This window comes from Tinamus guttatus, unplaced genomic scaffold (assembly GCF_059628265.1).
Source record: "Tinamus guttatus ecotype Peru unplaced genomic scaffold, ASM5962826v1 Tinamus_guttatus_pri_ptg000355l, whole genome shotgun sequence".
In the NCBI taxonomy this organism is placed as follows: Eukaryota; Metazoa; Chordata; class Aves; order Tinamiformes; family Tinamidae; genus Tinamus; species Tinamus guttatus.
In genome coordinates, this window is record NW_028288889.1 from 840,075 (window position 1) to 984,253 (window position 144,179).

The 144,179-nt window shown below is 41.9% G+C and overlaps 2 protein-coding genes across 2 annotated transcripts; both read left to right on the plus strand.

Moving 5' to 3' along the window:
• The first annotated feature begins 12,738 nt into the window (after positions 1–12,738).
• LOC148593681 (uncharacterized) lies at positions 12,739–24,482 on the plus strand. Its single transcript, XM_088529885.1, has 5 exons — positions 12,739–12,805; positions 16,236–17,152; positions 21,432–21,464; positions 21,546–21,797; positions 24,450–24,482. The coding sequence occupies exons 1-5, from the start codon at positions 12,739–12,741 to the stop codon at positions 24,480–24,482; spliced, it is 1,302 nt and encodes a 433-aa protein (XP_088386011.1).
• LOC104580236 (adenomatous polyposis coli protein) lies at positions 21,649–97,887 on the plus strand. Its single transcript, XM_088529896.1, has 16 exons — positions 21,649–21,797; positions 40,649–40,801; positions 56,341–56,425; positions 57,385–57,586; positions 63,024–63,132; positions 68,761–68,874; positions 72,126–72,209; positions 75,654–75,755; positions 77,026–77,124; positions 82,788–83,166; positions 84,199–84,294; positions 85,099–85,238; positions 86,138–86,215; positions 89,184–89,300; positions 90,303–90,517; positions 91,024–97,887. Exons 2-16 carry the CDS (start codon positions 40,667–40,669, stop codon positions 97,568–97,570), a joined length of 8,502 nt encoding a protein of 2,833 aa, XP_088386022.1. The 5' UTR covers positions 21,649–21,797; positions 40,649–40,666; the 3' UTR covers positions 97,571–97,887.
• Positions 97,888–144,179: the final 46,292 nt, after the last annotated feature.

The window sequence follows — 144,179 nt, forward strand, 5'->3', positions numbered from 1 at the left end:
AAAGTAAGCTTCCTTTCAGCGTGATCCTGACGCTTCCTTTCAGCGTGAATCCCGGAGTTCAGCTGGGCGGTGCAACCGGAGAGACAGCTAGTCTTCGAGCCCCACGTTGGGCGCCATTTGTTGCACCTTGTGAAGAAATGGACTCAGTCTGGGGTGCAGAGTGAGACAACTTTGTTTTCAAGCCAACCTCTTTTTATACTTTCTTAACACAAGTGTTGCAAAGCTTACAACCAATCAGCATCTTGCCACCTGCACTTTTGTCCTGGCTTTGTTTCTTTACTTCTGACAAGACATTCCTCACACGGGGCAGGGGGAGGTGTTTTGCAGTCCTCCTTTTTTAGGTCTGTCCCCCCGACTGCCGAGAAGACTGTCATCCTTGCGGTTAACGATCTGCTAACAAGGTACTATTGTCTTTGAACGAGCCTCCACAATTGTGGAATCACCCACGATTATAATCCACCTTTTCTTCCTCCTGCAGGTGGTCGTGATACAGGAAGTTGTCCCTTCTGACCCTGGTAATATCTCTGGTGGAGAGGGACCCTTGCCTTCTCCATCCATTGATTGCCTTGCATTCTCCAGGGCCTCATACCTGTTACACAGCGGTACCTGATAGGGTGAGATGGGAGAAGATGGATTTCTCCTGCCACCTCGAGCCTGGACTTGTTTCCATTCATTCTCATCTTTGCAGCCTCTGCCTTGTGTTGGCTGGGGGACGGATACTGCATTCCCTTTCTGTTGGGAAATTCCTGGTGCCTGCTCATGTTTTGCAGAGGCATGCTGAACTCTCTAAGAAGGCATGACTCTTCCTCCTAGGCAGGTACATGACATGAGAAGATAGGAATGCTTGCACTGTTTGTCTTTTGCATTTGATCTTTTAAAAATATTATTCGCATATGAAAGTTTATATGTATTTGGCATCCTCAGCAAACCTGACAAAAACAGTTTTAAGATCAGATCTCAGAAGAACCTAGAGAAATGAAATCTATTGATTATTTCATCCAAGTTTCTCATCAATAATCCATAGGCTCTAATCATATAAATGCTTATATAAACTCATAATTTTACACAGAATTGTTATTTACATAATAACTTACATAAATGCTCAAATGTTTCCATGATTGAGGCCTATGAATTTCTTGCAGTACTATATAATTGGTGGTTGAATTAAGGAAAACCTGTTAACCTCTCTTTCTTGAATCTGTTTACTCATCTATAATATTAGATAAGCATGGTAAACAACCAGAGAAAATCAGAAAGACATTAGGGAATAACTGAGAGGAAAGAAGGTTATGGTGGAGGCTTTGTAGTAATATAAATATATTTGTATGCAGGAACTACTTAAAGTCTATGCTTATTTTGCTTAAAGTCTATGCTTATTATTCCTCCCACCTGGGGAGGAATAACCCCAGACACTAATACAGGCTGGGGACTGACCTTCTGGAGAGCAGCTCTGCGGAGAAAGACCTGGGTGTCATGGTGGATGATAAGTTGACCATGAGGCAGCAGTGTGCCCTCGTGGCCAAGAAGGCCAATGGAATCCTGGGCTGCATTAAGAAGAGTGTCTCCAGCAGGTCGAGGGAGGTGATCCTGCCCCTCTACTCCGCCCTGGTGAGGCCACATCTGGAGTATTGTGTCCAGTTCTGGGCTCCACAGTACAAGAGGGATGTGGAGCTGCTGGAGAGAGTCCAGCACAGGGCCACAAGGATGATCAGGGGCCTGGAACATCTGCCCTATGAGGAGAGGCTGAGGGAGCTGGGCCTGTTCAGCCTGGAGAAGAGAAGGCTGAGAGGGGATCTAATTAGTGTCTATAAGTACCTCAAGGGAGGGAGTGCAGAGGACAGTGCTGGTCTCTTTTCAGTGGTGGCCACTGATAGGACTAGAGGAAGTGGCCGGAAACTGAAACACCAAAAATTCCATAGGAACTTAAGGAAAAATTTCTTAACAGTGAGGGTGACAGAGCACTGGAACAGGCTGCCCAGAGGGGTTGTGGAGTCTCCTTCTCTGGAGATCTTCAAAACCCGCTTGGATGCAGTCCTGTGCCACGTGCTCTAGGTGACCCTGCGTGTGCAGGGGGGTTGGACTAGATGATCTCTAGAGGTCCCTTCCAACCCTAAGCATTCTATGATTCTATGATTCTATGATTTTAGTCAAGGTATAAGAAAACACTGTAAATATTTCATTTCATTTCATTGAAATGTGGATTTCAAATACTGTTATTTTATGGATCTGCCTGATTTGCAAAAAGTAAACTTGGAGACAAAGTTTTCAAGGCTTCAAAAGATCTTCACTCAGTCTTATTTCTAATTATATATTATTTGTTAGTGTTATTAATTCTTTGTTCATTGCTTTAATTCTATCTTGTAAACTCATTTATGCAATGAGTTATGTTTATGTTTTTTAATGAAGCAGCATATTATGAGAGATTTTGAGTAACATATGATAATGCATTAATTTTGGGAACTGGCAGAATTCCTAAGAGAATCATACTAAGCTTGACTGAATACTATTTTCACAGATCATATACATTAGATGTGATTTTCTAGACTGCTAGATGAAAAAAAAATTCATAGCTGTTAAATAAAGTGTCAGATTAGGTTTCACATTTTCTGAATTTAGGGCATAGTTATATGCTCACCTTTCAGACAGCTGTAGTGAGAACACCTGTGGAAGATGTGGCAAGGAGTCTGTGACCAGCAGAGTATGTGGTAGCAGGCCCAGCACATGAAACTACACACTGACCAAGCTCCCATCAGGGCTGGGAAGGCATGTTCTGTTTTGTCACCAACGTCTAGTTGCTTCCCAGGCAGTAACTATTCAAGTTTGGTGCAGCTGAGATACGGAAACAGTTCTAGTATATTTAAGGGGCCCTCACAAACCACGAGTCGAGTCCTGTCCCTGCATCCAGCCTGTGCGCCTGACCTGCATCTCCAGCGGCCTCCTGCTGGCAACCTCTCCTTGCAGCTCTCCGTGCACTATGTAGTGTAAGTCCTTTAATAAACCTATCCTATTTAACCCCTTATGAACCTTGAGTGTCTCTGTCCAGCGGTATCCGACCCTCTCTTGCCCACCTTGCGGTCACAACAGGTAACACTACTAATTTATATTTTCTATTTATTTATTTAAATGTCTTATAGCAGCTATACAGATACCAGTAAGAAGATGGGTAAAACTGGACCCCTGTACTGTTCAGTCCTTCCTTATTTTCTCCAACTAATAAATTGCAAAAGAAGTACAGATTTTTTTTTCCTAGGGTATTTATAGTTCAGGCAGTTAGATTATTTCATGAAATGAACAACCAGGAGAGAACATACAGGAGTCAATCTCTCTATTAAGATGCAAACTACTCAGTGAAAATATTTAAAGAATCATGGAGAAGATGTGACAGTTCTGGAGGTAATTAAACTGCGTTTCTAAAAAATATAAAGAAATGCATGATGATGTATCATGTTTGCTTTTTCTTCCAGCTGCTAATTATGCAAATTTATCCTGGTCACTGACACTTAAACTGGAATCTTCCTATCACACATACATATCAGTAACAAGGATTCAGTTGACGAACATACACCTTGCTTTTGCAAAGGTTTTCATATACGGTTAAACCTTTGGAAATCTGGGCTTCAGCTTCTGTATTGGCCTCATTTTGTTGAAAATCTCATTGGCATCAATATACAGCAAATTAAAACTTTTTTTTTTTTTTTTTGAGAAAAGAAACTCCACATCCTAGAAGACATTAAGTAGTGTGCTGATGTGGTCTGAATGAGGATAGCTAGCCTCTAATTCCATGGACCACTGGCTAAACAGCTGATCATTCACTACATTTCTTTCCAGGTATTTTCTTGTTTGTTAGCCAAATTTAGTCACTTTTCTAAAACAAACACCATCCTGTATTCCTCAACTCCATGGCAGGGTTCCTTTCTAGCTTGCTTAGATGTCAAGTAGACATTACTATTAAAAACACAGCTACTGAAATATCCTCTGGGATATTCAAACTATGTTTACATTTTGTTTTTTCTATAGTAATGCAGATACAACTTCCATCTTGAAAAAAGTTTCCTAACATTTCTTTACTGACTGTAATATTTTGGATAATATTTCTAACTTTGGCTTTACTCACAATACATTTTTTTTTAATATGCATTTAGTAGCTTTGGCAACCATGTGTAATTTTTCTGTTGATCATGGGCAATGTTTGTGATATAAAAATTGGGTTCTAATTCCCCCTCAAAATCTATCACTTGCGTCCTAGACTTTGGTAGCTAGGGTAATTCAAGAGGGTAATTTCTGAGGCTTGCACTCTGCCTCTGCCTCCTTGTCTGGACTCTCCTGAAACACATTTTCTTCTTTTTTTTCCATTGTTATAGTTTGGAACCCCAGGAGTATAGTGTTGTGGGTTCTCATTTTCCATTGCTTTCTGTTGACTGCAAATCATTTATTCATAGTATAAATTATTCAAGTAACAATTTTCTATTTTTTTACATTAACCTATAGAAAATTCACCTGTTTTTCTTCCTTGATTCTGTGTTCCTTTGAATAAAATGAATTGATTCAGGAAATACAACACTGTCTCATTCTGGGATTTTTTTTTACAACTTATTTTTAGAGTTATAAAATTATTTCTGATTTCCTCTATATTATATATGTGACCAAAAAGAGGATGACTCTGCAGTGCTGGCACTGCATAGACACCTAATTTCTACTTCCCTGAGAGGATTGCAGTCTAAATAGACATGACGGGAAGGTTTTGATGGCTAACTGTTCACAGAGAAGTGAAAATGATTTGCTTAGTGTTACAGCAGAGTTCATGGGCAGAGACAGAAAGAGAAATTGAGTTTCCTAAATCCCAGATCAGTACTATAGCCACTGAAATATGCTGCCTCTCAAATAAGAACCATATAAGAGGAAAAAAAAATCCAGGAAATCAGTATTTTAATCTCACATAAAACTTATTTTTAATGTTCTTTTGTCTAGCACAAGGCTGTGTTATCAGTGAAATTTCAGTATTAGACTATTAATTGCTTAAACCAAGCATTTAAAAAAGTCCTTCTTGTTAAGGGTCATTCGCCTATAGGATTGGCAATTCTCGAATAGAAAAGGATAGGCCATCAATAGCAGGAATCTGTAAAACCACTAGCTAAATGACTTTCTACATAGTTTTACATGTTGAGAGTCCTTTGGGCTGGCCTTCATTCTGCAAGGTAATTGTTGCCAAAATGGTTCCTACAAGATTTTAAATGCACTATGCGGATTTCACACTACAATACTGCCAACTGCCAATTGTGAGAAATGCTTTCCTGTGTAGAGTGTGGAGAATATAATTCTACTTCATAATATCGTTAGCATTATTGATAAATAATTTATTTTCATGCATTTATTTAAAGCCTAGACCAACAGGAAAGCTTTTCAGAATGAGCTGCCAAAATGCCCCTGGGACAACACTTCTGAAAATGGTCCATCTTACAACAAACATCTGAAGATATGAAGCACTGGCAAGAGAACATTTCTTAATGTGTACAGTCACCTTAGAACAGGCTATAACTTTTCAGAGTGCTATCTTCAGTTTTTTCATTTCTACTTAATTAGTGGTACTATCATTTTCCATCTCCCATTAGGTTTTTAAATCTGTTTCTGGCATATTGCCTTAAGTTTACTGATTAAATTGTTCAGGCAGAAATTGACTTATGTACATCTGTCAAACACCTAGCACAAAGTAATTCTGATCATCATCTGAAAGTGCTCTGAAAAACAAAACCTTAAATAAAAATCTTTATATGAGTGACTGGCTAGCAGGCTGGAAAGACAAGAAAGCAAAGGTATGTTAAGAAGAAACCTGTTCTAGTCTGCTCTTTCTGTGATACTTGGGTATACCATACACACATTTCTGTAATGGACTCCCCAGCAGGCACATAGACAAACACTATGTCCCCTTCCTGAAAGGGTAGTGGCAGCAGGACAGAGAGCAATGGGAAGGAAAGAGGTCAAAATCCTAGGGCAAATTCCTGCTAATTTTGAATAACACATGCTTTCTTACAGCACAATTTAGAGCAAATATGGCCTGGTCTCTTGAGAATCATAACTATTGTTTGTTTTTTTTTTCCATCTCTTTTGTATTGCTTTATTTTGTACAAGGCAGTACAGTTTAAGAGTCTGATACAGTGACTTGCTGTCCCCTTCATGAAGGCAGATAGTGTATTAGCCAAAGTTACTTTCCTCCCTAGCAATACAGCAGGTGTTCAGCCACAGGGGGCCAGGGAGGAGCTATAACTGGAATAGCACAGCAGCTGCTGCTTGAAATGCTCTCAGCATACTTCAGAGCCCATCAGCCTTACTGCCAAGACAGATACTCGCTCTACTTTCTTCCTGTGGAGATAGGCCTGATTCCAGCATTTCATCCAACTAATCATAAGGTGTAGCTCATTGTTAAATCCAACTGTTCATCTTATTTACCTAGACAGCTCTCAAGGAACCAAAGGACTGCAAACTGTATCCCACTACTGCTATTGATTAATTTTTCTAAAATTGTTATGATCTGGCTTTTTAATTGTTGCAGCTTGGAACGGGTCAGGAATGCCAGACAGCAACTTCATAGAAGCTGGAACTGACTTCCTATATTAGCTTACATGCAGTACATTTATATGATTCTAACAGTTAGTGATGTAATTACACAGGATCCTAATTGGTAGACAATGATCTAACTCAGACCCTTACAGCCCCCCTTACTTGTTTAGCTCATCCTTTTAGTTCAACAGCTCTTTTATTCCCTCTGACCTTGGTCTACTTCCTTATCTCCTAGTTAGCAGTCCCTTTGTTCTTTCACTGAAACCTGAAGGCTGGAATTGAGCAGGCCGCCTGGGCAGCCACATCCGCGGCTCTCTAACCATTCCTCTATAATTCCCCCTTTTTCTTTAGATTAGGTGACCCCGGGAAGCAAGCCAGCCTTGAGGTGTCAGATTCGGATTGCGTGAAAAAGCAGTTAACAAACGTGACATTAAAGCGCGCAAACAGGTACAAGCAATCATTAAGCCAATTACAAGCAACAGTCCCCATAGTAACAACATTAACAGCGATTTCATCAACGATTTTATCCATCCCCCAATTCCTAACCAGTCCGTTAGTCCGTCTAGACCGAAAAATCCCACATCCTTTGTTACTTTCTCCGTATGCTTGATCAAGTCGTGGATCTGGCGGTGTATGGCTGCCAAATGATCCTTCAAGTCCATGCAGCACATGCCGTCAAAGTCCTGACACCCATGTCCGTGAGCAAGAAGCAGGAAATCAATAGCGGCACAGTTTTGCAGTACAGCATGTTGTACCTGGGTTAAATCATCTGACAGCTCACTAAGCCCAGTACTTGTTGCATTCGCTTGTTTCAAGGCCTAGCAGGCAAGGAGCTCAATATTTCAGTGTGCCCGTGTGGCTGATATCCCGGGGACGAAGAAGGACGCTGCTACGACCTCCCAAGTGCTCCAGAGATCAACGCTATCCTCACATTCTGAGCTAAGAGAGTTCGCTGCTCTTTCTGATCGCCTTAATAGGGTCTTGCTGTTCCCCGGAGGGCCATGTGGCCAAATCATACCAAGGCCGACCAAATGTGCAAAGCCCACCCATAGGCTGGGACGGAATGCCAGCCCAAGCTTGGTTCCCACATATCAAAAACCACCCGGTGGGAAGCTTCCTAGGCAGGATAGTTCCCGTATTGTGGGTAACATTTCCGTTACACCATTCCTTTTCCCCTCTTGCCTCCTCAAGGGTTTTTGCATACTCAACTTTGAGACCTTCCAGTTCAACCTCGTATCTACTGTTCTCATTTTCCATTTTCTTCAGTCTGTTTCTCTCCCCTTCTAGTTGAGCCTGGAGACGAGCATTTTCTTGCCTTAAAAGACTATTCTGGGATTCAGTAGAAGACATCTGAACTTTAGTAGAAAGAAGTTCTTCTGTTGCAGCCCGTTCTCTTTCGGCAGCTGCTGCCAAAAGGGCTTGAGATTCACCAAGTCTGTCGGAAAGATTCTTTTCCAATTTTTCCCACAAGGAGGTTTGCGCTCCCAGCATGGCTTGCAAATTTTCTATCTGCCGAAGCAGTGGCCGTGTAGCAGATGTAACACCTTGGCTCGGTTCTTGGTTCCGACTCTCCTCTTCTTGCAGTCTCTGTTGTAGTTCACTGATTTCCTGCCGTAAGTAGTCCTCTCTTCTTGCTGCCTGTTGTTCTGCACGTTGCAGCGCTAGCCGCAGGTCTGCCACCTGAATCGCCAAAGCTTCTTGTTGCTGCCGTGCCTCATCCTGGGCCTTCTCCAAAGCTAAACCAAGTTCTTCCTTTGCCTTCATTTCCTGACTTAGGGCTGCCTCTTGTGCCTCACTGTCCTTTGTGGCATTAGCTTTATGAAGATCTGCAAGTTCCTTGTAAGCACTGTCAAGTGCTGCCTGGACACTTCTGTTCCTTTCTTCAAGATCTTCCACCTCTGCCTGAAGCTTATTAAGATCCTTTTCTTGTCGCTCTACAACACTGTTCAGTTGTTTAAAGGAATACCTAACACCAGTGCATCAAATTGGTCTGCTGTCCCACAAAACCAACAACTCTTAATTTGGGTATAATTAACAATATGCCTAAGAAGCATAACATATCCATTAGTGTTAAAAGTAGCATCAGCTTCTATAGCAGCGTTAAAAGTAACATTACCTCCTAACAGACACAATATACAGCTAATAATAACAGTAACACTTCTTCCTCTCATGTTGTTCTTCTGCAGGTTCACACTTTCCACAGCTAGGGTACCGGCTGCTTGCCTGCTACATCTGATGTATGCAAGTTTGCTTCCAGCCAAGGTCTCACCCATTTTGCTGGCACCCATCTGGTTCCAGCATCTGTAACGATACAAGCATACCCTTTTCCCCAGGTTATCAAGTCCAAAGGTCCCGTCCCTTTTCCCGTGTCCCAGTCTCTCAGCATCACCTTACACGGACCCGACTTTACTTCTGTCAGGGCTCCCTTTAGCCCAGCCCTGTGTTTGACCATCAGAGGGACTAGGCTGTCCTGGGGTAATCTCAAAAATTTAAAACATATTCTGCTCTTGCCAATTTTTCTGCAGGCATAATTCCCAATTCTCCTCCTTTTTTTTTTTTTTTAATAGCTGGCATTTCAGTGTTTGGTTCATACGTTCCACTATGTCATGGTCCTCAGGATGCAATAGTATGGTGAAAAAACAATCTTTCAAATCGATTATTAAGATGTCCCAATCATTTTGAAAGGTTCTCGATTTCCATTTCTATTTATGTTTGCATAGCTTCAATTTGGTTTCCTCCCCAGAAATTGCTTGGGATTTCTGTATATTAAGGAGGCTCCCGCTCCAGTAGCATTGAGGCTTTTACAATTGGTAAGGACTGTTGCAGGTCCTTCCGTGCCAGTTGCACTGGAGCTTGGCCGTCGCTTCATTCTTGTTTCCCATGCAGAAGTACTTCCCTAGTCTCTTTCCAAGGATACAAGTCAGAGTACGGCTCCCAGTCCTCCACTGGTGGCGGGGGGGGGGGGGATGCCATAGTCTGAGTTATTCCTGGCTTTCCCGCTTTCAAATTCTTCACTTTCCTGTTGTGCTTATTCAGCCCTCTCTGTTGATATATATATTACACAATAAAGATCTAAAGACCACAGACACAAACAGCACAAACACAGTTTCTATCCAGTGGCACGACCTCACGTAGCTGTGCACTCCACTAGCGAGTTCCACTGTCTCAATTGCCGAATCCCATCCTCGTTGCCAATTAGGTTGCGAATGGGTTTGGGATTCAGCAATAATCACACAGAACAAAGTGGCTACGGCTATTCAGGTGAAAGCACGTTAAAGTGTAGGGATTAAATAGTTAATGTAGAGTGTAGGGAATGTAGGGATTAAATAGTTAATGTAGAGTGTACTAATAATCTAGTCAATACTTAGTCTCAGAGTGCAAGAATTCTTGATAAATGGCAGGACAGGTGGCTCTGCATGGAGGGGTTGCCTATCTGCAAGGACTCCTGATATATGGCAAGTCAGGATGTTCTGCATGAAGGGGTTGCCTATCTACAAGGTCTCCTGATATATGGCAAGTCAGGATGTTCTGCATGGAGGGGTTGCTTATCCAGATGTCCCAGTCAGCAATAAAATATAGATAACATTGACATGAAAGAAGAACAGGAAAACGGGAGGGGGAACATTTTGGGGGTAAGAACGGTATAAAAGAGGGATGACCGAAGCGGTCGGGGTCCGTGGTGTGACCCCTGCGTGGGAAAGCCCGGACCCCAGCTAGCTAGTAATACTTATTATCTTTCTTCTATTATTAAAAAGGCACAATATATCGATGGTGTTTGCCTCTTTCTCTGTCAATTCGAAAACCGGACCTAACATTTGGGGGCTCGTCCGGGATTCGAATGCAGGAGAGGAAAAAGAAATAGAGAAAGATAATAGGTCAGGGGAGACCTGTGGTGGTGAGCTGACGGTAATCCAGGTGGACGCACCAAAGGATTGTCGGCTGGAGCCCGAGGGAGACGTCCCTCGGACTCCCAGAAAAAGAAAGGGCGGTTGGTTGGGAATACCGTTTCTCCTTGATGAGGGGAGACCGGTCTGGGAAGGGCGAGGTATTTTAATAATCACCTTTACTGGTTTACTGACAGTTGTGTTGATTTTAGTTTTGAGTGACGAAATTGACACAATGGGACAAGGAAAATCTACTCCTTTGTCATTAACGCTAAATCATTTTGGATATGTTAAACGTCGGGCACGTAATTTGTCTGTAGAAGTGTATAAACATCGGTGGGAGATATTTTGTAAAAGTGAATGGCCAAGTTTTGATGTAGGCTGGCCGAGAGAAGGGAGTTCAGATTTAGAATTAGTAAGGAAAGTAAAAGAGGTTATAATGAGACCTGGGTCGGAAGGGCACCCAGATCAATTTCCATATATAATCACATGGGAGGACTTGGTTCTGTATCCACCCCCATGGCTGAAACCTCTTTCGGGAGAGGGTAGAAAAGACGGAAAAATTGATATTTACGTAATGAAAAAGGAGGAGAAAAAGGCAGTACTATCAGATTCGACCTTATATCCAGAAATATTGAACAAAGAAAGCAGGCATAACCCCCCCCTTTACGCACCTCCGCCTGAGGCACGAAGGGAGGCGAGTAATTGTAGTGATCAAGGAAGGGAGAGAAGGGAAGATAGGGGTCCCGCATATGGGACACGATCTCATCAGAGAGAAGAGGAAGAGGGAGTATCAAGTACCACCCATGCCTTCCCAGTTAGGACGATTGGAACAACTGGGCCACAGGGACAGCGTACGTATCAATACTGGCCATTCTCTTCTAGTGATTTGTATAATTGGAGAAGTCAAAACCCCTCCTTCTCCGAGAAGCCGGGGGCGTTAATCAATTTATTAGAATCCATCTTGTTTACACATAACCCTACCTGGGATGACTGTCAGCAGCTTTTAAAAGTGCTGTTTACGACCGAGGAGCGTGAAAGGATCCTGGCCGAGGCGCGAAAGTTGGTGCCGGGAGAAGATGGGAGACCCACCGGGCAACCGAACCTTATCGATGAAGGATTCCCATTGGTAAGACCACCGTGGGATTTTGAACAACCTGAAGGTAGGGAGCATCTCCGAACATACCGGCAAACGTTGATGGCAGGGTTGCGGGCGGCAGCGCGTAAACCTACTAACTTAGCTAAAGTAAATGCTGTCAGGCAGGAAGCCGAGGAAAATCTTGCCGCTTTCTTAGAGAGGATATTAGAGGCGTTTAGACAATTCGCTCCTTTAGATCCTATGAAGGAGGAGAATCGGGCAGCTGTCATTTTGGCATTTGTAAATCAAGTTGCACCAGATATAAGAAAGAAATTGCAAAAGAGTTTGGGGGAGAAAACTTTACAGGATCTTTTAAAGGTAGCAGAGAAAGTGTACAACAACAGGGAGACTCCAGAAGAAAAACAGGAAAGAATAAGAAGGGAAGATCGGAGACACCAAAGGGAAATGGCTAGAGTATTTTTTGAAGCAGGGGAAAAATCTGAGAGGCAGAGAAGGGGACCACCACCCCCTAGAGGAGTTGGGGTACGGTTAGGAAGGAATCAATGTGCAACTTGCAGGAAGAAAGGACATTGGAAAAATGAGTGTCCGGAAAAGAGAGAAAGGAGGCCACCTAGAGTACTGGTGGCAAAAGAAGATAGCGACTGAAGGGGCCGGGACTCGGAACCCTTCCCCGAGTCTTGGGTAGAATTAGAAATGGAAGGGAAACGTGTAAAATTTCTGGTAGACACAGGGGCTGAATACTCAGTAATAAATAAAGCAGCGGGGAAACTATCGACAAGGAAAACTCGAGTACGAGGGGTAAATGGGAGCAAGGTATATCGGTGGACATCAGAAAGGAAGATAGATGTAGCTAATAGACAAATCACACACTCATTCCTGTATATACCGGAGAGTCCGGTACCCTTAATGGGCCGGGATCTCTTAACCAAATTGAGGGTAAGGATATATTTCGAGGACAATGGGATAAAAATCAATGACCAGGAAGGACGACCGATACAGGTCTTGACCGTTAGATTAGAGGACAAATATAGACTGTATGAAGAGAGGAAGGAAGAAATTGGACCAGAAACTCAAAAATGGATGAGGGAACTCCCAGAAGTATGGGCAGAGAATTCGGGAGTAGGAGAGGTTAAAGGGAAAACTCCTCTGGTCGTGGAATTAAAACCAGGAGCTCACCCGACTAGGGTTAAACAGTACCCAATGACCCCTGAAGCTCGACAAGGGATAGTGAAGCATATTAAAAGGCTACTGAAAGCTGGCATTCTGCGTAAATGCAAATCTCCGTGGAATACTCCTCTATTGCCAGTAAAGAAGCCCGGAGGAGATTTCAGGCCAGTTCAAGATCTGAGAGAAGTTAATAAAAGAGTGGAGGATGTGCATCCTACGGTCCCGAATCCATACACTCTGTTAAGTACAATGCCACCAGATATGGGATGGTATACGGTTTTAGACTTAAAGGATGCATTTTTTACCATCCCCCTGACGGAACAGAGCCAGGAAATGTTTGCTTTTGAATGGGAAGATCCCGAGAGCGGATACAAGGGTCAGTTAACTTGGACCCGATTACCACAAGTGTTCAAAAATTCACCGACTTTATTTAATGAAATACTGCAGGAAGATCTGAGTGAATTCAGGAGACAGAATCCTAGTGTGAAATTGCTTCAGTATGTGGATGATCTGCTGCTAGCAGCAAGAACGAAAGAGGAGTGCGAGGAAGGTACGAGGAAGTTGTTGCAAGAATTAAATAAACTGGGCTACTGAGTTACTGCTAAGAAAGCTCAGCTATGTAGTCCTGAAGTAACATATCTGGGATATAAGATACGAGATGGTAGGAGATGGCTAACTGATGCCATGAAAGAGACTGTTCTTCGAACTCAGGAACCCAGATCTCCAAGGGAGGTCCAAGAATTCTTGGGGACAGTAGGATACTGCCGTTTGTGGATACCTGGGTTTGCAGAAAAAGCGAAACCTCTGTATGAGGCGAGTCGAGAGAAACCAGACTGGCAGTGGACAGAAGCTATGAGAAAATCCTTTGAGGAACTGAGATTAGCCCTGCTAGAGGCCCCTGCACTTGCACTCCCGGACCCAGCCAAGGATTTCCATTTATATGTGAGCGAAAAAGCAGGAATTGCTAAGGGAGTGCTAACGCAGAAGCAGGGACCTTGGAAAAGGATAGTGGCGTACTTATCAAAGAAATTAGACCCAGTCGCCACAGGGTGGCCCTCGTGCCTTAGAATTATTGCAGCCGTGGCAATGATGGTTAAGGACGCAGACAAACTCACATTTGGGCAAAAACTGTATGTAACAGCTCCTCATTACGTAGAGGCATTACTCAAACAACCGCCTGAAAGATGGATAACAAATGCTAGGCTGACTCATTATCAAGCCTTGCTTTTAAACTCAGAAAGAATTATGTATACGTCCCCAATGACTTTAAATCCAGCCACTCTCCTACTTAACCCAGAGTATGAAACACCTGTGCATAATTGTCAGGAGGCGTTAGCTGAGACTACGACAGTGCGGGAAGATTTAAAGGATGAGCCGCTACAAGGAGGGAAAGTGTGGTTTACAGATGGAAGCAGCTTGGTCGAGCAAGGAAAAAGAAGGGTGGGAGCTGCAGTGGTAAATCAGAAAGGAGAAATAGTTTGGAGCCAGCGTTTACCAGACGGCACTTCGGCTCAGAGAGCAGAACTGATAGCCTTGGCTAAAGCACTAGAAATGGCAGAAGGAGAGCGAGTGACGATTTATACAGATAGTCACTACGCATATGGGACAGTGCATATACACGGAGCAATATACAGAGAAAGGGGATTTCTTACCTCCGCAGGAAAAGAAATCCGAAACAAAGAAGAGGTTTTGCACTTGCTGTCAGCTTTGCAGAAACCAAAAGCAGTAGCAATTGTGCATACCTTAGGACATCAGAAGAAAACCGATACAATAAGCAAAGGAAATGCAGCTGCAGATATTGCAGCCCGGCGAGCTGCGTTAGAAGGACAAATACAGAAGGTACTAGCCCTGACTAACAACACTTTAAGAGAAGATGAGGAAATTGGGGAGGACGAATACACCCCGGAGGAGAGGGAGTGGATTCAAAAGGTTGCAGAAAAGCAAAGTGCAGGAGAAGGATATTACGATACAGATGGAAGAATGTTAATTCCTAAACAGATGGGACAGAAGATGGCGCAGCAGTTACACAGTACCACACACTTGGGGGAAAGAAAAATGGGACTGTTAATAGAAAAGTTCGGGTTGAGATTCCAAGATCAGAGGAGAATATTAAGAGGGATAATAGAGGGGTGTCAAGCGTGTCAGGAAATGAAGCCATCAAGGGTCAGAAAAGTGCATGAAGGTATAAGGGAAAGAGGTGGTGAACCTGGAAGGCATTGGGAAGTAGATTTTACGGAAATAAAACCAGGTAAATATGGGTATAGATATCTGTTGGTATTAGTAGACACCTTTTCGGGGTGGGTAGAGGCCTTTCCCACTAAACAAGAAACAGCCCAGGTGGTAGCGAAAATACTTTTGGAAGAAATAATCCCCAGATATGGGATACCGGTGAGCATTGGGTCTGATAATGGACCAGCTTTTGTGGCAAGGATTACACAGGAATTAGCCCGAGCACTGGGAACAAACTGGAAATTACATTGCGCATATAATCCTCAAAGTTCGGGTCAGGTGGAAAGGATGAACAGAACTTTAAAGGAAACCCTTGCTAAGCTAATAAAAGAAACTGCAGAGAACTGGGTAACAATGCTACCTTTTGCCCTTTACCGGGTCTGGATAACTCCATACGTATTAGAATTTACACCATTTGAAATAATGTTTGGGACCCTGCCCCCAGTATATCCGTTAGATATAAGGAAAGGAATAACTAAGAACTCAGGAGTGGGGAAAGAGATGCAAATCTTAAAAGAAATACAAGATGAGTTATTCCCGTTACTACAAGATTGGTATAAAAGAAACCAGAAGGGGTCAGAAGTGGATATCGAACCTGGAGATTGGGTGTGGGTAAAAAGGCATAACCCAAAAACATTAGAAAGCAGATGGAAAGGACCTTACGTAGTAATTTTAGTAACACCTACCGCCGTTAAGGTCAATGGCATAGGACATTGGATTCACCATTCCCACGTCCGGAAGCTGAATAAAGAAGAGCAGAAGAAAGCAGAGGAGTGGGAGGTCCGAAGGAATAGCAACAATCCTCTGAAATTGAAATTAATTAGGAGAAATGTACAGTAACACAATTTGGGTAATTATGGTCCTGCTAATTACGATTCTGAAGTGTTCTAGTGGAATATATAACATAGAAGAAAGGAGTAATATGTGGGTGACTTGGGCAAATAACACGGGGAATCAGGAATTCTGCCTGTCCCTCACCACCGCTAATAATCCATTCAGAACTTGCTTGTTTGGGAAGCCGGGATTTGATGACAACAGTTTTAAAAAGGTATCTACGGGAAACTGTTCAGGAGTAGTAAATGCCTCGGAATGTGCTGTAAGGTTAATTAAGGGATTACATACTTCATTGCCTTGGGACCCCCAAGAGCTCAATTTGATGGGAGCACAAGCAATTGGAAATAGCTCTGATAATTGGACCCAAACTTGTTTTATGTTTGGGGATAAATTTTTTGGAGAAAAAGGGGCCTCAAGACTCTTGGCACAGACGACTAGGTATGGTAAAGAAACTCTTAAATTTCTAGGGTGGGAAGTTACAGGTTGGACAGATGTATCCCCGGACCCAATATTCGACTGGTACCCAGTTGGAATATTCTGTGGGCAAAATCACTCCAAGGGACCCCCCAGATGCGAAAAGTCTCCTTATGATGACGAGGAGGAGGTGTGTATCCCAAGTTGGGAAGCGCTTGGAGCATATGGAGGAGATTTAGATGGGAGACCTGGTGGTAAGGTGCATCAAACGCTGCTATGGAATAATGACACTGCAAAAGCCTTGCCAGACGGGATATTCCTGATCTGTGGGGATAGGGCATGGCAAGGAATACCAAAAAGAGCATATGGAGGGCCATGCTACTTAGGGCAGCTAGCGATGATTGCACCTTCTCGGGCTAAATTACTAACTCTGGAACAGGAACAAAGGAGGCAAAGGCGCTCTATTGGTCTAACTCCGGAGTGTGATGACAATGTACAATTAATATCTGTAACTGCGCGGGTAGCTTTAGCAATTTTTGTACCAGGAGCCGCAGCAGGGAACGCATTAAGAGAACTTTCAAAATTAGCCTGTTGGAGTGAAAAGCAAGCAAATGTAACTACCGAGGTATTGGAACAACTCCTGCTCGACCAGAACAGCCTGCGGCATGCATTACTACAGGATAGAGCAGCTATAGACTTCTTGCTCCTCGTGCATGGACATGGATGTGAGGAGTTTGAAGGACTATGTTGTTTTAACCTGTCTGATCATAGCCAATCGATTCAGCAACGATTGCACTGGCTCAGGGAACATACTCAAAAGATAACACGAGGGGAAGGACTAATAGACGAATGGCTAAAGTCATTGTTTGGGGAACTACCTGGATGGATATCAGGACTGATAAAAGAAGGATTGCGCGTATTTGTAATTCTGTTATTACTGTTACTGTGTATCTGTATAATGTGGAAATGTGTAATGGGAGTAATGGAAAAAGCTACAAATCGAGTTAATTCTATGCATATAATGCTTATGCGACAAACTCAGAAGGATCGAGAAAGGATTCTCTGATATTAGCAAAAGAAAAAGGGGGGAATGTAGGGATTAAATAGTTAATGTAGAGTGTACTAATAATCTAGTCAATACTTAGTCTCAGAGTGCAAGAATTCTTGATAAATGGCAGGACAGGTGGCTCTGCATGGAGGGGTTGCCTATCTGCAAGGACTCCTGATATATGGCAGGTCAGGACGTTCTGCATGAAGGGGTCGCCTATCTACAAAGACTCCTGATATATGGCAAGATGGGATGATCTGCATGGAGGGGTTGCTTATCCAGAGGTGTCCCAGTCAGCAATAAAATATAGATAACATTGACATGAAAGAAGAACAGGAAAACGGGAGGGGGAACATTTTTGGGGTAAAAACGGTATAAAAGAGGGACGACCGAAGCGGTCGGGGTCCGTGGTGTGACCCCTGCGTGGGAAAGCCCGGACCCCAGCTAGCTAGTAATACTTATTATCTTTCTTCTATTATTAAAAAGGCACAATATATCGATGGTGTTTGCCTCTGTCAATTCGAAAACCGGACCTAACAAAAGAAGCAAAGTATGCCTAATTACTCGTGAGGTAATACTTGTCGGCAGGACACTGAGACTGAACATTCTCTCGAGTTGGCAGATTAGAGGGTTGCTGACAGGCTCCTAACTCAGCGGGCGTTCCCGCAGAGACAACATGGGCCTCGGTGTTAGGAGTCTCACCCCCTCCCCTTTTCTCTCTCCACTGTCTGTTTCAGCCCGGTGCATCCTGCCACGTAGGGCCAGTACGTGCCAGCAGGCAGACCGGGGGGCGGACAAACTCCGCCTTCAGTCACATAACCTTCCCTCCTGGGTGCGCAGGTGCGCATACCAGTAAATTGTCCCAGTCGTCAGTCTGAGGGTCCTGCCTTTCTCATCTCCCTCCCTCTCGGGTGTTTGACCTTCAAACTATTTTAGAGGATGTTTGTAGTTAAGTTGGCTACAAGCCCGGTCGAGCAGCCGCCTTCAGCTGCTTTTGGAGGAGGTCGGCTCTGAGCCTGGCTGAGCAGCCACCTCCATGCTCCTTATCTCTCAGCCTGGGCAGGCAAACATCTTCTTTCTCAAGATCTTGGATTCTATTTCGCACAATAGTTTTATGACTCTACAGATCATACGAATTTCCAGTTTTCGACCATACCTCGTGTCAGCATCAATATACAAAGGATACAACTCATAATAGAGATGAACATAGCAAATAGAAACAATAGCCCTAATAACGGTTTCCGTCCTCACTTAAAGCATTACAGTTCTACAACCCCCACTTTTAAAAGATGAATCAAATTCCTCTGCACCTCCCTCCTGGCTGTTGTCAAGTCCTCAGCAACATAAGTCTCCTTGATCTCATTCGCCTTTTCTTCCCCGGCCCCCCTTCTCCTTTTTTCAAGGTGATCTAACAAGTCCTGGACCCAGCCGGGCCGTTCTTAGGCACGACGGGGTGGTCCGGGAGTGGAGGCACAGGCAGTGCAGGCGCCACAGGCACAGATGAGGACGCGGGCGGGGGGGTTGGCAATGGATCTCCAGACACCAGAGGTTTTCGGTGGCGTGGCGGTCCCGGTCCTGAAGTGCTCGCAAAGGCTTTTACAGGTACACTGCTCGCAGCTTCGGGAGGCTCACGATCCGGCGGTGGCCCTGTGATGTCCTTTGGGCGATGGTGGGGCTCAGAACCCCCTCGCTGCAGCTTGGGGCTTTGCAAGTGTCCCTTGTCTCTAGCCCATTTATACAGCTCATACAGCTTCTTCATGCTCACTGCTGCCTCCCTCTTTGCTAATAAGTCCAGCAGCAATTGTACAGCAGCTTCTCGCTCCATTTTGTACGTACACCGGGGTCTCTGCTTCTAGCCCTTCCCTGACGCCGTCTTTCCGTCCCGGGCCCCAGCTTCTTGCCCCCCAACGCCGTCTTTTCCGTGTGCGCAATCACGGCCAGCTTACCCGCTCCGGTCCCCGTCTTGGTCGGATCACTCGGCTGCACGCGTACGTCGTCTTCCGGAATCCCGCACCGTTGTGCCAAGTCCCTGTACCGGTCCCTGTTCGGAATCGGGTCCCTGTTCGGGCGCCACTTGTTGCAGCTTGGAGCGGGTCAGGAATGCCAGACAGCAACTTCATAGAAGCTGGAACTGACTTCCTATATTAGCTTACATGCAGTACATTTATATGATTCTAACAGTTAGTGATGTAATTACACAGGATCCTAATTGGTAGACAATGATCTAACTAAGACCCTTACAGCCCCCCTTACTTGTTTAGCTCATCCTTTTAGTTCAACAGCTCTTTTATTCCCTCTGACCTTGGTCTACTTTCTTATCTCCTAGTTAGCAGTCCCTTTGTTCTTTCACTGAAACCTGAAGGCTGGAATTGAGCAGGCCGCCTGGGCAGCCACGTCCGCGGCTCTCTAACCATTCCTCTATATTTAATGATTTCTTTGATTTTCTTTTTATTATTTTTTCTTTCTTTCATGATTCCTTTAGTATTTATTTTTCATGATTTTTCTTCCTTTTCTTTCTTTATGATTTCCCATGTCTTATATTTTCAGTCTTCCTGAATGTAGTGCACTGTAAGATGAATTCCCTCTTAACATTAATTGCTTTCATTGTTAGAATTCTCCACTTGACACACAAATGCAGTTTATTTGAAAACAGATGCTCATAAACTGGATTCAAAACATTTTGAAAGTTTTGCTCTTTTCATAAAGAGGAAGGTTACTGTGTGCTTTTCCTGAGACTTTTTTTTTCATACTGTCACACAATGAGACACTCTTTGATTTATTCCAAATTCCTTAGGAAATTAACTTATGATTGTCATCATCTAGCTTTTAGGCAAGGGAATTTAAGGGGGACTGAACTTAGAAAATCATATACCAAGAACTATTGTCTTTCAAACATCCATTCTAACACATAATTTGATTAGATAAAATATACTATATGGAGCAGCTAACATTAGTTCACCAAACTAATTTTCATTATACTAGTCAAACTAGTATCAGTTCACATGTAGTTAGTTATTTGTGACCATGGTTTGCAGAATACAATTTTATGGCCCTTGAAATATAAAAGTGGAAATCACAGCAGTGATAGAAACTGCAGCTAAAACTGATATTCAAATAAATTATCTTCCAGCTATGAAAGGATTTTTCTTTATTTTTAGAAGCATCAGAGTATAAGTATTTATTACTTTTGTGTATAATATTTTAAACCTCCATAGTTGACTTAGTTTATTGCAAAAGGAAGCTAAAAATTAACAATATTTCCCAAGAAAAATGAAATGTTACTAATTAAATTTGTACTGAACTGTGTATAACTGTTGGTTATTGTATTTTATTCCAATGATAATAATCCTGGAAAAGCTTCATTAGTAAAATCAACAATGTAAACAATATCAAAACATAAAATGCACAGGCTCAGCTACTCATCAGCAAGTTCCAGATTTTTATAAATTTCAGATTAACACTCAAAACCACTCCTAGTTTGACAGGGGGGGTTGACAGAAGCTACTATTATCTCTGATTATAGGCTCTGAAGAGGAGTGTGAATGGGCTTAGTAAGGTGATTTCTTTGATCCTAATGAGGGGGCGGAGTCCAGGTCCAAATGAGGAGCCTGTAAAACACGTCGGGTCAAATCTAAACAGGAAGTGATTAGGATAAACGTGTTTAGAGCTTAAAAATAAATTGAAAAGGACCTTGCAAAGGATGCTCAAACTGACAAAAAGATCTTTAAATACATCAAAAGCTAGTAGGTAGTTAGGAAAGCAGTGAGACTGCTAGTGACAAAGGTCTGAAAAGAGGGGCTTAAGGATGTCAAAGCTATAGTACAAAAGCTTAAAGAATTGTCTGCAACTGGGAATGCTGAGGAGAGATCCAGTCCTACATCTGCTTCACAATGCTACACCTCTCCTCTTCTGTGAGGCGAAACTGTCTCACTGACCTGCTGGATTGACTGATTGACACCGGCAGCGCTCTGTACCCGCTCTAGCCTAGCGCCTCAGCAGGGACCACGAAAGCAACAGTTGGCAATTAACTACCACGCCACATACACTCCTCACCTAGCGTCCCACCGCGCACAGTAAGTGTATACTGCAAGCGGAAAAGCCCCCCGCCCTCGTGTACACGCGTCACCGCGCGTAAGTTTCTGCGTTGCTGAGGGCGGATTTTTCTTGGCTGCGCCTGCGCGTTCTCTTTTCATTCTCCTAGGCAAAATGGCGGTGGGGAAGTTCGTTGGAGGAAGTGAGTGAGGAGGTGGTTGGGTTCGTGGGGTGGAGACCTCTTTTCCCTTCTCTCTAACGGTGTGGCTGGGCGCTGAGGCAGGTGGGGGCTGAGGCGGAGAGGAGAGTGGGGCGAGGCTGGGGCTACGGCGGAGCCCGCTGGCGGCATAAGGAGCTGTGGGTCTGGAGTGGGGGCCATTTCTTGCCGGTGAGGAGGGTGAGCGGCCGCCGGGTCCATATGCGTGTTCGGCCCTGCTGGCTGCCCCTTCTGGCTGTCCCGGGGGCGCCGACCTCGGCTCGGCGGCAGGAGGCGTCGGAGGAGTCGTGGCGGCGCTGGCGGGTGCGCGGCAGGCAGGTGAGTGTCTGTCGGCGGGAGGCGCTCAGGCTTGTGGGGGTGGCCCCTTTGTTTTAAAAAGCCGTTAGTAGCTTTTAGTCGTGGTATAACGTGTTCTGACTTTTATGCTTTTATACTTTTAAAAATCTGGGTACATACAAGCGCTTAGGTGTCTGATAGCTCAAATGCCGTGGTAGGAGCAAGGCATCTTCTGTGGAGGGGAGAGAGGAGAGAGAGAGGAAAAAAAAGAAAGATATTTAAAAGCTAAGCCCCTTATCTTTACCTGCAAAATCCTCCTCCGGCTGCCTGTTAGACTGCCGTTGACCTTAGGGCTCCCTGTCAGCAGCTCTGTGTCCTGCTGCATTTCCTTCCCGGTTCCTGGCCGTGAAGGCAGGATAACAATGGTCTGTCTTGCTGCAGTCCCTGTGTCTGGAGTCACTGCGGCCTCAGCAGTGGATGTACAGCAAAGCAGATCAGATTTCTGTAAAAGTTTAATTGTATAGCTGCAGAAGAGAAGAGACTCAAGGAGGCTACTAAACTATATAACTTATTTGTTTGAAGCTTTTAACTTTCCTAAAAATTAAAAGAACTGTAGAAGCTAACTTCATGTATGTACTTCTACCAACTGCTAATCAACAAGGGAAAACTTCTGCACTCCAGCACAGATTGGAAAGCTTTGTTTCAGGAGGCTGTATCCCAGGTAACAGCATTTGTAGAAATATCATTTTTGGTAGGCTAGGATTAGACAGGGGTTGCTTATGATTATGTCACTCTAATAGACATGACAAAGAGCCCTTTTTCTTTCCCCTATTGTCTTCAGGTGCTATAATCTTATATTTTTAAACTGTGTTCGTCAAAAATTGTATGACGTGTGGTTTCATCCAAACCTAAGCACTCAAGAAATACTAGACTTGATAAAGTGAATGTCATGAGATCATTGTTATGTTTCAATTTCTTTGATAGGTTTATTTTTCTCTAGTTACAATAAAGACTGTTTATAGAATAGTTCTGCCCAATGAGAAAGACCTTTCAATTGCAAGCACTTGCTCTCCTTGGATTTTTTTTTTTTAGGTTACAAAATAAATATAAATGCAAAATTTGGCAAAATATGTTTATACTTAGTAATGTAAAGAGGAAAAGAAAAGAAAAAAAAACAAACTCAGGAAATCAATATAGTTGATGAAATATTTTTAATTTTGCACTTTAGGGTTTAAAATAGCAGGGATAGTACACAAAATGTTTTCTAAATATAGTCCAGAAGCAAACACCCATGAATAAGAACATGTTTTAGCAAGTGTAATTAAATATGTGCTCATGTGAAGTTTTGATACATAGACATCTGTTGTAGAAAATATCAAGTAGCTAATGTTGCAATTGCAGTTTCTAGACAATGTCAAGTTGTAATGCCTTCAACAGTGTGCTGTGCTACTGTGCACATAAACTTTCACGTACTATTTTGGTCAGCTTGGGTTAGGGTATTATGTCCTTCCATGATCAAATTCAATACTGAATATTAACATATTTCATAATAAAACTTTATGGATACTGTAATGGTCAAATGGGAAAAAGTAAGATTTTTGGCTAGATTTTGAAAATTCTTACCTTGATTAAAAATAAGATTGGATTTTTTTTTTTTAATAGTAGCTAACTTTTCCTGCTTGTTTTAAGCAGCTCAGGAATGAGAAATAAAATTATCAATGCAATTGCTAAATATGTGCTTTTCGAAATATTTTATGGTAGCAAGTTGTTCTGAAGTATCACTAATGTTATGTAAGAACATGGAATTGGTTTGATATATACATGTTATTTTATTTTTCTTCTTTCAAGCTATGCTTTAGAAGTTGTTTCATAGCGCTATGCAGTAGAAATTCACGATCTTTTCTCGCTACATCTGAAACTCGAGAGAATCTACTTATGGTTGTGGTTAGGCCTCGCAATATTCTCCTTCAAATGGTCTCCATTGAGTTTGGACAGTAGAAAACAATGTGTTGCCACCTTTTCTTTGTATCAAGTTGCCATGTTTTCACAGGGTGATTTTTAGTAATTTATGAGACAGTGATGGAATGAGTAATGAATTAATGCACTGAAATAAGGCAGCTAGAGAGAAAACATACACCAATAACTTTTCACACTTTAATGAGAATGTCAATACTATGAATGATAACATTTTATTATAGGATTATTTTTAAACTTAATTTTTAAGGAAATATCAATTGTAGCTTTTAAAAAGCTACCTGACTGTACTAAATAATAAATATACATAAGGTCTGCTTGGAAGTGGCAATCTGGTAGTTGAAATGCATCTTTAGATCGATCTTCCAGTAGTTTACTTTTCAAATTCATATCATCTTCATCAGACAAGGTTTTCTTTATTGCCAATATTAGCAAAGCAAAAACATGTCTACTGTAAGCTCTTATCTTTATTTTCTCCTGTTACCAAACACCAAAAGTTCTGCCACTTCTGCCATACCAAAACACCAGAAATTCTGCTGGATTTTTGAACCTAATTAACTTGGATTATGATTGTAATTACCAGTTTGCTAAAACAGTGTTAAAATGATCTGTACCAGTGATTTCAACAGTAGTTGATGCTGTGCTGTTATGTAACTTTATTTTGATTATTGAGTATTAATCATTAATTTTTAGTTGAATGCTTGTGTCTTGTTGCATCAGGTGCAGCTGGAGAATGAAGCCTTTGGACAGTAAGCATTCGCTCAAAATGTCAGAAGCTGATGTTGTGTGGGCGTGCTATTTCCCATTGAAGCTTATAGGAGAGAGTTGGGAAGAAAAAGAGAATAAGAAATAACAGCTTGCTTTTATTATCTGTACATGCTATAATTGTGCTTCTGATACTATTTTTTGGACGTAATCACAAGGGTACTCTGCTAATTTGATTTGTAGTAAAAGGTTGATAGGGTTTCATGAGTATGTTAATTTGTGTCCATTAGATGGTGGTTAGTTTTAATAGTTGTTATCACTAGTTTAAAATATTTATTATAAATATTTTTATATTTTATTATGCAATTTAAAAATATGAACACTTTGAGACTGCAGAGAATTTATTTGCCTTTACCTTGATCAAAATTCAGCAAGCAAGAACATTTTTGAGTTAGTTAATATAGTTGTATTGGAGCAAAAATAGTTTGCCTCCTGTAGAAATGGTAAACAAGCAAACAAAAAGCATCAATAGCATTTTGAAGTATCTTTCTGTAAGTGTAAAGCTATTTAGAGATGCAGGTTATTCACAAGCGAATAGAACTATTGACCTCTTATAGAAGAACAGACCATACTTAAGTAAATTTTTATGCTCAATTATGAAGTCTACTTATGTGAAATAATGTAACAATGTTTCTCTTAAAGACTTGATAAAAATCAATCTATTTCTGTAGTAAAACTGACTGAATGGCAGAGCTCAAAGGATTGAGATCAATGGTACAGAGTCTAGCTGGAGGCCTGCAGATATAGTGGTGTCCCCTCTGGGTCAGTATTGGCTCCAATCCTGTTCATTTTATTCCTTAGTGAATATTTCTGCCCTGAATGAGGGCACAGAGTGCCCCCTCTGCAAGTTTGCAGATGATACCGAATTGGGTGGAGTGGCTGACACTCTAGAGGGCTGTGCTGCCATTCAGAGGGACCTATAGAGGTTGGAGAGTTGGGCAGAGAGGAACCTCATGAGGTTCAATAAGGACAAGTGCAGGGTCCTGCACCTGGGGAGGAATAACCCCAGACACCAGTACAGATTAGGGTTGACCTGCTGGAAAGCAGCTCTGTAGAGAGGAATTTGGGAGTTCTGGCTGACAAGTTACCCATGAGTCAGCCATGTGCCCTCATGGCCAAGAAGACCAATGGGATTCTGGCCTGCATCAGGAGGAGTATTGCCAGCAGGGCAAGGGAGGGGATTCTGCCACTCTATTCAGCTCTGGTGAGGCCACACCTGAAGTATTGTGTGCAGTTCTGGGCTCCCCAGCACAAGAGGGACATGGAGCTTCTAGAGAGGGTCCAGCACAGAGTGACAAAGATGTTTAAGGGACTGGAGCATCTATCTTATGAGGAAAGACTAAGTGAGCTGGGCCTCTTTAGCCTAGAGAAGAGAAGATTGAGAGGGGATCTTATCAGTGTGTACAAGTACCTTAAGGGTGAGTGTCAGGATGGGGCCAGACTCTTTTCAGTGGTGACCAGTGACAGGCCAAGAGGCAACTACCACAAACTGAAGCACAGGAAATTATGCCTGAATTTAAGGGAAAAAACATCTTGACTGTGAGGGTGACAGAACACCAGCACAGGTTGCCCAGAGATGTTGTGAAGTCTCTGTTCTCAGAGATATTCAAAGGCTGTCTGGCCAATATGCTTTAGGTGACCTTGTTTGAGCAGACTGTTGGACTAGATCTCTAAAGGTCCCTTCAACCCTCATTCATTCTGTTATTCTCTGAATTATGGTGATCCAAGCATTACTTAAGGCTTAGTTCATGAAGTTAAATTGGTTGTTTGTCAGTTGCATGCTTTTTTTTTCTGGAAATCATGTACTAATAGAGAGTTTTCTTATTTGTGCAGTTAATGCTGTGTTGCTTGCTTTAAATAGATTCTGAAAGATGCCGAATTGTACAAAACTGAATTTGGCTGTTGGTAGAGTGGCCTTTTTGTAGCAACTGGCATGCAGGGGAGACTGGAACAGAACTAGAATTTTTCATTGTTGTGTGATAATTGAATGACTGAATAAGCATGTCAGTATAGGATTTAGAGCTGTTACTGTATATACTTAAATGGCTTTCTATTTCTTGTTTTGGTTTGTCGTTTCTGATTTTTTTTTTCATTATATAGAAGTGTTTTTCTTAACTGATTTTGGGGAACATAAAGATAAATATCGATAGAAATAAAATAATATGGACTGAGGCTCTCTGGTCATGTAAACAAGCTCTGAGGTTCACACATGGTGCTGAAAATCAAGTCCTGCAAGATTAAAACATATCCCTTTAGCTCTAGTGGAAATGACCCATCAGGCTTGATCTTTTCCATAGAAACTGTAGGGTAGTAAGAAAAACAAGAAAATGCAGTACGTAATGAGCAGAATTGTTTTGTTTTGCCAGAAATATTGCAGAGTTTCTTGTATTAGGATTTTTATAACTAATGTGTGTTTTGTTGTGTGGGCGTGTTTTTTGTACCAGTTTTCCTCATAAAGTTGTGACCTGCTCTCTTTAGAATACTTGATATTCCTTCTTCTCTAAAGTTCAACAACTGTAATTACACTTTTCCTCTTTGTTATAGGTAGCTGTTACTGCACTGTGGGTGTGAAGTTTTTGCTTACGATGTCTTATCTTGCAGCTGATCTGTGCTCTCAGAGAACTGACCAATTTGCCAAAATCATGCTGTGTGTGAGTGTTACTTTTCAAACCAGTTGTGCCTGGATTTGGAGGAGAATATATAGAAAGCTCTTGGTGGTAATTACAACATAACTACTCTTTTAACAGAAACAAAGGAGTGTGTTGCAGAACAATCTATACTTAGAAATTGAGATGATGTATTCAGTTATACTTGGGTACTTTTGTATTTTGTGTGTGGTGTTTGTTACTCCTTACTCATAGGGTAGACGTGAAGACCAAATTTACCCATACAATGTGGTGATTTTTTTTTTTGGGGGGGAGGGGGAGCATTTATCACATGCTGTTATAAAAGGACTGCATATTAGCATATTAAAATGGCTCTGTTTCAATGCATGTTGGTTCTGTGTTAGGGCATTGGGTAATCATTTATTTAATAGATCTTTGTTTTATATATACATATATATATAATGTGCATGCTAACAGATATAAATGCAAGTTCTAGGAATTCCTTATTGTGTAGTTAATGCTAATGTGCCTGCCTTTGGATATTTGTGAAGGGATTTGAAAGATGTCTTTTTAATGTCATCAAGCTGTGAAACAAGACACCATTGAAGATGGAGTAAAGCACATTGATCAAAAGTTCATAACTTGATGTTGTATTGCTTACAGTATCTGAATAAACATACTAAAGTGAATCCATCAGTGCTTGCTTTTTAGAGGCTGGTCATAGTAGGACTGTTTTAATAGATGTAAATTCCAGTGCGAGCCTTGCACAGAATTTCCACTTTGTCTCAGACTGCTGACATCACCATAGACTGCTGTTTTATTTATCGTGGTTTGTGCTAAGCAGAATAAATATCATGTTTCTGTAGTTACTTGTTTTCAAAACATTGTCTTATTTTTAAAATGCATCTGATATAATTGATTTTTTTTTTTGCAAAGTCTTTTGGTCCTCACGTTGGTGTTAATGGCCACAAAGAGAGCAGATGTCAACTTTGAATCACTGTCAGTTGCAGACAGTTCAGTAAAAGTTAGGTGCAGTTAAATTCTAGAATTCTAGCAGGGTTATTCTTAAACCAGCAGTTTAGCATGCTTTCATTTGTGAACTTTTTGTGCAAATAAATGCTAACTTCAGATTCCCAGAGCTTTGAAACATTGTCAGGAATTTACTTCATATTCTGAAAGGGCCTAAGGAAGTGGGTGACCTTCAGAGAACTCTTGCTTATTCAGTAGAAAATACCTTTTCTGTAGTTGACCCAGCATCTGGCCTGAACATTAGTGTTGAGTTATCCTGCTTGCTTGATTAAAAATTTTGGCCATTTTATTGTTCTGTTGTTCAATAACACTATCCAAATAGCTAGGAAGGCACTTTCATGAGAAAGAGAGGTCAACTTCCATTCTGAAAGAGCAGTTCAGATTTTTATTGGTACTGCTGTAGTGCCTTTCCAGCTTAATGCTTGCTGGAAGGAAACACTGTCTCTTCTGCTCATGTTTAGGACTTTCTCCCTGCTCCCCCCCCCACCTTTTACAAAAAGGGAGATAGAAAACTTGTGTTGAACACTTTTCTTTTTTTTTTTTTTTTTTTTCTTTAAGACTTCATCTCTGTTTTGTGGAGAGAAAAAAAATGGGTGAGTTGGACATTTCAGTAAAGGAACACTGTACATGCCCTGAATAATGAGATTTCTTGAGCCCACGTTGTCTCACTGTGTTTACAACTTGTGTGTTTTCTGTCCATAAAGAACGGTATGCAAGATGTGGAATGAGTCTGGGGGAAGGTGTTGCCTGTCAGTAGACACTATACACTGGAATCTAGACCCAGCAGGAAAAAAAAGAATACTGATTATGTTAAGTTTTGATGTTCTTTTTTTGTTGTTGTTGCTTTTTGACCTCAAGTTTGATGTCAGTAATTCTGAGGTGAAAAGCTTCAGTGCCAGTAACCTTGACAATATAATTGGCACCTATCCCTGCCAAGGCAATGGTGTCAGTGGACAACGTTGAGATAAATGAGACATAATTTGTTATGTGGTCACACTCTTTCTACATTGTTGGTTTTCAACATAAAATTAAACTGATTTTTTTTTTATTACAAAAAGGAGAAAAAAAATCCCCCAAAGCTTGTTTGCAGACTTTTTTTTTTTTTTTTTAATCAGTAGTGGGATTAAGTGCAACTTTAAATACTTCCCAAATCCCTTACAGATCCCCCTCCCTCTCCAAATTTCAGCAGAATTGCTGTATTTATAATTTGTTCCCTAATGTCCAAATTTTCAAATACAAGCCTTTCATTGTATAGTACTATAATTTTAGCTAAGTCTAGCAGAGTGGTGATAAACTTCTGTAATATTCCAATTTCCACAAGATTAAGAAAAAGCCCCCAGAATAGGTTTCTTGTACTTTGCTCTAGCATTTTTCTGCATTTTCATAGAACCATAGAATGCTGAAGGTTGGAAGGGACCTCTAGAGATCATCTAGTCCAACCCCCCTGCACACGCAGGGTCACCTAGAGCACGTGGCACAGGACTGCGTCCAAGCGGGTTGGGAAGATCTCCAGAGAAGGAGACTCCATAACCTCTCTGGGCAGCCTGTTCCAGTGCTCTGTCACCCTCACTGATAAAATTTTTTTCCTCAAGTTCCTGTGGAACTTTTGGTGCTTCAGTTTGTGGCCATTACCTCTAGTTCTGTCGGTGGCCACCGCTGAAAAGAGACCGGTACCACCCTCCTCACTCCCTCCCTTGAGGTATTTAGAGACACTGATAAGATTCCCTCTCAGCCTTCTCTTCTCCAGGCTGAACAGCCTCTCCTCATAGGGCAGATGTTCCAGGCCCCTGATCATCCTTGTGGCCCTGCGCTGGACTCTCTCCAGCAGCTCCACATCCCTCTTGTACTGTGGGGCCCAGAACTGGACACAATACTCCAGATGTGGCCTCACCAGGGCTGAGTAGAGGGGCAGGATCACCTCCCTCGACCTGCTGGAGACACTCTTCTTAATGCACCCCAGGATCCCATTGGCCTTCTTGGCCCCAAGAGCATACTGTTGCCTCAGGGTCAGCTTGTCGTCCACCATGACACACAGATCCCTCTCTGCAGAGCTGCTCTCCAGAAGGTCGGTTCCCAGCCTGTACTGGTGTCTGGGGTTATTCCTCCCCAGGTGCAGGACCTTGCACTTGGCCTTGTTGAAATGCATGAGGTTTTTCACCGCCCAGTTGTCCAGTCTGTCCAGGTCCCTCTGGATGGCAGCGCAGCCCTCTGGGGTATCAGCTACTCCTCCCAGTTTGGTATCATCAGCAAACTTGCTGAGGGAGCACTCTGTGCCTCCATCCAGGTCATTGATGACTAAATTGAACAGGACTGGACCAAGGACTGACCCCTGGGGGTCACCGCTAGCTGCAGGCCTCCAACTAGACTCTGCACCACTGATCACCACCCTCTGAGCTCTGCCATCCAGCCAGTTCCTAATCCACCTCACTGTGCACTCATCTATCCCACACTTCCTGAGCTTGCCCAGGAGGATGTTGTGAGGGACGGTGTCAAAAGCCTTGGTGAAGTTGAGATAGACGACATCCACCGCTCTCCCCTCATCTATCCAGCTGGTCATTCCATCACAGAAGGCTATCAGGTTAGTCAGGCAAGATTTCCCCTTGGTGAATCCATGCTGGCTACTCTTGAGCTCCTTCTTGTCCTCCATGTGCCCAGAGACAACGGCCAGGATGAGCCGTTCCATCACTTTTCCGGGGACGGAGGTGAGGCTCACTGGCCTGTAATTGCCTGGGTCCTCCTTCTTGCCTTTTTTGAAGACTGGCATGACATTGGCCTTCTTCCAGTCTTCCGGCACCTCCCCTGTTCTCCAGGATCTTTCAAAGATGATGGAGAGTGGCTTAGCTATGACCTCTGCCAGCTCCCGCAGCATTCTGGAGTGCATCCCATCAGGGCCCATGGATTTGTGGGTTTCAAGTTATTTTTGGGTCCTCTTGTTATTTCAGTGAAAACCACAGGTCTAAGTTTTTTTTTTTTTTTTTTTTTTTTTTTTTGAAAAAAAAGCCTTTTTCAGCTTTTTAACTAATACATTTTTTTCCCTTGGTTCCAAATATATATTATTTGTTTATAAATACTGTTTATACATGTTTGACTTTTAAACATTTCACGTATTGAATATGGCTGTGATTTGAAATGCCGAAACAGAGTAGTGGTACTGGATATACAGGTGTAGGTCTCTAAGCATGATTCGGAATGATCTCCGAAAAGGTTTGAGGTCTGGGTTCAGCTGGGAATCAATTAAACTATTTGATCAAATCTTTTTTCATTTGCCTATCAGTTTCGTGTAATTGCAGCTGAAGTGCCAGGAAGCCCAGGGTATGCTCATAAACAAATATAGTTGTTATATTTTTGTCCTGCTTGTATCATTTCTACTTAATGCGTACACCGTAAAACTGTATGCTGGTGTTCATTTAGACTCACTTAATGCTCACTTATTAATGCTTGCCAGTGCAATACAGAATGCTGAGTCTGATTAGTTAATATAAGACTAATGGTGTGTTTAAATTGGGGTGGAATTGCATCTCTGACAAAAGGTTTAGATGCCAGTCCAAGTGATGGCTTCCTAATTAAATGTCTAAATGTCGTTAAGACCTTGAGAACTAGACTTAATTTATAAAAGTGTTTTCCAGAAAAAAAAAAAAAGTTTCAAGTGCATGAAGATGAAAAGAATGAATTGAATGGAGAAAATGAGTCCTTGTCTTCCTCTTAAACCAGTGCATTTGTGTATTGCTTTATTTGCATGAAAAAAGTAGGTTTCTGTACATGACTGTTCCAAATCTGTGCCTGTCTCACTAGCAAGCAAAATGTGCAGATCTTTACTACTGAAATGGTGTTTAAAATGATGTAACGGGACTGAAGACTTCATGTGACGGTCTAGTATGCATGCAGCAATAAAGATCTGAAACCCATTGCAACAACAGAGCATGATTGTAATTTGCTATACTATTTTATATTTTAGAACTCTTGGATGTTTTAGAATGCTTTAACTTCAGAGAATGATGGAAAAGCAACTTCACCATATTGGCTACCATGACTAAGTTTTGCATTTGGTTTCTACTAATATGTTAATCTTTGCCTTACAAGTCATCTTCCCTAAATATAGGTAGCATAGGAGTATAAGAATTCTTGAGTTCTATCACAGTTTTTATTGCCTGAAAATTTCATGACCTGTGACTTTTAAGGGACTCTAGCAATAGTCATTGTAGGCAAATTGCCACCTAATTCATTGTTTGAAGGAGAATTATCTATTTTTATTCAATTCATATTTTTAAGTTTATTGAACTGTTTGTAAACATGGATGGATAGTGCGGTTCATCATTCTTGTTTCTCTACTGTGTTCCCTAAGTTTAATTATATTGTGGGAATTATAGAAACGTATTAAGCATTAGAATCATTTTGTGTTGGGAAAGCCTCAAATCCATAGAGACACAGTTCCTGTACTGAAGCAATTACACTGCTCCGAGCCTGCGATGTAGGTTGTTACTAGACAGCTGAACTGGGGAATAAGATTTTGTGAAGCATGCTTTTAGCACTTCCTAGCACTTACTTTTGGAGAAATGAAAGGTAATCTAAAAGAACATCAGGAAGATATCAACCAGGCATAGAGTAGAAAGCGTGGGCTCTTGTACTTATGTTTATCTTCTAGTGAAGCCATGCTATACAACCTCTTGTAGAAGTGCTTGAACTCTGTAGATGTAGTCATGCTCTAGCATGTGCCTGAATTATAGATGTGTTCTTTTATGAGGTAAGTACATATCTGGATGCACAGTTACAGTCAAATCACTCAGCCGGATGCCTTTGTCAGCTACACATCTGATCATGATGAGTGAGTGCCATAACATGACTTCACATGAAATTTTCATGTGATAAGGCATGTTTGGTGACAAGATGAGACAAAAATTCAGGGATAGCAGAAGTCAGAAGGCTGAGGAACAATTCATCCATAACCTTAAACGAGAGCACTTCTATTACTGCCAGTCCTTTATTGGAGGAGATCTTTGGTTTTCTGTTCACGTGACAGAAGGGATTTTGCTAGTGTTGTGCAATCTCTTATTGCTTTTTCTTTGCCAGAATAAATAATATTTGCCATGAAGATTTCTGTTGTCTTAACACCTGAGGTAATTAGCTTGCAAAAGAGATTCTTTCTGCCTTGTGGGAAATGTAAAATTCTTGAGCTTGACTTATTTGTAGCCACAAAGTTTGTCTGCAGGGCTATTTTATTTGGAGTTTTTATTTGTATAGAAACAATGTCTTATGTTTGCCAGATTTTAATCAAGATTACTCAATACCAGGCAAGTTTAAACTTAAATGGTTTGAGTTTTAACATTAAAATAATACAAATTATTTCTGGTAAGGGGTCCAGTACTTGATTTAAAAAATACAAAACAATTCTAAAATAGAAATGAATCAATAAAATAAAATTCCATGCTGAGGAGGAGCTTATGAGTGTCAAATATAGTAGTTCCTAAATCTCAGCTAGTTAGGGTTGGCATTTTAGCTGACTTGGGGATCCTTGAAAGTACATCTTTTCTTCACTTAAGATTGCAATATTGGGGTTATGTGTAGGACAAAAAAAGGGAAATGTTCTTTTAGGATGCTTAGCAATACAGAGAGCTTTTCTAAATATGATAGTAACTGATGAAAGTTTTTCCCTTTCCATGTCCATAGGGGGTTGGAATCTTTGATACATAATGTCATTGTAGTCATTAGGACATTTTTTTCTATCCATGACATATATATTTTTTTAATTGTACTTCTAGCCTGAGAAGCTTATATTTTGAAGAGAGTTGCAACACCTTATATACCTTAATGACTTGTCCTATTGTGATTTTTTTTTTCTTTTTTCTCCTCATTTTCTCCTTTTTCCCCCTCCCTCTAGGGCTGGTGGCCCTGAAACCAAGCTGAAGAAGGGAAGCTGGTGTCTGCCAGAGTACTACTCAAATATTCTTCATCTATCGCAGGGGTCCTCAAACTTTTTAAACAGGGGGCCGGGTCACTGTCCCTCAGACACTGTCGGGGGCTGGACTATAGTTTGGAAAAAAATGAATGAATTCCTATGCACACTGCACATATTTTATTTGTAGTAGTGCACAAAAAAACAGGAAAAAGAATGCAATATTTAAAATGAAGAACAGTTGTAATCAACAAAAACAAATAATATTTCAATGTGAACTATGGGCCTGCTTTTGGCTAATGAGATGGTCAATGTTAGGTTCCATATTTGTCACTGCTAGTCGTAGCAAGTGATGCAAGTGTTCATCAGTTAGTCTGGATCTGATTGGAGATTTCAGATGTTTCATTCAGGAAAAAGTCTACTCACAGACATAGGTGCTGCCAAAGATGGTTGCAATTTTGAGTGCATGGTTCCTGAGATTATGATATGTCTCTGAGGGGAGAGATGCATAGAAATTAGTAAGGCTGCTTGATTCGAATGCATCTTTCAGCGAGTCACAAGTCTGTAGTTCGGCCAATTCCATTTGGTAAATCAGATCAACAGTTTCAATGTCAACAGAAAATGGGTTCCGGAAAAGCTGTATGTCCTGTTCATGGAGACGAAGCTCTTTAAATCTATTTTGAAACTCCTTTTGCAACATTTCTAGTACATCCATATATGTTTTGTTTGGGAATGCAAGTGCTGGTTTTTCTGCAGACAGGTTTTGAGTTGTGGGGAGATGGCAGAAGTTTTCCTCCTTTACTTGGTTAATGAGAGGGTCTAATTTGACTTGAAATGCTTTCACGTGTGAATACATATCACAGATGAGCTTCCCCTTTCCTTGAAGTTGGACATTGAAATTGTTGAGTAGCTCTGTTACATCTGTCAGAAACGCAAGGTGCCATTTCCATTCTGCATCTTTGAGCTCTGGTACTTTGTTTTTAGAAAGCATAAAATCATAAACCTGTGGAAGTAAGTCATAAAATCGTTTCAAAACTCTCCCTCGACTCAGCCAACGGACTTCTGTGTGGTACAGAATATCTTCATAGGCAACATTTAGCTCAGACAGAAATTCCTGAAACTGTCTGTGGTTTAGTGCATGAGCTCTAATGAAGTTAACACAAGAAGCTACAATTTTCACGACAGAGTCCAGCTTCAGTGATTTACAACACAGTGCTTGTTGGTGGATGATGCAGTGTATGGCTATTGGATGTGAATGGTTGCGTTTGTCCATCTCTTTGTTAATGCGTGCAACCACTCCTTTCATGGACCCCACCATGCTAGGAGCACCATCAGTTGTCACACTGAATAGTTTACCCCAGTCCAGCTCCAAATCATTCACAGTTTGGCAAACTTTCTCATAGATATCCTCTCCTGTAGTTGTTCCTTTGATGCTTTTCAGTGCAGCAAGCTCCTCTGTGACTTCGAAAGAATCATTTGTCCCACGAATGAAAATTAGCAGTTGTGCAGAATCACGAACATCATTGCTTTCGTCGAGTGCCAATGAGAAATAGCAAGGTTTTTTTGAGGAGTTTTGCAACCGCAGATTCAAATTTTCCCCCATTTCTTCAATCCTTCGTGTAATTGTAGGTCCTGAAAAACTCACTGTGCTAAAGAAATCCGCCTTCTCTGGACACATCTCTTTGGCAACAGAAAGAAGGCATTCTTTAACAAATTCTCCCTCTATGAATGCTCTGCAAGTGCGCGCTATGAGCTTGGCAACTCGATAGCTTGCTCGAAGTGATGATATATTGAGCTGCTTTTGCTTCACACAAGTATTTTGCTGAGTTGTCAATCCATGTTTCAGTCTTAATATTTTATCTTTTCTCACTTGTCCGACCAAAGAATCATATTTATCTTTATGTTGAGTTTCGCAGTGTCGACGCAAATTGTATTCCTTGAACACAGACACTGAATTCTGGCATATCAGACAAACAGCTCTTTCTTTGTACTCCGTGAAAAAATAATCAGAAATCTACTTTTCTTGGAATACCCTGCACTCGGAGTCAATTTTTCTTTTTTTTGACATGATGGTGCGCGCGCTTCCCACTGGTGCTGGCTTGCTTGTCCTGCCTGGGAGCTGGAGGGAGGGAGGGAGAGACGGGGGAGCCGCCCACCTCGCTGATGCCGCCGCCCCCCTCCTCAGCCCGGCCGCGCAGTCCGGAAAGGGCGGCCAGAAGGGACTGAAGGAGCTTTGCCGCGCCGGGGCTCTGGCGATTCGCCCGCGTTGGCTGGAGCTCGCAGTCCAGAGGCTGCCGACTGAGCTTGCCCGGCAGAGGAGATGCCCGCGCCTCTCGCCTGCCGCGCATCGCAGAGGAGGAGGAGGAGGAGGACGGGGCGGCGGCGGCGCGGTTTGTAGCGGAGAGGCGCCCCCTGGAGGGGGGAGCAGGTCGAGGACGAGGCGCTGGTTTCAGCCCAGTCCCGGCGGGTGCTTGGGGGCTGCGGAGGCCGGCGCGCGGATTCAGTGGCAGGAAGTCATCTGCGGCTGCTTGGTTCCCCCCCAACCCCCGGCGGGGGGTTGAGGACCCTGGGGGGCCGTATCCGGCCCGCGGGCCGTAGTTTGAGGACCCCTGATCTATCGTATGAGGAAAGACTAAGCGAGCTGGGCCTATTTAGTCTGGAGAAGAGAAAATTGAGAGGGGATCATTTCAGTATGTACAAATACCTGAGGGACGAATGTAAAGAGGATGGGGCCAAACTCTTCTCTGTGGTGGCCGGCAACAGGACAAGTGGTAATGGGTACAGATTGAAACACAGGAAGTTCCATCTCCATGTGAGGAAGCGCTTCTTTACTGTGAGGGTGACAGAGCCCTGGCACAGGCTGCCCAGAGAGGTTGTGGAGTCTCCTTCTCTGGAGATCTTCGAAACCTGCCTGGATGCCACCCTTTGCCACGTGCTCTAGGTGTCCCTGCTGGAGCCGGGAGATTGGACCAGATGATCTCTAGAGGTCCCTTCCAACCTCAACCGTTCTGTGTTATAAGGACAATGATATACTGTTGAACTATAGAATCTAAATTGATTAATGTTTAGCATTCATTTTTTTATTTTTCCATTCCACCAGACGTCTGCGTTACTTAACTGATTTATGCATATGCAATTTTCCTGCAGGATCTTTTACATATTTACAATCGCTTCTTGTTGGCGGAAGATAAAGCTCCATATTCTATGTTTAGAATTGTCTTGGTACAAGCCTTATTGAAGGTGGTGTGATGCTACTTTTAAAGAAGACTATTTCCGAAAAATCGGCGATCTACAAAACAGCAAGTCTAATGCTCGTAATAGCATGGGCTGTATCCGGCCCACGGCCGTAGTTTGAGGACCCCTGATCTAGAGCAAGGAATTTGAAAGCACTCCTGCTTTTCCTATTCAAAAGGACTTACAGTATGTTTTTCTTCTTGCACTGACTTGTTTGTTTGTTCTGGGCATGGTTGTCTACTGCTACTCTCTACTACTTTAATTGCTTTTTCTCAGTACTTTTCCTAAAGTAACTTGGACAGTGGTAAAATGTTTAGTGGTTGCTGCCTCAGTTGCTTTTTTGTTCCTTTGAAGTTGCTTGTTGATTTTCAAGGCGAGGAATGGGCCACAGAAAGGCCAGCTTTGTGTAAGCTTTGCAAGTACTGAGCACTGTGCTGCATGGGGAGAACTTGTTGCTGGAAGCAGACTGCCTAGAGAAGCAATGGATATTTGAATTTTGTATTCTTTTTCTAGTGAGCAGGTAGGTCAATTTCAAAAAGTGTTCATACCTGTTAAGTGATGGACAGGGTAAACTCAAACCCAACAAAGCTTTTATTTTATTTTTTCCCCTCTCCCGACTATCTAGTAAGATGAAGCTTCATTATTGGGAGTAAATATACTAAGCCAAGAGCTGTTACAGCTAAGGATGAAAAAATTTGATAACAAAAGGTAACTCTAGTGCAGCTTGGACAAATTCAGAGCATGGCAATCTGGGAGAAACACTGAGAAGCATCAAATCCTCAGTCTTTCTCTACACATTCCAGTTTTTGCTATTCTATGGCCAAGATGGAGCAGAGAAGAGAATCTCTGAGGTACACTGGACATTGTTTTTTACATGAAAGATGTTCAGCGCTATATGCTGCCTTTGGTAAAGTTAACTGATTACTGAAACTGAATTAAAGAGGGGGTAGAATATGCAATTACAGGTTTATAAAGGGACTGAATAAGCCTTTGTTTGAGTTCTAGAATAAGTGGGTGGGCAAATACATGAGTCTGGGGAGTAAAATATACTAAACTTGAGAGTCAGTTCTCTCTAGCTGCTCATTGTAGACTCTTTCAGTGAGCAATATAGACAAATGAGTTTTCTAGTTCACATCTGTGAAAAACTTTTCCAAATTTCTTTAAAAGTTCACCTTTCTAGTGGATTGAATGAGCATCATCCACTTTAATTTTCTTCTGCCTTTTTTTTTCTTTTATGTTGTTGCAACAGAGCTTTTTGAAAAGGACTTTTTTTCATTTTAAAAGAAGGTTTTTTTATGAAAATTAATACAAAATCTTAGTATTAGGTAAGACAGACATCTGCAGTTTGAGCAGAAAAGAGCTGATATATTTTCGTATTGACTATTTCTCTGTTGCATTCCATCAGAAGACCATAAGGTACATGACATGTTATTAGCTTGAACTGTAGTGAGGAAGGATGTACTCCTTATCCCTGCACAAAATCTTCACTTATTTAAATTGCAGCAAAAAGCCCTGCATGTAGATGGACAAAAAATGGTAAGAGGGAAGAAAGCATGAGGGGGAGATGTCTCAGAGAGTACAGTCCTTCAAGACAAAACTGAGGAACAGCAAACAATAGAGAGCATTACATAATAAAGGATTTAAACAGCAGGTTAAACTCTGTATATCTGACTTATTTATGAAATAATTAAGCATGCATTTCTCTGCTTTTTTCATTCGTCTTATGTTGCAGGTGCTTCTTGTGGTTAACTGGCCCTGTGAAAGGGAACACTTTATGTTAATAAAATCTGTTTATGCCACTTATTTGCCCCCTCCATGTAACCTGAAATTAATCTAGTAAGTGAAGTTCTGAAGACAAGATCTTAAGTTGCCAATATTACATGTCACATTTGCAAGTGATACCAAGCATAGTGCCTGACAGCAGAGAATTTAACTCATTATTCAACCCACTTGCTGTGCACAGTGTCTCTGAAGTAGTTAGTACTGTACATACACAGTGACTAGCAATGAAATATCAATCACTAAATATATGAAGTGGTGAAAGGCCTCAAGGGAGAAGGGTATTGCTGCAGAGGGTGAGGTTGTGAAGGCACAGAGAATTGTCCCATTTATGCTTTTTTATTTTTTTAAAGATCACAACTATATCTCCTGCATTTTTGTCTTAATATTCTTAATTTTATGAAACAAATGTTTGGAGGAACATCCTTTATGTTTTCAGAAACAGGTGTACTGTAATCTGTATACATTTTTGTGAATCCTGAAATGGAGCTGATGTTTTAAAAATACTAAAATTTTGTGTCCTTGGGAGTTCATAGCTTACCTGCAAAGATTTAGTTCTCTTAATTAAATTTTTAACTTTTCATGTAATACATGTCTGCAGTAGGTATTCCTATTCCTAGACCTGTCCTGGATTTTGGCAATGGTATTCTTCAGAAAATGAAAAGGCCCTTTTTTTTTTCCTTTCTTTTTTTCCTCCTTCGCCGAGAGACTTATTTATTTATTACTCAAAGCAGAGGGGGAGGCTCCTCTCGCCTCCCCCGGGTGGCTGGGCGGGCGGGGCCGGGCGGCACGTGATCGGCGGGGTCGTCTTGGCCGCGGCGAAGCCCGTGGGCGTTGGCGGTGGGAGGCAGGCAGGCAGGCAGGCGTAGCCAGTCCTGGTTATGGGGTCAGTGTGGCGTGGTCAGGGCGCCTGATGGGCGATGAGAAGCGGACGGCAGTGCGGGGGCGGTGGCAGCAAAGGCGGGCGCCTGCCCGCGGCGCTCCGCTGCGCCGTTAACAGGGAGGCGGCAACGCTGGAAGGGGGGCTTTTGTGGCTAAAACTGGGCTTTTTATTAACAATTAATGGGGCGCGCTGATCTATAAAAGGGAAGAATAGGGTGTCTAGGGCGACAGCATCGCGTAACAAAGATGGGAGTCGGAGGCGGTCGCGGGGGCGCAAAGTGGAGGTGGCGGCAGGTAGTATGGGGTTGCATGGGCCGCGGCGAAGCCTCCGCGCTGCGGCAGCGCGTCACCACACCAGCGGAGGAAGCGCTGCCGCGGAGCCTGGGTCGGAAGTGCCGCCTGCCTGAGGATCCCCTCGGCTCTGTAAAAATTAATTTAAAATCACAAAGAGCTGACGGGTTTTGTGGTTTAACCTGAATGCTCGGGGAAATCTTAATCAATTATGTATGAAGTAGTGGGTCCTTCCTTTCTCTTTGTCAGATACGCAGCTTTTTTTCTAGTAATTATGTCATTGCCGGCAAAATGCTCTGCTTCTGTCGGGGCATAAGATAGGGTTTCTCCCCCCCCCCCCCCCCCTTGTTGGATGGTTAATAGAAAATAATAAGATGCAACTTCATGTTCAGATAAGGTTTTCCTAAAATGTTTAATGTTTGTATTGTCTGTTATATTTATAGGGTTGAGGGTAGCCCAGGATGGCTGCAGCTTCATATGATCAGTTGCTAAAGGAAGTTGAGGCATTAAAGATGGAAAACTCCAACCTTCGACAAGAGCTTGAGGACAACTCAAATCACCTAACAAAACTGGAAACTGAGGCATCTAACATGAAGGTATTATGAGCTAAATTTTCTGTAAATTTCTGTAATGCCTTTTCTGTTATTGCCTTTTATTTTTGATTGTGTGCAAGTGTTTTAATGGACTGGTAGTTGCTTAGCAAGTTCTGTGTGCTTCTAGATACAAAAATTATTTTCCAGAATGCCTAAGGAAAATATTAATTAAATCTACCTAGTAATGCTTTTTTTTTTTAATTATCATTTGTAAATTAAAACAATGCTTCAAATGTTTTTTTAGAAACACCTTTCTGTTTTCTTATCTTCTCTTTTGATGTGTCCCGATGAGCCCTATGATTTTACCACTGCTGTACTTCCCAGCAGAAAGTCCAGTCTGCTGATATAGTTTATGACAAAGCTAGTATTGATCAGTTTTTTAAAACATGGGAGAGACTGGAGATTTTCAAAATGTTTTAATATAAGTTTTTTCATTTTTCCATTTTTAATATAATAGCTATTTCATATTAATATCCTTCCCTATGTAAAATCTTGATGAGAATAAGTACGAGTAATTTTTTGGACTAGATGACCTCTAGAGGTCCCTTCCAACTTTAAGCATTCTATGAATTTAAGTATTCAAGAAATAGCAAAGCAATAATTTCTGTCTTCCTTGATTTTTCACAGCCATTTCGTCTCTGCCTGAATTTTACACCGAGTAAGGTGTGTTGTTTGGTATAAGAAAGCCATCTTTATTGTATATAATGGTCTGTGTATAAAAATGTATTGTACATAATGCCCTCTGCTTCATCTTTATATAGTAGAGATGAAGTTATATTCTATCTTCCAACTTATTTCATTGCCTGTATCTTCTGTCAATGTGTAGCAATAATAAAACAGAAGGAATCTCACCAGAATGGATTTTAATTTCTTCTTTTTTTTTTTTTTTTTTTTGAGAAGCTTTCTAATGTGCCCCATAGAGAATAAAATTATGCAAGTGTAAGCTGTATTTTCTGCCCAGTACAGGGAAGTATATATGTAACTTTTGCATCTGATCATTTCTTTTCCCCATAAGAGTTAAGGTCAAGTTCAAATTTTGCTCTCATGGTTGGAATAACTCTATTAGAAGAGAAGTCTTGACCACTGTATTTCTATGGTGTTATTTCTTACTGTGTAAGCTAAACCTTAGTGATTATTTTGTTTAGTGTAGTTTTCAAGAGGATGTGTTGAAGTACCTTATCACTATTGCTGTTTGAACAATTTAAAACTATAATACTTTGGGAGGGTACTCCTGGAGAATATTTTTCTTTTCTGTCAGATACAAAATACTTTCTTATATTCTTCGTGATTCAATGTTAGACAAAAACAGTTGAGATGAAGAACTTTTGGTAGCCTTGGTGTTAAATAACAGCAAAAATATTTAAATTAATGAAGCCAGGTTGAATAAAATCTGTTATGGATTTTGTGCAGCTATATAAATTCCTACTAAAAATTTAGGAAAGCCAAGCTTTGCCAAAAGAAAAAAAGGTAAGCCAGCTTTTTTTTTTTTTTTTTTTTTTTCCTTCCCTCCAGCATCAGAACACAGTTTGAGGAAGAAAATATATTCAAAATCGTGACTAATATATCAATTGTTAAAAAGATGACAGGTTTTCTGAAGGCTTTCTAACCTGGAGAAGGGAAGGCTTGGAGTGATCCTTCAATGTTTATAAATAACTGAATGGAGGGCATAAAGCAGATAGGGCCAGGCTCTTGAGTGCTGCCTGGTGACAAGGCAAAAGACAACAGGCACAAACCAAAAAGTAAGAAAACCCTTCTTCACTGTGAGGGTGGTTGAACACAGGCAGAGGCTACCCAGGGAGGTTGTGGAGTCTGCATCCTTGGGAGATATTCAAAACACAGTTGGACACAATCCTGGGCAACCTGTTCTAGCTCAGCCTGCTTGAGCAGGGGGTTGAACTAAGCACTTTGTCCAGTACAGATCAGAGTGATTTATTTTTTTGACATTGATTGTGTGTGTGTGTGTGTGTGTGTGTTTTTTTTTTTTTTTTTTTTTTCCTGCTAATCAGAAAGTAAGGTATTAAGTATTGTGGTACTTTACTTTTACATAGAAAAAAATTACTAAGATAGTTTGAGAAATTTCATTTTGATTTCAAACATGTTGGTGCAAGATTAAGCACAGACGATTTAATGTGGTTGCCAAAAAAAAAAAAAAAAAAAAAAAAAGGGCCAATAGAATATAACATCCCAGATGTATTGTGATGCTGTGTGTACTTTCTGTGCTTGATTGATCAATACTTAAGTTAGCTGAATTAAAGGTAAGATGTGTGCTAAAGTTGATATCATGGCACCTGACTTTGATCTGGTTTCTGTCATGTTGAAATGAGAATATGATAAAGCTTATTTCTGATTAGATTTGAGTCTGATTTTTATCATATACTTATTTTTTGTGTAGCTTTAATTTCCTGTCATATAATTTTATGACTACTTAAAGGGATGAACATTCAAATCCTAACAGGAATAATAGGCTGAATAGACTGACTAGCAAGTTAGCAACTTAACAAAATGATTATGATACTTTGGTTGTTTTATTAAAAAGAGAAAAAGAGAATCTTTAAAAGGTAATACTTCTAGCTTTGAATATTTTAGCATAAGTTTGTTTATAAAACAAAATATTGATCTTCAGAATGGTTCAGGAGTAAACTAACTTGCAGTTTTTAGATATTGTCTTATGCTTTTTGGTTGTGAACTTTGTTTACTGTATATAGAAGTAGGATTTTGTGGTCTCTAGGGCTTAAGATGTTTTAAAAAAAAAAAAAAAAAAAAAAAAAAAAAAAAAAAAGCTGACCTGTTACACCAGGTTTCCCAGTGGCAGAATTGCATCCTTCAGCCTCACCTCCATCCCTGGAAAAGTGATGGAACGGCTCATACTGGCCGTTGTCTCTAGGCACATGGAGAACAAGAAGGTGCTCAAGAGTAGTCAGCATGGATTCACCAAGGGGAAATCTTGCTCGACTAACCTGATAGCCTTCTATGATGGAATGACCGGCTGGATAGATGAGGGGAGAGCGGTGGATGTCGTCTATCTCGACTTCACCAAGGCTTTTGACACCGTCCCCACCAACATCCTCCTGGGCAAGCTCCGGAAGTGTGGGATAGATGAGTGGACAGTGAGGTGGATTAGGAACTGGCTGGATGGCAGAGCTCAGAGGGTGTTGATCAGCGGTGCAGAGTCTAGCTGGAGGCCTGCAGCTAGTGGGGTCCCTCAGGGGTCAGTCCTTGGTACAGTCCTGTTCAATTTAGTCATCAATGACCTGGATGGAGGCACAGAGTGCTCCCTCAGCAAGTTTGCTGATGATACCAAACTGGGAGGAGTAGCTGATACCCCAGAGGGCCGCGCTGCCATCCAGAGGGACCTGGACAGACTGGACAACTGGGTGGTGAAAAACCTCATGCAATTCAACAAGGCCAAGTACAAGGTCCTGCACCTGGGGAGGAATAACCCCAGACAGCAGGACAGGCTGGGGACTGACCTTCTGGAGAGCAGCTCTGCAGAGAAAGACCCGGGTGTCATGGTGGACGACAATTTGACCATGAAGCAGCAGTGTGCCCTTGTGGCCAAGAAGGCCAATGGGATCCTGGGGTGCATTAAGAAGAGTGTCTCCAGCAGGTCGAGGGAGGTGATCCTGCCCCCCCTCTACTCAGCCCTGGTGAGGCCGCATCTGGAGTACTGTGTCCAGTTCTGGGCTCCACAGTACAAGAGGGATGTGGAGCTGCTGGAGAGAGTCCAGCGCAGGGCTACAAGGATGATCAGGGGCCTGGAACATCTGCCCTATGAGGAGAGGCTGAGGGAGCTGGGCCTGTTCAGCCTGGAGAAGAGAAGGCTGAGAGGGATCTAATCAGTGTATATAAGCACCTCAAGGGAGGGAGTGCAGAGGATGGTGCTGGCCTCTTTTCAGTGGTGGCCACCGACAGAACTAGAGGAAATGGCCGGAAACTGAAGCACCAGTTCCACAGGAACTTAAGGAAAAATTTCTTAACAGTGAGGGTGACAGAGCACTGGACCAGGCTGCCCAGAGAGGTTATGGAGTCTCCTTCTCTGGAGATCTTCAAAACCCGCTTGGATGCAGTCCTGTGCCACGTGCTCTAGGTGACCCTGCGTATGCAGGGGGGTTGGACTAGATGACCTCTAGAGGTCCCTTCCAACCTTAAGCATTCTATGATCCTTTTTAGAAGTTTAACTTTATAGGCGCGTAAGTTCTTGGGTATTATTGATACTCTTTACTCCTCTTGTCCAAACTTTAAAGCTTATTAAGTGACTTTTGTCTCCCTTTCAGAACTTGTGACCTCTTTTATAAAATGTTTCCTTGATCATGTAGGCAGGTGAGATATATATATATATATATATTTCTGATCAGCAGTGTTTAATGATTCCCATTGTAATGTGCAGATGACAGGAGATATTTTCATATCTAGTACAATACTTCTTCATTCCATATATCATGGTAAAACACAGCATCTAGTAAGCCATGTGCTTGCAAAGTAAAATTTGAAGCCTAACATTTTCACAAAGATTCCCACAGTACATGACAAAATTCATATGCTATATTTTTTATATATGTATATCTATATAAATTCAGTAATCTAAAACAGTTTTTACATCAGGGTACCAGAAGCTTGAACAGTTTGCTCAGGATGCTTACTGTGTCAGATAACAAGGGTTTCCCATCTGTTTCCAGAAGGGGAGACTACTTCTGGCTTTGTCTTGCCTTTGCACTTTTTTCTTCTTATGTCTGATGAAAATCATTTTGGCTGACATAACAGCAAGGCATACAGAAATAAAAAACTTGAAGAATGCTGTTAAGTTGAAGGGATAAAACAGCTAGACTGAAAAGTCAGAAGTAAATGGTATATACTCAAGAGTTCTAAATGAATTTAAATATAAAATGGCTGAACTGCTAACTAATATATGACCTGTTCCATCCTCTCCTTTTAAGTGATTGCAAAGATCTATGATTTCTTTTGTCTTTAAGAATGAGCAGATTACAGCCTATCTAAGAGGATAATTCATTTGCTAGAGTAATCATGAGATCTGGAGAGTGAAAAATGTAGTCATTCAAATTATTTCCTTTCTGTCAATGGTCTCATCACTTTGTCAGCCAGTCGTTTGTTGTTTGATCATGAATCATGAAGTTCCCTCTATGATAGATGACCTCCTTGCAGCAAATGAAGTAAATATGACTTCTTGGCCAATGCATCTTTTCTATGTAATCTCTGCTTTGACAACCTTATTGCTTAAGAGACAACCTCTAACTGTTAGTTAGGTTTTCCCATAGCCCTTGAGCTTCCTCCTCAACAAGTTTTCGCTTGCTTCCATACATATCTATTTATCTTTGTTATCTGCTAAACATCCAGTCTTCAAAAAGAGCAAGAGGGAGGACCTGGAAAACTACAGGCTGGTGAGCCTCACCTCCGTCCCTGGAAAGGTGATGGAGCAGCTCATCTTGGAGACCATCTCTAGGCATGTCAAGGAAAAGGTGATCAGGAGTAGTCAGCACGGATTCACCAAGGGGAAGTCATGTTTGACCAACCTGATAGCGTTCCACGATGGGATGACTGAGTGGCCCCCTCCCTCTAGGGCTGGTGGCCCTGAAACCAAGCTGAAGAAGGGAAGCTGGTGTCTGCCAGAGTACTACTCAAATATTCTTCATCTATCGCAGGGGTCCTCAAACTTTTTAAACAGGGGGCCGGGTCACTGTCGGGGGCCGGACTATAGTTTGGAAAAAAATGAATGAATTCCTATGCACACTGCACATATTTTATTTGTAGTAGTGCACAAAAAACAGGAAAAAGAATGCAATATTTAAAATGAAGAACAGTTGTAATCAACAAAAACAAATAATATTTCAATGTGAACTATGGGCCTGCTTTTGGCTAATGAGATGGTCAATGTTAGGTTCCATATTTGTCACTGCTAGTCGTAGCAAGTGATGCAAGTGTTCATCAGTTAGTCTGGATCTGATTGGAGATTTCAGATGTTTCATTCAGGAAAAAGTCTACTCACAGACATAGGTGCTGCCAAAGATGGTTGCAATTTTGAGTGCATGGTTCCTGAGATTATGATATGTCTCTGAGGGGAGAGATGCATAGAAATTAGTAAGGCTGCTTGATTCGAATGCATCTTTCAGCGAGTCACAAGTCTGTAGTTCGGCCAATTCCATTTGGTAAATCGGATCAACAGTTTCAATGTCAACAGAAAATGGGTTCCGGAAAAGCTGTATGTCCTGTTCATGGAGACGAAGCTCTTTAAATCTATTTTGAAACTCCTTTTGCAACATTTCTAGTACATCCATACATGTTTTGTTTGGGAATGCAAGTGCTGGTTTTTCTGCAGACAGGTTTTGAGTTGTGGGGAGATGGCAGAAGTTTTCCTCCTTTACTTGGTTAATGAGAGGGTCTAATTTGACTTGAAATGCTTTCACGTGTGAATACATATCACAGATGAGCTTCCCCTTTCCTTGAAGTTGGACATTGAAATTGTTGAGTAGCTCTGTTACATCTGTCAGAAACGCAAGGTGCCATTTCCATTCTGCATCTTTGAGCTCTGGTACTTTGTTTTTAGAAAGCATAAAATCATAAACCTGTGGAAGTAAGTCATAAAATCGTTTCAAAACTCTCCCTCGACTCAGCCAACGGACTTCTGTGTGGTACAGAATATCTTCATAGGCAACATTTAGCTCAGACAGAAATTCCTGAAACTGTCTGTGGTTTAGTGCATGAGCTCTAATGAAGTTAACACAAGAAGCTACAATTTTCACGACAGAGTCCAGCTTCAGTGATTTACAACACAGTGCTTGTTGGTGGATGATGCAGTGTATGGCTATTGGATGTGAATGGTTGCGTTTGTCCATCTCTTTGTTAATGCGTGCAACCACTCCTTTCATGGACCCCACCATGCTAGGAGCACCATCAGTTGTCACACTGAATAGTTTACCCCAGTCCAGCTCCAAATCATTCACAGTTTGGCAAACTTTCTCATAGATATCCTCTCCTGTAGTTGTTCCTTTGATGCTTTTCAGTGCAGCAAGCTCCTCTGTGACTTCGAAAGAATCATTTGTCCCACGAATGAAAATTAGCAGTTGTGCAGAATCACAAACATCACTGCTTTCATCGAGTGCCAATGAGAAATAGCAAGGTTTTTTTGAGGAGTTTTGCAACTGCAGATTCAAATTTTCCCCCATTTCTTCAATCCTTCGTGTAATTGTAGGTCCTGAAAAACTCACTGTGCTAAATAAATCCGCCTTCTCTGGACACATCTCTTTGGCAACAGAAAGAAGGCATTCTTTAACAAATTCTCCCTCTATGAATGCTCTGCAAGTGCGTGCTATGAGCTTGGCAACTCGATAGCTTGCTCGAAGTGATGATATATTGAGCTGCTTTTGCTTCACACAAGTATTTTGCTGAGTTGTCAATCCATGTTTCAGTCTTACTATTTTATCTTTTCTCGCTTGTCCGACCAAAGCATCATATTTATCTTTATGTTGAGTTTCGTAGTATCGACGCAAATTGTATTCCTTGAACACTGACACTGAATTCTGGCATATCGGACAAACAGCTCTTTCTTTGTACTCCGTGAAAAAATAATCAGAAATCCACTTTTCTTGGAATACCCTGCACTCGGAGTCAATTTTTCTTTTTTTTGACATGATGGTGCGCGCGCTTCCCACTGGTGCTGGCTTGCTTGTCCTGCCTGGGAGCTGGAGGGAGGGAGGGAGAGACGGGGGAGCCGCCCACCTCGCTGATGCCGCCGCCCCCCTCCTCAGCCCGGCCGCGCAGTCCGGAAAGGGCGGCCAGAAGGGACTGAAGGAGCTTTGCCGCGCCGGGGCTCTGGCGATTCGCCCGCGTTGGCTGGAGCTCGCAGTCCAGAGGCTGCCGACTGAGCTTGCCCGGCAGAGGAGATGCCCGCGCCTCTCGCCTGCCGCGCATCGCAGAGGAGGAGGAGGAGGAGGACGGGGCGGCGGCGGCGCGGTTTGTAGCGGAGAGGCGCCCCCTGGAGGGGGGAGCAGGTCGAGGACGAGGCGCTGGTTTCAGCCCAGTCCCGGCGGGTGCTTGGGGGCTGCGGAGGCCGGCGCGCGGATTAAGTGGCAGGAAGTCATCTGCGGCTGCTTGGTTCCCCCCCCAACCCCCGGCGGGGGGTTGAGGACCCTGGGGGGATCTAGCAGATCTATCACAAAGCTCTGTCTGTCTAAAATGCCTAGTATATTAGTTTTTGTGATGATGGAGAACACTTTTGCAAAAAGTTTCAGGAAAATACTTTTGGTCTGAGAATTAAAAGGGGGTGGTAGTGTAATTTTGCGTAAGGTTGCACTAGGATACCTTTGGTATGTTAAAAAGGATTTGTTTTGGGAAACCAGAGCTGCTAGCTTGTATAAAAGACCAGAGTATTTGAGCAGCGATAAGTGCTGATATGGCAGAGTATCTTGCTTGTGGTTTATAAAGCAGTGACAGCATTGTGATCCTGCTGCAGTGCCAGTGACTGCGCTACTGTAATCCTGCTGACAACTGGCCCATTTTTCCTTATCCCTTTGCTTGGGTCATTTTGTGTGTTTTCTTTGTGGTAGTTCTGCCAGCATGTGTTTGGCTTGACACTTTTTGGCAAGGAATCCTGTTTACCTCAATACAGATGTGAGTGCGTGTGTGTGCGAGAGAAACTTGTTTGCTTGCTATGAGTAGTAGTTGAACGTGCGTTTTTCCCCTTTCATTAGCTTGGGTACCACCAGTTATTTTAACCCTTCTAGCTCGCTTGGCATCTGCTCCTTGCCATGCAAGTAGTGTACTTCTGGAAGCGGTGCCTGCATTGGATCTGCCTTCATCCTGGTATTGTTTCCGTGTACCTTCCAGTCAACTCCAATGAATCAACTTTCTTTTATCTCACTGATTTTTCAATGTGCTATCTTATGTGGCCAAAGTTAAGGGGGCTTTGTACTACTGACTTTTTGGAGTTATTTATGTGGTACAATGTGCTTCACTGACTTGAGAGCTTGTTTTTCTTCTCTTATCTTCCATTTTCAAGGACTTGTTTTGATACATTTTCCATCTGGTGCATAGTGGAGGCTTTGTCTTAATTTCTTTTATACTTCACTGAATTTTGATGTGGCCCAGCTTTAGGGGAGCTTTAATCAGAAACATAAATTACAACAGACAATAAAGGGAAACATAGAAGGGACTAAAAGTGTTTTGAAGACCAGCTCAAGGTGCAGTAGTAAATTAGAAGTTTGTGTAATATTTCCTGTTTTTGAGAAGGCATTTGGGGAAGGGAATCAGTGAGTTGAAATGAAAACTTAAGAAAGTTTTTCTGAAGCTTAACTTGTGTCAAATTTCAATAATAAGGATTTCACAAAGAATGGGACATCCAGATTTGTGGGGTGCTTTTTTGTTTGTTTGCTTTAGTACTAAAAACTTGAGATTGCAACAAGCTAACTATAAAAAGTAGTAATCTATGTAACAGAATTTATTTTTTATTTTCTTTCTTTATAAATGAAAATCTAAAATACCTTTTTTCGTGATATTTTACATGGGTTTGGTCATCAAAACATTCAGGAAATGCCAGTCTTAAGGTAGGGATTGCACATCTGATTGTTACCTGATTTGTACACGCTATGATACAATTCTACATATTTTTCAAAACCACTTTCTGAACTTAGCATGTCTAAATCTGTAAACACAAATTTTCATGTATATAATGATCTTTTGTGAGTCTAGAATCTCTTTTTCAAAGTTACTTTTTGACAGAAATACAGTCTGCATGAAAATATTAAACTTACAGAAAACATAAATTCTGATTTAAAAAAAAATCCATTGTTGATTTACTGTGTTAACTCAAACTCCAAGCTCTTCTGTCAGCTGTCTTTCTTAGCCAGACTATACCTCCTTGAAGGGCTATGGTCTCACTGTGGGTAGGTAGTATGCATCCTGGCAGTTGAATGATTCCAGCACAGAGAGACGTACTGTGTGCCAAAAGTTTAGCTAGAAGGAAAGAATCCAATGAGAATCCCATGAGACAGATCTCACATGATGCTGTAGCATCCTAGGCACACAGGGTTCAAAATCAAATTATAGTCAACTCAGCACACCAAAATATTTTGATTAGATCATAATGGCTTTTTTTTTACTTTCAGTGTAACAGGGTTATGTTTGGTATTCTAAAATAATATATTTTTAAAAAATGCACCACAAGATAATTCACTTTGTGGTTGTGCACAGTAATGAAGTAGCTAGCTGTAGAAATGTCATGTTACAGCCATTTAGTTAACAAGAACATTGTAAAGTATAATAGTAGTACAGGATGTGACACTTTGAAAGTTAGCTTCTCTTCCAAATGATTTGCTATATGGATATTTGCACAGTATATATGCATATACCCATCCTTTAATGGAAACCTTTCTTACCTTTGCATTCATCCTATTCTGCACAACAGGCATGATATAAATGGGCATAACATGATGACTATTTACTTTAACTTCTTTGCATAATAATACTAGCTTTCCATTTTTTTTTCCTGGAGCTTTGGTATTTATTTAACTGCCTGTATGAACAGTTTTACTGTGCATGGTATTAGTTAGCTACTCTAGTTTGAAAGTGAAATGAGCTGAGTATAATCTTGAACATAAAGGCTGTTCATGTGGGGAATTAATTCTTAGGTGCAAGCTAACAGAATACTAGCTACAATCTTTATTGCTGCCTAATAGTTTCACGATGACAATGCCTCTGTTGCAGTGCCTACTTTAAGGCTAAATTTCCAAAAGGTTTTGACTCATAAAATAGCATGAACAGCTAGGGAGTAAAGCTATTGATTCAGCGGTAGCATTCCTTGCCCACATAAATATTTGTGGGATAGGTACTTTTCTAGAGGAATTTTAAAGGCTCAGGTAAAATTGAGCTGGTGATATTTGTAGTTGCTGGTATGACTTCAGACAGTATTCTTTCTGAGCGTAAAATAAGATACTGAAGTTGTTCTGACAGTAAACTTGTACTGAAAACATACCAGTATACAGTAAATGATTACATCAAGTGACAGCTCTTAAATCTGGTGACATAAAATGAATAATTTTCTTATAAAAAGTCATTGTTTAGAAAACTCAATGAAAATGAATACCATAATTTCACATAACAAAGGCTTTTACTCTTTTTATAAGTTTAAAAGTTGAGTGTTTTGTCGCAGCCAGAGATACTATTTATCACTGCTGTTATTTGGATATAGTTATAGGGTTGAGCAACAAGAGCAATTGTCTGACACTTCAGGCAATCAGGAGGGTTTCCATCAAGCTTCATTAAGTCATAGTGTAAGTCACCGAAATGTACAGGAGTAAGGTTCCATAACTCTCAGCTCCTGTGTCATAGCTACCATATATGATAGTATTAATGAACTGTCAAGTTCAGATAACCATGGAGTGTCATGTAAGACCTTGAACTTTAGATTTATGCTCTCCATAAATGCACAGAAAGCAGCGTTCTGTTTTTCCCTCACTATTTTGACATCATATAATGTTGTTAAATTTGAGTGATGGATGTGCTTTTAGTATTTTTTTTGTTGCCCTTTTAAACAAATAGTAATCGAAACAAAACGTGCAAAGCTTTTGGTTGAACTTCCAAAGTCATGTTCAGCTTAGTATGTAATTGTATGTTATATTTTCAGCATATTAGGTTAAAAACATGAGTATAAATGGTGTCATTTAGAAATGTTGTTGATATGATTTATCATAATAGTTTTCAGTCATTCAGTATGCATTATTTTTATCCTGTATGGTGCTAGGCCAAATGTTCAAATGCTATCTGAAATTGTAAGCACTTGTTTACATTTTTGCAGTTAAACCAGATGTTGCAAGTGCAGTGGTAACCAAGATACATGTAACCTAATCCAAAGGGTAACTGAATCTTCGATTTTGTTTACAAACATGAAAAGAATCACATATGTAGCCGACAGGAATGTCTCCACTCAGGACCAACTATAGTTATTAGATAAGAGGGGGGAACAGACACTCATCTTACTAAAAGTTGATTGATAGAATAGGTTTTGTGGCAAATATTTTTAAGTGTAGGTTTATGCTTACCTTTAGAACATCCAGTAAATTTAAAACATCTTGTTTGCTTCCTGTGCCAGCTGGTACTGAACTATATCTGGTACACTGCTGCCAGTGGTTGTAATTCAATACAGCTAATGATTACATATGTTTAAGCTTCATCATGATTTTCATTTGGCATTCTCTGGGCAGCCCTGGTCTGAGTTGCAACAGGGACAGTTTCATTTCCTCCATAAGCATTCCTGGAGACCTCCTCTTGGACAAAGCAAACTAGATTATATTGATATATATAGATATATATTGATATATATATATTATATATATTATTCTTTAAAGGAATAGAGCAAAACTTTTTCAGCCATCTCTATAGATGCTTATGGTTGTGTGCCTGTTGAATCAGTAAGTCAATAAAGAACTTGCTTAGAATAATGCTATAAGCCATTCCTAGTGTATGTATTCAAACTTGCATAACCAAATAGAATATTAATATAGCTTTAGCTGAGGTGGTTTAAGCTTAGTGTAGAATTTTTTCTACATATATCTAATAAGATATCAAAAGAAATGCAAAATTATTGTTTGCAGAAAAGTACTATTTCAAAACACTACAAATCTTGGGGGGGGGGAGGAAATGAGAGAGCTGCTCAAGAAAGGCAGTTGTTGTCAATCGTAGAGTTATAGTAAGTGAATAAATATCACAGTAATTGATAATTTGCCATGCTTTCTCAATGACCTGCAAGTTGGTTATTGCAGACAACTGCTTGGTCCCTCAAATGAAATTCTAAATTCTCGATTTGTCTCATTTTCTACCAGTATCTGGCCCCAGGGCTGCATCTCCCTCTCTTTAACCTCCATCTACTTTGTCAGTTTAGATTTTTTAAAGTTTGTTGTGACTGAGTTTATTAGGCTATAACAGCAACAGGGTAGATTTTCCTGTTAACTGAAAAAATGTGTTCACTGTTGCAAAAAGAAATGAAAAGATGGAAGTTAAAACTTAAAATAATGACTTGAGGCAGAGAAAATTGAGAAATGTGATCCACTATGTTGATGCTAAGCAATTGCAAATATTTGATATTCAGAGATGGACAGCAGTCCTTAGCTACCTGGGCACCATTCAGTCACATAATGAAGCACAGTGATAGTGAAGGATACTCTTAGAAAGTATCCTGAACAGAGAGGTAAGAAAGAGACCTCTGAAAAGGGGTTGGAGTGTAGCCATCAGGACCAGGGAAGTGATCGTTCCCCTTCATTAAGCTGGTGAGGGGGCTGGAGCACAGACCTTATGAGGAGCAGCTGAGGGAGCTGGGGTTATGTAGTCTGGAGAAGAGGAGGCTCAGGGGAGACCTTATTGCTCTCTGCAACTACCTGAAAGGAGATTGTAGTGAGGTGGGGGTCGATCTCTTCTCCAGAGTACTGAAAATAGGACAAGAGGAAACGGCCTCAAGTTGTGCCAAGGGAGGTTCAGGTTAGACATTAGGAAGAAATTCTACATGGAAAGAGTAGTCAAGCATTGGAACAGGCTGCTCAGGGAAGTGATGGATTCACCACCCTTGGCAGTGTTGAAGAAATGTGTAGATGAGGCACTTAGAGACATGGTTTAACAGGCATGGTGTTGAAGGGCTACAGTTGGACTCTTGAAGGTTCCAGCCATTATGATTTTTATGCTTGTTTTTTCTTCTTTGTGTGTGTGTGTTTGTGTGTTTGCTTGTTGGTTCGCTTTTTTTTTTTTTCCCTTCATATTCCTTGCACCAAAGTGCTGTTCTCAGCAGAAGAGGATTCATCAACTGTTTCTAAATTTATCTTAGTTGACAAGTCTTGGGAGAAGACACAAGCCTGAAATACTCTCAATACCACTCCACATATCCACATTGCTGACAGGGCAGATGTTATGTATAGAATTGGATGGGCCATTCAGCTAATGAGGATGCCCTTAACTGTGCTTAAAAGCACAAGCACAGCTGAGATTTTCTTTCTGAGAGTAGTAATTTTATCACACCAGATTTGATCCTAAAGGTTCTGTAAGTATTAACTGGTACTGCAGTAAGAGCAGATCTGTGGTTCAGTTGATGTTGAGGACTGTATGCGTGTCAAGGGGCTTTACTTTAGACTAGTTGTAGCCTGGTCCCATGGAGTAAATGTCCATTAACAGTCTGAGGGTAACAGCTACTAGCTTAGATCTGAAAGGAGTTTAGCTCACACTCTGAGGTCACTCTAGAGTGTGAACCAAAGCACCATTAGTCGGGGTGGTTGGGAGACTGGCTTAAAATTGATCCAAACTAAAACAATGTAGGCATACTCTTGGGATACTCCATGCGTCAGACAACAGGAAGATTCAGGAAATTTGCCTCAACTTCATCTTCAGAGTTTTTTTTTTTTTTTGGTCCTTTTGAACAGAGCAAAATGCATTTAATGTACCTTCTGTACAATTTGCAAGAGTCATTAACATTGGTGGTAAGATATGCTAGCAAAATAGTGATGTGGAGATTTTTAACTTATTTAAAATTCATTAGATCTTAGGCACTAGACAGAAGATGTACAATTCTTGGTGCAGAAGTTGTATATGGAAAGTATGGGTCACCTCTCATCATTCTGAGTTATTTCTGACTCTTGCTTCTAAGAATCTATAGCATAATATAATATATATATATTTTAATTTCCAATAAGGGCTTCTTGCCTTGTGGCCAATCTTTTCAATTTATTTTTGCTATTGATGTATCCATCATTATGATGTGGAAGAGGCTTTTACCAACTTTCACTTAATTTTCTATGTGAATTTAGGCCGCTGAGCATTAGAACCCTAGGGCACAAGCCTCTCTTATTCACAGTAAATAATGACTACTAAATTCTTTTGTGCATTAGAAGTATTTTCCTTCAGCTGTATAATTTGATCATATGTAGTTTTGATAGCATGCAGGGGTAGTTTTTGTTTTGAAACTTCAGCTGCATGGAAGAGTCCTAAATTTTTTCTTCATAGGCATGGTGGTAACAGTAATAAATGGAATGATGTAACTGTCATTTCTGGCTTATAGTGGTGATGAAGCTTTTCAGAAAAAAAAAGCTCTGGAGATTACTCTGGAGATTGTAGAATACTACATTTTTTTTGAACCTCAAAGATATCAAGATACTGTAGTAACTTTTAGTTATGTATCCAAATTTTGTAATTAAGACACACTTCAGGTACACACATTGAGAAATTTGACTCTTAATTTCCCTCTGCTTCCATTTCTCCATCTGTAAATTAGAGAAAAGTGCACATTCATTTTGAGAAGAAATTTAAATAATCTTATAAGTTGTGCTATTGGAGAAGATGAATTATTCAGTATAGACTTTACATTGTCAGTGTTTGAGAAAATAGCGTAGAATTTATTTGATGGAAATTAAAGTTATGGCACTTTATCACTTCTCACATGGAAGATTGTTTACATCGGTGTTACAGTAGCCGTTATGTAAATGTATCGAGAGCAGGATAAGATGTATTTACTTTGTGGCTTCTTGTAAGAATTTCTTAATTATGCTAATTTCTTATAGGAGATGCTGAAACAGCTACAAGGAAGTATTGAAGACGAAGCAATGGCATCTTCTGGACCAATCGATTTACTAGAACGACTTAAAGGTAAGTTTAGAATTATGTTTTAAATGAGTTCATTTGTTTCTTGGTTATAGTTGCTTTGGGATAAAATTTTAAAGCTCAACTGCATCTTTTTTCCATTGCCATCTTTGACAGTTGGGCATAGTTTTTTTTTTAACTAAGTATTTTAAGACACATTTTCTAAAAAGAATATGTTCCTGTTTTGCTTTTGTGCTTTTGCTGCTGTTACTGTAGAGCTTCATATGAAGCATTTATGTACATACAGTTTTACAATTACATATAATTGCATTTAATATAGCTTGCACTTTATTCACTTCTTTGGGAGAAAAAAAATGATTTAATTGTTTAAATTAGTGGTGTATTCATCCATTTTCTAAACTCGTTTACATGCCCGCCTTCTCTCTGTCGCACTCCTGGAACTGTATCTGTCATGCTGAAAATTGCTACTCCCTTCCCTGAAACGTGATAGAATGTGTACTCAGGCCATTACCCCTGTCATGTATCCATTCTCTCTGTCACAGCACCAGAAATACCCTAAAGGATGTCCACATTTAGCCCCCAATGGTGGACACTTATCATTTATATGATGGTGCAACATCTGCAAGATCCCTGAGAAAGAGGCTATTAGGAAGTGGACCCCAAGAAAAACTCACCTGACACTTATGCTACTCTCTGCCTGTTTCCAAGTTCTCTGACAAAGAGGCAAGCAACCTTGTTTGGAGATACTATTCTGGTTGGCAGGACTGTAGTTTGGGCATCTCCTCGTTTAGAGGATTAGTATTCTCTAACTATACTGTCAAGATTGTTTTTGTTCACTTTATGCTCTCCCGTAGATCCCAAAGCAAAATGTTTTAACTGTTTCCATTTTTTTTTTAAATCATAGATTTGTTCATGAAGTGTGACATGAAGATCTTTTGATGATGATCTTTAAGGTTTGTGATGCTGAATTTCACCCCTGAAAAAATTTGTTCTTTATTATCTAGAAATGAACTTGGAAAGTAGTAACTTCCCTGGAGTGAAGTTAAGGCCAAAGGTGTCTGTGCATTTCTATGGGAGTCAGGAAGAGTCTGTGTCAAGATGTTCTGGAGAGTACAGTCCTGTTCCCATGGGATCATTTCCAAGAAGAGGTTTTATGAGTGGAAGCAGAGAAAGCACTGGTTATTTAGAAGAGCTAGAAAGAGAGAGGTAAACATCTTCATTTATTCCTTCAGTGTGCATTGATGACTTTTAATTTTAACATGCAAGTTTACTGAAACATTTAAGATATCACACAATAATAGTTGTGTAATTAGTTGTAGCTTGTCTTTAAGATAGGGCTTGCTTAAGATTTGGTCACTGAAACCTACTTAATGGATGGGATGTCAGGCTGGTGTGTTGCAAAACCATATAAATTGCAACACTATTTTGGTGCAAATGGTCTTTCTTCCTAATGCCTATAGTTTGGTAAGATTGTTGAAACAGAGCTTTCAGTGTATGATATTTCTTATGCAGATGGCACCTTGGTTCTTACTTGGAGTTAAAGTCTTTGTTCATCTTGTTCATATTTTTTCCAATGTTGCATTCTACTGCATGTGATACTAAAATCTTTGAGCATACTTGGGGCTTTCAGTTGTGGTTCAAATAAATTCCAGGCCACTCAGACCAAGAGATATTCATGCATAGCAACTGGAGTCCTTCAAGGTGTTTAATATATCTATTTTATATTATATTTTCCTACTGTTGTGGCTTCTAAGATGATAGTTGTTCGGAAATTTTTCTTAATGATAAAGACAACTTAAGCAGCAAACTGATCTTTGTTTATTATAATTCTGGAATAAAGAAGGAAGGATATTTTAATTTAAGGTGTGTTAACTGATCTGGTTATGAAATGCTACTCAAGCAGTGTTACTATCACAGTTGAGGGAATAAAGATTTGTGCTGCTGAGAAGATGATCTGCAGAAGCATGGCCAGATAGCTAGCTTCATTATTAGTGAAATGATGCATAGTCAAAAATACCTGTTTATTACACTGCTTGAGGGGACATGTAAGAACATTAGGGTATCAACATGGACCCTGGATAGCCCAAAGAATCAGAATTTGGGGGGGGGAATATAGGACAGCACATCTGAAATAAATATAGTTTCTGAAAGGAAAATAACTACTTACTTTTCTGTGCCCTGTGTTTGAATTTGGCATATTTATTAAGTTTGTGTATTTCTAAACATATATTTAACAAGTATTTGCTAGTAGAATTTGTTGTTTGTATTTAAACAGATTTTCAAAGAACTCATGAAACTTAACAGGCCTCAAAAAAATAAAGCAATGATGTGAAAGAAAGCTAACAGTTTTTGAAAACGTGAAACAAGGGAAAGTTTCCACCCAATAATCAAATACATTGGCACAGTATATGCTGATTGTGGGCAAGAATTTTGGGGGAGGAGCAAATCATTTATTAACTGTGTGCAAATTTGGGAAATTCAGTAAGCCTTTTTCGTTAATAAACAAGGAGCTAGAAAAAGTGCCAAAATATGCTTTGTACTGAACATTTAGCTTGTCCAAAAATGATATTCTAAGGGAAAGAAATTAATAAGTGCAGTTAACAGAATGAAGGTAAAATTGTCTGCATATTTCTCATTTGCTCAGCTCCCCTCTAGTTTCAAAGCTCCTCCCAAAAAGGGGTGTATATTTTTGTCACCTGTTTATAACATACTGCCTATTAAATACCCACTGTGTTCCTTTTGGCTCGTTCCAGGTGTATTTGATAACACTTTCAGAAACAAAACTTTTTAAAGTACATTGCAGGTTACTTTTTGTGTCACTTGGCCTTTTGCAATTTAGTGAGTTTACAGAACTGACAAAATGAGATTAATAATTTGCCACTTAGGCTGATGATCTTTAAAACATGTTTAAGAAGATGAATTTTGTATGAAAATTAGTTTTCTGCTTTATTTTCTGTTTCATTCCACTCTCTCAATATTGATTTTTGAGTATTTTCTTTGTCTCATGACTTCTCTCTCCCTACCCTTACCTCCTTTTGGTCAATTGGGCTACTTACTGAAGTCTTTCCAGGATCTGTCAGCAGTATTTGCTTGTATCAGACATTGTACAGTTTGTGTTCAGCCTAAGGAGGAGGATGTTGCAGTGTTCCTGCAATTGCACAAAAAATGTGAACTTACTAAATATGTAACCAGAAACAGCTAATGTATCCTAAAAAATTGTCGTCTCAAACAATAATTATCTGTGTATGTGTGTTTTTTCTGCAGACAACTTTGTTTAATGTTCTGTGTTTTATGCATCATGTTATTGGAAGACATTTGTACCTGTTTTATCTTTGGCATTGAGCAAAAGCTACTGTTTGAAATATCAGTTGTTTTCGGAGAGTAATCTTGAATTTGTACCATTTTAAAGATTTGTCATTTAATGGATTGATAATAGAATTCAAATCATTAATTATAATTGAAATTACATGATGAAAGTAGAGTAGCATATATTTTGTTTTCCCTTTTAACTGGGAATAAGATTGACATTTCAGAAATCTCTTTTGGATAAATAAGAAACTGTTTTTGTCTGATACTGCATTCATTCAGCTTCACTTATTGTCGGGAGCTTCAAAAAAAAACACACATTAGAGAAGTATTTTGAAACACACATCCTTTAGAAAAGCAGTTCAAATTGGAAACTTTTTTGTACTCATAAAAGCACTATAATATTCCAAAACCTTGCTTGATTTGCCTTGCTGCATTCTCACTGAACTCGAGAGCGTATGATAGGGGACAGAATATTCTTTGATACTGTGAAAGTACAGATATAAGCAATCTTGGTGTATAAAACGATGGAATAACTGCATTGGGTTTTTCCATCAGATTTTTTTCTTTGATCAATAATGGTTTTTCCACCTTAAATTCACTCCTGACTTCTAAATGTTCCAGATGGCTGCAAAAGGAGCTTTACTTCTGGATGTTATAATACCCGATACAACTATCTGTGCAAGGAGCAGCTTATCAGATGTATCTGCAGAGACTCTGCTTATTTTCAAGAAAAATAAAGTAGAACCTGCTACAGTTGTACCAGGCTCCTTCAGGCTGGGGACCAAGAAACCCAAAGTCATTGTTAAACCTTCTCTGGGAGCAATAATACCCACCTACTAAGCCCAAATAAAGCATGTCTCAGAAGCAAGAATGGCACTGTTAATGCATAACCTGGGGGACTCCTTTCATTTATGTTGTTTATGGTGTGTTGATGATTCTTAAGTTCTTTTCTTGCTTCTAGCATCCTTTCTGCCTCTTGAAACATTGAATGGCACAATGTCTCACTCCCAAATTGATTATGAAACTTAATTGCTTATTCACTTACCTCCTTTCTAAAAAGGGCCTCTTGGTTAGCTGAAAATAATCCCCTCTTTTCACTGCTGGCTCTCTGATGTCCAGAGACAAAATTAGGCAATCTTTTGACATTTGCAAGTCCTTGTATAGTTTTGACCAGCACAGATGAGAATAATCTGATTCATACAATTAGAAGAAGCATTTACAAATAAAAAGGCTTTTCATAAGGATAAAATTAATTATACTTCTGTAACTTTCTCTTTGCAAGCCAGATGTGCTCACTGTAGTGACATGCATGGAGGGAAAAGGGGAAGCCTTGCAGAGTATCTGCATGCACAGAGATTGGTAGTGGATGGGCAGGTGGGAGGTAAAAAGAGTAATCCTTTTCCCAAGCAAAATCAGTTAGCATTTTGCTCATTCTGACTAAAGTGTCCCAACAATAATCCTTGCCCTAGGGGATTTCAGACCAGGCCCATCCTTGTGACTGAGGATTTAGTTATCCTTAATCCTGCTAGTTACTGTAACAGTAGGGTAGTTGTTGCTTGTTACTTTTTTTTTTTTTCCTCCTCACTAATTTTAAGTTCATCTAGTATAAAAGTTGGCCAAATAAATGGCTGAACATTTAGTATTTACATTCTTAAACAGTCCTGTTTCAACCTAACTTTTGAACCAAATCTGGAAAATTGTTATTCTAGTCATGCTTAAAAACATTCAGCACTCTTAGATGGGTTTAGTTTTTCAGTGTCTTGTATCTGAAGTGAGGGAGAACAGCTCAACAACTGAGCGGTTAGTAAAAATGGTATGGTTTTCCTTTGATCTCTTTCAAAGGTAATGTAACTGTCATTAAGTTTACAATTCCTTTCTTTCATGGTTTTCCATTAGATTAGGCAATACCCGTTACTACTTTATACATCTAAACTAAATGAAAAAATAGGGCTATTAGTTTAGCATTTAATAACATAAACTAGATGCTGTAAATTTTTTATTTTCCACTTTGAGCACTGTTCAGATCCCCTGCAGATACTTTAAAGCATGTATTTTAAAAACCTTTATTTTAAATGAAGTTTGCTCATTTGGAAGCTTAATTATCTTTTTAACAAGTCATGATTGAGATACATTAACAAAGTAGAGTTGTTGTTGTTGTTGCATGCTCTGTTTTTGTAATTGGTAATTATCCATAATGTGCATATGTTAGATTCATGTGTCACATCTTTAGAGAGAAAAGGATGCAGAAGTTAAAGGATGGGAAATAATACTGAGGAAACTTGTATGCAGCTTTCTCTGTTAGGACTGAGTTCAGTTTTAAGCATTATCAGTCCAATTTTGTTTATGAATAATAGGTTCGTTTTTCTTTATATCATTTGTAATCTAATATGATTTTAGCATTTCCTGTAATGTTAATGAGTAGTATTAAAGTGTCAGAAGGGAGAAGAGTACTTGCAGAAAGCACATTTAAGAAACTAAAAAGCTTTTTTGTAGACGTGACTTGTCTGTATACCCATACTAGCACAATTTTGGCCATAATAGTTTTTGATGTATTTTATAAAGAGAAGTATAATAGCAGTAAATAGTTTATATAAATGCAAATGTAGTTTATAAAGGATTGATAAAGAAATATATAAAACTGTTTTAATAGATATGTTCTCAAAGTTTGCATATAAATGTATTTAACTCCTTATATTGATGTTCTGATACCTTTAGCACATACTATGCTTGTTACATATTTAAAATGTGCCAAGCAGCTATAAATGTATGCCAATTATAACATTTAATGCAAGCTACTCTTTTTTTTTTAATAATCATGCAAATAACTTGTTTGCTTTATGCATTATTTTGGCATAGATGACAGAGTTAGTGAGAAGACACTATAGAGACAGCAAACATAACTAAATTTAATAATGGTATTCTGAAATGTGTTTACCACAATATCCAAGCCTTTTCTTAAATAGCAGTTGTAGTTTGCTGCATTATACAAAGCATATTGTCATACAGAAGCAGTACAGTTACCTGTACTTAGCTTTCAGAAAATGCCTCTCAGTTGCAGATTTCCAAGTGGTTTTATAGTGAAGGATAGTTATTCTCTCTTTTATGGATATGGACCTGATATACAAGAAGTTACACTGATTTGCTTAGTACAGTGTAGTGGATGGTTTGTTTAGCTAGGGCCAGGGGAGAGAACCCCTGCTCAAAGTTCTTTAGTGCCCTCTTTATCAAACTTCATTTTATATGACCTTTTATATTGGTATCAATGCTTATTGCTGTACTTATATTGATAATGAAGACTTACTAGTGAGACATTTCCTGATTCTGTTTTTAATAGATCTCTGTTACTTGCGGAGCTTGAGAAGGAAGAGAAAGAAAAGGACTGGTATTATGCTCAGCTTCAGAACCTTACTAAAAGGATTGATAGTCTCCCCCTTACTGAAAATGTAAGCAACTTCAGCATGCTTATTCATGTATCTGATGCTATGGTCTTTGTTTAGTTGTCGTGTATATTTTATGGATTTGGGGAAGCTCTCCACTATTGTTTTGATTCAAGTGCGTTTTTTTCATTATGTAAAGTTAACTCAAAGTAATGCATTTTTTTCTTTGCGGTTCCCTACTTTTCAGATAGTATTTTATAAGTTTAAATTTGTACACATCCATATGAATGTCAGTGCTAGACAGGAATACTTGAAAAGTTGTTATGACAAGACAATATTAGCCTAAGAGGCAATTTACACAGGAGCTCTCAATTCAGATCACTGAGTAAAATGGTGCTCTAACCCAGGGCTCCTCAAACTACGGCCCGCGGGCCGGATACGGCCCCCCAGGGTCCTCAACCCCCCGCCGGGGGTTGGGGGGGAACCAAGCAGCCGCAGATGACTTCCTGCCACTTAATCCGCGCGCCGGCCTCCGCAGCCCCCAAGCACCCGCCGGGACTGGGCTGAAACCAGCGCCTCGTCCTCGACCTGCTCCCCCCTCCAGGGGGCGCCTCTCCGCTACAAACCGCGCCGCCGCCGCCCCGTCCTCCTCCTCCTCCTCCTCTGCGATGCGCGGCAGGCGAGAGGCGCGGGCATCTCCTCTGCCGGGCAAGCTCAGTCGGCAGCCTCTGGACTGCGAGCTCCAGCCAACGCGGGCGAATCGCCAGAGCCCCGGCGCGGCAAAGCTCCTTCAGTCCCTTCTGGCCGCCCTTTCCGGACTGCGCGGCCGGGCTGAGGAGGGGGGCGGCGGCATCAGCGAGGTGGGCGGCTCCCCCGTCTCTCCCTCCCTCCCTCCAGCTCCCAGGCAGGACAAGCAAGCCAGCACCAGTGGGAAGCGCGCGCACCATCATGTCAAAAAAAAGAAAAATTGACTCCGAGTGCAGGGTATTCCAAGAAAAGTGGATTTCTGATTATTTTTTCACGGAGTACAAAGAAAGAGCTGTTTGTCCGATATGCCAGAATTCAGTGTCAGTGTTCAAGGAATACAATTTGCGTCGATACTACGAAACTCAACATAAAGATAAATATGATGCTTTGGTCGGACAAGCGAGAAAAGATAAAATAGTAAGACTGAAACATGGATTGACAACTCAACAAAATACTTGTGTGAAGCAAAAGCAGCTCAATATATCATCGCTTCGAGCAAGCTATCGAGTTGCCAAGCTCATAGCGCGCACTTGCAGAGCATTCATAGAGGGAGAATTTGTTAAAGAATGCCTTCTTTCTGTTGCCAAAGAGATGTATCCAGAGAAGGCGGATTTCTTTAGTGCAGTGAGTTTTTCAGGACCTACAATTACACGAAGGATTGAAGAAATGGGGGAAAATTTGAATCTGCAGTTGCAAAACTCCTCAAAAAAACTTTGCTATTTCTCATTGGCACTCGACGAAAGCAATGATGTTCGTGATTCTGCACAACTTCTAATTTTCATTCGTGGGACAAATGATTCTTTCAAAGTCACAGAGGAGCTTGCTGCACTGAAAAGCATCAAAGGAACAACTACAGGAGAGGATATCTATGAGAAAGTTTGCCAAACTGTGAATGATTTGGAGCTGGACTGGGGTAAACTATTCAGTGTGACAACTGATGGTGCTCCTAGCATGGTGGGGTCCATGAAAGGAGTGGTTGCACGCATTAACAAAGAGATGGACAAACGCAACCATTCACATCCAATAGCCATACACTGCATCATCCACCAACAAGCACTGTGTTGTAAATCACTGAAGCTGGACTCTGTCGTGAAAATTGTAGTTTCTTGTGTTAACTTCATTAGAGCTCATGCACTAAACCACAGACAGTTTCAGGAATTTCCGTCTGAGCTAAATGTTGCCTATGAAGATATTCTGTACCACACAGAAGTCCGTTGGCTGAGTCGAGGGAGAGTTTTGAAACGATTTTATGACTTACTTCCACAGGTTTATGATTTTATGCTTTCTAAAAACAAAGAAGTACCAGAGCTCAAAGATGCAGAATGGAAATGGCACCTTGCGTTTCTGACAGATGTAACAGAGCTACTCAACAATTTCAATGTCCAACTTCAAGGAAAGGGGAAGCTCATCTGTGATATGTATTCACACGTGAAAGCATTTCAAGTCAAATTAGACCCTCTCATTAACCAAGTAAAGGAGGAAAACTTCTGCCATCTCCCCACAACTCAAAACCTGTCTGCAGAAAAACCAGCACTTGCATTCCCAAACAAAACATGTATGGATGTACTAGAAATGTTGCAAAAGGAGTTTCAAAATAGATTTAAAGAGCTTCGTCTCCATGAACAGGACATACAGCTTTTCCGGAACCCATTTTCTGTTGACATTGAAACTGTTGATCTGATTTACCAAATGGAATTGGCCGAACTACAGACTTGTGACTCGCTGAAAGATGCATTCGAATCAAGCAGCCTTACTAATTTCTATGCATCTCTCCCCTCAGAGACATATCATAATCTCAGGAACCATGCACTCAAAATTGCAACCATCTTTGGCAGCACCTATGTCTGTGAGTAGACTTTTTCCTGAATGAAACATCTGAAATCTCCAATCAGATCCAGACTAACTGATGAACACTTGCATCACTTGCTACGACTAGCAGTGACAAATATGGAACCTAACATTGACCATCTCATTAGCCAAAAGCAGGCCCATAGTTCACATTGAAATATTATTTGTTTTTGTTGATTACAATTGTTCTTCATTTTAAATATTGCATTCTTTTTCCTGTTTTTTGTGCACTACTACAAATAAAATATGTGCAGTGTGCATAGGAATTCGTTCATTTTTTTCCAAACTATAGTCTGGCCCCCGACAGTGTCTGAGGGACAGTGAACTGGCCCCCTGTTTAAAAAGTTTGAGGACCCCTGCTCTAGCCTGTGCAGATTCTGATGACCTTCCAAGCTTTTAGCTTGGCACCATCAAACTAGTTATATTTGTCATCATTATCCCAGATAATGAAGATCTCTGATATCCCAGATAATACAAGCTTTTCTTGCTGTCAGACCTCAGTAATTTGCATGTATTGGCAGTGCACTTTTTAGTACGTACAGTTCTGTGAGGCTTGTTTAACCCATCTTTATAGAGGCATATCTGGACAGGAATCAGATTAGCTGTATTTATGTAGTGCTGCCAGAGCTACTCAACCTCCTGGAAATGGAAATATAAAATGAAAACACTTCAATGACTGGAGTTAAACAGCTGGAATTCAGCAAATTTTACGCTAAGTCATAGCCAAGTTGATCAGAAAACCAGGGGAAGGAGGAAAGGGGAGGAGACTGAAATGGATCCATTCTAAAAGGTAGCCAGCTGTATCTGTCACTCTTAAATGTACTGTAGCTTCTAAGACAAAGTCTTCCAAGCTTCACAGGTAATCCTTTAACTTAGCTCTTATTATTAGAATGTTTTACTTAACGTATATGTTAAACTCTCTTTTGTGTCAATTTATGTCCATTATTTCTTGTTCCATCCACAATGGATAGACAGATTATCCCTTTCTTTTTAGAAACATTTTACCTATTTATAGACTATTATATCTCTTCCTGACTCTCTGAATTGACATTGGTGAAATCTTCTGGGAGAACTTGCTGTTGGAAACTTGTTTATTTGCAAAGAGTAATTATCCAAAAACAGTGAAGAGTTGACTTCTAGGAATAATGAAGATACATCAGCCACAGTTGAATTTTCTAGGAATTACTAAAGTTTTTTAACTTAATCATAATCTTGTGCTTTGAAATGCACAGCTGCCTTATTTCTGTGCATCTGCCATAATACAGTCGTCTCTAGGGTCATCATGCGTCATGCTTTTCCTTTCTTTTCCTATGTCTGTGGTTGAAGACTTCCTTTTGGCCTTCTTTTAAGATCCTTACCCCAAATACAAAGGGGTTATAAATTCTGTCTTCCTAAGATTTCTGCATATTACTGGTGATACAGATGGCTAGTATATGTGGGCTGTGTATGTTTTTTTTTTTTTTTCTCCTCCTCTTTCCATACCAGGAAGGTCTAGAACAAAGAATAAAAGGTAATTTCTGTCTTTTTGTCAGTAACTATCAATAGCATGGTCCCATGGTTATTGCAAAAGTCGTGCCATGTACCTGCATACACAGTACTATTTTAAACTTGGCAGTGCAATATAGTAGTTTGGTGCTTTTAAAAATTCTTCCTGAAAGTTTTTTAATCCTAACAGACTTTTGTATAATTTTTTGTAATAGTGACGAAATAAATGCCTTCTAGTTTTGATTTTTTCACACGTTGGTTTTGGTTTATGTTCTCTTTTGTTGCTAGTACCTTTGTGCTGGACAGTAGACTAGATAAGTCTTCATAAATTAAGTATAGCTGCAGTATTTGCTTGTCACCTCCAATTTTCTTCCAGAAAGGCAGTTCTCACTGATCTCTAAATGATGCATCTTCTGATTTTTCCATGGCCTTCATTTTATTTTACTTGCCAGTCCTGTACAGCTACATAATTGAAACCCCTGATTTGATCAGAAATTGAATAGATGAATCATATCACATTCATCTGGTAAGAACAGTTATAGAGGAAGTTAATCATGTATATCAGAAAATCTTTCTGAGCAAACATGTTTACTGCACCTGGTACTGTTTTCCATGTTTGTATAAATTGCCTGTGTACATATGAGTAGTAGTTAAACTTTCAACTTAAAAAATTATCTTGTTCAGCCTAGAGAAGAGACGGCCTAGGAGGGATCTGACAATCTTCCAATACTAAAAAGGTAGCTATAGAGAAGACGAAGGTATTCTCTTCACATGTTGACAGGACAGGAGGGCGCCAGTTGCTTCAGGGAGAGTTCTGTCTCAATATAAGAAAAAAAAAAAAAAGTTCTTCACCATGAGGACATTTGAACATGCTAGAAATATCCAAACTTGAAACCTGGTCTTTAGATCAGGTTATCCAGGGCCTTTTCAACAGAAGGTGGGACCAGGTGGTATCCAGGAGTCACTGCCAACTGAATCTTTTAAAACAAAGATTGAGGGAGTTGCATTTTAACTTTCTTGCTAACTTTTAGTTTTCTTCATTAATTGCAAAGGCCTACTTTTTAAAATCTACATTAATATTATAAACTGGCCTTGTTGGTTCCTTGAAAAGTATATTGGTTGGAATGCTTTTCCTTTGTAGGTTATGAATTGAACAACTATGCTTTTATATATGTGCATGTATATATATATATATATGAATATATATGATAGTTAAAATAGGATCAATAGCAGTAATATGAGCGCCATCACTAGGTGTAGTACTTTGACACCTACGAATGTTTTTGCTAATACTGATTTACATGGAAAATGTAACACTTGTTTGTGTGCTGACATACATTAGCATCCACATGTTCTATGCTTGTAATGATACTGTGTCAATGTGTTTATATGTTGCATTTAGTCATTTGACAAGACTTGCCAGTAGCCTTTGGGTTGAACAGTAATGTGTTCTTATTTTTAAGAATGTAGTCATATTTTAAATGCCTATTATTCATGTTTTGTTCTTTTATCAAGTTTCCTGTGGAGAAGTATTTGTTCTGCTTCTGTTCAGAGAAACATATAGTTCACATCAACTTCATTTGCTAAAATGCTTTCTCTGCACTTCAATTTCAGTTCTCCTTGCAAACAGATATGACCAGAAGGCAGTTAGAGTATGAGGCAAGGCAAATCAGAGCTGCAATGGAAGAACAACTAGGTACTTGTCAGGACATGGAGAATCGAGTACAGGTATGTCTGGGTAAGCCTGGTTCATCTTGTTGTAAAAGAAAGTACTACAGAAGTGATACCGGAATTTCTGAGCAAGTCCTTTAACAAGCTTCAGCTAGAAGGTGAAGCTAAATGCATATGGTAGGTGGCTGGCCAAATTTTAAGTGCATTCAAGCAGGAGAATAAATGAAATCTCTCTAAGAAGCAATTTGAGTGTAGTTATATGGCTATGAAAGTGTTCATAAAGTAGCTACTTCCTCACATTCTTTATTAATCTTAGCGTGGGGAAGGAGGAACCCATAGGCATATGTTAATTCAGTAAACCAGTCTTCCATCCTTTTGGTAGTTATCACAACTCTTTTATTCACAATGCGAATGTGTAACGTGTAATACTAATACACAATATAATTTTCATAAGATTAAAAAATAAGAAGAGGAAATGACTATATCCTCATGTGCTCTTCTCTTGAATTTGGCTGGTAATTCCCCCAGGGTTTCATTATACCAAGGATAGGTGCCAAATCTGTGTAGAACTTAATTGATGTGTAAATACATAAGAGCAAATTCTAGGTTACTCCTCTGTAGTGTTCAAATGTATAAACTGAACCAGTCCTATCTGGTAAGTATGGTGAACTTGCTTGTTTTTTAGCTTTCCTTTTGCTCTGTATTTTCATTCTTCCATGACTGTGATATGAAGCACAATGTAAAATGTAATTTGGAGGAAGACAGCAATTCAACTATATAAAGGCTGGCATTGCAGACAATTCTGTGTTACAGATTTTGCACATTTGTTATATTTATTCTGTGAGAATGGATAACCTACTATTGCCTGAGAAGTTCCTGCTATAACCAGCCTGTTCTTTTTCCAGCTTGTACACCATTTGACTCCTGGTCGACTGAACACCTTAGTTTCCCTGCAATACAAATAATGAATGAACAGAAAGAAGGAATGGTCTGATGTTTATATTTCTGAACTAAAATTTGGGATATACTGATTGATTTCTTGGTCCTTTTGAGGACTTGATCATTGATACTGGACAAATCATGTAATCTTTACATTTCTTTCTTCTGGGGAAAAAAGTCTCTGATTTTAGGTGTACAAAAATGCATATACATACTTGATTTCTCTCGATCTCTTTATTTCATAAATTTCTAGTTACATAGAAAGAAACTCAGTTTGGTGGAAAAAAAATGAAATCATGCTTAAAGAGAAAGAAAAGGTGTGTTCTGTCAGTCGTGTATCATCTCACCAATGTACAATTATTCCCAGTAATGTATTTTTATTATCTTTCTTATGCTTAAGAATTTTCTGATCCAAGAGAGGAGAGATATGATTTGTTTATCTGCCTCATGCTGTGGTGAGGCCTCTGTGTGTGCTGTTAAAATGTTATTGACCTTTTTTTTTTTCCTGATATTTTGCTTTTCAAATTCAAATATAGTTTATAGGTTACTATATAGGTGATAAATGGGGCCGAGTCTGGTTGGAGGCCTGTGGCCAGTGATGTCCCGCAGGGGTCTGTACTGGGCCCACTGCTCTTCAACTTGTTCATCAATGACTTGGACGAGAGCACAGAGTGCACCCTGAGCAAGTTTGCAGATGATACCAAACTGGGAGGAGTGGCTGACACTCCCGAGGTCTGTGGTGCCATTCAGAGAGACCTAGACAGGATGGAGAGTTGGGCAGAGAGGAACCTCATGAGGTTCAACAAGGACAAGTGTAGGGTCCTGCACCTGGGCATGAATAACCCCAGGCACCAGTACAGATTAGGGGTTGACCTCCTGGAAAGCAGTTCTGCAGAGAGCGATTTGGGAATCCTGGTTGACAACAAGTTAACCATGAGTCAGCAATGTGCCCTCATGGCCAAGAAGGCCAATGGGATCCTGGCCTGCATCAGGAGGAGTGTTGCCAGTAGGTCGAGGGAGGGGATCCTCCCCCTCTACTCAGCTCTGGTGAGGCCGCACCAGGTGTATTGTGTGCTATTCTGGGCTCCCCAGTACAAGAAGGACATTGAGCTTCTAGGGAGGGTCCAGCGGAGAGTCACGAAGATGATTAAGGGACTGGAGCATTTGTCATATGGGGAAAGACTAAGTGAGTTGGGCCTGTTTAGTCTGGAGAAGAGAAGGCTGAGAGGAGATTTGATTATCATGTTCAAGTACCTGAGGGGTGATTGTAGGGAGGATGGGGCCAGGCTCTTCTCCATGGTGGCCGGTGACAGGACGAGGGGTAATGGGTGTAAGTTGAAACACAGGAAGTTCCACCTCCATGTGAGGAAGAACTTCTTTCCTGTGAGGGTGCCAGAGCCCTGGCACAGGCTGCCCGGAGAGGTTGTGGAGTCTCCTTCTCTGGAGATCTTCATTTGGGTAAAATGTTGGGTAAATGTTGTTGTTTTAACTATGTATCTGTTTTTAACCTACCTATTATGCAAGAGAATTGTATTTAATCAGTTCAGTTTGTATCCTGCCCAGTTTTAAAGTAAAATAATGCCAATTTATTCTCAAGCTAATACAGGGATGTATCACTTGCTGCATTCAGTTGTTTCACAGAATCATATTGCATCCATGCATCCTGTGCACAGTATAACTTACGTGGATTACATGTATCCTGTAAAGGTGTTTTTGTTTTTTCAACATTACATTTACTAACCACAGAATGATCGCAGTGGGAAGTGAGTGGCAATATGACTAAAAAAGACTCAAATTAATTCAGAGATATCTATAAAATCCCAGATAAGCCCCCCAAAATGTATGCAACTTTCTTTTTACTAACCCTCTACAGTCTTTGAGATTTTAAAGAACGGAAAATATTCAGAGGCTATGCTTAGGAACTATAAATTCTTAATTATAAAAACTATAAATAAACTTAGGAAATATAATTTTAAAAAATCTGTGTAAGGCAAGTAGAATTTTAACATTGAGCTGTAAGCGTGAAATAATTTGTTTAAAAATCTGCTCAGAATGTTAGCTTCAGAAACAAAAAGAAATGTGCAAGTTTACTGAAGCATTTTTCTATACCTCAGCTTGTACTGTGTGACCATCTAATCTTATATCCAAATTAGTGTCAATTATATTAAAAACCCAACTACCCATTCTATTTTGAAAATGTTTACCATCATGTCTATGTTTTATTGCCATTTCTGCAATTATCACATGAATGAAGTAGTTCTGTTTTGTAGGCAGCTATATTTGCAATGGACTCTTCATATTGTCATATTATGTAATAACTATACGAAATTTTTAAATAAAAATCAAGCATGAAAATGCATTCATTTCAGGTGAGAGTGACAAGGATTCAGCAGATAGAGAAGGACATCCTTCATATACGACAGCTCCTGCAGTCAGAAGCAGGTGAAGCAGAGGTTAGTGAGCAATTACTTGCTTTATTTTGGCTAGGGCATATATATATATATATATATATATATATATATAAATACTGTTTACATGAATCACTTATGGACAGCCTTATTTACATTAGGAAGTGATGACACTGGTCGTGATTTAGTCAATGTACGTAGGCAGAGTGTAACTGTTTTGGGAATAAAATTTGACAGTATGTTGCTCTTATCAATGAACTGAGGGTGGGACACTTTGACTGTTTTCTGTGCTACTGTTGCATTTTCATTTATATTGATATATCAGTAATTTCAATAAAAAGGCCAAAGTATACTATATCATAGAGACTGAGACTGAGTCTTGGATTTAGCAAATTGTATAAATTAGTAGTACTTTTCTAAATATGAATTTCGGATAAGCAGCTTCGTGGTTTCCTTATATTTTGAGAGAAGATTTAAAAAAAAAAAAGTGCATATGGCTTTTGTCAGATTTAATTATAGAAGCCTTGCATACCTTTAGTGTTTAAGTATTGGGTCCTATATTTAGGACTACGAGATAATATTTCCTGTACCTTACAAAGTTTGTAGTAGTGACTGCTATTAGCAAAAACTACACTCACAGTGGAAATTAATTTGCAAATTCAACTCCATTTCTTATGCTGTAACTTAACTATAAATTGTATGTTGAACCCGAAATGTTTTACAGTTTGTCTTCAGTCAGAGTAACTACTGTGAAAGTTCAGGGCAACTTTAAATTGCTAAGAGGATGTAGATTTTCCCCCTGTCAAAAGCAAATGATTTCATAATTACAGAATTCTGTGTGTGTGTGTGTGTAGGGGACAGAATCTGTTATTCATAGAATCGTTAATGTTATTGCAAAGGAAACTGACAGTAGTGTCTATAATTAAAGTTGCCTAGTGTTTTGACACTTTAGCAGCAATTTTGTTTGATTTGTGCCATAGGATATGGCTTTTAAAAGTGGTGTGAAAGCAGTGAGCTATTACAATATCTAGCAGCTGTCAACTTCCTTGGTGGATCAGCTAAGCAGTTCAGTACCTGGAAGTCATTTCTCTGTGCCTTACCGCATGCTGCCTGGCAACCTCCCCATAGCTGCATTTGACTGAGCAACCAACACCACCTCATTCATATCTGCTCCCTTGACATCATCTGACTGCAAACCAGTAGTGCAGATGCAGTTCTGCAAATAACATGCAGAGAAGAGTAGGTATTTCAAGAACTAAAAAGTTGTAGGGTAGTGCTGAAATGGGAAGAATGAGTTGATCAGCAGACTGAGGAAGTACATGGTCTTAGGTAGAGGTCAAGTTATGGGCATAGAAGTAATACAAGATGTCATACTCTTTAAATAAAGAGAAGAATTTTGCTAATGCTTAGAATTAAATATGTGCAATATTGTACAAGAGGTATGAACTTAGTCTGAACAGCCTTAAATACAGCTCTGTCACCAGTGCTTTCTCTTCTGTACTGACATTGCCTGGTATCAAGAAAAAAAGGTAGTAACAGTCAAATTTCAAAGTCTAACTAAAAATATAAACCTGAGATATTTACTATATTCTTATGCTGTATCTGACAGTGATATAGTAATCTGACTCGAATGTACTTTTTATGTCTATAAGAAAAAAAACAGCAGCAGCAATAATAAAATCCATAGCTTATCTACTGATTTCCTTGTCCCCTGTGGTGATGCCAGTCACTATGCAATCTAAATGAAATATGTATCATATTACACAACTGAATATAATACTGTACCCTAGAAAAAAACATGTAGATAATGCAGCAGAAAAAAAAATGTCCCACCTTTTAGCACATTGTAATTCACTTTCAAGTTAGACCCTCTAAAACAAGAATCTTGACTGTTGGGTACAAATCTGAAATTATATCTAAAAGAGAAAAAAAAGCATTTCTTATGGGGTTTTTAATTTCTTATAGTGGCATGGGCCCTTCTGTCATAATAGCTGTCATTTGAAATATATGAAATGTTTCCATTAAACACTGATGTAGATAAAAGATATAGGTTTTATTTTGTGCAGAGATTATGCCCAACAAAGCTCTATATTATTTTGATAATGCCCCGTGATGGTTAGGAGTTTCATTAATTATTTGACTAACTAGAATTTTTTTTTCCTTTATGATTTTTTTAAACATTCTTGCATATACTTGTACAGATATAGTTTTTGGATCTACTATGCAGCTATGGTTAAAAAAACATTTTCTGGTTACTTAGAAAATAAAGTATCTGTATTTTTTAATACACAGAAATTGATGCAATAGATGTGTAGTGTTAAAGAATTAATGTCTTATGCTTAGAAAAGTCATTATTCCCAATAACTACATAAGGGACTACTTTCGCAATTTATTTTTTCAGGGGACTCAGTGAAGTTATACATGATAGGTTATCTTAGCATCAGGGATTAAGGCCTACTATTCTTGCAAATTTCACAAATTACCCAGAGATTAGTCTTTTCTTTTTCCTAGTAAATACAGAGGAAATTAATAATTGACAAGTGATAGCTGCTGTCCACTTGAGAAGCATCTAGAGCATAGTGACAAGATGGAGGTTGCCTTTCTGTCTTCCTATAATAGGAACTTGCAATCTCTCACCATTTTGCTACAAAAGTGAACAGGCATACTCAGTAACTTCAAAACTTAGCTACTACTGTAGTATAATACTAGAATTCAGAAATGACAGAGGCCCCTAGACCCGTCTAATGCCTCCTGAGAATGACCACTCATAATTTAAGTGAACATCTGCAGAGGAGGTTTTTTCAGAAAACAGAGAGAAAGGGAAATTTTATTAAGATGTACAGTATTTCAGTTTTACCAAGGCCTTGCAGATGAATCATGAGAAACAATTTTCCTACCTGCATCTAACATGGAGCTTTCAAAGGGCAAATTCAGGAGAAATGGCCTTTGAAAATATGATTAGGTTGATCAATAGCAGATTGTTTACATTTAATTTGTGGCAAAGTGGTTACCTCTGCACTGTTTGCCATTAAAATGTAGAAGGTTTCTTATTGTGTGGGTATCCTGCTATTCACCTGGAAAGTGTTTGCGTTTGAATGTGAAGTTTAGTCTTAGTCACTCGCCTTAGTCTCCAATAAATGCATAGATCATGTGACATGACAGAGAAGACAGTTGTTTGCTCCAATTCTGTTGCATTTCTGATAGCAATGTGAGCACAGCTGGTGGAGAAGGGTGTTGCTGTGTCTCCCTGCAAATTCTTTGTTTTGCAGGGCTATAATCCTCTGAGGACATGCTTCGCTTTAATCTTGCAATTTTGCTGAGAGACTCAGTCTTAGCTGTTAATTATTGAGACTAGAGGTTATAAAATACAAAGCACTATTCAATGGCTTTGTGAAGATGCAGCATTGATCCATTTAGAGTTTAGAGAGCTTTGAATGGTAATGTGCACTTCATTTCTGTATATAATTCCATAAATTCTTGTATTAACAGAGGGCACCTCAAAGCAAGCGTGATCCAGGCTCACATGATACAGAGGAACAGAATGAAGGTCAAGGAGCAGCAATCAGCATGGCAACCACTGGTACTGGTCAGGTAAATCCAATGCTTAACTACTTTTTCTGCATAGAAAATTTTCCTAATATCTAACCTGTAACACCCTGGCACAACTTGAGATCATTTCCTCTTGTCCTATTTTCAGTACTCTGGAGAAGAGATCGACCTCCGCCTCACTACAGCCTCCTTTCAGGTGGATGTAGAGAGCAATAAGGTCTCCCCTGAGTCTCCTCTTCTCCAGACTAAATAACCCCAAATACTATAAGCAAATACTGTAAGAAAAAATGTTCGTTTTTGTTTCTGGTGCGCCTAAAAATCATAGAAGTTACTTCATAGTGTCTTCAATATAGTTTTTCAATTCAATATATATTTTATTGAAAAAAAGAAACATGTTCAGCATTCCAAATAGTCTCACAATGTTGCTTTGTAAATTACGCTAATACTTCATGTAGGTAATATATTTACCTAAATGTATGTAAAAGGGTCAAGAACTCTTGGAAATGGTCTTCTCCCTCTTAGAGTTGGTATAGGAAAAAGTCACTACAAACAAAGAGCGGGCTCAGGACAATGGGGCAGACTTCAGTATTGTAAGGCTCTTAACTCAGCTGTGAGACAAGATGGAAGCTTGCCCAGCAGAGCAGGGAAGCAAACCCAACAGTATTCCCTTACAGTGCTCTCTGTTTAAACATATTTTAAGTGCCGCAAACTGAATGAAATCTTCTTGGGAGGGTGGGCTATAGTAAGGGAAACCTCACAGAAGGGAAGCAGAGAGGAAAAAAAAAAAAAAAAGACAGACAGAGAAAGAGGATAAGATGGAGGGAAAAAATAAGGAAAAATGTAAGTACACAAAATGGTTTAAAAAGCAAAGAAGCATATAGCTTACTTTATAGCTTTTAATTAAGTAAAACAAATTCACCGTTTTGATATGGACAAATTCAAGTAGGGTTGCTTCTTGTCAAGAAGTAAAACTAGAAGATGCTTTTTTTTCTCTCTGTATAAAAACATAATTAAGTTTTTTGCCAAGCCCTCTGTTTTTTTTTTTTTTTTTTTTTCTTGGTGAAAATAGTAATTAGAAAAGACACACTGAAAAATAAAATTCTTCTTATATTGAATTTAGGGGAAATGAATAACCATGGCTAACCGTGACCATAATAGCTAAATTGTGGTGGGGGATGCTTATCTTAACCAAAACACATGCTATCAATTCATTATTATAAATATGATTGTGTTATACTATGCTGAAATTGAATCAGGAAATAGTGTTCTTGTTATACTCTGTCTTATATTGAATCATTGTTTAAATTTGTAGGGTTCTACTGCACAAATGGACCATGAGACAGCCAGTGTTATGAGCTCTAGTAGCAGCTACTCTGTTCCTCGTAGACTGACAAGTCATCTGGGTACCAAGGTAACCGAAGATTATAAACCACAGGTCGCTAATGTTACATTTCTACTAATACAATAACCTAATTGGTTTTGGTAGTAGTATTAATATTAATTGAATGTTATGTCCACACATACTAAATTTATGGAATTAAAAATTTAAAAAATATAAAATACTTTTTTTCAATACTTAAAATGTATGCACAGAAATCCTTTTTGTCTTTTGCCTGCTGATGATTAACAGAATTATTACAATAAGAAAATTATGATTTCAAGAATTGCCATGTACTTCTGATGTTTATGTATAATCCATTATGAAATCTAGCTCTTTTAAGAGTAGTCCTCGGAATACTTTTCAAAAGTCTGAATCCTCAAAATGGAGGCCATTGCTAAGAAGAAGGGAGGGGGGGAAGTAAGCCTTTCATGGTGATATATGTCTTATCATTCGCTCTATTAATAATTCAATAATTCAGATAATATGGCATCAAATAATAGAGAAAAAAATATACAAATTGGTCTTTGTAAGAAAAGTGAAGGGATATTGAAGAGGTCATCTAATGCATCTCTGCTTCCCAGTAAAGCATTAATTCTAACAAAAGTATCCTTGACAGCACATGACATCTATTTAATCTTTTATTAAAAACTATTGATAAGCAGTCTTCACCATTTTTTCACTCTTACTACCATTATTTTTTAAATTAATTTAATTAAAAAAAATAATTCATTTAATCCTTGTGGGTAAGGATTAGAGGGCAGACTAATGTGAGAGACACTGTGGTGGGTGTCTGCTACAGGCCACCTGACCAGGATGAAGAAGGTGATGAGGCCTTCTATAGTCATCTGGATATTGCCTCTCAGTCACAGGCCCTGGTTCTCATGGGGGAATTCAACCACCCTGACATCAACTGGAAGGACAACACGGCCAGGCACAAACAGTCCTGGAGGTTCCTGCAGTGCGTCGATGATAACTTTTTGACGCAGGTTGTGGAGGAGCCAACGAGGAGAGGTGGGCTACTGGACCTCGTGCTAACAAATAGAGAGGGACTTGTAGGAGAGGTGAAGGTGGGAGGTAGTCTTGACTGCAGTGACCATGACTTGGCGGAGTTCAGGATCCAACGAGGAGGTGGCAGGGCTGTAAGTAGCCTTGCAACCATGGACTTCAGGAGGGCCAACTTTGGCATCTTCAGAGACCTCCTCGGAAGAATCCCATGGGCTAGAGCCCTAGAAGGAAGGGGGGCCCAAGAGAGCTGGTTAGTTTTCAGGTGGTACTTCCTCCACGCCCAGCAACAGTGCATCCCTGTGTGTAAGAAGTCAGGCAGAGGGGACAGGAGACCTGCGTGGATGAGCAAGGAGCTTGTGGCAATGCTCAAGCAGAAGAAGACGGTATACAGAATGTGGAAAAAAGGACAGGCCCCCTGGGAGAAATAGAGGAACGTTGTCAGGGAATGCAGAGATGCGACAAGGAAAGCTAAGGCACGTTTGTAACGCAGTCTGGCAAGGGACATTAAAAATAACAAGAAAAACTTCTTCAAATATATTAACAGCAAAAGGAAGATCAGGGAAAATGTGGGTCCGATGGTGAATGGGGTGGGCACCCTGGTTAGGAATAACACAGAAAAAGCAGAGTTGCTGAATGCCTTCTTTGCTTCGGTGTTTACCAAGGGCAGCCCTTTAGAGCCCCAGGCCCGAGGGACAAGAGAAGAAGTCGGGGGAGAGGAAGACTTGCCCTGGGTAGAGGAAGATTGGGTCAGAGAGCACCTAAGGAAACTCGATGCCCACAAATCCATGGGCCCTGATGGGATGCACCCCAGAGTGCTGCGTGAGCTGGCGGATGTCATAGCTAAGCCGCTCTCCATCATCTTTGAAAGATCCTGGAGAACGGGGGAGGTGCCGGAGGGCTGGAAGAAGGCCAATGTCACGCCACTCTTCAAAAAAGGCCAGAAGGAGGACCCAGGCAACTACAGGCCAGTCAGCCTCACCTCCGTCCCCGGAAAAGTGATGGAATGGCTCATACTGGCCGTTGTCTCCAGGCATGTAGAGGACAAGAAGGTGTTCAAGAGTAGTCAGCATGGATTCACTGAGGGGAAATCATGCTTGACTAACCTGATAGCCTTCTATGATGGAATGACCACCTGGATAGATGAGGGGAGAGCGGTGGATGTCATCTATCTTGACTTCACCAAGGCTTTTGACACCATCCCTCACAACATCCTCCTGGGCAAGCTCTGGAAGTGTGAGATAGATGAGTGGACGGTGAAGTGGATTGAGAAGTGGCTGTATGGCAGAGCTCATAGGGTGGTGATCAGCGGTGCCGAGTCTAGTTGGAGGCCTGTAGCTAGCGGGGTCCCCCAGGGGTCAGTCCTTGGTCCAGTCCTGTTCAATTTATTCATCAATGACCTGGATGAAGGCACAGAGTGCTCCCTCAGCAAGTTTGTTGATGATACCAAACTGGGAGGAGTAGCTGATACCCCAGAGGGCTGCGCTGCCATCCAGAGGGACCTGGACAGACTGGACAACTGGACGGTGAAAAACCTCATGAAATTCAACAAGGCCAAATGCAAGGTCCTGCACCTGGGGAGGAATAACCCCAGGCACCAGTACAGGCTGGGGACCGACCTTCTGGAGAGCAGCTCTGCAGAGAAAGACCTGGGTGTCATGGTGGACAACAAGTTGACCATAAGGCAGCAGTGTGCCCTTGTGGCCAAGAAGGCCAATGGGATCCTGGGGTGCATTAAGAAGAGTGTCTCCAGCAGGTCGAGGGAGGTGATCCTGCCCCTCTACTCAGCCCTGGTGAGGCCACATCTGGAGTATTGTGTCCAGTTCTGGGCTCCACAGTACAAGAGGGATGTGGAGCTGCTGGAGAGAGTCCAGCGCAGGGCTACAAGGATGATCAGGGGCCTGGAACATCTGCCCTATGAGGAGAGGCTGAGGGAGCTGGGCCTGTTCAGCCTGGAGAAGAGAAGGCTGAGAGGGGATCTAATCAGTGTTTATAAGCACCTCAAGGGAGGCAGTGAGGAGGATGGTGCTGGCCTCTTTTCAGTGGTGGCCACCGACAGAACTAGAGGAAACGTCCGGAAACTGAAGCATTAAAAGTTCCACATGAACTTAAGGAAAAAATTTTTAACAGTGAGGGTGACAGAGCACTGGAACAGACTGCCCAGAGAGGTTGTGGAGTCTCCTTCTCTGGAGATCTTCAAAACCCGCTTGGACGCAGTCCTGTGCCACGTGCTCTAGGTGACCCTGCGTGTGCAGGGGGATTGGACTAGATGATCTCTAGAGGTCCCTTCCAACCTTAAGCATTCTATGATTCTATGAATCTTTTTTACCTGCATTTTCCTTGTTGTCAATGGGAATTGGATTCACTTTTTGCCTTTTGAAGCAACCTTTTACATACTTGTAGTATATTTCAAATTTACTGAAAAATTAGAGATGAAGCTCGATATGCAATAGGGAGTGTCCTCAAAATATGAGCAGCATAGAAAGAGGAAAGAAAGCACTAATTTTTAACACAGTTGAGTTCCTGAACCACTGAAGTTTATGCTACCTCTGGCATCAGTAGTCAGACAAATTATCGTTGTAGGACTGAGCACACTCTCCTGAGAAACAGCAGGGTGTTTTGGCTTGACATAGTATTAAGTTACATTTGTCCTTAAAACTGTTATAATGTTGTCATTTCTGCCCTGCACTGTATGCATGCACCAAATGGAGGTAACATTAGCTGGAGTGTCTGTTTGCAACTTTCCATAACAAAATGGAAAATTCCTAAAAGGTGCAGAGAAGGGGGGAGTCCTGAATGCAGGAAAAGGGACTGTGTCAGGAAGGAAACAAACAATTAGGTTCAACTTAGTGAACTTAAGAGAACCTAGCCTTCCATGAGAAGAAAGAAAGCAGTAGAGGAATTATATTTACAGGTGCAGACACACCTCTGTGTGTAATATACATACACACAAACACTTATATATTTATATATCTTTCTCTATATATTTATATAAAACATGTCTTTTTCTGTACTATATGTGCCATAAGTCTGGAGGCCAGATTTTGATGGCTTCTATAGGTTAGTCTCTGAGAAAAATTTACCTTCCAAATCTAAATTGCTGTAGATTAAACCTGATGTTTAAAATCTCTGTCGAGAGGCATTTGTAAAGCAGATTAAATTCCTTTCAAGAATCCAAGTGGATTGTCTTAATACAGTATTACATTTTTCCAGTCTAGGACATCAGGATCTCCAGACTGGGAAGCAAGACTGTGATAAAATTGGTTCTAAGACTATTATTTCAGTGGTTTTTGCATGTCATCGTACAACTTTACAAATTTTAAGATTTGCATTGTTTCAGCAATTCTATAATGTTTAGAAAAATACATATTAAGACTTGCTGCTTATTCTACCCATTGCCATTCAATTTTTCTGTAACTTTTTCAGAGACATAAGAATTATCTCTGAAGAAATAACATCAAATCATTCATTGATTTGGTAACCAATACAAAAAATGTCGTTATTATTAGGAAACTCTGTCCAACAGACCACAGGTGTCTCTCCTTGTTGAGTTCGTATATTCTAAGAAAACACACCTACTGCTACTTGGCAGTTCCCTTTCATAGTTTCTGTATGTTGTGCTGTGCGTTAAGATGTTACTGTTATTGTTGGCTTTAGGAGCTTTGGCTGTCTAGATTATTATCTAATGTTATCTTGTTCGTTATAATGTTTCTGTTAAAAGTTTGTTAAAAGAACCAAATACGTTTTTCAATCTGAAGTTACTGAAGAAAGTGGAATGGGAAAGATAGACCTGAAAGTGCATTGGCCACTGTATTATATGACAACTAAGGGAACCCCTCAAAATTGCTATTTTTGAATTGAAATTTGGTTATTTTGAGTTTAATGTGTAATGCTGGTTTTCTAATGGCTTGATTTAGTATGACAAATGCTTAGTACTTTATGTTGAATATTATTAAACGAGCATTGGTTTGTTCCATTTGTTTTATCCATGTAAACTTGAAGGAAGTTTAATTGACCTTTTTGACAAATTGACAAAACTAACACCAGTTTCGTTAGCTGTAAATAATTTGGCCCATGTGCATATTTTTTATCCTAAGAAAATGACTATTTCAAGGAACCAGATTTAAAGGAAATTTTGTGTGTGTGTGTATGTAAGGTGGGTTTTTTTGTTTGTTTGGGTTTTTTTTTAAGTTCCATGTACATTAATTTTAATCAGTCTTATCTTCTGTCTAGGATAACTGTATTACTTCCACATATCAAATATTTTTTCACTGAAGAGCACCTTTAACTGGAAGTGAGACTCATACAGAATATAATTTTGAGATAAAATTCATTTAAAATATATTCTAGCATTTCCAAGCTAAAGCACTTTCATAAGTATGTTTCTTTAGTCCTCTGTACAATGAAAAAGTTAGAAGTCTTCATGATTAGTCTTGTAGATTAATATAGTTAGATATACTTACCACCCAGTTATTCTAGACATTTAACCACTAAGTGAGATTTATTAACATTATAAATGGTGAAGAACTGATAGTGCTTATTAATTATTTCCAATTGGTACAAATTCTGGCACCTTTATATAAATACATTTTCTTTTTGTTCTTTCATGCCATTCAGAACTTCATTTTAATCTAATTTAATATGTATTTTCCTTAAATGTAACTGTATTTTTAAAATCATTTGACCTGCAGGTGGAAATGGTATACTCATTGTTGTCGATGCTTGGTACTCATGACAAGGATGACATGTCACGAACTTTGCTAGCAATGTCTAGCTCCCAAGACAGCTGCATAGCCATGTGTCAGTCTGGATGTCTTCCCCTCCTCATACAGCTTTTACATGGCAACGAAAAAGACTCTGTCTTGTTAGGAAACTCTCGTGGTAGTAAAGAGGCCCGTGCCAGAGCCAGTGCTGCACTGCATAACATCATTCACTCCCAGCCTGATGATAAGCGAGGCAGACGGGAAATCCGTGTGCTCCATCTTTTGGAGCAAATCCGTACTTATTGTGAAACATGTTGGGAATGGCAGGAGGCACATGAACAAGGCATGGACCAAGACAAAAACCCAAGTAAGTTCTGTGAACTGTATACAAATGTTTTAAAACATGGTTTGAAAACACTGAGTTAAAAAAAAATCAAATTCAAATCTGATTACTTGTTGAATATACGTTAGGTTTCTTAAAAAAATAAATAAAGTATATACTTTAAGTTGAGGTAGTACAAGGAAATAGTATCTATTACATCTCTTAATTCAGGACATAGGCATTTCCCTTAGGAGAGGGAACAATTTAAATAATCTCACTCTAGGCTGTTCATTATAACGTAAACTATTATGTAAAATGTTGTACATAATAAATATTTTTGTATTAAACTACCAGAGAAGTGACAATAAGTGAATTAGAGTTTTCTCAGAGAACAGCTGTTAAAAAAAAATCCACCCTTCTGTATTACCTAACTTCTTTTTCTGAATTTAAGGGAAGTTTAGAGTTGCTGTTTTTAAAATATATGCTGTAGACCTTTATGTCAGTAAAATTACTGAAATTGGTGAACTCTGTCATGGGTGTCAGAGTTGAGTGCAAGAATCATTTCGCAGAAGTGGGGCTCTGAATGAGTTGTACCAATACAAATTTTGCTTTTTTGTCTAGTTACAAAATTATAAACTTTAGAGTTCTCAGGAAATAAAGGATTTAGTTAACCATTCATAAGGAGATGCCTTCAGAAATTTGTTGATTTGTGTCACTAAGCTTATTATTTTTTTCTAATTAATTAGATATTTTTTTTTGTACTTGAAGTCATATTTCTTACCAATATATGCATTCAGAATTCTCATTCAGATTTTTTTTTCTTCAATAAAAGTCTTTGGAGCATCATCTCTTCAGTGTACTTACTCTAGTACATAGATGTAATCTTGGGCCTTAGTGTATACACATTTATTATTAGTGTTCCTAATTAGTTTTCTGTTCTTGTATCTTCCCAGTAATCCAAACCATTAAAAAAATAGCAATTAATTTATCCTAACATTAGATTATTTTTGGAAAGCTTACAATCCAGACAAAATAATAGACCTATGAAATATTAATTATTACCTATTTCTGTATCAGTGCCAGTTCCAGGTGATCATCAGATCTGTCCTGCAGTATGTGTTTTGATGAAACTTTCATTTGATGAAGAACACAGGCATGCAATGAATGAGCTTGGTAAGATCAACTGTTTTTCTCTAGTTTTCTTTGAAAAGCTTGCTAGGAATGCCTTTTTTTTAATTATTATTATTATTTTTTACCACTCGTTTAAACAATCATGAGTTCATTTTTATCAGTAGTTGCCCTGTCAGCGATTGATGCAATTTAAATTAACTTATAGCTAGATGGTTTCCCACTGGACGGGTTATTACGCAGGTTATTTTTTTTTTCCTGACATGATCTGTGAATTTTGGAAGAGTATTATTATCATGGAAATATTTGTGATTTTTTTAGATATATTGGAGACTAATTCTTGGGGAGACCAATTCTTGGGAGAATAATGCATATGGATAAGTTTGTGTGTAATAACAGACTAAACTTTGTAATCTATCCTCTGCCAATTCTGTGCCACTTGTTGTTATCAGTGAAATATTCTATGTATTTTTTCTGTGAAAACAAAATCCAGTAATAATTATTAAATTAATAATTACCAGGTTTTCTGAATAGCCTTTTATGTAATTGGTGTGCATCCATCTGCCAAATGTGATTTTTTTCACTCCTGTTCCCACCTGTCCCCCAGCATCTCAATCATGCTGCCAAGCCTTTTAGTTTGTACTAAGCACAGAACTCAAGATCCAGAGTCAGTATTTAACCGTATATTTAAGAAATTATTTATTTTTCTGAGACTTTTGGGTTTCACACATTTGAAATTACACTTGCGTGTAAAGAAACAATTTGCTCATGGATGTGTGCACACTATTTTTGCAGTAGACTTGGATAATTTCTGTTTGTTTGCCTTTTTTTTTTTTTTTTTTTTTAAAGGAGGGTTGCAGGCCATTGCAGAGCTTTTGCAAGTGGATTGTGAAATGTATGGACTTACAAATGACCACTATAGTGTTACATTAAGAAGGTATGCTGGAATGGCTCTGACAAACTTGACTTTTGGAGATGTGGCCAACAAGGTAAGAGTAAAATTTAAAGCATACAATAATTTTGGTTCATAGCTATGTTTGAAATGTTGTTCTGAATTGTGTGTGATGAAAATCTTCAGGATAGTATATTAATTGCATTTGTCATAACAGAAATTACCTAAGAATTGTGCCATTCCATCTCTAACAGAGAATGCCACAAATCAAATATTATATCTCACATATATAATATCAACTTTCATATTAATTGAATTTACTTTTAATTTGTCAATGAAGCTCAGGATTTTATCTATTGGTTTTATTTCTGTATAAACAATACATTAGGTATTAGGTATTACATGGTTTTTAAAATAAGCTAATTTGGGCAAGACTGATTCATTTAATTTAGTTGTGTGTTGTCACAAATATTTTCTAGTATAACAGTTTTTCAGTTGCTTAAAAAGGCAATTTGTTCTTCGTGTGCCAGGAATGTTGACGTGTTTGTGTAAGTTCTATATTACTATCTGATAAAAGATTCACAAAGTTTACTTGAAAGGAAAAAGTATGATTGTGAAGCTCATAGGCAGCTACTAACAATGCATTACCAACTTACAGGTGAGTGGGTGAGTGTCCAATGTATTATCTGGACATACTGAAGATGTCTTGTAAACTCGTAGTGTTTCAGGTTTGGTCATATACATGTTATCAAAAATAAAAAAATAAGCACATCTTTAGGATGCTTATCTATCCGTTTCTAAGAGTTCTAGACCAAATACCTGTTTGCAGTTTATTTTACAAAGCTTTGTAGAACTTCAGAGATGAACTTAAAATATAAAAGCATTATGCACAATGAAGCTGCCTAATTTCCAATTAATTCTCTAATTCTCTCTTTTCTCTCTCTCTCTCTCTTTTTTTTTTTTTTTTTTTTTTTTTTTTCTTCTGATTCCTAACAGGCTACATTATGTTCTATGAAGGGCTGCATGAGAGCTCTTGTAGCCCAATTAAAATCTGCAAGTGAAGATTTGCAACAGGTAACTGCCTTTGGAGATGAAATATTCCCTTAGCTTAGACATTTTCATCATCTTGTATCTCTTGCATTTCATTGAATTACGACATGGAATTACTATAGTTTTGCTCTTCTTTCTTAACATATGCTTTTATTCTACCCATTTTGTGTCCCACAAGTTACTTTTGTGTTTGAATTCATATATTGTTTAATGTAATTGCTAGTGTCCTGTGAATCTTCATTTGTGCTCTGGGGCACTCTTCCCCCACTGTCACACAGGGCCTCCATCTCAGTGTGTGGTCTTCCTCTTATCGTTATCGCTTACTCTCTATCTCAGTCTTTCTCGTAGGCTCGCTCTCACAGACTTGGCCCCTCATCCGGCACTGGCCTCGCACTCACCTGCTCCCTCACGTGTGGCCTTCCATTTATCTCTGTTGGTTACTCTCTATCTCGCCCTTGCAGGCTCGTGCTTCCTTGCCCAGCCTGTGAGGAAGCTCGCTCCCTCACTGCCTCCCTCGCCCAGCCTCATGCTCACCTGTGCCCAACGCGCGGCCTTCCTCTTACCTCTGTAGGTTATTCTATCTCCTGCACGCTTGATCCCTCCTTCACGCTTGTTGCCTCTCTCCCAACTCTCGCGCACAACTCCGCTCTGCTCTCTCTCTTAGTTTTCCTCTCACGCGCGCATGCATGGCTCCGCTCTCTCTCTCGAAGGGAAGGGCTCTGGAGCGGACGCTCGTGCCGTGCCGGAGCACCTTGTCTAGAGGCGAACAACTGCGGCAAAAGCCACCAAATGAGAAAGCGTAGACAGCAAGAGGCAGCCCCAGCACCGACCCCCTTGCGGGCAGTGCTGAGCTCCGGGCCAGAGGCGGCTCTGACTCAGCGGGGGCAGAGCCAGCAGGGCAGGCGGGAATTCAAAAGCTGCCCCCAGGGAGCACGAGTGACTAGGAGTGCAGGGACCAGAGCTGGCAAACAGGGTGTGGTGCATCAGACAGGGCGTAGCGCGCCAGTTCGCACAGGCAGGAGGTTCAGGCAGGGGGCAGGGAGTCTCCTCCCATGTGTGGAAAAGAATTCTCTCCACAGACTCTTCCACCAGTGGGAGATCAGGTGAAGTCATGGTCTCCACTTGACAGAGAGCTTCCACCAGGAAGACCGTGGCAACACAGACTGAACCACCACAGAAATGTGCAGCAGTCCAGGTTTCTAGCTGTGGGGAATGTCTGAGCCTCTCCGTGTTACTGGGGAGTAGCGAAAACATCGCCTGCCTTAGGTGTGAGCAGGTGGATGACCTGCTCAGCCTGGTGGTGGAGCTGAAGGAGGAGGTAGAAAGGCTGAGGGCCATCAGGGAATGTGAAAGAGAAATAGACTGGTGGAGCTGTGTTCTGCAGTCTTCCCAGGAAAGCCACTCTGAGAACCCCCCAATTCAGTCTGTAAATCCAGTACCCTCTTGCCCTAGGGCAGAGGGGGCAGAATTAACAGTATCGAGGGATGATCAACAATGGAAACAGGTCCCTACTCGAGGTGGCAGGAGAACCCTTCCACGGCCCACCTCGCCTCTACCAGCGACCGCTTCCAACAGGTACAAGGCCCTGGAACTTGGGGATCAGATAGATGAGATCATGATCCAAGGCCCATCTAGGGGGCTGTCTACAGACAGGCAGTCAGGTCCATGCCCTGAGCCTGCCCCCCATAAGGAGAAAAGGAGCACCCGGAAGAAGCGGCGGGTGATCATCGGGGGTGACTCCCTGCTACAGGGCACGGAGGCACCGATAGGTAGACTGGACCCCTTATCCAGAGAGGTCTGCTGCTTGTCAGGGGCTTGAATAAAGGATGTTACAGAGAGGCTCCCAAGGCTTGTTCAGGAGTCTGACTATTACCCCCTGGTACTGTTTCACATGGGCACAAATGATGCCACGGGGAAACTGACGGATATCAAGCAAGATTTCAGAGCCTTGGGGATGGACATCAAAGGTATGGGAGCCCAGGTAGTGTTCTCTTCTATCCTGTCAACGAGGGGAATGTATTCAAGGAGGAGAAGGCAGATTTGGCAGATTAACAGGGTTTTGGCTTCTATGACCATGGGACTCTGTCTGATGACCACCAGCTAGTGGGGAATGATGGGAACCATCTCAGCAAGAGGGGCACATGTCTCTTTGCCAAAAGGCTGGCCAACCTGGTTAGGAGGGCTTTAAACTAGATGAGAAGGGGGAAGGGGAGTGTCACACAGACATGGCGATCAGTACCACACAGCCAATGTCAGATGGCTTCCAGCAGGAGTATGGCAGTGAGGAAGTGAGGATAGGATATGATTATAGAGGGTCCTCTTTCACCCCTCCTGGGGAACCTGCAGGCTCAATTACTTCCCTGAAATGTCTGTACACCAATGCGCGAAGCATGGGGAATAAGCAGGATGAACTGGAGGTCTGTGTGGTCCCAGTGTCATGATCTCATTGGAATCACAGAGACATGGTAGGATAGCTCACATGACTGGAGCGCTGCCATGGAAGGCTATGTGCTCTTTAGGAAGGACAGGCTGGGAAGGCGAGGTGGTAGAGTTGCTCTTTATGTGAGAGAGCAACTGGAATGCATGGAGCTCAACCTGGGAGTAGATGATGAGCAAGTTTAGCTTGTGGGTAAGGATTAGAGGGCAGACTAATGTGGGAGACACTGTGGTGGGTGTCTGCTACAGGCCACCTGACCAGGATGAGGAAGTGGATGAGGCCTTCTATAGTCAGCTGGATGTTGCCTTTCGGTCACAGGCTGAGAGAGGACCCCCTCTCTCCCCCTCCCCCCCCCCCCCAGTCAATTGGCAAAACATGCACACACATACAAAAGCCAGAACCTTTGATCAAACTTCATGCTTAAGTTCAGTAGCTGAACATTAATATTCCATAGTATTCCAGAAATCCAGGTAGATGTGCTGATTAAAAAAAAAAAAAAAGGGGGGGGCATTTCAATAAAGCTATTTCTTTAGTAGGTTATTTCTTGTTTTTCAGGTCATTGCAAGTGTGTTAAGGAACTTGTCCTGGCGAGCAGATGTAAATAGTAAAAAGACTCTACGTGAAGTTGGAAGTGTGAAAGCGTTAATGGAATGTGCTTTAGAAGTTAAAAAGGTATCATATTTAAGTGATTATTTGATAAGTTTGGTATTAATTATACACAAAATACAGATATTATCCTTTTTGAAATAAGCAGTTGGTGTACTATTTGAGGTGTTTTCATGTAGTTTCCTTTCAAGAGGAGAATTGCTTTGCGTTACCTGGCCAGCAGCTGATTACAACGTAGCAATGACAGCTGGGAACCAGCAATGTTTCTTGGATTTTATTTATGAGGGTTAATAGCTTTCACTGTTCAGTTTCACAAGCTGTGCTGTTCTAATGACACATTCCAAGAGCATTTTTTATAATTCGCCATTTAATAAAACCATCTTCTAATTTTGTGAATAAATAAACTTCCATTTCTGCCATCCTGTAGATGTATATAGGATTATATATAGGATATATAGGATTATATTCTGTCCGAGAGTTTCTTGCCTGCTAATCTACAGACCCTTTTTACTGTTATGGCAATTGAGCAGTATTGTGGCTCAAACTTTCTGGCAAGCAATAAAAAAATTCATAAATGATGGAAGGAGAGATAAGCAAACAGGAGTAGTTCTGTGTGCAGTGCTGCCTGCCTCTAGTTTCCTCTAGCAGCATAGAAAACAGAAACTGAAACCTACTTGATTCATATTTTTGAGGAAAACTAGAGAAATAGAGTGGCATATACAGGAAAACAGAAAGCCAAATATCAGTATGCAATGTGTAGAGATTTCATGATAAACAAAAATTTAATTCTGTAGTTAGCTGGAAAGAAGCCAAATTCTATAGCTTTTGTTGTTTGCAAGCCTAGGACAGAATCAATGAAACAGTTTGTTTCTCCTAGCTGTATTTTCAGGCTGTGTGCAGGCTCGGCAGGAATTATTGCTTTTGTTTATTCTTGGTTCACATTTTTAAAGCTATCTTTGCTAGAAAAACAAGTTTGTTAAAATCTCATAGAACTGACTTACATATTGCTGAGGGCCTATGATCAATAGTTGGAAAATCTCTAATTCTGTCATTGTATTATTTTCCTAGGAATCCACCTTAAAAAGTGTTTTGAGTGCCTTGTGGAATTTGTCAGCACACTGCACTGAGAACAAAGCTGATATATGTGCTGTTGATGGTGCTCTCTCATTTTTAGTTGGCATACTGACATACCGAACCCAAACAAACACTTTAGCCATCATTGAAAGTGGAGGAGGAATATTAAGAAATGTTTCTAGCTTAATTGCTACTAATGAGGACCACAGGTGAATATACTTACTTGTTTTCTGAAAATCTGTAGTAATACCAAAAGTATATTTACTGGACAGTTTGTATGATTGAGTTCTAATATAAATGCATGTATTGAGTATAGCAATTAATGATTAAATTTTTAAATAGATTTGATAAGGTAAGTATTCCATTTAGATAACAGGGCTATGTAAAAGGATTAATGTATTTGCTGCTTGCTAAATGCTGAATTGTACAAAAATCTTTTCCTGGAAAGAGAAATTCATTAGTTGTATTAGCCATAGGAAACTACCTGGAATTGTTTCATGTGGAGAGCATTGTGTGGGAGCAACTTGTTCATATCCATAGCAGAATTTGATTTGCCTTCAGATTAAAATTGAGGAAAATTAAGGTATATTTGCCCAGGAAAGCATATTTTACCTTTACTAAGGATTAAACTTGCTTATAGCATAATAAGCTTTTGGTTTGTTTTGTCCTTTTAAGTGCTACTTCCTAATTCTTGTTTTCAATTGCTCAACACCAGGGAAATCTTGAGAGAGAGCAGCTGCTTACAAACCTTGTTACAGCACCTGAAGTCACACAGTTTGACCATAGTCAGTAATGCATGTGGGACACTGTGGAATCTTTCTGCCCGAAATGCAAAAGATCAGGAGGCACTGTGGGACATGGGAGCAGTAAGCATGCTCAAAAATCTCATTCACTCAAAACACAAAATGATAGCAATGGGTAGTGCTGCAGCTCTAAGAAACCTGATGGCAAATAGGCCAGCAAAATATAAGGATGCCAATATTACGTCTCCAGGATCAAGCTTACCATCTCTTCATGTTCGAAAACAAAAGGCACTGGAAGCAGAATTAGATGCTCAGCATTTATCAGAGACTTTTGACAACATTGATAATTTAAGCCCAAAAGCTTCTCACCCTAATAAGCAGAGACATAAGCAAAATATATATAGCGAATATGTCTTGGACTCCAGTCGGTATGATGATGGGATTTGCAGATCAGAGAGTTTTAATACCGGTAATGTGACTGTACTTTCGCCATATTTAAATACTACAGTATTGCCTGGCTCTTCTTCCTCCAGTAGGGGAAATACAGAAAGTTCTCGATCTGAGAAAGATAAAAGTCTTGATAGGGATTGTGAAATGTGTTTAAATAGCTATCATCCAGCTACAGAGAATACTGGGAACTCTTCTAAGAGAATAGGAATGCAAATTTCTACTGCTGCATCTCAGATTGCTAAAGTTATGGAAGAAGTAACAAGCATGCATATTCCACAAGAAGACAGAAGTTTTGGTTCCACTTCTGAAATGCACTGTTTGACAGAAGACAGAAATGTCCCAAGAACAGCCACCGCCCATACTCACACAAATATGTATTTTCCTAAATCTGAAAATTCCAACAGGACATGTCCTGTGCCTTACACAAAAATGGAATACAAGAGAGCTTCAAATGATAGCTTAAATAGTGTTAGTAGTAGTGATGGCTATGGTAAAAGAGGCCAAATAAAACCTTCCATTGAATCATACTCAGAAGATGATGAAAGTAAATTTTGTAGTTATGGTCAATATCCAGCTGACTTGGCGCATAAGATACACAGTGCAAATCATATGGATGACAATGATGGAGAGCTGGACACTCTTATTAATTACAGTCTTAAATATTCAGATGAACAGTTAAATTCTGGAAGGCAGAGTCCCTCTCAGAATGAAAGATGGGCAAGGCCTAAGCACATAATAGATGATGAAATAAAACAAAACGAACAAAGGCAGTCAAGGAGCCAAAATGCAACTTACCCTGTATATGCTGAAAGCGGAGATGATAAACACATGAAATATCAGTCACCTTTTGGACAACAAGAGTGTGTTTCTCCTTTTAGATCAAGAGGATCCAATGGTTCAGATCAGAACAGAGTAGGCTCAACTCTTGGAATGAATCAGAAAGTCAGTCAGTCCTTGTGCCAGGTTGATGATTATGATGATGATAAGCCAACAAACTACAGTGAACACTATTCTGAGGAGGAACAACACGAAGAGGGAGAAGGCAGGCCAACCAATTATAGCATAAAGTACAATGAAGAACATCATGTAGATCAACCTATTGATTATAGTCTAAAATATTCAACAGAAGTTCCTCCATCTTCTCAGAAGCCATCTTTTACTTTATCTAAGAGTTCATCAGTGCAAAGCACTAGAACTGACCATATTTCCTCAAGTAGTGGGAACACATCAGCCCCTTCAGCTAGTTCAAAGAGACAGAATCAGCTTCACCCAAGTTCTGCACAGAGCAGAGGCAATCATGTTCAAAAGACTGCATCCTGTAAGACTCCCTCTATTAATCAGGAAACTATACAAACTTACTGTGTGGAAGATACACCAATATGTTTTTCAAGATGTAGCTCTCTGTCATCTCTGTCATCAGCTGAAGATGAAATGGGGCGTGATCAATCCACCCATGTGACAGATGCTAATAACACACTACAGATAGCAGAACTAAAAGAGAACAGTGGCACTTTGTCTACAGAAGGTGCAGTAAGTGAAGTTGTGTCAACATCACAACACATTAGAACAAAATCCAGCAGACCTCAGACTTCTAATTTATCTCCTTCTGATTCCTCTAGACATAAGGTTGTTGAATTTTCTTCAGGTGCCAAATCTCCCTTAAAGAGTGGTACACAGACTCCTAAAAGTCCACCAGAACATTATGTGCAGGAGACTCCACTCATGTTCAGCAGATGTACTTCTGTAAGTTCTCTGGATAGTTTTGAAAGCCATTCAATTGCTAGTTCGGTTCAAAGTGAGCCATGCAGTGGAATGGTAAGTGGTATTATAAGTCCCAGTGATCTTCCAGACAGCCCTGGGCAAACAATGCCTCCAAGCAGAAGTAAAACTCCACCCCCTGCTCAAGGAACTCAAGTAAAGAGAGAAGCAGCTAAAGGTAAAGTACCTAATGCAGAAAAGAGAGAACCTGGTCCTAGACAGGCAGCCGTGAATGCAGCTGTTCAAAGAGTTCAGGTGTTGCCAGATGCTGATACATTATTACATTTTGCCACAGAAAGTACACCAGATAGATTCTCTTGTTCTTCTAGCCTAAGTGCTCTGAGTCTTGATGAACCATTTATACAGAAAGATGTAGAGTTAAGAATAATGCCTCCCGTACATGAAAATGAACATGGAAACAAAGCAGAACCTGAACAGCTGGATGATGCAAAGGATAACCAAGAGAAGAAAGCAGAGAAGCCCACTGAAGCAGAAAAAGACATTTTGGATGATTCTGATGATGATGATATTGAAATACTGGAAGAATGTATTATTTCTGCAATGCCAACAAAATCTTCACATAAAACAAAAAAGCTTTCTCAAGCGTCTGCTTCAAAAATACCTCCTCCCATAGCTAGGAAGCCAAGCCAGCTGCCAATTTACAAACTTTTGCCTTCACAAAGCAGACTGCAGTCCCAGAAGCACGTGAGTTTTACACCTGGAGATGATATGCCACGGATATATTGTGTTGAGGGCACACCAATAAATTTTTCAACAGCTACATCTCTGAGTGATCTCACAATAGAATCACCACCAAATGAGTTGGCTCATGTAGACAATGTGGGTACCAGGACAGACACAGGGGAATTTGAAAACAGAGATACTATTCCTACAGAAGGCAGAAGTACAGATGATTCTCAGAGAGCAAAAAGCTCAACTGTAACTGCCCTAGGACTGGATGATGACAAAACAGAAGAGGGTGATATTCTTGCTGAATGTATTAACTCAGCTATGCCAAAAGGAAAAAGTCACAAACCTTTCAGAGTGAAGAAGATAATGAATCAAATTCAACAAGCATCTTCATCTCTAAGTAACAAAAAACAATTAGAAGGTGAGAAAAAGAAGCCAACATCACCAGTAAAGCCTGCTCCCCAAAATAACGAATACAGAGCACGTATAAGAAAAAACACAGAGCCTAAAAGCAACATTAATAAAGGAAGAAGATATTCAGAAAACAGAGATGCAAAGAAACATCTTAAAAATAATTCAAGAGATTTTAATGACAAACTTCCAAATAATGAAGAGCGGATAAGAGGAAGCTTTGCGTTTGATTCCCCTCATCATTACACGCCTATTGAAGGAACTCCGTATTGTTTTTCACGGAATGATTCCCTAAGTTCTTTAGATTTTGATGATGATGATGTTGACCTTTCAAGGGAAAAAGCAGAATTAAGAAAAGGAAAAGAAGCAAAGGAAACAGAAACCAAAGACTGCACTAATGCCAAGCAGTCTTCAAATCAGCAACCAAGTAATAGGACACGAGTCTGTCAAAAACACCCACCAGGCAGAAGCCAGCCTAAAACTTTCTCTCAGTCAACTAAAGATATTCCAGACAGAGGAGCAGCTACAGATGAGAAAATGCAGAGTTTTGCTATCGAAAACACACCTGTTTGTTTTTCTCGTAATTCATCTCTTAGTTCCCTCAGTGATATTGATCAAGAAAACAACAACAAAGAAAGCAAACCTGTAAAACGAAATGAGGCTCCTGATTCACAGATAGAATCAAGCAGACCTCAGACTTTTGGTTATGCACCTAAGTTGTTTCACGTTGAAGATACACCTGTGTGTTTCTCTAGAAACAGCTCCCTGAGTTCTCTTAGCATTGACTCGGAAGATGATCTTTTGCAAGAATGCATTAGTTCTGCTATGCCTAAAAAGAAAAAGCCTTCAAGAGTAAAGAGTGAAAGTGAAAAATATAATTCCAGAAATATGGGTGGTATACTGGCAGAAGATTTAACACTGGATTTGAGAGATATGCAGAGGCCACATTTGGAACATGGTTTCTCACCTGATTCAGAGAACTTTGACTGGAAAGCTATACAAGAAGGTGCAAATTCTATAGTTAGTAGCTTGCATCAAGCTGCCGCCGCTGCATCACTGTCTAGACAAGCCTCATCAGACTCTGATTCTATCCTTTCATTAAAATCTGGTATTTCTCTAGGGTCGCCATTTCGTCTTACCCCAGACCAAGAAGAAAAGCCTTTTACTAGTAATAAAGGACCAAGAATTCTTAAGCCAAGGGAGAAGAGCACTTTGGAGTCTAAAAAAGTAGAATCTGAAAATAAGGGAATCAAAGGAGGGAAAAAAGTATATAAAAGTATAATTATAGGAAAAGCTTGCTCCACTTCAGAAGTTTCAAGCCAGCTAAAGCAACCACAGCAAACAAATATGCCTTCAATTTCACGTGGTAGAACAATGATTCATATTCCAGGAGTTCGAAATAGTTCCTCGAGTACTAGTCCTGTTTCCAAGAAAGGTCCTCCACTGAAAAACACAAACTCTAAGAGTCCCAGTGAAGGCCATAGTTGCACTAGTTCTCCAAGAGGAGTCAAATCATCAGTGAAGCCTGAGCCAGCTCCTGTAACTAGGCAACCTTCTCAACAGGGTGGATCAAGTAAAGGCCCTTCTAGATCAGGATCTAGAGACTCCACTCCTTCCAGACTTCAACAGCAGCCATTAAGCAGGCCTCTGCAATCTCCAGGTCGAAACTCAATTTCCCCAGGAAGAAACGGTATAAGTCCTTCCAACAAACTGTCTCAGTTGCCAAGGACGTCATCTCCTAGTACAGTTTCAACTAAATCTTCAAGTTCAGGAAGGATGTCATGTACATCACCAGGCAGGCAGATGAGCCAGCAAAGCCTTACAAAGCAAACCGCCTTACCTAAGAGTAACAGTGGCATTCTCAGAAGTGAGTCTGCTTCAAAAGGATTAAACCAGATTCTCAGTAGTGGTGGATCCAACAAAAAGACTGAGCTAGCCAGAATGTCATCCACAAAATCTAGCGGAAGCGAATCTGACAGATCTGAGAGACCTGTTCTGGTTCGTCAGTCAACTTTTATTAAAGAAGCTCCGAGTCCAACTCTAAGAGGCAAATTAGAAGAGTCTACTTCATTTGAATCTCTGTCCCCTTCCAGGCCAGATTCTCCCACTAGATCCCAAATGCAGATGCCAGTTTTAAGTCCATCTCTTCCTGATATGTCTTTATCCGCTCATTCAACTGCCCAGACTAGCAGTTGGAGAAAATTAACCCCAAATCTGAGCCCTTCTGTAGAATATGATGGAAGGCCAGTAAAACATCATGATATAGCTCGTTCTCATTCTGAGAGTCCATCTAGATTGCCAATCAATAGATCAGGAACGTGGAAGCGTGAGCATAGTAAGCACTCCTCATCACTTCCTCGTGTTAGCACTTGGCGAAGAACTGGAAGTTCTTCCTCGATTCTGTCAGCTTCTTCTGAATCCAGTGAAAAGGCAAAAAGTGAAGATGAAAAGCAACACAGAAGTTCTATTTCTGGACCCAAGCAAAGTAAAGAAAGTCAAGCACCAGCAAAAGGTACTTGGAGAAAAATAAAAGAAAGTGAAATTTCTCAAATAATGAATGATCCTCAGCATTCTTCCTCAGGTGAAACAAATGGCTCTGATTCCAAAACACTAATTTATCAGATGACACCAGCTGTCTCTCAGACAGAGGATGTGTGGGTGAGGATAGAAGACTGCCCAATTAATAATCCTCGATCTGGAAGGTTCCCAACTGGAAATACTCCCTGTGTTATTGACAGTGTTTCTGAGAAAGGGGACGTGAATGGTAAAGGTTCTAAAGAGAAACAAGAGAAACAAAAAACAGGGAATGGAAATGTTCCTGCTATTGGTTTAGAAAGTCATCTGAACTCATCTATTCAAATAGACAGTCCAGACAAGAAAGGAAATGAAGCAAAACCTGTGCAGAATAATGCTGTACCTTTACCAGAAAATGCTGAAAGTACTGTTAGTGAGCGTACACCATTCAGCTCCAGCAGCTCCAGCAAACACAGCTCCCCCAGTGGTGCTGTTGCAGCAAGAGTGACTCCTTTTAACTACAATCCAAGCCCCAGGAAAAGTAATGCTGACAACAGTTCTGCTCGGCCATCACAAATACCAACGCCAGTAAACGACAGCACAAAGAAACGTGACTCGAAGACAGAAAATGCAGACTCCAGCGAAACTCAGAGCCCCAAACGCCATTCAGGCTCTTACCTGGTGACTTCTGTTTAAAAACATTAAAATAATAATAATAATAATAAATGATGTGTTATTTACAGCAGCTATTGAGAAAAAAATTGTTTCACATGAAACTTTAAAAGACTGGGGATTGGTTTTATTTGTTGTTTTTATTTTTTGTAAATAGGTTTGATTCTTGTTAGAGGGTCCTTGTTCTGGAAGCCATATTTGATAGTATGCTTTGTCTGACTGGTAATATTTTGGATGGATACCTGATTGACAGTTTGGAGTAAAATTGCTAACACAATTATATTTGTACAGTATGTTTAGCATGTATTTAATAAGTAACCCATCCTGTAATTCTTTAAATATTGCTTGTCTTGAAATCATGAACATTGCAGTTAAAACCATATGACTGGATCATCCCTATCAATCATTTGTAGATTACAGACTGACTAAACTACATCAGGGAAGAATTGGTATTATTTATGCAAAAAAATAAAAAACCTCTAGTTTTAGTATTTGTGAGTCCATCTAACCCAATAATTAATCATGTGGCTGTGAAATTCACAGTGATATGGTTTCTGCGGAACAAGCTTTCCTAGCCTGCTTTTCTGCATGAATGGAACTGATGGTTCATTTTCTGAAGTAATGATTAACATTTCTGTGGTCACATAATGTGCATAGATAGCTATGGTGTAACAATTTACACTTTTTGTGCTCTGCAACAAAAGAAACCGTGTAACCGTAAAACCTTGAACAAAATTATTTTATCTGAGCTAGACTTTATCTTAAAGTAAGTAGGGATTTTTTTTGTTATGCTGTAACTTGTTGTATATTCTGGTATTTGAGGTGAAATGGCTGCTCTTTTATTAATGAGACGGGGGTGATATCTCAATAGAGACTAAAATGAACATTTCAGAATAAATTATTACTATATGTAAATTGTGTGTGTTACTTCTGCATTACGTAAAAAGACACTTTTATTTTGAGATGTCACCTTATAACGTCTTGTATTATGCACTTGCACTTAAGAATTTTGCACCTCCACTATTCACCCTTCTTTATCACTGACAATGGCTGTTGTAGGATGCTTATAACAGTTGCAGGATCGGGCCCTAGGTCTTCTGTACTATAGTTGTAATTGAGACGGTTTCACACATCTCAGGTGCAGAACAAGGCTAAAGGCAGGGTAATTCCAGAAGCCAAGCAGTATAATTGCTTTCATAATTGCAAGCCTGAAACAATATTTTATGTATAAAAATATTTATAAATCAAAAGATTTTTTTTAAATTAGGAGAAATAATGTAGAATGTGAAATAGTGACTATAAGATGAAATTTTAATTCTATTTGAAATCTTCATGCATTTTTTATTTTTTAATAATTGAGGAAAAATATTGCAAAAATCACATGATAAGAAATTTGTTATTATAGTAGAACAATTTTATGCACAAACCAGGATATTTGCTGCCTCAACCCTTTTGATGTGAATATGGTTTGTGCTTAAAGAATCCTGAAAAGAGAAATCTGTGCTTAAAATATATATGTGGTATGATTTTAGATGAGATTTGGTTTAAACTAGAAAAACTTATGAAATAATATAATATTAACCATTGTGTGTATGATTGAACAAACCATGATATAGCATTTGTTTGTTGTGTATCTATCTCAACTATTCTAAAGTTAGCATTCTAAATAACTGGTATTTAGGATTCAAAATGCTCTGATTTCAGGATTCCCTGAAGTAGAGTAATTTTAATTTTACGGTAGCTTTAACAGAGTTGTAGTGTGTATCACATCTGTACTTCATTTGACATTGAAATTAATCTATTATTTTTTCTTAAATTCTGCATATGAATGCACTTTTTATGAACAGAAACTATTAACAGAAGTCAACTAAAATTGAATTAAAAGCCAATACCAAAATATCATTTTGGAAGAAGTGGATCTTATTTCTTCATCTATACTTTGTTTTCCTTCAAATTTACTTATAGAAGTGCTATATTTTTTAGCAGCTGGTGAATCTGTTAACAAGCAGTATTCCTCATTTAATATATTTGCATATAGTAGTCATCACAAAAAACATTAATATGAATATTGTTGTCCTTTTACAGATGAAGAATAGAGATGGAGAAAGATTGTGATTTGTTCAAAGTCAGGACTTCCTATTGGAGTAGAATATAGAACTTCATCCCCGTGTTTAAAATGCAAGACTTTCATATAAATTATGTGATACTTTTGCATTGGGCTTTTAACTGTTACTGTGTAGATATACTGTGTAATCCAGTATGATCAGCTTGGCATCTGCATCCTGATAGGTGTTTTAATTTGAATTAAATCCAAATAAAGACATTTTGATTACAGAAAATAAGAGGAGGTAAAATAATAAATAACTGTATGTGTATTCATGCACTAAAATATCTTTGAACATTGCAATGGCCTCTCTAGATAGTCTTGGAGGTATTGCATGATCACTATAATTGGAAAGTTTCTCTTAATATCCTTATAACTAGCCTATATTTGTAGCAAAAAAAAAAGATATAAGATAAACTTCTCAACTGTAAGAGTAGTGAAACACTAAAATATACTTCCAATGGGAGATGTTAACGTTCCATTATAAAAGTTTTAAGAAGAGGTTTAGCGAACATCTCTTAGGGATGGGCTTTAGCGTATTTCATACTGCTTTTGCGCAGAGAGATGGGCTTAGGTGACCTATAGAAATCCTTTCCAGACCTACATTATTTTTTTCTGATTCACAGAAAAAGCAGAGTTGCTGAATGCCTTCTTTGCTTCGGTGTTTACCAAGGGCAGCCCTTTAGAGCCCTAGGGACAAGAGAAGATGCCTGGAGAGAGGAAGACTCGCCCTGGGTAGAGGAAGATTGGGTCAGAGAGCACCTAAGGAAAATCGATGCCCACAAATCCATGGGCCCTGATGGGATGCACCCCAGAGTGCTGCGTGAGCTGGCAGATGTCATAGCTAAGCCGCTCTCCATCATCTTTGAAAGATCCTGGAGAATGAGGGAGGTGCCTGAGGACTAGAAGAAAGCCAATGTCATGCCAGTCTTCAAAAAGGCAAGAAGGAGGACCCAGGCAACTACAGGCCAGTGACCTCACCTCCGTCCCCGGAAAAGTGATGGAACAGCTCCTACTGGCCGTTGTCTCCAGGCACATGGAGGACAAGAAAGTGCTCAAGAGTAGTCAGCATGCATTTACCAAGGGGAAACGATGCTTGACTAACCTGATAGCCTTCTATGATGGAATGACCAGCTGGATAGATGAGGGGAGAGCGGTGGATGTCATCTATCTCGACTTCAGCAAGGCTTTTGACACCGTCCCTCACAACATCCTCCTGGGCAAGCTCCGGTAGTGGGGGATAAATGAGTGCACAGTAAGGTGGATTAGGAATTGGCTGGATGGCAGAGCTCATAGGGTGGTGATCAGTGGTGCTGAGTCTAGTTGGAGGCCTGTAGCTAGCGGTATCCCCCAGGGGGTCAGTCCTTGGTCCAGTCCTGTTCAATTTATTCATCAATGACCTGGATGAAGGGACGGAGTGCTCCCTCAGCAAATTTGCTGATTATACGAAACTCAGCGGAGTAGCTGATACCCCTGCCATGCAGAGGGACCTGGACAACTGGGCGGTGAAAAACCTCATGCAATTCAACAAGGCCAAGTGCAAGGTCCTGCACCTGGGGCAGAATAACCCCAGACACCAGTACAGGCTGGGGACTGACCTTCTGGAGAGCAGCTCTGCAGAGAAAGACCTGGGTGTCATGGTGGATGACAATTTGACCATGAGGCAGCAGTGTGCCCTTGTGGCCAAGAAGGCCACTGGGATCCTGGGGTGCATTAAGAAGAGTGTCTCTAGCAGGTCGAGGGAGGTGATCCTGCCCCTCTACTCAGCCCTGGTGAGGCCACATCTGGAGTATTGTGTCCAGTTCTGGGCCCCACAGTACAAGAGGGATGTGGAGCTGCTGGAGAGAGTCCAGCGCAGGGCCACAAGGATGATCAGGGGCCTAGAACATCTGCCCTCTGAGGAGAGGCTGAGGGAGCTGGGCCTGTTCAGCCTGGAGAAGAGAAGGCTGAGAGGGGATCTAATCAGTGTTTATAAGCACCTCAAGGGAGGCAGTGAGGAAGATGGTGCTGGCCTCTTTTCAGTGGTGGCCACCGACAGAACTAGAGGAAACGTCTGGAAACTGAAGCATTAAAAGTTCCACATGAACTTAAGGAAAAATTTTTTTAACAGTGAGGGTGACAGCACTGGAACAGGCTGCCCAGAGAGGCTGTGGAGTCTCCTTCTCTGGAGATCTTCAAAATCTGCTTGGACGCAGTCCTGTGCCACGTGCTCTAGGTGACCTTGCGTGTACAGGGGGATTGGACTAGATGACCTCTAGAGGTCCCTTCTAACCTTAAGCATTCTATGATTCTATGATTCTACATCTAAAATGTTCAATACCCATTAAAACCCTTTATAGCGTATTTAAGGATATCTATGATGATTGATTTATGTTAGAAATTAGGATACAAAGATCCCTTTAAGCTTTTAACTTATAAAAACGGATGCTGGAAATAAAATCTAGTACCCACATATATGTTTTAAAGCCATTTTCCTTTTTTAGATTGTTGCCGTTCACTGTATCCGGCCGCGCGGTTTCCCGTCTCAGCTCTCTGCAACGTAACGTGTTCACCTGGAGGTCGGGCTCTCCGGGGCCATCCTACCCCGCTAGGGGACAAACCACGTAACACCAATATGGTTGGAGTGCCATTTATTGCTTGCTGCTCACTACAGTTGTACTCCTTTCGAATGTGGAAGCTTGCTCTGCCACCAATTAGCAACAATGTAACCTTATATGGCTATGTACTGATTCTTCAGAGTAAGACAGCTGACTCGCCTTAATTTCTGCTGACCCTTTGCTTTCCGTAACATCGCGAGATCTTCCGAGCGCCAGGCCCTAAGCCTAAGTCTGGCCAAGTCAGCTTATGTCAAGCACGAAGCCATATTGCTATATCTATATATCCGTCCACATAGATTAATGACAGTCAGGTTTGGTTTACACTGCTAAAGACTTCCGTTTGGTTGCTTGGTTTTATTGCTATGAAATAACCGCTGTAGGTAACATGACATTATTTATGTGAAGTCAAAAAGAAGAAAAGCAAGGAAATCGAGGCAGACTTTTTCACTGTTCTTTTAAAATGCATTACCTTTCCTTCTCCAGATTTTGTTACAACTTTTGTGATTTGCATGCAGACCTTTAGTTGTTCTTGAATTAGCTTAATATTTCCAGTACATATCAAACTAGTACCTGAAATTCAGTTTACTCTGGAAATACCAACTTACAGCTTTGTCCTCTTTATGTGAGAAGTCTGCACACAGACAGACAGGCGTACAGAGGAACAGATGCACGCAGACACAGGCACACACACAAAGATCAACACACAGATGCATGCAGATACACACACACAAAGGCACACAGAAACACACAAATACATAGATACACATCCAAATGCACAGACATACACAGACACACAGAAACACACAGTTAGAAACACACGCGTGCACATATACATACAGACACACAGAGAAACACACAGAAGCACACACAGGCACACACACATTAATAAAGAGATGCAGACACACACAGACACATGGAGACACTCATAGACAGACAAACACACAGACAGGCATACAGAGGAACACAGATGCACAGACACATGCACGCATACAAAGACACACACAGGCACGCACAGTCATGCACACACATAGACACACACACACACACAGAAACAGACCTATACTGACACATACAGAGATCAACACAGATGCACAGAGATACAGGGAGACACACACTCAGAAACATAAGCGCACACACAGACGCACGCACAGATTAACAGATGCATGTGCATAGACACAGGGAGACACACAGACATGCGCACATGCTGAGACAGGTACACAGAAACGAGCAGAGACACGCACACAGACATGGACAGACACACACAGATGTAACCACAGACAAATGCAGGCAGACACACAGGCACACGTACAGATACACACACACCAACAGACATACACACCCCCAAAGACACAGAGGTGCACAGAGGCACACACAGTTACAGACACACACAGATACATGCACATACGCAGACACACATTTTCACACACAGACACATTGACAAACACACGCACACACAGAAGCAGACACACAGACACTCACACACAGGCACAGAGATGCATGCACAGATGCACACACTGAAGCAGGCACAGAGACATGCACACACAGAGACACGCGCACACACAGCCACACACACATAGAATCATAGGATTATTATAGTTGGAAAACACCTTCAAGATCATCTGGTCCAGCCGTAAGCCCCTCAACACCATACCTGTAAACCATGTCCCTAAGTGCCTCATTTACGCTTTTCTTGAACACTGCCAGGGATGGTGACTCCACCACTTCCTTGCCTCATACAAAAGCTTTATGTTACCAGACACACCACAGTTGGTGTTGTGCACATAATTACTCTCAAAGAGGCAACTGAAGCAGAAGGGCAAGGCAATTGAAGCAGAAGTAAGGATCCCAAGCCTATGGGATATATACTACTTATTTATATTATTGCAGAAGGTGATTACTGAAAGACTTGCGCATGAAGATGAATAAAATATTTTCAATAAGCTTCAGATGCTGCACACTGCATTGCTTTTAAATAAAAATGCTTACTTTCTATACTTAAAACAGCAAAGTAGTAAGCAAACTGACAACACATTAATATCAAAATGTTTCCAAGGCAACATTATTAAAGTTATACCACAATCCCCAGTAACATCAAATTTTATAGAGGTGGTGGTAGGGAAACATTATTTATCCAGTTAATAGATTAAGTGCTCTTTTTCTCTTGACCCAACAAGTTCACTCTTGCTTTCTTGGCTGCAGAAGAAAAAAAAAAAAAAAGTTTAATTTTAGTGGCCTATAGATCAAGTGGCCTATACGGCCACATCCTCTCAAGTTACAAAAGAAACGTAATAGTTTTATACTGTGTGCGCATGTATATATGTGTATATAATGTGTGTGTGTTTGTATATAGATAGATGATACTAATAATAAAATTAGGCTTTTCAAAAATAAAATGTGCATTAAATCTAAACCATACATGAGGAGCAGCACAACAAAAAACGCAGACTGCCTTGCTACTGTTTTAAGAAAATAGAGCTACTCACAGTCTTTACAGTTCACAGCGAGAAGTTACTACCGAGCTGTTGAAATAGTGCTGGAATAATGCTAATGTGTGTGGCTATGATTTCTTAAATATATGCAGATGTGCAAATTTTTGTATCTAAAAATGGGGAAGAGGAGGAAATAGGAAGAAGAGGCTTTATATTGGAATAACTTCATACCTACTGATAGGATAAAGAAAGAGGACTGTAGTGATAAAGCTAATCTGTCTTAAAAATATATATATATTAGTTTAGCAGTATAAAATCTAATTAGACAAAACATTAGTGTCTCTAGCACAGCATAGTGGAAGGTGTAGATCTCTCAATCACTTAAATGGAGCTAAAACATATTCCTGTCCTTTCTACTTCCTTACCTTGAAAAGGCAGCAGGGGATAAGAAAGGGATGGTGTGCACCCCAATGTTAAAACTGACATGAAGATAGGACAGAGTCAAGCTATGCATAGAGCATAGACATGGAAAACACTTTCCAAATGCACAATTTAAGTATAGCTTTTATATCACCATGTGCTGGGGGGGAGAGAGAAAAGAAAGGCACTATTTTTGCATCTTAAAAGAGGAGCGAAAAGACAGATATTACGTGTATCAGAAATATCTGTCTCCGCCCTGGAGGCACCTTTTATTTGGCTTCCATTCCACTGTTACATAAAATACAAAGTTAACTATGCAAACAAGATCAAAATATTCAAAGAACAGCAAATCCCTCACCTAAATGTGTTTCTGCTCTGCAAGTATATACAAAAACATTTTGCAGCAATAGAATTTCCACAAAATTAGGCAGATTTTCAACAATAGTACAGTTCCTTCTAGGCACAAGGAGTACACCATTATCAGATGTCACAACCCTCTCCAGAGAATAAAGGCAGAACAGCTTTGCAGAGAAGACCACCTGAGATTTTCTTAAAAGACAAATTAAAAACACCACAACCTCAGACAAAATATGCTGTGCTTCTGCTTTAGGCATGATTAAGCATTTGAAGACTTCCACATCTTTTTGTGAGGGAAGAGAGAGAAGAAAAAACCCACTACACCCAAACACATAGCGTAGACACCAATAATAGAAAACATCAAACTAATCATTTAAAGTACAGTAAAAAAGTAAGCAACTTAAATTCTGCACTTAAATGAAAGTGATAATGCCATCTATTAATAGCATTGGCAAATAGCATGTCTTTCAACAGTTTAGATTTCATGTATTCCAGAATACATATCTTCACATAGCAGTATCTCCAGTGGCTGAAGAGAAGGCATGGTTCAAAGGCATGGTTCAAAGGCATGGTTCAAAGGCATGGTTCAAAGGCATGGTTCAAAGGCATGGTTCAAAGGCATGGTTCAAAGGCATGGTTCAAAGGCATGGTTCAAAGGCATGGTTCAAAGGCATGGTTCAAAGGCATGGTTCAAAGGCATGGTTCAAAGGCATGGTTCAAAGGCATGGTTCAAAGGCATGGTTCAAAGGCATGGTTCAAAGGCATGGTTCAAAGGCATGGTTCAAAGGCATGGTTCAAAGGCATGGTTCAAAGGCATGGTTCAAAGGCATGGTTCAAAGGCATGGTTCAAAGGCATGGTTCAAAGGCATGGTTCAAAGGCATGGTTCAAAGGCATGGTTCAAAGGCATGGTTCAAAGGCATGGTTCAAAGGCATGGTTCAAAGGCATGGTTCAAAGGCATGGTTCAAAGGCATGGTTCAAAGGCATGGTTCAAAGGCATGGTTCAAAGGCATGGTTCAAAGGCATGGTTCAAAGGCATGGTTCAAAGGCATGGTTCAAAGGCATGGTTCAAAGGCATGGTTCAAAGGCATGGTTCAAAGGCATGGTTCAAAGGCATGGTTCAAAGGCATGGTTCAAAGGCATGGTTCAAAGGCATGGTTCAAAGGCATGGTTCAAAGGCATGGTTCAAAGGCATGGTTCAAAGGCATGGTTCAAAGGCATGGTTCAAAGGCATGGTTCAAAGGCATGGTTCAAAGGCATGGTTCAAAGGCATGGTTCAAAGGCATGGTTCAAAGGCATGGTTCAAAGGCATGGTTCAAAGGCATGGTTCAAAGGCATGGTTCAAAGGCATGGTTCAAAGGCATGGTTCAAAGGCATGGTTCAAAGGCATGGTTCAAAGGCATGGTTCAAAGGCATGGTTCAAAGGCATGGTTCAAAGGCATGGTTCAAAGGCATGGTTCAAAGGCATGGTTCAAAGGCATGGTTCAAAGGCATGGTTCAAAGGCATGGTTCAAAGGCATGGTTCAAAGGCATGGTTCAAAGGCATGGTTCAAAGGCATGGTTCAAAGGCATGGTTCAAAGGCATGGTTCAAAGGCATGGTTCAAAGGCATGGTTCAAAGGCATGGTTCAAAGGCATGGTTCAAAGGCATGGTTCAAAGGCATGGTTCAAAGGCATGGTTCAAAGGCATGGTTCAAAGGCATGGTTCAAAGGCATGGTTCAAAGGCATGGTTCAAAGGCATGGTTCAAAGGCATGGTTCAAAGGCATGGTTCAAAGGCATGGTTCAAAGGCATGGTTCAAAGGCATGGTTCAAAGGCATGGTTCAAAGGCATGGTTCAAAGGCATGGTTCAAAGGCATGGTTCAAAGGCATGGTTCAAAGGCATGGTTCAAAGGCATGGTTCAAAGGCATGGTTCAAAGGCATGGTTCAAAGGCATGGTTCAAAGGCATGGTTCAAAGGCATGGTTCAAAGGCATGGTTCAAAGGCATGGTTCAAAGGCATGGTTCAAAGGCATGGTTCAAAGGCATGGTTCAAAGGCATGGTTCAAAGGCATGGTTCAAAGGCATGGTTCAAAGGCATGGTTCAAAGGCATGGTTCAAAGGCATGGTTCAAAGGCATGGTTCAAAGGCATGGTTCAAAGGCATGGTTCAAAGGCATGGTTCAAAGGCATGGTTCAAAGGCATGGTTCAAAGGCATGGTTCAAAGGCATGGTTCAAAGGCATGGTTCAAAGGCATGGTTCAAAGGCATGGTTCAAAGGCATGGTTCAAAGGCATGGTTCAAAGGCATGGTTCAAAGGCATGGTTCAAAGGCATGGTTCAAAGGCATGGTTCAAAGGCATGGTTCAAAGGCATGGTTCAAAGGCATGGTTCAAAGGCATGGTTCAAAGGCATGGTTCAAAGGCATGGTTCAAAGGCATGGTTCAAAGGCATGGTTCAAAGGCATGGTTCAAAGGCATGGTTCAAAGGCATGGTTCAAAGGCATGGTTCAAAGGCATGGTTCAAAGGCATGGTTCAAAGGCATGGTTCAAAGGCATGGTTCAAAGGCATGGTTCAAAGGCATGGTTCAAAGGCATGGTTCAAAGGCATGGTTCAAAGGCATGGTTCAAAGGCATGGTTCAAAGGCATGGTTCAAAGGCATGGTTCAAAGGCATGGTTCAAAGGCATGGTTCAAAGGCATGGTTCAAAGGCATGGTTCAAAGGCATGGTTCAAAGGCATGGTTCAAAGGCATGGTTCAAAGGCATGGTTCAAAGGCATGGTTCAAAGGCATGGTTCAAAGGCATGGTTCAAAGGCATGGTTCAAAGGCATGGTTCAAAGGCATGGTTCAAAGGCATGGTTCAAAGGCATGGTTCAAAGGCATGGTTCAAAGGCATGGTTCAAAGGCATGGTTCAAAGGCATGGTTCAAAGGCATGGTTCAAAGGCATGGTTCAAAGGCATGGTTCAAAGGCATGGTTCAAAGGCATGGTTCAAAGGCATGGTTCAAAGGCATGGTTCAAAGGCATGGTTCAAAGGCATGGTTCAAAGGCATGGTTCAAAGGCATGGTTCAAAGGCATGGTTCAAAGGCATGGTTCAAAGGCATGGTTCAAAGGCATGGTTCAAAGGCATGGTTCAAAGGCATGGTTCAAAGGCATGGTTCAAAGGCATGGTTCAAAGGCATGGTTCAAAGGCATGGTTCAAAGGCATGGTTCAAAGGCATGGTTCAAAGGCATGGTTCAAAGGCATGGTTCAAAGGCATGGTTCAAAGGCATGGTTCAAAGGCATGGTTCAAAGGCATGGTTCAAAGGCATGGTTCAAAGGCATGGTTCAAAGGCATGGTTCAAAGGCATGGTTCAAAGGCATGGTTCAAAGGCATGGTTCAAAGGCATGGTTCAAAGGCATGGTTCAAAGGCATGGTTCAAAGGCATGGTTCAAAGGCATGGTTCAAAGGCATGGTTCAAAGGCATGGTTCAAAGGCATGGTTCAAAGGCATGGTTCAAAGGCATGGTTCAAAGGCATGGTTCAAAGGCATGGTTCAAAGGCATGGTTCAAAGGCATGGTTCAAAGGCATGGTTCAAAGGCATGGTTCAAAGGCATGGTTCAAAGGCATGGTTCAAAGGCATGGTTCAAAGGCATGGTTCAAAGGCATGGTTCAAAGGCATGGTTCAAAGGCATGGTTCAAAGGCATGGTTCAAAGGCATGGTTCAAAGGCATGGTTCAAAGGCATGGTTCAAAGGCATGGTTCAAAGGCATGGTTCAAAGGCATGGTTCAAAGGCATGGTTCAAAGGCATGGTTCAAAGGCATGGTTCAAAGGCATGGTTCAAAGGCATGGTTCAAAGGCATGGTTCAAAGGCATGGTTCAAAGGCATGGTTCAAAGGCATGGTTCAAAGGCATGGTTCAAAGGCATGGTTCAAAGGCATGGTTCAAAGGCATGGTTCAAAGGCATGGTTCAAAGGCATGGTTCAAAGGCATGGTTCAAAGGCATGGTTCAAAGGCATGGTTCAAAGGCATGGTTCAAAGGCATGGTTCAAAGGCATGGTTCAAAGGCATGGTTCAAAGGCATGGTTCAAAGGCATGGTTCAAAGGCATGGTTCAAAGGCATGGTTCAAAGGCATGGTTCAAAGGCATGGTTCAAAGGCATGGTTCAAAGGCATGGTTCAAAGGCATGGTTCAAAGGCATGGTTCAAAGGCATGGTTCAAAGGCATGGTTCAAAGGCATGGTTCAAAGGCATGGTTCAAAGGCATGGTTCAAAGGCATGGTTCAAAGGCATGGTTCAAAGGCATGGTTCAAAGGCATGGTTCAAAGGCATGGTTCAAAGGCATGGTTCAAAGGCATGGTTCAAAGGCATGGTTCAAAGGCATGGTTCAAAGGCATGGTTCAAAGGCATGGTTCAAAGGCATGGTTCAAAGGCATGGTTCAAAGGCATGGTTCAAAGGCATGGTTCAAAGGCATGGTTCAAAGGCATGGTTCAAAGGCATGGTTCAAAGGCATGGTTCAAAGGCATGGTTCAAAGGCATGGTTCAAAGGCATGGTTCAAAGGCATGGTTCAAAGGCATGGTTCAAAGGCATGGTTCAAAGGCATGGTTCAAAGGCATGGTTCAAAGGCATGGTTCAAAGGCATGGTTCAAAGGCATGGTTCAAAGGCATGGTTCAAAGGCATGGTTCAAAGGCATGGTTCAAAGGCATGGTTCAAAGGCATGGTTCAAAGGCATGGTTCAAAGGCATGGTTCAAAGGCATGGTTCAAAGGCATGGTTCAAAGGCATGGTTCAAAGGCATGGTTCAAAGGCATGGTTCAAAGGCATGGTTCAAAGGCATGGTTCAAAGGCATGGTTCAAAGGCATGGTTCAAAGGCATGGTTCAAAGGCATGGTTCAAAGGCATGGTTCAAAGGCATGGTTCAAAGGCATGGTTCAAAGGCATGGTTCAAAGGCATGGTTCAAAGGCATGGTTCAAAGGCATGGTTCAAAGGCATGGTTCAAAGGCATGGTTCAAAGGCATGGTTCAAAGGCATGGTTCAAAGGCATGGTTCAAAGGCATGGTTCAAAGGCATGGTTCAAAGGCATGGTTCAAAGGCATGGTTCAAAGGCATGGTTCAAAGGCATGGTTCAAAGGCATGGTTCAAAGGCATGGTTCAAAGGCATGGTTCAAAGGCATGGTTCAAAGGCATGGTTCAAAGGCATGGTTCAAAGGCATGGTTCAAAGGCATGGTTCAAAGGCATGGTTCAAAGGCATGGTTCAAAGGCATGGTTCAAAGGCATGGTTCAAAGGCATGGTTCAAAGGCATGGTTCAAAGGCATGGTTCAAAGGCATGGTTCAAAGGCATGGTTCAAAGGCATGGTTCAAAGGCATGGTTCAAAGGCATGGTTCAAAGGCATGGTTCAAAGGCATGGTTCAAAGGCATGGTTCAAAGGCATGGTTCAAAGGCATGGTTCAAAGGCATGGTTCAAAGGCATGGTTCAAAGGCATGGTTCAAAGGCATGGTTCAAAGGCATGGTTCAAAGGCATGGTTCAAAGGCATGGTTCAAAGGCATGGTTCAAAGGCATGGTTCAAAGGCATGGTTCAAAGGCATGGTTCAAAGGCATGGTTCAAAGGCATGGTTCAAAGGCATGGTTCAAAGGCATGGTTCAAAGGCATGGTTCAAAGGCATGGTTCAAAGGCATGGTTCAAAGGCATGGTTCAAAGGCATGGTTCAAAGGCATGGTTCAAAGGCATGGTTCAAAGGCATGGTTCAAAGGCATGGTTCAAAGGCATGGTTCAAAGGCATGGTTCAAAGGCATGGTTCAAAGGCATGGTTCAAAGGCATGGTTCAAAGGCATGGTTCAAAGGCATGGTTCAAAGGCATGGTTCAAAGGCATGGTTCAAAGGCATGGTTCAAAGGCATGGTTCAAAGGCATGGTTCAAAGGCATGGTTCAAAGGCATGGTTCAAAGGCATGGTTCAAAGGCATGGTTCAAAGGCATGGTTCAAAGGCATGGTTCAAAGGCATGGTTCAAAGGCATGGTTCAAAGGCATGGTTCAAAGGCATGGTTCAAAGGCATGGTTCAAAGGCATGGTTCAAAGGCATGGTTCAAAGGCATGGTTCAAAGGCATGGTTCAAAGGCATGGTTCAAAGGCATGGTTCAAAGGCATGGTTCAAAGGCATGGTTCAAAGGCATGGTTCAAAGGCATGGTTCAAAGGCATGGTTCAAAGGCATGGTTCAAAGGCATGGTTCAAAGGCATGGTTCAAAGGCATGGTTCAAAGGCATGGTTCAAAGGCATGGTTCAAAGGCATGGTTCAAAGGCATGGTTCAAAGGCATGGTTCAAAGGCATGGTTCAAAGGCATGGTTCAAAGGCATGGTTCAAAGGCATGGTTCAAAGGCATGGTTCAAAGGCATGGTTCAAAGGCATGGTTCAAAGGCATGGTTCAAAGGCATGGTTCAAAGGCATGGTTCAAAGGCATGGTTCAAAGGCATGGTTCAAAGGCATGGTTCAAAGGCATGGTTCAAAGGCATGGTTCAAAGGCATGGTTCAAAGGCATGGTTCAAAGGCATGGTTCAAAGGCATGGTTCAAAGGCATGGTTCAAAGGCATGGTTCAAAGGCATGGTTCAAAGGCATGGTTCAAAGGCATGGTTCAAAGGCATGGTTCAAAGGCATGGTTCAAAGGCATGGTTCAAAGGCATGGTTCAAAGGCATGGTTCAAAGGCAGGTTCAAAGGCATGGTTCAAAGGCATGGTTCAAAGGCATGGTTCAAAGGCATGGTTCAAAGGCATGGTTCAAAGGCATGGTTCAAAGGCATGGTTCAAAGGCATGGTTCAAAGGCATGGTTCAAAGGCATGGTTCAAAGGCATGGTTCAAAGGCATGGTTCAAAGGCATGGTTCAAAGGCATGGTTCAAAGGCATGGTTCAAAGGCATGGTTCAAAGGCATGGTTCAAAGGCATGGTTCAAAGGCATGGTTCAAAGGCATGGTTCAAAGGCATGGTTCAAAGGCATGGTTCAAAGGCATGGTTCAAAGGCATGGTTCAAAGGCATGGTTCAAAGGCATGGTTCAAAGGCATGGTTCAAAGGCATGGTTCAAAGGCATGGTTCAAAGGCATGGTTCAAAGGCATGGTTCAAAGGCATGGTTCAAAGGCATGGTTCAAAGGCATGGTTCAAAGGCATGGTTCAAAGGCATGGTTCAAAGGCATGGTTCAAAGGCATGGTTCAAAGGCATGGTTCAAAGGCATGGTTCAAAGGCATGGTTCAAAGGCATGGTTCAAAGGCATGGTTCAAAGGCATGGTTCAAAGGCATGGTTCAAAGGCATGGTTCAAAGGCATGGTTCAAAGGCATGGTTCAAAGGCATGGTTCAAAGGCATGGTTCAAAGGCATGGTTCAAAGGCATGGTTCAAAGGCATGGTTCAAAGGCATGGTTCAAAGGCATGGTTCAAAGGCATGGTTCAAAGGCATGGTTCAAAGGCATGGTTCAAAGGCATGGTTCAAAGGCATGGTTCAAAGGCATGGTTCAAAGGCATGGTTCAAAGGCATGGTTCAAAGGCATGGTTCAAAGGCATGGTTCAAAGGCATGGTTCAAAGGCATGGTTCAAAGGCATGGTTCAAAGGCATGGTTCAAAGGCATGTTCAAAGGCATGGTTCAAAGGCATGGTTCAAAGGCATGGTTCAAAGGCATGGTTCAAAGGCATGGTTCAAAGGCATGGTTCAAAGGCATGGTTCAAAGGCATGGTTCAAAGGCATGGTTCAAAGGCATGGTTCAAAGGCATGGTTCAAAGGCATGGTTCAAAGGCATGGTTCAAAGGCATGGTTCAAAGGCATGGTTCAAAGGCATGGTTCAAAGGCATGGTTCAAAGGCATGGTTCAAAGGCATGGTTCAAAGCATGGTTCAAAGGCATGGTTCAAAGGCATGGTTCAAAGGCATGGTTCAAAGGCATGGTTCAAAGGCATGGTTCAAAGGCATGGTTCAAAGGCATGGTTCAAAGGCATGGTTCAAAGGCATGGTTCAAAGGCATGGTTCAAAGGCATGGTTCAAAGGCATGGTTCAAAGGCATGGTTCAAAGGCATGGTTCAAAGGCATGGTTCAAAGGCATGGTTCAAAGGCATGGTTCAAAGGCATGGTTCAAAGGCATGGTTCAAAGGCATGGTTCAAAGGCATGGTTCAAAGGCATGGTTCAAAGGCATGGTTCAAAGGGCATGGTTCAAAGGCATGGTTCAAAGGCATGGTTCAAAGGCATGGTTCAAAGGCATGGTTCAAAGGCATGGTTCAAAGGCATGGTTCAAAGGCATGGTTCAAAGGCATGGTTCAAAGGCATGGTTCAAAGGCATGGTTCAAAGGCATGGTTCAAAGGCATGGTTCAAAGGCATGGTTCAAAGGCATGGTTCAAAGGCATGGTTCAAAGGCATGGTTCAAAGGCATGGTTCAAAGGCATGGTTCAAAGGCATGGTTCAAAGGCATGGTTCAAAGGCATGGTTCAAAGGCATGGTTCAAAGGCATGGTTCAAAGGCATGGTTCAAAGGCATGGTTCAAAGGCATGGTTCAAAGGCATGGTTCAAAGGCATGGTTCAAAGGCATGGTTCAAAGGCATGGTTCAAAGGCATGGTTCAAAGGCATGGTTCAAAGGCATGGTTCAAAGGCATGGTTCAAAGGCATGGTTCAAAGGCATGGTTCAAAGGCATGGTTCAAAGGCATGGTTCAAAGGCATGGTTCAAAGGCATGGTTCAAAGGCATGGTTCAAAGGCATGGTTCAAAGGCATGGTTCAAAGGCATGGTTCAAAGGCATGGTTCAAAGGCATGGTTCAAAGGCATGGTTCAAAGGCATGGTTCAAAGGCATGGTTCAAAGGCATGGTTCAAAGGCATGGTTCAAAGGCATGGTTCAAAGCATGGTTCAAAGGCATGGTTCAAAGGCATGGTTCAAAGGCATGGTTCAAAGGCATGGTTCAAAGGCATGGTTCAAAGGCATGGTTCAAAGGCATGGTTCAAAGGCATGGTTCAAAGGCATGGTTCAAAGGCATGGTTCAAAGGCATGGTTCAAAGGCATGGTTCAAAGGCATGGTTCAAAGGCATGGTTCAAAGGCATGGTTCAAAGGCATGGTTCAAAGGCATGGTTCAAAGGCATGGTTCAAAGGCATGGTTCAAAGGCATGGTTCAAAGGCATGGTTCAAAGGCATGGTTCAAAGGCATGGTTCAAAGGCATGGTTCAAAGGCATGGTTCAAAGGCATGGTTCAAAGGCATGGTTCAAAGGCATGGTTCAAAGGCATGGTTCAAAGGCATGGTTCAAAGGCATGGTTCAAAGGCATGGTTCAAAGGCATGGTTCAAAGGCATGGTTCAAAGGCATGGTTCAAAGGCATGGTTCAAAGGCATGGTTCAAAGGCATGGTTCAAAGGCATGGTTCAAAGGCATGGTTCAAAGGCATGGTTCAAAGGCATGGTTCAAAGGCATGGTTCAAAGGCATGGTTCAAAGGCATGGTTCAAAGGCATGGTTCAAAGGCATGGTTCAAAGGCATGGTTCAAAGGCATGGTTCAAAGGCATGGTTCAAAGGCATGGTTCAAAGGCATGGTTCAAAGGCATGGTTCAAAGGCATGGTTCAAAGGCATGGTTCAAAGGCATGGTTCAAAGGCATGGTTCAAAGCATGGTTCAAAGGCATGGTTCAAAGGCATGGTTCAAAGGCATGGTTCAAAGGCATGGTTCAAAGGCATGGTTCAAAGGCATGGTTCAAAGGCATGGTTCAAAGGCATGGTTCAAAGGCATGGTTCAAAGGCATGGTTCAAAGGCATGGTTCAAAGGCATGGTTCAAAGGCATGGTTCAAAGGCATGGTTCAAAGGCATGGTTCAAAGGCATGGTTCAAAGGCATGGTTCAAAGGCATGGTTCAAAGGCATGGTTCAAAGGCATGGTTCAAAGGCATGGTTCAAAGGCATGGTTCAAAGGCATGGTTCAAAGGCATGGTTCAAAGGCATGGTTCAAAGGCATGGTTCAAAGGCATGGTTCAAAGGCATGGTTCAAAGGCATGGTTCAAAGGCATGGTTCAAAGGCATGGTTCAAAGGCATGGTTCAAAGGCATGGTTCAAAGGCATGGTTCAAAGGCATGGTTCAAAGGCATGGTTCAAAGGCATGGTTCAAAGGCATGGTTCAAAGGCATGGTTCAAAGGCATGGTTCAAAGGCATGGTTCAAAGGCATGGTTCAAAGGCATGGTTCAAAGGCATGGTTCAAAGGCATGGTTCAAAGGCATGGTTCAAAGGCATGGTTCAAAGGCATGGTTCAAAGGCATGGTTCAAAGGCATGGTTCAAAGGCATGGTTCAAAGGCATGGTTCAAAGGCATGGTTCAAAGGCATGGTTCAAAGGCATGGTTCAAAGGCATGGTTCAAAGGCATGGTTCAAAGGCATGGTTCAAAGGCATGGTTCAAAGGCATGGTTCAAAGGCATGGTTCAAAGGCATGGTTCAAAGGCATGGTTCAAAGGCATGGTTCAAAGGCATGGTTCAAAGGCATGGTTCAAAGGCATGGTTCAAAGGCATGGTTCAAAGGCATGGTTCAAAGGCATGGTTCAAAGGCATGGTTCAAAGGCATGGTTCAAAGGCATGGTTCAAAGGCATGGTTCAAAGGCATGGTTCAAAGGCATGGTTCAAAGGCATGGTTCAAAGGCATGGTTCAAAGGCATGGTTCAAAGGCATGGTTCAAAGGCATGGTTCAAAGGCATGGTTCAAAGGCATGGTTCAAAGGCATGGTTCAAAGGCATGGTTCAAAGGCATGGTTCAAAGGCATGGTTCAAAGGCATGGTTCAAAGGCATGGTTCAAAGGCATGGTTCAAAGGCATGGTTCAAAGGCATGGTTCAAAGGCATGGTTCAAAGGCATGGTTCAAAGGCATGGTTCAAAGGCATGGTTCAAAGGCATGGTTCAAAGGCATGGTTCAAAGGCATGGTTCAAAGGCATGGTTCAAAGGCATGGTTCAAAGGCATGGTTCAAAGGCATGGTTCAAAGGCATGGTTCAAAGGCATGGTTCAAAGGCATGGTTCAAAGGCATGGTTCAAAGGCATGGTTCAAAGGCATGGTTCAAAGGCATGGTTCAAAGGCATGGTTCAAAGGCATGGTTCAAAGGCATGGTTCAAAGGCATGGTTCAAAGGCATGGTTCAAAGGCATGGTTCAAAGGCATGGTTCAAAGGCATGTTCAAAGGCATGGTTCAAAGGCATGGTTCAAAGGCATGGTTCAAAGGCATGGTTCAAAGGCATGGTTCAAAGGCATGGTTCAAAGGCATGGTTCAAAGGCATGGTTCAAAGGCATGGTTCAAAGGCATGGTTCAAAGGCATGGTTCAAAGGCATGGTTCAAAGGCATGGTTCAAAGGCATGGTTCAAAGGCATGGTTCAAAGGCATGGTTCAAAGGCATGGTTCAAAGGCATGGTTCAAAGGCATGGTTCAAAGGCATGGTTCAAAGGCATGGTTCAAAGGCATGGTTCAAAGGCATGGTTCAAAGGCATGGTTCAAAGGCATGGTTCAAAGGCATGGTTCAAAGGCATGGTTCAAAGGCATGGTTCAAAGGCATGGTTCAAAGGCATGGTTCAAAGGCATGGTTCAAAGGCATGGTTCAAAGGCATGGTTCAAAGGCATGGTTCAAAGGCATGGTTCAAAGGCATGGTTCAAAGGCATGGTTCAAAGGCATGGTTCAAAGGCATGGTTCAAAGGCATGGTTCAAAGGCATGGTTCAAAGGCATGGTTCAAAGGCATGGTTCAAAGGCATGGTTCAAAGGCATGGTTCAAAGGCATGGTTCAAAGGCATGGTTCAAAGGCATGGTTCAAAGGCATGGTTCAAAGGCATGGTTCAAAGGCATGGTTCAAAGGCATGGTTCAAAGGCATGGTTCAAAGGCATGGTTCAAAGGCATGGTTCAAAGGCATGGTTCAAAGGCATGGTTCAAAGGCATGGTTCAAAGGCATGGTTCAAAGGCATGGTTCAAAGCATGGTTCAAAGGCATGGTTCAAAGGCATGGTTCAAAGGCATGGTTCAAAGGCATGGTTCAAAGGCATGGTTCAAAGGCATGGTTCAAAGGCATGGTTCAAAGGCATGGTTCAAAGGCATGGTTCAAAGGCATGGTTCAAAGGCATGGTTCAAAGGCATGGTTCAAAGGCATGGTTCAAAGGCATGGTTCAAAGGCATGGTTCAAAGGCATGGTTCAAAGGCATGGTTCAAAGGCATGGTTCAAAGGCATGGTTCAAAGGCATGGTTCAAAGGCATGGTTCAAAGGCATGGTTCAAAGGCATGGTTCAAAGGCATGGTTCAAAGGCATGGTTCAAAGGCATGGTTCAAAGGCATGGTTCAAAGGCATGGTTCAAAGGCATGGTTCAAAGGCATGGTTCAAAGGCATGGTTCAAAGGCATGGTTCAAAGGCATGGTTCAAAGGCATGGTTCAAAGGCATGGTTCAAAGGCATGGTTCAAAGGCATGGTTCAAAGGCATGGTTCAAAGGCATGGTTCAAAGGCATGGTTCAAAGGCATGGTTCAAAGGCATGGTTCAAAGGCATGGTTCAAAGGCATGGTTCAAAGGCATGGTTCAAAGGCATGGTTCAAAGGCATGGTTCAAAGGCATGGTTCAAAGGCATGGTTCAAAGGCATGGTTCAAAGGCATGGTTCAAAGGCATGGTTCAAAGGCATGGTTCAAAGGCATGGTTCAAAGGCATGGTTCAAAGGCATGGTTCAAAGGCATGGTTCAAAGGCATGGTTCAAAGGCATGGTTCAAAGGCATGGTTCAAAGGCATGGTTCAAAGGCATGGTTCAAAGGCATGGTTCAAAGGCATGGTTCAAAGGCATGGTTCAAAGGCATGGTTCAAAGGCATGGTTCAAAGGCATGGTTCAAAGGCATGGTTCAAAGGCATGGTTCAAAGGCATGGTTCAAAGGCATGGTTCAAAGGCATGGTTCAAAGGCATGGTTCAAAGGCATGGTTCAAAGGCATGGTTCAAAGGCATGGTTCAAAGGCATGGTTCAAAGGCATGGTTCAAAGGCATGTTCAAAGGCATGGTTCAAAGGCATGGTTCAAAGGCATGGTTCAAAGGCATGGTTCAAAGGCATGGTTCAAAGGCATGGTTCAAAGGCATGGTTCAAAGGCATGGTTCAAAGGCATGGTTCAAAGGCATGGTTCAAAGGCATGGTTCAAAGGCATGGTTCAAAGGCATGGTTCAAAGGCATGGTTCAAAGGCATGGTTCAAAGGCATGGTTCAAAGGCATGGTTCAAAGGCATGGTTCAAAGGCATGGTCAAAGGTTCAAAGGCATGGTTCAAAGGCATGGTTCAAAGGCATGGTTCAAAGGCATGGTTCAAAGGCATGGTTCAAAGGCATGGTTCAAAGGCATGGTTCAAAGGCATGGTTCAAAGGCATGGTTCAAAGGCATGGTTCAAAGGCATGGTTCAAAGGCATGGTTCAAAGGCATGGTTCAAAGGCATGGTTCAAAGGCATGGTTCAAAGGCATGGTTCAAAGGCATGGTTCAAAGGCATGGTTCAAAGGCATGGTTCAAAGGCATGGTTCAAAGGCATGGTTCAAAGGCATGGTTCAAAGGCATGGTTCAAAGGCATGGTTCAAAGGCATGGTTCAAAGGCATGGTTCAAAGGCATGGTTCAAAGGCATGGTTCAAAGGCATGGTTCAAAGGCATGGTTCAAAGGCATGGTTCAAAGGCATGGTTCAAAGGCATGGTTCAAAGGCATGGTTCAAAGGCATGGTTCAAAGGCATGGTTCAAAGGCATGGTTCAAAGGCATGGTTCAAAGGCATGGTTCAAAGGCATGGTTCAAAGGCATGGTTCAAAGGCATGGTTCAAAGGCATGGTTCAAAGGCATGGTTCAAAGGCATGGTTCAAAGGCATGGTTCAAAGGCATGGTTCAAAGGCATGGTTCAAAGGCATGGTTCAAAGGCATGGTTCAAAGGCATGGTTCAAAGGCATGGTTCAAAGGCATGGTTCAAAGGCATGGTTCAAAGGCATGGTTCAAAGGCATGGTTCAAAGGCATGGTTCAAAGGCATGGTTCAAAGGCATGGTTCAAAGGCATGGTTCAAAGGCATGGTTCAAAGGCATGGTTCAAAGGCATGGTTCAAAGGCATGGTTCAAAGGCATGGTTCAAAGGCATGGTTCAAAGGCATGGTTCAAAGGCATGGTTCAAAGGCATGGTTCAAAGGCATGGTTCAAAGGCATGGTTCAAAGGCATGGTTCAAAGGCATGGTTCAAAGGCATGGTTCAAAGGCATGGTTCAAAGGCATGGTTCAAAGGCATGGTTCAAAGGCATGGTTCAAAGGCATGGTTCAAAGGCATGGTTCAAAGGCATGGTTCAAAGGCATGGTTCAAAGGCATGGTTCAAAGGCATGGTTCAAAGGCATGGTTCAAAGGCATGGTTCAAAGGCATGGTTCAAAGGCATGGTTCAAAGGCATGGTTCAAAGGCATGGTTCAAAGGCATGGTTCAAAGGCATGGTTCAAAGGCATGGTTCAAAGGCATGGTTCAAAGGCATGGTTCAAAGGCATGGTTCAAAGGCATGGTTCAAAGGCATGGTTCAAAGGCATGGTTCAAAGGCATGGTTCAAAGGCATGGTTCAAAGGCATGGTTCAAAGGCATGGTTCAAAGGCATGGTTCAAAGGCATGGTTCAAAGGCATGGTTCAAAGGCATGGTTCAAAGGCATGGTTCAAAGGCATGGTTCAAAGGCATGGTTCAAAGGCATGGTTCAAAGGCATGGTTCAAAGGCATGGTTCAAAGGCATGGTTCAAAGGCATGGTTCAAAGGCATGGTTCAAAGGCATGGTTCAAAGGCATGGTTCAAAGGCATGGTTCAAAGGCATGGTTCAAAGGCATGGTTCAAAGGCATGGTTCAAAGGCATGGTTCAAAGGCATGGTTCAAAGGCATGGTTCAAAGGCATGGTTCAAAGGCATGGTTCAAAGGCATGGTTCAAAGGCATGGTTCAAAGGCATGGTTCAAAGGCATGGTTCAAAGGCATGGTTCAAAGGCATGGTTCAAAGGCATGGTTCAAAGGCATGGTTCAAAGGCATGGTTCAAAGGCATGGTTCAAAGGCATGGTTCAAAGGCATGGTTCAAAGGCATGGTTCAAAGGCATGGTTCAAAGGCATGGTTCAAAGGCATGGTTCAAAGGCATGGTTCAAAGGCATGGTTCAAAGGCATGGTTCAAAGGCATGGTTCAAAGGCATGGTTCAAAGGCATGGTTCAAAGGCATGGTTCAAAGGCATGGTTCAAAGGCATGGTTCAAAGGCATGGTTCAAAGGCATGGTTCAAAGGCATGGTTCAAAGGCATGGTTCAAAGGCATGGTTCAAAGGCATGGTTCAAAGGCATGGTTCAAAGGCATGGTTCAAAGGCATGGTTCAAAGGCATGGTTCAAAGGCATGGTTCAAAGGCATGGTTCAAAGGCATGGTTCAAAGGCATGGTTCAAAGGCATGGTTCAAAGGCATGGTTCAAAGGCATGGTTCAAAGGCATGGTTCAAAGGCATGGTTCAAAGGCATGGTTCAAAGGCATGGTTCAAAGGCATGGTTCAAAGGCATGGTTCAAAGGCATGGTTCAAAGGCATGGTTCAAAGGCATGGTTCAAAGGCATGGTTCAAAGGCATGGTTCAAAGGCATGGTTCAAAGGCATGGTTCAAAGCTTCTGAGAGAAAATCAGTTTTAAAACATAAGCAAAGCTTTTTACTTATTTATGAGGCTTCCAGTATACTGCATAACATAAAAGCATTTCCTAGAAACAGATTTGATTACAGTATCCTGTCGAGGGTCACTGTTGAGGGTCACTCTGTCGAGTGTCGAGGGTCACTCCACAAGTCGGAGTGAGCAGCACTTTAATATGAAGTGGGTTTAACTCGTGGTAAGTGCCAAAGCCTACTCCACAAGTCAGAGCTAGCAACACCTCTATACAAAGTGAGGTCAACTCCGCTCTGCTGCTGTCTGCAGCAGAGCTTTATACCGGTGCAGGTGGGCATGCGCTAAGGAGCGGCGTTCTCATTGGCCGGCTACAGATTTCCAGCTGGTTGGTGCTCCTCCAGGTGCTTGGTTGCTAGGCATCGGTCCAGTTCCCCACAAACTCCACTTTCTTATATATTCTTACTAAGGCCCCAACATCTCCCCCTCTTTTTTCCAAAAAAAGAAAAATTAGCAATAAACATTGCAACATTGGCAAAACAAAGTAACATAGCTGTAAGCCTCAGCATTTTCCCCTCTTTTTTCAAAAACAAAAATTGCAATATCATGCACCAAAACACTACAAACAAAAACAAAGTAACATAGTTGCAAACACAAGTATAATCATTCTGGTCACACTTTTATGATAATGTTTCATTTTTAAATTCCCAAGACAAAAGAAAATGGTCCCAAAGGAATACACAATTTCATTTTGCTTACAACCACAGAAATTCTTCTTGGAAAGGTAATTGTGCTCTTCATTTCAGCAACAGGAAAAGGAAAAAATCTTGCCCTTTGGAGCTGGGGAGGGTGGGGGTCCAAGTTAGTATGGTCAGACTGGATATGCTATCATTTTTAGTTTTCAACCGTTGGAAAGTTCTTCCAGTCACGGAGTCTGCCGCTCTTTTCAGTTCCAGATCTTGAGGAAGCTGTCCCACGATCCTGTTGCCACTGCCATTCCATCTTCAGTCACACCTAAGCAACTGACACGGTTATCATGACCGGCAAGGACACCTGCTCTATCAGCTTTCAGTGTATCCCAGACATTGCAGTTGAAGTCGTCATAACCAGCTAGGAAGAGACATAGCTGTCCCAGATTATAAGCTTGCCATCCTGGGAGGCACTGACTAGAAGCCTGGAATCAGTCCCCCAGTGCACTGCATAAATTTTAGCCAAGTGTCCCCGGAGTGTTCTTCTAGTACACATTTGAATTCTCCCCACGGGGAGAGTGTTGGCTGTGATCTGAGTCAAGGTGGCGTTGGCACATGCTTTCCTAGCATCCCTGATTTGGTTTTTCAGTTGCTCGGCCTCCTGGCATAACTGGTCAAGCTCACTCATTTTCCCATGCTAAAGTTGCACTTCACTGCCACCTCCGAGAGGACCACAAATCTGCCCTTCCGTCCGCTGCTCATTAACGAGCCCGGTTCGTCCGCCCGCCCCGGCCTGCTCCCGGCGACACTGCAGCTTGGGGAGCAGGAGAAGGAGAAGAGGGCAGTGGTTGTGGGGAGGGGGGGGTGGGTTGCTGGCTCTCGGCTCCTGCCCAGGGGACCAGTGCACATCAATTCTAATATGTGCACGTCAGTCTCTAATCACTGTGGATTTTGCCACAGGAAGATCGACTCTTGCGCTTCCGCGGGTTGCGGCGGAGAGTTCACAGAGGCAGCCATCATTTGGGGATACTTGTTCGCTGCGTCCCTCACAACGCGGCGGCTCCCGTTTCCCTGCAGCGGCGTGCCGTTCTTACGAAACCGTGATCAACACTCCGCTGCCTTATGCCCGAACCTTTGGCATCTTGTACAGGTCCCATTAAATCCTCTCGGGCCCATACCTTCCATCCTAAATCTGTTAGGACACTTCCCTTTCATGTGTCCTAATCGACCACATAGGAAACATGTTCCATGAAATCTCTTATCCCCTTTTCTAGACATTCTCTCTCCTTTAAGTGCTGCAGCCAAAGCCACGCCATGTATTTTCGCCTTCTGTTCTTCCTCCATCATTGGTGCTCGGGCACACATCTCTCATCTGAACAATTGAAGCTCCTGGTGGCAAAGTAGCCAAGAGTGTTTACAAGTTTGATTTGCATTTTGAACTGCCAAATCCTTAGCCAGAATTGCTTTCATTTCCAGAGGCACATTAGGTGCCGTATCCAGGGCCTCCTTTAGCCAATCGACAAAGTTGAAAAAGGACTCATTCAAGCTTTTGTATTATTTTGGTGTATGGCAACTGTGGTGTTCCTATTTGTGGTAGGACAAGAAAAGTGGCTAGCGCTGCATTTTTTGATTGTTGTAGTATTCTAGGATGGAGCGCTGCCTGGGCCTCGGTTGCCCGGTAACGCCCATTCCCCATCAATTGATCAAGCATGGCAACCCTTAATGGATCATCCATGCTGCGATTTAAATTTTCCAATTGTTTTTCTTCTAGTCTTTCTTGCCATTTTGCCAACCAAAGCATATAAGCAGTAGAGGAAAGCAGAAGCTCCATTATAGCTCTGCTATCTGCAGGCACCATATGGGAATACTTAAACAGAGCAGAGACTTGATTTCGCACCAACTTATTATCATGTCCGTATTGCATTATTGTTTTTTCTAAGCCTTGTACCAGTTTCCAATCAAGAGGTTCCCACCTAGGGCCCTGGGCTCCCATTACTACAGGAGCTGCTAGCAGGGTTAATACAAATTCTCCTTGTAGCTGAGCATTCTCTATCAGTCCCTTATACCGTGCTCCCACATTAAAGGTTGGATCAACAGGTGGCATTCCCTCATCATTACTTCCACCTGTAGCAGCTGGGAGCCCCAGCAACAATCCTTCTTCAGCTGGGTCACTTCCTCCAGCTGCTTCTCCTTTCTTTTGAATCTTAGGAGTATCTTTTCATGCCTCCCACTGCTCCAATTGTTTATCTACATTTTCCAACCCCTCCACTATAGCCCTATGGGCAGCCTTATAGGCTGCCTTCACATCTCTGGCCCTGGACCCGCTGTCTAATCACCACATTTGTTCTAATAACTCTGTCATTCTCTCTGCTTGCTCCCAAAGTTCTTGTCACATTTTTTGAACCACAGCATTATCGTCGTCCGATCCATCTGGGATTGGTGCTTTAATTGGGTCCACTCCCCCCCCCGCGCTGTGGGAGGTGGTCGTCCACTCCCCCCCCCCCCCCCCCCCCCGCGCTGTGGGAGGTGGTCGTCCACTCCCCCCCCCCCCCCCGCGCGCTGTGGGAGGTGGTCGTCCACTCCCCCCCCCCCCCCCGCGCGCTGTGGGAGGTGGTCGTCCACTCCCCCCCCCCCCCCCCACGCGCTGTGGGAGGTGGTCGTCCACTCCCCCCCCCCCCCCCCACGCGCTGTGGGAGGTGGTCGTCCACTCCCCCCCCCCCCCCCCCCCACGCGCTGTGGGAGGTGGTCGTCCACTCCCCCCCCCCCCCCCCCACGCGCTGTGGGAGGTGGTCGTCCACTCCCCCCCCCCCCCCCCCACGCGCTGTGGGAGGTGGTCGTCCACTCCCCCCCCCCCCCCCCCCACGCGCTGTGGGAGGTGGTCGTCCACTCCCCCCCCCCCCCCCCCCACGCGCTGTGGGAGGTGGTCGTCCACTCCCCCCCCCCCCCCCCACACGCTGTGGGAGGTGGTCGTCCACTCCCCCCCATACTTCTCATTCAGCTATAGTTACCAGACACGCCTGTTTAGATGAAGCTCCTTTTTTCTTATTATCTGTTTTCTCACATTGACTCAGCTCAGTATTGTTAGTACACTCAGAACTTTCTGACCCATTCTCCTCTCCTTCTTCTCCATGGAGTGCTTCCCAGAAGGCAGTAGCGACTAACCGTTCAAACATAGGCCATATAAGACAGTATGTTTTTGTGAGTCGCCAAGCTTCCTCTGAGCCTAATTGTACACCATCCCATAGTTCTTTTCCTACTCGCTCCCATGACTCAAACTTATATGCCTGGGAAGCTTCTTCTATGATTTTTCTCTTCTTGCAAAATAGCAGTAAATCGGTTAACTCGGTTTTTGAGACCTCAATCTTAGTTTTTCGAGCAAGCCTTAAGAAGCGTTCAACAGTATCATGTTCCATTGCTGTTGCAGCAACTTCCACTCTAGATGCAGCAATTCCCATTCTGACTCACCAGGTCAGTCGTGGCCACAATCCGCTTTTCTCCAGCAAGATCCCTCGCATTCTCGCACGATCACGTCGGGGTCACCAGATGTCGAGGGTCACTCCACAAGTCAGAGTGAGCAGCACTTTAATATGAAGTGGGTTTAACTCGTGGTAAGTGCCAAAGCCTACTCCACAAGTCAGAGCTAGCAACACCTCTATACAAAGTGAGGTCAACTCCACTCTGCTGCTGTCTGCAGCAGAGCTTTATACCAGTGCAGGTGGGCATGCGCTAAGGAGCGGCGTTCTCATTGGCCGGCTACAGATTTCCAGCTGGTTGGTGCTCCTCCAGGTGCTTGGTTGCTAGGCATCGGTCCAGTTCCCCACAAACTCCACTTTCTTATATATTCTTACTAAGGCCCCAACAGTATCCTTTCAGACATTCACTGTGCCTAGCTAGACACTTGTCTCCTTCCTTCCCCTCATACTTTTGATTTTCCATTGGAAAACTGCAAAGACAGTCATACCCAAATATTACTTTGGTGCTGCATATGAAACTCCTAAACAACAATTTGACCAATACAAGTTGACTAATTCAGTAGAGAGAATCTCAGAAGGAATGAGAGTCTAGCAAAAAGAATAAAAATTCTTTTGCATAACAAAAACTACACAGTCTTCTTCAGATGAGCCTTTGAAATATTTTGGATTATCTTCCCTTATAATTTGATCTACTACATCTGGAAGAGATTGTGCTTTTTTTGTTGGTTTATTTGTTTTGTTTGATTTTATTTATTTAATTTTTTAGGCCATTTTTCTTTCCCCTACCTAGAACCATTTATGATATATTTGGAGCTGGAGAGGTATTTTAATAAGACATCTCTTCAAAAAGTACAGCTCTGTGAAAGACTTTGCTAAATCAATTTTACATCCTTTTAGGTAAGCTTTAAGCTTTTTTTCTTTCAAGTATGTGGTTGTGACTGTCTATCAGAATGACTTAAAAGGAGGTGTTTTCCCAGAAGAGGGAGAGAGAAGTTTTTTTAAAAAATTTTCAAGGTAAAGTGTCTACCAATGAGAATGCCTATCAGGGGCATTTCAATTAATTGAAAGAAATAATTAAACATGCAATAAAATATGACATTAGTAAGTAGCACTTGCTGTAGTCTCATGAAACCATGTTCAGAGAAAATAAAAACAAGAACTGATGGTATACTTTATTTTCATAAACTTCTATTTATTTGGGACATAATATAGCACAAAGTATAAATGATAATATATTGTGCCATTATTTTTCATTAAAAGCTGAGATGTATATTGATTTTATTTCCTGTAAAGAATAACTGGTTAACCACTACAAGTTATTTTACTTACCCAAATATACACAGATGCTATTTAGCTCTCTTTTCTTTTAGGACATCCCTCAGCTATTAGTCCAACTTCCTCTGAAAATAAAAGAGGAAAAGCTACCTTTCCTTGTCTAGGAATAAAATGAATCATTTTGATTTTACAGTCTTGTCCCAACCAAGTCAAGGAAAATTAAATATATTCCAGTTACAGATTTGTTCTTAACTACCTATTAATTTGAAATTTATTGAAACAGATGATTAAACATATTTTCAATAGGATATGTATCAAAGTTGCAAATCTGTTTTCTCAAAACTTGATAGCATCAGACTGCTAAACCTCATTTATTCTTCCATAGTCATTTGTGTAATTTTAAAATTACATAGACCATAGAGTGCAGAGGACGGTGATGGTCTCTTTTCAGTGGTGGCCACTGATAGGACTAGAGGAAATGGCCGGAAACTGAAACACCAAAAATTCCATTGGAACTTAAGGAAAAATTTCTTAACAGTGAGGGTGACAGAGCACTGGACCAGGCTGCCCAGAGAGGTTGTGGAGTCTCCTTCTCTGGAGATCTTCAAAACCCGCTTGGATGCAGTCCTGTGCCACGTGCTCTAGGTGTCCCTGCGTATGCAGGGAGGTTGGACTAGATGACCTCTAGAGGTCCCTTCCAACCCTAAGCATTCTATGATTCTATGATTCTATGATCCAGCCATTTCTCAACCCACCTCACTGTCCACTCATGTCACCCACACTTCCGAAGCTTCCCCATGAGGATGTTGTGGGAGACAGTGTTGAAAGCCTTGCTGAAGTCAAGGCAGACTTACGGTTGGACTCAATGATCTTGAAGGTCTTTTCCAGCCATAATAATTCTATGATTCTATGTGTGTGTGGCTGTGTGTATGCGTCTCTGTGCTTGTGTCTGTGTATGCTTCCGTGTGTGCGTCTGTATATGCATCTCTGTGCCTGCGTGTGCGTGTCTGCATCTGTGTGTGTGTGTGTTTGTCAGTGTGTCTTTGTGTGAAAGTGCATGTCTCTGTGTGGAATTCTGTGGAAGCGAAGTGGAAGTGCTTGTTAGTAGCACACATCATCTGGCTTATCTTTTCAAAAAGGAATCTAGCTCCCGTACATGATAAGTAAAGATGTTTAAGATTCACTTCAAAATCCTGAACTAAATTTAAAATGTTGATGCATGCAGAACTGATCAAATGCTTTCCCCTCTCTTCTTCTAGCCAACTAATTGATGCTCAAGTATCTTTTCTGTTTAGAGCCTTATATGTAGAAAAAGACTTTGCTGTTCAAACATCATGGATTCACTGTCTGTATGATAGGCAGTGTTCAAGTCTCCTCTGCACAGCATATAGAGAAATTAAATTATGGAAATCATGTGTAACAACAAATCTAAGACATAAAAAACTCACCATTTTAGGTAAAACTGCCACTACTGACCTGCTCACTTCTCTTATTTTATTCACAGAATCAAGGTTATTGAAAGTCCCAACAAGTATTATGATACATGGTGGCTGACTTACTGGGTTGTGTATGGTATTTTCAGCACAGCAGAATTCTCTGATATCTTTCTGTCCTGGTTCCCTTTCTACTATGTGCTAAAGGTAGGTTAATTTATTTCCCCCTCTTCAAGAAACTTTTGATATAACTAGTTTAATGTTTTCAGAACAAATAAATGACAACCAATTTCCCTGGAATCACCCCTGGGTCACACCTTATTTTTAGATGACAGTTACATGTAACTTGTTATTCTAGTACTGTGAAATTGATCTGCCTAAGGCTGATGGTTTTTTTGAAGGAAGAGGGGAAGCTGGTGTATTGGAGATGGAAATTTCTATGATCTGTAGAGCCATAAACATCTCCTGTAGGAAGCAGAGTCCAGGCCTTGAGAAAGATGATGTTTGCCTGCCTGTGCTGAGCAATAAGGAGCGCTTCAGGAGAGGGATCTATGGGGTGGTCTTCAAGTCTAGTTTGAAGGTTTACCTGGAAGCTGTCTCTCACTGTAGCTGTTTGAAGATTATTAACTTTGAGCCTCCTCCTTGGAATTCCACCTCTCTTAGGTTTGGGGTTAAAGTGGAGGTTAAGTTTGCATCGCACAAGGCGGTGGTCTGTTTGACATTCTGCACTAGACATCACTCAGGTATGACGGACATCGCGAACGTTTCTCTGGCGCACTAAGACATAGTCAATGAGGTGCCAGTGCTTAGATCGAGGATGCATCCAGGTTGTCTTCAAGCATCCGTTGTCATTGCAGTTTCCAACACCATGCTTGCCTAATACTCCTTTCCAGGCTTCAGAGTTCTTTCCTACTCTGGTGTTGAAGTCCCCAAGGATTATGACCTTATCATCTACAAGAACCTTTTGGATGAGACAGTGCAGGTCGGTGTAGAATTTGTCTTTTTCTGCAGGGTCAGCTTGCAGAGTTGGGGCATATATGCTGAAGAGAACAACATGCTGCTTGTTGTGTAGTGGGAGGTGTAAGGAGATAATGCGATTGGAATGACCTGTCGGCAAATTTTCAAGTTTGGAGGCGATGGAGTTTTTGATCATGAAACCAACTCCTGAAAGGTGACTTTTGGTTTTGGGTTTTCCTGACCAGTAGAGTGTGTAGCCAGCACCATGTTCTTTGAGGCTGCCTTCCTCATGGAGATGAACTTCACTGAGAGCAGCAATGTTGATGTTGAGTCGTGATAGTTTGTGGGCAATTAGTGCAGAATGATGCTCAGGACGCCCACTGTTCACTGTATCAAGCATGGTTCTGATTTTCCAACATGCGAGTGTCATTCTGAACACACCTTTGGAGGCAGGTGTATGCCTTTGTCTCTTTGCCGTTGTTCGACCACATCAGAAGATGCCCGTTGACCGCAGCTAGCCAACCAGGTGAAGGGTGGAGATGAGCTTTGGTTAGACCACCTTTTCTAGGCCCCTCTCCATGTGGAGCAAGCAGTGCTCTCCTTGAAAAAGGCTGCTTGGTCATTCAGGATGTTGCCGAACAAGACTGTCATCTCCGAGGTCAATCTCAAGCGACCGATGTCCTGAACCGCCTGCATGCAGGGTTGGGTCTGCAGCTTCCAGTGCACCTTATCACCTGCCGTTTCGTCCCTTGCCTGTCACTATAGGGCTTTACAAATATGGGTATATCCTTCAAGCCTGCGCAGTGGATTCTTTTTTTTTTTTTTTTTTTTAGGTGAGGCTTAGCGTGTGCGGAACTGGCCCCACCCTTTGCTCCTAAGGTTCATCTGCCAGGGCCTAGCAAGCTCGGACGGTGGCAGCGAAGTCCTCAAGATGTAGGTTTAGTTAGAGTATCCTTCTCTGAGATGGATGGCCTTACAGGGCTAAGCGAGCTCCATCTGCCTGGGTTTCGGGTTAGAGTTGTCCTTCTCCTAGGGTGATTGCCAGGAGGCTAGTGAGCCCATCCTGCCCGCCCGTTACCGGCCGTCCCAGGTTACCGGCCATCCCAGGTTACAGCATCATTAAAAACAGGTGCCGGAGCTGCCGCCGGCTCTGTTGGGCCCCGCATAGCTCAGCAGCAGCTCGGGCAGCGCGGCGCTGCTGTGGCCCACGGAGGTCTCCACGTGCTGGGTGGCATGACGTCACCTCCATGGCCAGAGTAGAGTAGGAAGAAAAAACAAACAAACAAAAAATACTTCAGTATAGAATAAAAGAATAAAGCGACAGCCAAGTTCCAGTATGAGGGGCACGGAAGGACCGGTGACCCCCATGTAGAAATCATTAGGTGTGTTGCAAGCACTGAGAATTAAACAAAATAATGTGTCCCTTGCTATTAGTTGCACCCAGGCCCAGGCGTGAGCGCAGAGTGTCGTTGCAGGTATATTGAGAGACGGAGACAACGGAGTCCTCCCCACCGAGATCTGAAAAAATCATGTGGGACACGACCATAGAGAAAGAGCGACAGCTTCAAGTGTGATGGAGACCTGCGAACTTCACCCATGACCAGGGCCTCAGCGCAGTTATCGCCTACGTACTGACTGTGGCAGATGTCACCATTGAGAAGGTCTATCTATCTGTTCTCTATCCACCCTCACCCACCCACCCACCCCCAAAGATGATGCCCTTAAGGCAAGCAATGTTTCCTTTGATACCAAAGAGGGTGGATGCCATTATGGGATCAATCCGCAGAGTAATAATAAAAACGTATTAGCTTATGTAGGGAAAGGATGTGTGTGTTCTAGAACAACATGTAAATACGTGCTAAGTAATGAAAGTTATAACCAGACTGTGTTTAATGACTCTAATACGTGTGCTCACAATGTAGTTTTTACTAGAGGCTGTGATTTTGTGTATGTTACCCATGTTTAATGAGAATCTGTGTGTGTGTGTGTTGCCGTAATAGCGGCTTGCTACTGCATGAGGCAAGTGAGACACTACTTTGATGACCAGCTGAAAAGTCTAAGTGCCTGCTATCATAGTCAAGGGCAAGATTGGGTTGGCCTCTGTGTTTGCCGCCAAGAAGAACCTCGAGCTCCGCTGTTGGCTGCAACCCATTAGGCATTGAGCTGTGGGGACACATGCCATGCCAGACCTTGATGTGAGTGATGGCCACCTCTGTCTCTGAGGGCCATCTAGGAGGCACATGTAGGCCAAGCAGCCTGCTGCTGGCATGAGTGACAGCGTAATTAACTTGTGACTAAGTACACAGAACTTGCTTGTAAATTGCTTATGCTACCTAGCACATAGGCCCGCTGGACTGCTTACACCACCCTGCATGGTAGGGCGACTTACCATTTTACAGACCTCCCCCCAAAAAAAAAGAAAGAGAGAGAGAGAGATGCAAGAACATCAATGTTCGAAGGCATTGGCTCCGAGGATCGCTGCCGCACAAGCATTGACCATGCTACACAGACTGGGATGCTGGCTAGTAAATGCTACGACAGCTTTGCCATCATTGTTGGTAGATATAGACTCGGCTTAGCATGCAACCTCTCTGCAACAGATATGCTTCTGCTTATGCATGGCCACAGGTATGAGGGGGGCAGGGGGCATGTGCTGCCTGACTCTAAGCGACGACGCCACGTCTATGCATGCCCAGGTCCGGACCATACAGGATCTGACTCATCAATTGAGAGTGGATGGTGATTGGACTCCATTCAGACGATGGATGTGGAGTTGGCCATGGCTACGGAAACTTATTAGCGCTATTATTTTTATTTGCAATATTATTATATGCTGTATCCCTTGCTTAATGATGCTGACACGAGGCATGGTTGAAACTGCTATGAAAACGTTATCTGTTCGGGTGCTCCACTACAATAGATTGACCTCTACAGATCACAGGGTGGCATGTATAGGAGGTGGAAATCTTTATGATTAATTATGACCGCTACAGATCACGGGGTGGCATGTATTGGAGATGGAAATTTAATTATCTGTAGAGCCATAAACATCTCCTGTGAGAAGCAGCATCCAGACCTTGAGAAAGAAGATGTTTGCCTGCCTGGGCTGAGTGATGAGGAGCATGGATGCAGCTGCTCAGCCAGGTTCACAAGCAACCTGTGGGAGCATATCTAAGTAACGGAGGCTTCCCGACAGAAGACGGATACGATGAGCCGGACTAAGACCAAGGCGAAAAGATCGTGGGAAAGTCACCAGCTGCAAGAACACAGAAGTAGGAGAGGAAGAACCTGTAAACAAGCTTATCAGTGCAGGATAGAGGACTGTGTGCAGGCCAATCATGTAAACGCGTGCCCCGATATCTACAGCCAACCTAGTACGGTAGAAGATGTGTCGACAGTAGTATGTAACCAATTGCAATGTAAGCGTACGCATGGCTAGATGACTTAGCAGAAATGTAGTAGATAAATAGAGTGCTGTAACGCGAATAAAGCGATTTCTGTTAGACTCATATTGAAGCCTTCAGGAGTCGTGTCTGGCCTCTCACAGATGGTGACCCCGACGTGATGCGATTTCAGCGCATTTGATGAGGGACACCCCGATGGGAGCACAAGGCTGGGGAACGGCTCGGCGGGACCGAGGTCCGGGACGGATTGGGTGGCAATCCGTGAAGATTTGAAGATTCATTGCAACGTTTTCAACATTTTGGCCGTGGTGTCTTCACGCCGCTCCATCCTCTATTACTCCCCTTTGCAGCTGCGAGGAGGGCAGATTGTGCTGCCTAGGGACCCGTGGAGGAGCGGAGTCCGTGCGTACCAACCATCCTGGAAGTGGCAACTGTGTATCACCCCAAGCAGACCTCTGTAATGCCAAAACTTCTGTTAGGCCCTAGTTTTCCTCTCAGTTCCTGCTTTCAAACAATTCTTCCACATTATCCACCCTGTGACTATAGTCACTCAAGCTTCACATGAAGTTGTTTAGGTGTTAATATTACATGGCCTAAAGATGATGCAGTTAAGTGAGTGATTGCACATTGGTACATTAGACGGGGGGAGTTACAGAAAAGGCAGGGGGTCTAGTTCTACAAGAATACATACAATTATTGCAGTTACAATAGTAAGTAATGATTATAACAAACTTTGTATCCACCCCGTGACTCCAGTTACCATTGTATATTGAAATTTAGTCTCAAATTAGAGTCTTAGTACTCGGGACATCGATTGGGTCATCCGCCTGTAAAGGGATATAAGCGGTGAACTGAATCATCTTTACATTAATAGCTTTCATTTTAGTTGGTTTTACACAGGATATTGCTATACTTAGGATAATTATCATCACAGTGAACATCACCACATATTCTATTAAACTTTGGATCCAACCAGTGACACCAAATCCAAACCATCTAAACACCTTCGCCAGCCAACTAGTGTTCATTGATTCCCGGAGTTCATGGGTGTCTTTCGCCACCTGTCGTATGTTCTCTAATTGGATATCGAGGTCCTGTGTAACATTAGGGATATAAATGCAGCAGTTGGTACTGGAGAGGTTTAGGTAGCCACAGAGTCCATTTTGGTTTGACAGCATCAAGTCCAGTGCCATCCAGTTCTGAAGAGTCATTTTTGATGTGGCTTGTAATTGACAATTGAGCAACTGTATACTAGTATCAGTGGCATTAGCTAATTTTTCTACTTGAGAGGCTAGCTTACTTAACCATAATCGCGTTTGCACAGTGGCACGACCAAATCCAAAAAATTATTCCATTCCCCTGGCTATGCAAGCGGCTGCTCCTGGGTCCTGCCACCCCTCTACATGTCCTGACAGTTCTGTTTTTGCCCGTTTTGCTCGAGCCATCCAGTGGGGTCGGAGAGGAGTCCTCCTCCACATGGGGTACAATATTGGAAGGACCAAGGTACACTGGAGTTCAGGTAATCCAGCCCATAAGGAGGTATACATATTGCCATCACTGCAGGCCCAGATCAAACCAGCCAGAGCGTCACCAGAAGCTCTACAGCAATCATTACAAGGCACAAAGTCTTCACTTACTGATTTATATTTTATGCTGCGATTATGGCACAGACAGCCTATTTTTAGGGAAATGTAAACTGGCCAATAGTGTCTGACCCAATCGTGTTGTTCCCAATTGGAGCAATTTATCACATTTTGGCAATACCACAACGCTGACTTGTTTGATACTGAACCAAAAGAAAATCCTGTGTCAAATAGGGTAAAACCCATGAAGTCATGGAATTCTCCAAACCAAGAGCAATTTAAGTTATGATTATGTTGGGGGGGACAATCTTGCCCTCTCTTCCACTGTATACACCAGGATGCATTTATAGGTTGACTATATTGCAGAGTGGCGGTTGCTTGTCCTCAAGGTTGCAAATCTGTTGCTCCCCATAAGATCCAGTTACAGGGAAGAGTTGCAGTACTATTGTTTTCATAATAAGTGCAAATTGTCTTATCAATAGTAGAAAAATTAAATGGCCGACTAAACTGCACAGGAACTCGCTCTCTCTTTGGAGAATAAGGATTCACTATACGGAGAGTACCCGGTGTACTCCACAACCTCAGCAAGCTCCCTGCTATGTCAGTGGGAAGGATACCCATAGGAAGGGGAGTCTTCTATAGATTTAGGTAGAGACAAGCAAGCGATAATACTAGATTCCTTGAGAGCAGTTGCAAACCCCTTTATTAACGTTAGGGCTAAGTTATCCTTCAAACCATGTGTGGCAGAGTCAGGGATGGATAAGGTTTGCGCGTTGTCACTATGAGTATCTCCTTGATTCCAGTGAAGTAAACATATCAAGCCAAAGCATATCTTCCCAATGCAAGTTGTAAATATCATATTTGCTAATCCTATCTACAGCTCTATAACCTTATTACGAATATCTGATTTACAAATATCAAAACGACAAGACACACTATGCAGGAAACTAACAACCCTGATGGATACTCGAGATCAGTATAGGAGAATCCTTGGCTCCAGGTACAATTGTCCAGCATTCCGGGTTTTTGACATCCTGAAAAAACAAAAGGAAGAATGCTCGGTCTCTGCCTTGACCGGCACAAATTGGATTATTATTGATTTTACAAGCATAAACAAGCAATTATATTTGGTCAGAAGTCGGAATGATCCACCGTCTGCTTATGCAGTGTGTCTTCCTACTAGCATCAGTGGCTTCCCAGGCACATAGTCCTTGAGGTTTAGCCAAAATTAAAGGAACAACACCAATAGAGGGCAATTTTGCCATCACGGGCTGTCCCACCTGCATTTGAATAGGTGTGAGATTTTGAGGGCTCTGATAAGGTTGGAGCAGGAGGTCCTGTGGGACAGAAAGCTTGTATTTTGGGGCTTCCATAAGTTCCCCACCTGTCATTTACTGTGTAGACTGCTTGGGATAGCCGCAGATCCCAGTTAGGCTGTGACACTTTTGCATGTTTCTTAATCATGCCATTGACTCTTTCCACTATACCATTAGCTTGGGGATAATAGGGAGTGTGAAGCACCCATTTTATTCCTTCTTGTTTTGCCCAATCTTGCACTACAGTAGCAGTGAAGTGACTGCCATTATCACTTTGTATGCACTCTGGTGCTGGGAGGCTACTAAACCAGTCCTGCAGGCTTTTCACAGTATTTTCACCAGTGGCTGAGCTTACTGCCGTAGCCATGGTTGGTCTAGATACTACTTCCACACCTACCAGGATATATTTTCGACCACGAGCAGGTCTTAATGGTCCTACATAATCAATTTGCCAGGCACTCCATAAGACTTTGTTTCTTTGAATGTGCTGAGGGGGAGCTTGATTACGATGATTCATTTTCAGTCGGAGTTGGCATTGAGGGCAAGCTGATATGATTTCACTAACTAATGCTACTGACACAGGCCATCCCTGTGCCACACATTCATGATATAGGTCACCTTTCCCTGAATGTCCCCTTTTTACATGCAACCATTCGATTAGACTTTGCCATTCATCTCCTTCAGCAGCTACTATTTGCACTTGCGCTAACCTATCGACTTCCTCATTCCACTTTGTCACTGGTGCATTAGTTTTTGCATGTGCCTTTACCCATCCTATTTCTAAAGGTCGGTGTCTGCTTACTTCCAAAAGTCTCTGCCAGTCAATTGTCCTTCACACTGGTACACGATTTACCTCCCAATTATTTGCCTCCCATTGACATAGCCATTCTGTTGCTCCCTTAAATGTGGCATAGGAATCATAGAATCATAGAATCATAGAATGCTTAAGGTTGGAAGGGACCTCTAGAGGTCATCTAGTCCAACCCCCCTGCACACGCAGGGTCACCTAGAGCACGTGGCACAGGACTGCATCCAAGCGGGTTTTGAAGATCTCCAGAGAAGGAGACTCCACAACCTCTCTGGGCAACCTGTTCCAATGCTCTGTCACCCTCACTGTTAAGAATTTTTTCCTTAAGTTCATGTGGAAATTTTGGTGCTTCAGTTTGTGGCCATTACCTCTAGTTCTGTCAGTGGCCACCACTGAAAAGAGGCCAGCACCATCCTCCTCACTGCCTCCCTTGAGGTACTTATAGACACTGATTGGATCCCCTCTCAGCCTTCTCTTCCCCAGGCTGAACAGGCCCAGCTCCCTCAGCCTCTCCTCATAGGGCAGATGTTCCAGGCCCCTGATGATCCTTGTGGCCCTGTGCTGGACTCTCTCCAGCAGCTCCACACCCCTCTTGTACTGTGGGGCCCAGAACTGGACACAATACTCCAGATGTGGCCTCACCAGGGCTGAGTAGAGGGGCAGGATCACCTCCCTCGACCTGCTAGAGACACTCTTCTTAATGCACCCCAGGATCCCATTGGCCTTCTTGGCCACAAGGGCACACTGCTGCCTCATGGTCAACTTGTCATCCACCATGACACCCACGTCTTTCTCTGCAGAGCTGCTCTCCAGAAGGTCAGTCCCCATCCTGTACTGGTGTCTGGGGTTATTCCTCCCCAGGTGCAGGACCTTGCACTTGGCCTTGTTGAATTGCATGAGGTTTTTTCACCGCCTAGTTGTCCAGTCTGTCCAGGTCCCTCTGGATGGCAGCGCAGCCCTCTGGGGTATCAGCTACTCCTCCCAGTTTGGTATCATCAGCAAACTTGCTGAGGGAGCACTCTGTGCCTTCATCCAGGTCATTGATGAATAAATTGAACAGGACTGTACCAAGGACTGACCCCTGGGGGACCCCGCTAGCTACAGGCCTCCAACTAGACTCGGCACCGCTGATCACCACCCTCTGAGCTCTGCCATCCAGCCAGTTCCTAATCCACCTCACTGTGCACTCATCTATCCCACACTTCCGGAGCTTGCCCAGAAGGATGTTGTGAGGGATGGTGTCAAAAGCCTTGCTGAAGTCGAGATAGATGACATCCACCGCTCTCCCCTCATCTATCCAGCTGGTCATTCCATCATAGAAGGCTATCAGGTTAGTCAAGCAAGATTTCCCCTTGGTAAATCCATGCTGACTACTCTTGAGCACCTTCTTGTCCTCCGTGTGCCCAGAGACAACAGCCAGTATGAGCCGTTCCATCACTTTTCCAGGGACGGAGGTGAGGCTCACTGGCCTGTAGTTGCCTGGGTCCTCCTTCTTGCCTTTTTTGAAGACTGGCGTGACATTGGCCTTCTTCCAGTCCTCCGGCACCTCCCCCGTTCTCCAGGATCTTTCAAAGATGATGGAGAATGGCTTAGCTATGACCTCTGCAAGCTCCCACAGCACTCTGGGGTGCATCCCATCAGGGCCCATGGATTTGTGGGTATCGAGTTTCCTTAGGTGCTCTCTGACCCAATCTTCCTCTACCCAGGGCGAGTCTTCCTCTCCCCTGACTTCTTCTCTTGTCCCTAGGGCCTGGGGCTCTAAAGGGCTGCCCTTGGTAAACACCAAAGCAAAGAAGGCATTCAGCAACTCTGCTTTTTCTGTGTTATTTTTAACCAGGGTGCCCATCTCATTTGCCAGCAGACCCACATTTTCCCTGATCGTCCTTTTTCTGTTAATATATTTGAAGAATTTTTTCTTGTTATTTTTAATAAGTATATATCAGTATACACAACCTCAGCTCCATTTCCCACAGCTAACAGCAGGGCTCGGAGTTCCCCGACCCGGGCACTACCGTCACCTTCATCAGTTACTGACCACCCTGAGCTTATTTCCAGGGCTGCTTCCTTATAATTCCACCCCGTGCTTGTTCTTCAGGCAGAGGCAACAGTAAACCACACTCCATCCTTTTTAGAGGATATAGTGAATTCTGGAGCTACCTTAATAGGTGAAGGCTTATAAGGAAGACATAATGTTGTAATGTCTGAGCTTACTGGCTGTTGTAATTTGGAGGTCTTAGTTGGTCCTTCTTTTAGTGCTAACGAGTGGCTCATTCCTTCTAGATAAGCATACCATTTGCGGATCATTCCCTTCTGTGGGACACCTTCAGGAGGGGGGGTGCCTTTAAGGATAGGGCTTAACAATGGAAAAGGCCCCTGAACAATGATATCCTCTGAGGTTCGTAGTTTTTCAGCCTCTTTCACTGCACGAACTAAGGAGAGGGGTCCCTTTTCCCACTCAGAATAACGCTGTTCTGTCTCTTTAAAGGAGGTAGACGAGAAAAGCAGGGGTCCTGAAGGACCTGAAGCTCCTTTTTGAAAGATGCCGCAATAGGAGGCATGTTCAGAGAAACCCCATTCAGCCCGAAAAGGGTCCACTGGATTTAGGGGTCCTAGCCTCTGATAACTAATTCATCCTTTAGGGTTTTAATAGCTTCTGCGTGGATCGGAGTCCAATCCCACGGTTTGTTCTTTCTCAGCAAATCATACAGAGGACGGGCAATTACAGAGAACCCAGGAACATGTTTCCTCCAATATCCTAGTGTTCTCATTAGTTGCTGTAGTTCTTTCTTGTTTTGGGGTAGGCATCCTTTTCAATCTCCGTTAATGTATCGTCGGGCACAGCTACAGCTCCTGATACCCACAAAGCTCCCAGGAATTTAACTTCTTGTGCTGGACCTTGACATTTGGATGGTGGTACCTTCATGTCATGGTTTGTTAATAGTTGCCAGTTTGAGCAGTTTCTTGTACACACTCTTTGTTGTTCCCACCTATTAGTATACCATCTATATATTGATAAATGCATATTTCAGGGGGTTTCTTTACTGTGGCTAGAAGCTTTGCGAGCGCATTATGTGCAATAGTGGGTGAGTGTTTATATCCCTGTGGCAATCGATTAAAGGTGTATTGTACACCATCCCATGTAAATGCAAACTGTGGCTTATCTTTATCATCCAGGGTTACCATAAAGAACATATCTTTGATATCTAGGGTGGCCATCCAGGGATGTGCTGCTGCTCGTATAGCCATGACAATCTCAGCTATGCTAGGGACTTCCGCCGTTAGTGGGCCAGTGTTATGATTAAGTTTTCGGTAATCAATTGTCATTCTCCACCTCCCATCCGGCTTCTTGACAGGCCACACCGGGGAGTTATACGGAGAGTGTGTTCGGCCAATTAAGTCCATAATTACTTCAGTTATTCCCTTCTTTGCAGCTGCAGGCAAAGGGTACTGGGGAACATTGGTCACATGAGATGGAGGCAGGGCATGAGTTACTTCCAGCACTTGCCCTTGCCTTTCCTCGGCCTTGCCTTCCCTTTATCCCGTCTTTCCTTTCCTTTGTCTTACTTGTGCCTTGCCTTGCCCTGCTTTACTTGCTTTGTGCTGCCTTGCGTTGCCTTCACCTTGACTTTCTTTCGCCTTGCCTTTGCCTTCTCTTGCCTTGGCCTTGTCTTGACATCACCTCACTTATCCGTGCCTTTGGCTGGCCTTGCCTTGCCTTCCTTTGCCTTGCCTTTGTGTTCCCTTCCCTTGCATTTACCTTGCCTTAACTTTGTCTTCCCTTTGCCTTTGCTTTGGATTATCCTTGCCTACCCTTGCCTTGCCTTACTTTACCTTGCCTTCTCTTGACTTTACCTTGCCTTCCCTTTCCCTTGCCTTTTCTTTTCCTTGCCATTGTCTTGCCTTGCCTTGCCCTGTGTTTGGCTTGTCTTGACATTGCCTTGCATTACTTGCCTTTGCATTGCCTTGCCTTTTCTATGCGTTGCCTTGCTCTTCCTTTCCTTGCCTTTGCCTTTCCTTGCCTTTGCCTGGCCTTGCCTTTGCTTTGCCCTCCCTTCTCTTCCCTTTCTCTTGCCTTTTTCCTGCCTTGCCTTGCCTTGGCTTGGCCTTGCCTTTGTTTTGCCCTGCCTTCCCATTGCCTTGCTTTGGATTTGCTGTGCTCTGCCTTGCCTTGTCTTTGCCTTGCCCTACCTTGGCTTTGCCTTGCTTTGGATTTGCTTTACATACCCTTGCCTTACTTCCCTTTCTCTTGTGTTTCCTTTTCCTTGCCTTGCCTTTCCCTTGATTTCTCTTGTCTTTGCCTTGCTTTGCCTTTCTTGCCTTCCCTTTGTGTTGCCTTGCTTGCCTTTGCATTACCTTGCCTTTCCCTTCCCTTGTTTTGCCTTGTCTTGCCTTAGCCTTGCCTTTGCCCTACTTTTGCCTTGTCTTGCCATGTCTTTGGCTTGCCTTTCCTTTACCTTTCCTTGCCCTTACTTGTCATTGCCTTGCCTTCTCTTTGCTTTACCATGCCTTGACTTTGCCTTCCCTTTCATTTGCCTTGCCTTGTCTTGGCGTTTCTTTGACTTGCCTCGCCTTGCCCTGACTTTCCTTCCCCTTGCCTTGCTTTGGATTTGTTTTGCATTGCCTTTGTATTCCCTTACCTTCCTTTGCCTTGCCTTTCACAGAATCACAAAATGCTTAAGGTTGGAAGGGACCTCTAGAGGTCATCTAGTCCACCTCCCTGCTCCAGCAGGGACACCTAGAGCATGTGGCACAGGGTGGCATCCAGGCGAGTTTTGAAGATCTCCAGAGAAGGAGACTCCACAACCTCTCTGGGCAGCCTGTTCCAGGGCTCTGTCACCCTCACAGGAAAGAAGTTCTTCCTCATATGGAGGTGGAACTTCCTGTGTTTCACCTTACACCCATTACCCCTCGTCCTGTCACCGGCCACCACGGAGAAGAGCCTGGCCCCATCCTCCCTACAATCACCCCTCAGGTACTTGAACATGATAATCAAATCTCCTCTCAGCCTTCTCTTCTCTAGACTAAACAGGCCCAGCTTGCTTAGTCTTTCCTCATAAGATAGATGCTCCAGTCCCTTAATCATCTTCGTGGCTCTCCGCTGGACCCTCCCTAGAAGCTCAATGTCCTTCTTGTACTGGGGAGCCCAGAACTGCACCCAATACTCCAGGTGCGGCCTCACCAGAGCTGAATAGAGGGGGAGGATCCCCTCCCTCAACCTACTGGCAACACTCCTCCTGATGCAGGCCAGGATCCCATTGGCCTTCTTGGCCATGAGGGCACATTGCTGACTCATAGTTAACTTGTTGTCAACCAGGACTCCCAAATCGCTCTCTGCAGAACTGCTTTCCAGGAGGTCAACCCCTAATCTGTACTGGTGCCTGGGGTTATTCATGCCCAGGTGCAGGACCCTACACTTGTCCTTGTTGAACCTCATGAGGTTCCTCTCTGCCCAACTCTCCATCCTGTCTAGGTCTCTCTGAATGGCACCACAGACCTCGGGAGTGTCAGCCACTCCTCCCAGTTTGGTATCATCTGCAAACTTGCTCAGGGTGCACTCTGTGCCCTCGTCCAAGTCATTGATGAACAAGTTGAAGAGCAGTGGGCCCAGTACAGACCCCTGCGGGACATCACTGGCCACAGGCCTCCAACCAGACTCGGCCCCATTTATCACCTATATAGTAACCTATAAACTATATTTGAATTTGAAAAGCAAAATATCAGGAAAAAAAAAAGGTCAATAACATTTTAACAGCACACACAGAGGCCTCACCACAGCATGAGGCAGATAAACAAATCATATCTCTCCTCTCTTGGATCAGAAAATTCTTAAGCATAAGAAAGATAATAAAAATACATTACTGGGAATAATTGTACATTGGTGAGATGATACACGACTGACAGAACACACCTTTTCTTTCTCTTTAAGCATGATTTCATTCCTGGGCTCTGCCATCCAACCAGTCCTCGATCCACTTCACTGTCCACTCATCCAGTCCACACTTCCTAAGCTTTTCTTTGAGGATGTTATGGGAGATAGTGTCAAAAGCCTTGCTGAAGTCAAGGTAGACAACATCCATGGCTCTCCCATCGTCCATCCAGCCGGTCACCTCATCGTAGAAGGCTATCAGGTTGGTCAGACATGACTTCCCCTTGGTGAATCCATGCTGACTACTACTGATCACCTTCTTTTCCTTGACATGCCTAGAGATGGTCTCTAGGATGAGCCGCTCCATCACCTTTCCAGGGACGGAGGTGAGATTGACAGGCCTGTAGTTTCATGGCTCCTCTCTCTTGCCTTTTTTGAAGACTGGAGTGACAGTGGCTTTCTTCCAGTCCTCCGGCACTTCCCCCGCTCTCCATGACCTCTCAAAGATGATGGAGAGCTTTCCTTACCATGTCATTGCCTTTACCTTTCCTTGTCTTGCTTTGCTTTGCCATGCCTTTGCATTTCCTTACCTTGCCTTTGCCAAGATTTGCCTTTTCCAAGCCTTGCCTTTTCTTACCATTGCCTTGACTCCCCTTCCTTTTGCCTTGCTTTGTATTTGCTTTGCGTACCCTTGCCTTTAGCTTGTCTTTGTGTTGCCGCGCTTTTCCTTTTTATTGTCTTGCCTTTTGCAAGGACTGGGGGCAACGAAAGAGTCACCCAGGCTTCCAATGGGAGCAGGCACATAAACACAAGGCACACAGTGGTCAAATTAAGGCTTTTATTACCTCTGCTTCTGCGTGGGGACTCCCCAGTTTCCCAGCAGGAGGAAGAGAATAACAGGGGGATTCCAGGCACTGCTGAGCACTGGTCAATGGCGAGGAGCCAGTGAGGGAGGGGGCGGGAAGGGTAATCTATGTTCTTATACGACTACTAAGCACATGCTCATCCCATGTTACAATTCAATTGATGCTAATAGCAGGTAAACAGCACGTAAGTATCAGGTGGTACAATGTACGATAACGAGTGGAGTCTGTGTGCGTGGTGTATGTGACATGGCCATAAGCCAAGCATGGAATATAGTGCAGTTAGGTCAGTGTGCCCCAGAACAGTCTGGCTAGCAATAGCCAGACTGGTTTAGCAACGGACAAAATAAGCAAGGTAATGCGCCTAATCATTACTATACGAGACAGAGAGTAGTGATTAAGAAAAAGATCCATCACCAATTGCCTAAATACTTTATCATCATCCAGATTCGCAATTGCTGGGGAGCCCCTGTTGCAGCGAGGATTTGGAGAACCTTTGATGACCATAGTCACCAAAACGAGGTGACTATGTCGATCATTTATTCAGGTGAAAACACATAAAAGAAGCAAAGTATGGATAATTACTCACAAGATAATACCTGCCGGCAGGATACTGAAACCGAACATCCTCTTGAGTCAGCAGATTAGAGAGTTGCTTACAGGCTCCTAACTCAGTGGACGTCCCCGCGGAGACAACGTAGGCCTCAGTGTTAGGAGTTCCTCCCCCTCTCGATCTGGCTACAAGCCCGGTCGAGCAGCCACCTGCAACTGCTTTTGGAGGAGGTCGGCTGTGAACCTGGTCGGTTGAGCAGCTGCCTTTGTGTTCCTTATCGCTCAGCCCAGGCGGGCAAAACATCTTCTTTCTCAAGGTCTGGATTCTGTTTTGCACAATAGTTTTATGACCTTACAGATCATAAAAACTTCCACCTCCTATACATCGTCTGGGACTGGTACTTGGTCAGAGCCCAGGCCTGTCGCAGTCGTGGCGGCCAAAAACACAAACAACTGGGGTAGATGCAACGCAAAACTACTCTTTATTATTTTTTAGGTACACTATTTATACCCCGCTCTCCTCGTCGTGGCTGCTGCTTATTGGTGAGGGCTACAAAGGACAGTAGCTAGTAACAGATTTATGATTGGGTGGCCAAACCTCCTTAAACTTGCTAACAACTGTCTGCTGTCTTGGTGTGAACTCCGTATCTCACAGATACATTCTAATCTTCTCAAGGTTAACAGTCTCTGCCAAGGGAGTCAGGGATCTCACTGACCAGCTGCAATCCCTGACAATTCCCCCTTTTTGTATTTGTGTTACAAAAATGGCACTAACGGTTTGCTGCAGGGCCCTTTGCAGCAAACCGATCAAACAAGGTACCATTAATAACACAACCACAATAATTACTTCTTTCTTCACTTCTTTACTTTCTTTACTGTCTTTACGTCTTTACGTCTTTACGTCTTTACGTCTTTACGTCTTTACGTCTTTACGTC

Bases quoted from the DNA above. Each gene is read 5' to 3' on its own strand.
- LOC148593681 (XM_088529885.1), top strand. From the start codon at position 12,739: ATGACCCCTGAAGCTCGACAAGGGATAGTGAAGCATATTAAAAGGCTA. The intron at 12,806-16,235 runs GTAAATGCAAAT...TTAAATTTCTAG, and splicing joins ACTGAAAGCTGGCATTCTGC to GGTGGGAAGTTACAGGTTGG. The intron at 21,798-24,449 runs GTGAGTGTCTGT...TTGTTGCATCAG, and splicing joins GGCGGGTGCGCGGCAGGCAG to GTGCAGCTGGAGAATGAAGC.
- LOC104580236 (XM_088529896.1), top strand. From the start codon at position 40,667: ATGGCTGCAGCTTCATATGATCAGTTGCTAAAGGAAGTTGAGGCATTA. The intron at 56,426-57,384 runs GTAAGTTTAGAA...TTTATTATCTAG, and splicing joins TTTACTAGAACGACTTAAAG to AAATGAACTTGGAAAGTAGT. The intron at 75,756-77,025 runs GTAAATCCAATG...TTAAATTTGTAG, and splicing joins CAACCACTGGTACTGGTCAG to GGTTCTACTGCACAAATGGA.